At 28.0% G+C, this 144179-nt stretch overlaps 6 protein-coding genes across 12 annotated transcripts; 2 read left to right on the plus strand and 4 right to left on the minus strand.

Moving 5' to 3' along the window:
• The first annotated feature begins 5339 nt into the window (after positions 1 to 5339).
• Positions 5340 to 62685, plus strand: LOC123262236 (hepatocyte nuclear factor 6). 4 transcript variants are annotated; one of them, XM_044724391.1, is made up of 6 exons: positions 5340 to 6887; positions 17546 to 17653; positions 45173 to 45245; positions 54647 to 54670; positions 56127 to 56242; positions 61852 to 62156. In XM_044724391.1, the coding sequence occupies exons 1-5, from the start codon at positions 5420 to 5422 to the stop codon at positions 56239 to 56241; spliced, it is 1788 nt and encodes a 595-aa protein (XP_044580326.1). In that variant the 5' UTR covers positions 5340 to 5419; the 3' UTR covers position 56242; positions 61852 to 62156. The 4 variants fall into 4 exon arrangements, with proteins under 4 accessions (XP_044580326.1, XP_044580324.1, XP_044580327.1 ...); XM_044724389.1 differs by lacking the exon at positions 45173 to 45245 and having other exon boundaries at positions 61852 to 62684; XM_044724392.1 differs by lacking the exon at positions 61852 to 62156 and having other exon boundaries at positions 56127 to 56246.
• A 10101-nt stretch (positions 62686 to 72786) lies between these two features.
• Positions 72787 to 76245, minus strand: LOC123262238. The gene is made up of 5 exons (XM_044724393.1): positions 75808 to 76245; positions 75446 to 75486; positions 75129 to 75371; positions 73094 to 73299; positions 72787 to 73040 (listed from the first exon to the last, which is right to left on the minus strand). The coding sequence occupies exons 1-5, from the start codon at positions 75837 to 75839 to the stop codon at positions 72810 to 72812; spliced, it is 753 nt and encodes a 250-aa protein (XP_044580328.1). The 5' UTR covers positions 75840 to 76245; the 3' UTR covers positions 72787 to 72809.
• Positions 76246 to 77114: 869 nt separating this feature from the next.
• LOC123262239 lies at positions 77115 to 81994 on the minus strand. The gene is made up of 6 exons (XM_044724394.1): positions 81477 to 81994; positions 81165 to 81408; positions 79422 to 79663; positions 79129 to 79355; positions 78229 to 78690; positions 77115 to 78155 (listed from the first exon to the last, which is right to left on the minus strand). The coding sequence occupies exons 1-6, from the start codon at positions 81918 to 81920 to the stop codon at positions 77798 to 77800; spliced, it is 1977 nt and encodes a 658-aa protein (XP_044580329.1). The 5' UTR covers positions 81921 to 81994; the 3' UTR covers positions 77115 to 77797.
• A 7574-nt stretch (positions 81995 to 89568) lies between these two features.
• LOC123261166 (glutaryl-CoA dehydrogenase, mitochondrial) lies at positions 89569 to 96749 on the minus strand. Of its 2 annotated transcripts, XM_044722680.1 has the most exons (9): positions 96539 to 96749; positions 96393 to 96425; positions 93140 to 93505; positions 92673 to 92802; positions 92381 to 92603; positions 92091 to 92320; positions 91006 to 91166; positions 90835 to 90918; positions 89569 to 89587 (listed from the first exon to the last, which is right to left on the minus strand). In XM_044722680.1, exons 1-8 carry the CDS (start codon positions 96606 to 96608, stop codon positions 90854 to 90856), a joined length of 1278 nt encoding a protein of 425 aa, XP_044578615.1. In that variant the 5' UTR covers positions 96609 to 96749; the 3' UTR covers positions 89569 to 89587; positions 90835 to 90853. The 2 variants fall into 2 exon arrangements, with proteins under 2 accessions (XP_044578615.1, XP_044578614.1); XM_044722679.1 differs by lacking the exon at positions 89569 to 89587 and having other exon boundaries at positions 90780 to 90918; positions 96539 to 96748.
• A 1010-nt stretch (positions 96750 to 97759) lies between these two features.
• On the minus strand, positions 97760 to 101246 carry LOC123260557 (caveolin-3-like). 2 transcript variants are annotated; one of them, XM_044721713.1, is made up of 4 exons: positions 101189 to 101246; positions 100595 to 100694; positions 98443 to 98622; positions 97760 to 98357 (listed from the first exon to the last, which is right to left on the minus strand). In XM_044721713.1, the coding sequence occupies exons 2-4, from the start codon at positions 100679 to 100681 to the stop codon at positions 98160 to 98162; spliced, it is 465 nt and encodes a 154-aa protein (XP_044577648.1). In that variant the 5' UTR covers positions 100682 to 100694; positions 101189 to 101246; the 3' UTR covers positions 97760 to 98159. The 2 variants fall into 2 exon arrangements, with proteins under 2 accessions (XP_044577648.1, XP_044577647.1); XM_044721712.1 differs by lacking the exon at positions 101189 to 101246 and having other exon boundaries at positions 100595 to 101020.
• Positions 101247 to 107890: 6644 nt separating this feature from the next.
• Positions 107891 to 113950, plus strand: LOC123261599 (dentin sialophosphoprotein-like). 2 transcript variants are annotated; one of them, XM_044723283.1, is made up of 3 exons: positions 107891 to 108219; positions 109295 to 109773; positions 113702 to 113950. In XM_044723283.1, the coding sequence occupies exons 2-3, from the start codon at positions 109299 to 109301 to the stop codon at positions 113776 to 113778; spliced, it is 552 nt and encodes a 183-aa protein (XP_044579218.1). In that variant the 5' UTR covers positions 107891 to 108219; positions 109295 to 109298; the 3' UTR covers positions 113779 to 113950. The 2 variants fall into 2 exon arrangements, with proteins under 2 accessions (XP_044579218.1, XP_044579219.1); XM_044723284.1 differs by having other exon boundaries at positions 108185 to 108228.
• The last annotated feature ends 30229 nt before the right edge of the window (positions 113951 to 144179 follow it).

A 144179-nucleotide genomic window follows, 5' to 3' on the forward strand; every position in this document is an offset into this window, starting at 1 on the left:
ACTTATCCACACATGGATAATATACATACACACATACGGGCGGATCTGGATACCATGAAGAGGAAACGGTTCTATGGCACGGGCCCCTCACGCAGATGGTCCTTTTCCCTGACACCTGGCGGCAGGTGAGCTCCCAGGGAGTTATATTGCCCCTACGTCTTCTTAACTCCCTAAACCTAAAAAGTTCCGTTCGTTTCTTCGTGTGTCTTTCTTTGCCATGTGGTCATATGTTCTATCATATGTTTTGCTCACACACACTCACATATGATCAGTTTACCTGGATTGCTGTGTTTATATTTTACTTCACAGTTCACAGTGCATTATGCATGTGTGTTGATAAAAACGACGTCAATTAGAAGCTCAACAATCCAATTTACATTTAAACTTCTTCTTCATTTTAATCCTTCTTCTTTTATTATCGATTTTTTGTGATCTCGCTTTTGTAGATCCGACAATAGTGAAAAGATCAACAAGATTGGGCCTTTAAAAATGACTGGTGGCAATATTTAGCGTGTTGGTCTTTCGATGAATGAATTATTGATTGTATTAAGAGATTTAGATCGAGCCCACACACTCACGGCCCGTGTCTTAGGTAGAGACCTATTTTGAACCACGTGCTAAGACATAATTATAGATATTGATTTTCTTGGGAGCCACTGGGGGTTGGTTTTAATGTATGTCTGTATGTATGTGTACATGCACTTTAGATTCTAAGGGAAATATTTTGTTTATTTTATTCTTTATTTTGTATCAGATTGTATGGTTTATTGGAGGTAATATTTTTTACTGCTGGGTTTATTAAGGAGGGTGAGTTGTTTGGGTTTAGGGGTTGTTTTAGATTTTTTGAGTCTAATTCAATGGAGTTTTATTGTTAATTCCGGAGTTTTAAATATTTGTAAAAGATTTTAAGATAAAAATTTTCTTACATTTTAGTTAATAAGTTAATTAATTAAGTTAATAATTAATAGATTTTTTTAAAAATCTTAAAGATTAATTGCAATAAAATTTAATTTTTTTAATAAAAATTTAGTTTAGTTCTTTTTAAATTCAACATAAGAATTTTTTTTTTTAAATAACTCAAGCTTTATTGAAATAATTGTCATTTTTTTATAAACAATTAATGATATACGTTAGAAGTACCGTTTTTTGCCAGTTAACATTTGAATTAATTTATAAAAAATTATAATATTATAACCATATTTTTATTGAGTTTTAAGAAATTTATGTTAAAACAAATTGAGTTTGTAATAGTTTCTTAATATAAATTCATTTCAATCGTTTATTTGAACAATAAATGGCCATAAACAGTACTTCTACCCTAATTATCAATCAAGTTTTTATGTTTGAATCATTTTTAGATGTTTAATTTTTTTTATCGCAAGTTAATACTGTAATTAATATATATGTTTTCAATGATAAAAAACTAATAAAAAAATCCAAAGTAAGAATAAATATTTGCGTAAAAATAAAAAAAAATTTTTACATAAAAATATTTAAAGTTATTCTGAAAGTTTATTATTTGTGCTATTATAAGATTCAGATATTTTTTTTAACATATCTATCAATTCAACAAAAATTTTATACAATCTAAAATTAAGGCAAAATTTTATAGTTAATTCTATCTTTGTTAATAATAATAGAAATTAATTAATGAATAATCAAATTTTCTTTTTGAATTGACAAAAATTAAAATAAATATCCTACTTGAATTGATAATTAAAACAAATTAAAACTTAGTAATAAAAAATGAATTATAAAACCCTCAAATTAAATTAAAAGTAACAAGAATCGAGTTTTAATAATAAAAAATCTCTGAATAAACCAACCGCGTTAAACGATAATGATTTATAAATAAATAATCGATGATAAAATATTTAAACTTTAATCCAAAAAAGTTTTGTTGAAATCTAATAAATAAAGTCATAACAACGAGGATTAAAATTGAATACCATTGTGATAGTTCTACTCATTACCATAAAGTTGTACAAAATAAAATCTAATAAATTTAGGAAAATTAAAACAAAATCAAAGTGAAGAAGAAAGTTTGCATATCCGGTTTACAAATAATAAATATATTGTTAACAACAATACATAATATAAAGCTGTGCTAAGTGCTCTTATTTTTTTCTAGTACTTTAAATACATCTAGATCATACCTTCCATGCATGCAATAATAATAGTAACAATAATCGCAACATAACATAAAATACCATAAATAGTAATAGTAATAAGAATATATATAATATAAGCTAAAGAATATATGTACATGTAATTCGCGATTTGTATGTTATATTATGTACTAGTACATCGTCTGGACTTGTCGTCATGCGCATTTTATTCCTCCTTCTCATACAGTTGTCATACAACATACAAAGTACAACATATGTAACATCTACATCCATATATACATATAAACAATACTGTTACACAGTTATAGTAGTGTCCGTCGCAAGTTGCAAGTACATACAACATACATATCGGTCGTACTATCGATTATTTCGCTCATATTAAATTTTCCCCTATTAAATGCTTCACAACCCCTCCACTCACCAGCCCTTCACTCCAAGTATAGAACGATATATCGACGCTACATCACAGACTTTTATTTTATGTTTTATATAAATATTCTCAGCATCTAAATAATTTTTTTTTACAAAAATACATTAAATTAATAACGTTTTTTTTTTATATTAATAATATTAATAGTTAAATCAATAAAATAAAAATGTCAAATTTTTTACTTTAATTTAAAGTTTAAAATAAATAATTTAAAAAATTAATTTTGAATTAAAATCCAAGAAAATTGATAAAAAATTTTTGAATAACAACAATCAAGAGTTCAGGGCTCCGTAATGTTGATTTCGTTCCTGATTCCACCCCTAGCTTGAGCACGACCACCTTACCCCTCCGGGCGTCCCTTCAACCCCCTGTGTATCGAGTTCGTTACAGATCCCCGTGTAAGATCGGCCCCTCTTACCCCCCAGCCCGAGCCCCTCTCCTGTTCACGTCATCGCACCTCGGATTTGCGCAACTCGGAACATTTATTTTGACTTTAAATTCTCCATTCGACTAAAATTTCCACAAACTTTAATTGTCCATAAAAATTAACCTCTCGATTTATTGAAATAAACTTTCCAGCTTAAAAACTCGAAAAATTCGGAAAAATTAGGGGTGGAAAAAAAGTTTGTAAATTTGCGGGAAAAATTTAGTTTGGGCGCGTGCGCTCGTTTATTGCGCCACGCATAGACAACGGAAGGAAGACAGAAGAATAACTTACACAATCGCACACATCAACATACATATATAATATATATATAAATATATACTCGCAATGGGTAAAATGGGTAGAGGGGTGTAAGCGTCGCGCGTGCAGACAAGAGAGTAAGACTTGGCGCAGCCTGAATTCCTTTTCGCGCTATACGGATTCGTCTTCTCTTCATTTTCATAGTGACCGTGAATTATCTCGAAGAAAAATCCATTGGAATTTATTTATTATTAATTATTAATAATTATTTATCATTATTATTACTATAATAATCAATAATAGTAATAATAATATCAGTAAAGAACGGCTGGACCGTTTGACAGCGGTATCGAAAGTGACGCAGCGCCAAGCAGCCATTGATTTTATTTATTGACGCTTTCGCGTATTCTATTTGGTGCTTTATAACCATTGATTGGGATTCCGTCGACAAGTTAGTTACCGGCAGCCCCCTCGCCAGTGATAATAGTATTGATAATTTATTAATTATTATTTATTTAATTATTTAAATACAAAGTGACTTTTTTAATGAAGTGCTAGTGACTAAAAAATAACTTTCATATTATATTACAGAGTTAGTTTAAATATTAATAATATATGTACGCATATAAGCGAAATTATTGATTAATTGATGCGAGGGATGAATTTATGGCGATGGTAAAAATGGCGACAGTAATTGATTCTCAATTGACGTTTGATAGATTTTTAAACTCTTTTATTTTTAAAATTACGTGTGTTAATTTTAAAATTTTTTACACACAATTATAATTATTATTTTAATTGTACAATTATATAAATAGTGCAAGAAGTTTATTAAAAATTTATTTTCGGGATTAATTTATTAAATAAAAAATTTGTGAAAATTAATGTAATTAATTTAAAAATAATTAATCAAAAAACTAGTGAAATAAGATCGTGTTTATGTGGTTTGGTTGTTAAATATCGGCGCATCGAGCTAGTGGTCACGAGGTATCGGAAAATCGATAGAAACCTGACTGACGCGAGTGGTGGTGGTGGAGGCGGAGAAGGTGCCGGGTGGGTGTTTGATAAAACGCTCAGTAGGGGGTGAAAGTCAAACCAACTTTTATTTTTTAATAATTATAATTTTAAAAATTTTTTTTAACAAACAAAATTTCTAAATAAAAAAAAACAATTAAAAAAAAAAGTGCGCGAACTGGTGATAATGGACAACCCCCCGGCGGTGGACTGAGAATGAGAAAGGAAGAGCGCCGAAAAGAAGCAACATAAAGAAAGAAACAATAGCAGAGCACACCTGGACCAGTTACGCGTACCACGTTGTTTGTAGGGGCGCCTTTGAAGGGCGGACTGTGTCCTGGTGGTGGTGGCGATGGTGGGGAGAGGTGGTGAAGGGGGAGCATCTAACTGGCGGGGTTAAGGGCACTGAGAAAACGCCGGCCAGCAAACTTTAAACTCTCCGTGACTTGCCATCGGGTGTTAGTAACAATCTTCACTAAAATAATTATTATTTTTAATAAATAAAATAAAATCTTCACTATTAACTTGCATAAATATAAATATTATCAGTCATTTGTTTTCAGTGTTCAATGCGTGAGCTGTCAGCACTAAAAATTCCGGAGTGTAAAATTTCAGTTGAGTCTCGTGCGCAAATACTACGATTGTCACTTGTTTGTGTGTCATGAATCCACGTTTCGCGGGATCACAAAGAATGCTCGACTGTTTTCCACCGCAAGTACTCCATCAGTGTTTAATAAGTGATAATTTTTTTTATCCAATTGTGCGGGAAGTTGACAGTGTTGATTAATTATTTTATTATTTTATAAATAATTGTTATTGTTGTTGTTAAAGTTTGTTCCGGTATAAAGTGACACGGAGGTTGAACAGTGGCGGTATAATAGTTGGTGATAACAGTAAGGGTGGCGTTAGAGTCTAAGTCCAGTGGGTTGGTGATAAAACCGCGGGAAGACAGTGAATAGATGTTTGTAGATGGAATGGAAATTAATTTAGCAGACATTTATTAATTTTAAAAATTTTTTTAACAAATAAATCATAGCAAAAAAAATTGACATGTAGAAATTTTGAAAAGTTCAAAATGCAATTTTTTTAAAATAATTTTTCGGATCAAATTTTATTTAAAAAAAAAATTGTCAAGTGACTGGTAACTTTAATGTCATGTAGATGGAAGGAATCGGGGAGCACCACACCGAATTAGTCGACTCTCCGGATGGGAATTGCGGGGACCTCGGTGATGCAACCGAAACTGTCATTATCAACATCACCAGACGGCACAATAATAATAATCACAATAATAACAACCACCACCACAACAACAACAATAACTACAATAACAATCACCAGCAGCACGAAGCGACTCGCGGCGGCGTCGTCAGTAACTCGGGAGTTGGGACAGAAAGTGGGGGAGAAAGTGGAAACTCGGGTATGTCGTCCTCGGCATCACAAAGTCCGGACATCGGGTGCGCGAGCATCCCTCTGGAACTACTCGCGGGCGGCGCGCTCGGCGTCAAGGAGGAACGAGACCTCGCGGGCGCTGAGGATTTGTCTTCGTCGCAGGAGCCACCGGGTAGGCCTCACGCGAGGGAGAGTCTGTCGGTGATAGTGCCGCCCCAGGACGTTGACTGTGATTCTCGGGACGGTGACTCGGAGTTATTGAGTCCGGGGAAGTTGACGCCGACATCCGGCATAAGTGTTTCCGTCGCGAGCATGATTGACGCGACGGACTTCAGGTCGATGCAGCCGGAGCCGACCTACCAGACGCTGACCTCAGTTGCTGAGAGGATGTCGCCTCCAGGATTTTCACCGGGGTCCTCTTACGCTACCCTGACCCCGCTCCAGCCCCTGCCGCCGATTTCTACCATGAGTGACAAGTTTGTGTACGGCGGTCACGCGGCCGGCGGAGTCTCCGGGAGCTTCGCGGTGATGCAGAACAACGGCCTCGGGAACATCGGCCTCGGGATGGGCAGCTCGCCCTACACCTACGACAAGCTCCCGCCGATGGGAATGTCCCCGCCGCACAACTACCCATCGCCGGGAGCTGGACTCCAGCCGAGTCCTCTGTCTCCTCAGAGCGCGTACAGCCAAAGCGGACTCAATTCTCCGCACAAATCCGCGAGTCCGCACTACGAGCCGGCTTTTCTCCCCAGGCTCCAGCAGAGTCCAGCGGCTCTTAGTCCGCCCTCGCCTCCGGTTTCGGCGGCCACCAGTTTTGCTCCCTCGCATCACTCGCCTCCGACGCTGACGGTACCCGCGGCCTCGCCGCCGCCGATCCAGCAACAGCAGATCCAGCAGCAGCAGCAGAATATACAGCAGACGATATCTCATAGTCATGTTCAGCACACTTCTGTGGTGATGAAAACGGTCTCAGCGGCTGGAAATGGAGCTACTGAGGTTGAAGAGATCAACACTAAGGAACTTGCTCAGAGGATCAGTGCTGAGTTGAAGCGCTACAGTATTCCCCAGGCTATTTTTGCTCAGAGGGTGCTGTGTCGCAGTCAGGGGACTCTTAGTGATCTTCTGAGGAATCCAAAACCCTGGTCCAAGCTCAAGAGCGGCAGGGAGACTTTCAGGAGGATGTGGAAGTGGCTTCAGGAGCCAGAGTTTCAGAGAATGTCGGCTTTAAGGATCGCAGGTTAGTTTTATACCTTGGTTTTTTTTTTTATTTTATTTTACGCATACTTGTGTGGTTTTTATCAGTGTTGATTATTATTATAATATATATTTTATATCACTTATTACTTTGTTTAGAAAGTCACGCACCCATAGTCGCTTTTTTTTTTTTTTTGGTTTATATACTTTTTTTGTTGGTTATATTTAAACACCCGCACGATTAGTATCAGGCTCGGCGGACCGTCAAATAATGTTTTTTTTTTTTTTTTTGGTTTTAAATTGGGTAATTAGGATTGTGATACTAAAAAAAGCAGAAGGTTGATAGTTTTTTTGGACTTTAAAATTAAACGGGATTTTTGTTGTGTGGAGGTTAAATTTATTATTAATTTGATTGAAGTTTTGGTTTTATTTAATAGGTTAATTAATATTACAAACGGACTAAAAAAAAAAAAATGGAAAAAAAATTTTTTTTAATGATTGGTTTTTTTAATGGCTGTTGATTCTCAATGTCATATCTAAATTTTAAACTTATGTTTATTTACGCGGCTTAAAATCAAGTTGTTGTTTTTAATGAAATAATTTTAAACAAAAATTTATAAGAATTGAATAGTCGAATGTTATAACAACAATCATCTTATTTATTCATTAAAAAAAAAATTAATAAAGTTATTTAGTTAATATCAACCGTAATAAATATGTATTATAAAAAAAATATGTAAAGAAATTTACAAAAATATTTTATATAACAATTTTGTTCAAGTTTATTTCAACCCTAGGTGACTTTTTTTATTAAGCGTTTTTGTATTGTTTTAGTTTGAATTTAAGTTTACATAAATTCGTTATTTATACTTAATTCTCAATTATTATTGTAATCATTAATTAACTAAATTGAAGTTACTGTCATCTCCAAAAAAATTTATCAACTCTAGAAATTTTTTAACTCAAAAAAGTACTTGATAATAACTGTAATTATGGTTAAAGTAATACTCTTAAAATTTCGTGCTTAAAAAAATTTTAACTTCGACTAACACTTTTTATAAATTTTCTTTATTAAAAAATTTTCTTTCACATTTAATTGCTCGAGTATTTCAAGCATTAATGTATACTTTAATCTTTTTTTCGATCGAATATTTTTTTAAACTGCACAATTATCAAAACCCTGCTAATTTTAGTATCATAAAACCAGCAGACACCGGCAATCATTTGGTTTTTTAAATCAATTAAAAATCTAAAAAATTATGGTACTGAAATCCGCAAGCACCTGATAATTATTTGGTTTTGTTTTGAAAATATTTTTAAAAAATTGTATTAATAAAATTTCAAAATTTCTTCACGTGAAAATTTTTTGTGACAATTTATCGTTTAAAACCAATCCTGAATACAGTATCATAAAAAACAGTGTTTAATTAATTTAAAACTCCAAAATTGTCGCAAGTCTGCTATAACATAATTCAGCTGAAAAAAATAAAACAATCTGTGACTTGAGTGGTCAATAATTTAAAAAAATTAAAGATAGTTATAGTTAAAATTGATAATTCGGCGAGGATTAAACACCGAAACAAAATCGTGATACAAATAAATTCCAATCCAATAGTACTGATGTAATGATCAATACAATAAAAGGAATGAAAAGTGATTTGCTGTGATATAATAAGTTATGCGAAGTAAGGGGTGTAAAAAAAGTAAAAGGAAAGAAAAACATTAGCGCACACGTGGTACCCACGTGGAGAGGCGTTCCCTTCCATATCATTCAGAGATAGACGCGCGGAATAACACTTTTCGAATTCACCATCCTTCGGTTTAGTTTGCCAAGTCCCTACCCCGAAACTCTGGCCTTCTCTTTCTCTTTTCGGTGGTCTTTACTTGTATCTGTCTCTCACACTGCATACTATATTCAATACTACTACGCTCGACAATCACCTACACATGGATAGTGCTTAATACAGGCAACAATATTCACGCAGTATTGATCGCGGTCACGTGCGCTCACAGATAACAACGCAAGCGCGACCTCAACGTACAGTATAGACAACGCCATCGCCATGCTGCCGCCACGCTGCTTTTTACCCACCCGTCATCCCCTCATCCGGTTCTCACTTGCTCAAAACCTGTCTAAGCCTTATCTCTCTATATATTTTGTATAAATGCTACAACTACTTACACTAGGGTAGAATACATGTCAATGTATTAATTCAAAGGGTATTTTCTACTAAAACTTTTCTCACAATTATTATTATTATTATTATTATTATTATTAATTTTTTGTAGCTCTACTTTCTCTCATAAATGCAAAAATTAAATTTTTTTTTCATGATTAATAAAAATTATGTCAAAAAATCAAATTATATTGTTAACATCATCTGTGTCAAAATATACACAAGTATTTAGTTATTGAGTACTTGAACTTCGGACATTAAAACAATTAGATAACTAACCGCGAGAATATAAACCTCAAAAATTATTATTTTGTTTAATGGTTTTCTGTACTTACAATAATAATGTTAATATTGTTTTGTATGTTCTCTTAATAAGTTTAAAACTAATCAACAAAACCTTGCATGTTTTGAAAACTTAATATCTAATTATTCAACTGTTGAAATACTCAATAACTAAGTGTAATCATTTAATATATCAATACTCGCGTTTAATACGTCAGATATTACATATTAAAAAAATTAGTTTATTATTACTTACCATAGTAAATAATAATAAACTAATTTTTTAGTATACTATTTTATAGTATACTATAAGTTAGATAGGATTTTATGGATTATGATTTTTAATTTTTAACTATGTAAAATTGAGAAACCCTATTGGCCCTTCGGCTGTTGGATTAGAACAAAAGTAAATAAATAAATAAATGAATAAATATTAAATTAGGAAATTTTCGAACTCCATCTCAGAAAATTCTCCATTTATGCGAAAAAGTGATTGAAAAAAAATTCTTTTTTCTTTTAAAAATCAATCCTTTATTTGCAACATGTATAAAATGATAATTTTATAATTAGAACGTTGATATTTATTTAGAAAAATTTATTAAATAATTTAATTTCTCAAACTTCAAAATAAGCCGTGACAATAATATGATAATTTCATAAAAAAATTAAAACAAATTTTGTGATAAACGACAAATGTGCGTGAGTATTGATATATATTGAAAAATGGAATTATATGCGAGAAATCAAAGCAAATTATTTATGTCATGAAAAAGCGCAAAGTAAATCTTTTCAGATACGGAATTAGAATTAGTAATTTTTTTTAATTTAAATAAAAGAATCTTTATTAGAGAGGCAAAACAGTTTACTGAAAAATGAAATCAATTCAATTGAGATAATTCTTAAAATCACAACAATCACATTTTTTTGTTCTTTGATAATAAAAATAAAAAAAAAATTTAATACCTCCACATAAATTAAAAGAATTCCAAAGTAATCAAATTTTATTAACTTCATTCAGTTACATAATTTTGTAATTTTATTTCACGAACAAAATGTGTATTTTATACGAAAGAAAAAAAAAATAATAATTAGTAAAAAGATAATTATAAATTTTCAAGGACATTTGAATTAGTCCGCTCCAATACGAGACTCTCGTGTCGTCCTCTACTCACAGCGCGGTTGGTTTTTCCGAGCGGGAAAAAAACCACGAGGGGTTTGAAGGACACGGTTGTTTACGCCGATCCAAGAGCTGAACCTACCCCATGGGCGGAATGGAAGGTCTTGAATCTCATGCGTACCTCTGTATCCACATACACACTAGAGCTCACAATTAAAGAAAGAAAAAAACAAACAAACAAGCATATGATATCTTTACATATTTAAAAGACGTAAATACTTTTTTATTTACCATCACCGGTGGCGTGACGACTACATTTTAAATGATTAGTTAATAGCTTCGCTGACAATAATTATCCATATAGATTAATTTAGTGGTAATCAGGTGTCTCATACTCACACCGGGTGTATGTATCACTATACATATTACATATAAGCATAAACCAGTCAAGTAGTCGCGTGTTATGTGCAGTATAGTATTGATCGGCTGAGGGTCGAATGCACCAGTTAGCAAGTCAGGGACTAGACAACTCTTACTTTCCCCAAGGCTTGAAAGTACACTACTTACACTCTACAGTGCTACACGGTCTTACCCCAACATACGAGGAATCGTACAAATATATAAATATACATCTCACTTAATTTGAAATTTATTTATAAAATGTTTTCTTATCTGTAATCAAATACTCAATAGACCTTTGCCTGTTTTACACAGTTGAAATTTTTTTTATACGTATGCTTAGGAAGAAAAAAACTATTGCCGAAAGAATAATTCTTAGTTCAAGAATTTTTTTAAACTAACTTATTAATTTAAAAAAAATATTAATTTTTTCCTAAATAGAATAAATTTACTGAAATTAAAAAAAAATTATTTTATAAATTTTCGAATAAAAACAATTTTTTCTTTATGCATGTATTTTTTTTGTTATAAAAAAAAAATTCAATCAATTTTCGGGGTTATTAAATGTTCAATAATTTTAAGTAAATTCAATATGATTATTCAGTATTGTTTGACCAATTTTTTTTTGATACACAAAAATAGTATTTAATACCACAATAACTCTTTTTAAATGTTGCTATTAAGTCAACAGTAAATTAATTTCAATCAAAATTCCCGATTAATTTGAAAAAAATAAATAAAATTAACGAAATAATCAAATGTATCAATGATTCATGTATTATTGTGTTGAAAAACAATTCAAACAATATATCAAATTCACAAAAGTTACGCGTTGAGCTTAGCGCTTTCTCTTTATTAATACATTATCAGTGTTGGTGTTTCAAATAGAATCTTAGTGCATTAAAATTAATGAACTCTCGATATTCTCTGATAGCAACTATTTACTATCCTGGCGCATTAAACTATTAACACTCTAATATATTAAAATTTACCATATGTACACCCGATAAAAATCAGTCATAAATTAAAATGTATTATAAGTGAATTTTGGGCATATTTAAGCATATGAATACTAAACATTCTTAAATAAAAACTTAAATAAATTAATTATTTTAATGATTAAATTTAAATCATAAATTGATTCAATTATCAATATTTATATTCCACTGCTTAATTGTTGCAATTCTCATGTCATTTTTCTTACACATGTGATTGTAACTATACATATAATCTCATTTGAGTTATTCATATGAATCAAAAATTTTTCTAAGCATTATTTTGCATTTTATTCTTACAGAATTGATAACTTAATCAACTATGATTCAAATTAAACTTTAACAGCAATCAATTTATTTAAAAACTGTCTTTAAAAATTTTAGAGCGATTGTACACAGTAAAAAAAAATTTTTTTCTTTATTATGTCAAAAAAAGTTTGAAGTAAAGTAATAAAAACTTTTGTGTTATATGATCTTACAAAAGTGTTCAATCTTAATATAAAAAATTTTGAATACAAACTTATTTGATATGATGCAAGATGATAAATCTGTTATTGTACATAAATTCAGACATGCCCAAAAATGAATGTATGACCATGGATGAAAAATCAGTGTTGTGTTCTTACAAAAAGTTTTTACTGTGCAACAAAAGAAAAAATGATTGGCTCTAGGTGGTCAACAATTCAATTGCTGAATCACCAAAAAAAATTGACTAGCAAGTTTAATAAAACTTTTGGCCGTTAATATACAATCATATAGAGAAATACAAATACAAATACACATATATGTACAGAACAGTTAATGTGTCTAAAGTGACATTTATGGTCTCCAACTGGCATGACTAAACCTGGTGCTACCCTGTGTCAGCGATGGACGTTACGTGCACAGAACTGGCGTAAAAATCAATACGAACCCTGTTTTGTCTCGGTTAAGAGTTTGTAGCCAAGTTGTGCTTTACCTCCACCTCCTACAACAACTCCTCCACCTCAACCTCCGCTCCCACATCCACATCCACAACCACCCTCTTTCTCCAACTCAAACTCCACGTCATCCTCCAGCACTAGCAGCACCTTGGCCCTCCTCGCCTCCCTTTCCTGCTGCTACTCCAGCTACCGCTGCTGCTACCTTGGCTTTTGTGAGGTGAAAAGGCTTGACAATTGCATGAGGAGGGTAGAGGGTTGCGGCAGGAGGGCAGGGGAAGTAAAACTCTACTGCCTAGCCTAGGTGTTATTGCTGAATGCTATAACATCCGTCTTCGTAGAAACAGGTTAGACTGTATAATACACCAGTATTCCTCGCCGTGCCTCAATAATTTAGTTCTGATACAGTGTACAGTACACAGCACTCTGTAATATTGCTATGTATGCCTTCTTTCTCTGTCAGGAGCTATGCCCTGCTTTTCGTCTATTTTAAAACTAAATCAGGTGAAACCAATCACCTACAGTCATTCATTTTTTACTTCCCGTCATTTTATCCTGATGAGAAATCCGGTTTTTTGCCCGCGAGTAGAGAAAATCTGTTTTGCTTTGTAAAAAAAAACAGTTCTGTAAATTTGGAAAAATTTCTCAGGCTTGATAGATTGTTTTTTTGAGAAATCTTAAATAAAAATTCAGAATAAGAACTTTTTTTAAGAGAAAATCTCGTCGTAGAAAGAAAATCGTTAAAAAAACTAATTGAATCATCAGAATCAATTATTTAATTAATTCATTTTGAAAAAAATTTTTTGTCTTTCAAATTTCTAGTTTTAGTAACAATTGAATTAATTATGAGAAAATAATCATCCATATGAGTAAGATTGAACGACTAATGTTAGTACAAATTATTACATTTAAAAAGCGCAACAACTACTTTAAATGTCTATTAAATTACCATTTTTTTCTCATAATTCATTGTATCAAATATCAAATTGCCTTGTAGAATTATTTGTCTTGAACTTGATAAGTTTTTCAGAAAAACCAACGACTTGAATTAAAAATTTTTAATTCTGTTTGAAACCACTCAAATAATTACGAGTCTCCCGAGGTTTGTTTAGACTTTCATAAAGATTTCGAACCTTTCCTGTAGCTATTTGAAAAATTTATTTGCTTAAGTTGAAACTTCACATTTGAAGTATTTAAAGTATTTATGCTAAAAGTAGTCTTCCGAATGAATACTTTGTGGAGTTTAACTTCAAGAAGTTGGTTAACAATTTACAGGAGATAGTCTTTTCTGTATCAATGTCAAAGTAACTTCATTTACAGCGAACATTGAATAAAAAGGGCATTAAATGATAATTCAAAGACAAAATATATTGTTTTCTCGCAAGGAACTGTTTTTTTTTTTTAAGTAATTTATCGATAAATGAATCGTTTTCCAAGTGGCCGCACTTAATCTCGCGCTCTAAATAAATCTTTGAATAGTTAAATAGTCAGTCGTTAAATTGAATTTATTATTAATCGAGTTCAATGAGTACAAAATGCCGTACAATCTACGGAGATTTATTAAATCCCAACGGTAGTTCCTTTTAGTGTCTTGACATAAAAGAAACAACTTATTTTAACAACTTTAAAGTACTTGAAACGTCGCGCAAGTTTAACCGTGTTTCCTAACTTTTTTATCATTTAATCCTTTAAACCAAAATCAGTCATTTCAATTTTTTCCTACATATTTATTTTTCATTTTAAAAAAATTTAAAATAGGGAGAAATTAATTTTTATTGTATTAAAATTTTATTCTGTTTAAAAATTGTAACAACCAATATAAATTCATGCAAAATGCTTTTATCATTTATTCTAATAAAATTCATAATAAATCATCTTTTTTAATGGTTCATTTTTTCAAAAAATTTTTATATAGTTTCTGTAGTTATTTTATAATTATTTAGCTTTTAGTGAAATTTATTGATTGCGGGAAAATTTGAAATTTCAAATAAGAAAGTTTTTTACTTTTTTCTAAATTTTTGCTCAGAAATTGTTTATTAAAAATAGTTATTGCGGTCGAATTTTTTTTTTTTAAATACCTTTCAAAAAGTTCAATATAGTTACAATTTAAACGGTAAAAAATTTCAACTTTGAAAACTTAAAATTTAAAATTTTCCCGCCTCTGCCATTTCGATTCCTAAAACGATGTGATTACACTGATAAAATTTTCATAACTTGAATAAATTACAAGTAAACCACCGCAATGAAAAGTTTTTTCTATAATTCTACCCTTACTGTCATTTTCGATAAAAAAAAAGAAATTTCTGCTTTTAAAAACTAATTATTTTCAACAAGCTTTGTACACGTACATATTAACGATTACAACAAGCCAGATCAAATTAAAGCCGACTGTTCCCCACATAACTGATAAATGAAAGATGATACTTATGTCGTCGGGTATTATATGTTTCTATAGATAAACTGCATCGCATTTAATAACAACAAAACACAATTGAAATTATATTCGAAAGAATGAATTCCTTTTACACGAAGGCGTACACTCGCACTAAACCGGCACAACGTATAATAATAATCATCGTATCATCATTTTCTTCATTTATTCTTCCATGATAAATTTAAAAATCGTTCGTGTCTTTCCTTACAGTAAGCCGGCTGATTATTCGCGTTATTTGCGTGTTCTTTTGTCGCACGCAAACCCCCACAGCAATTTTATAGGAACTTACCCCTGTCCTCTACTTACTATACCTCTTACTCTATACCTTCATTCGACGATGGTTTATTTTATTACTCTTTACCGTGAAACTCGAGATTTATTCACGGACAGAAATAAAAAAACATTCACAATCCAACATTATCTATAGACTTATATGCGCACGACAACTATATTACAATAGTTTTTGTAAATATATTTATATATTAATGTATAAAAAATATATACATCGACCTAGAAGATGAAATAGCGAAACCAACAATATCTACACGGAAGATTGCACTAAATATGTGGATGTCGACTCGAGTTCTCCAAAGAATAGTTTATCATTCATCTTATGTTTTCCCGATGAAACGTTTATTGATTCACTGTACTAGTTTGTTTACTTTCATTTTCATTTTTTACTTTTATTTGGTATCATTAATTAGTACTAATATCCGGGAGTATTGAAACCAAATGGATAGACATGAGCACCGCATTTTTGCTATGTTATTTCAAGTTTTTTTTCTCGATTTTAGATATTTTTTCATTGTCAGTTTTAGTTTTTAAATTTTTAAGGTATGAACTTTAAAGTTTCTATTGAAAATATTCTATTGAATTGTATCATACTGCAATGTTTTTACTGAAAACTTCTTTATGATTTTTAACTTTACCATAATATAAGAAAGTCAATAAAGCAGAAAAAAAATTTTTTTTAATTTATAAATTCGGCTTTCTATGTAATTATTTATTTAGTTATTTATTTATTTGTGAATATTAATTATAACAATCAATTGTTTTGAGTGATATTTGAATTTAATATAAATAATGAGAATGAGGCCAAAAATAAAAGTAAAAATAAAATAAAATAAAATAAAATAAAATAGAATAGTAATGCGGAAACAAAGTAAAAGTTGGTATCAAAATATTGATTAGTCGATTTGAGAAGGTTTTTAATTTTTTTATTTCCATGCAAAAAAAATATTACCTCATGACGAATTTGATCCTTACATATATATCTTTAAACAATCATAATTTTACAATTCATCTTAAAAATTTTTTAATTTTCTGAAAAATATTCTGGAGAAAAAAAAGTCGAATTTAATGGATTTTTTTTCTGTCAAAATAAAAGATACTTTAAACTTTTTGATATATTATTGTTGCAAAGAATATTTACTTGCAAAAAACAACATTGAAAAACAATTAAAATAGTTTTTAATTGAATTTATTGAAAGGCGTATTAGTTAAAAAAATGATTTTAGGAATAAAATTCATAAGACTAATCTTTTCTTGGATTGATTAATTGTTAATATTGATTGAATTACCATAAATTATTAATTATTGTTCAATAAAATTAAAATCATAGGTTTTTTTTTGTGCAGTTTGAATTTAAATTACCGTTTCTATTATTAGTATGCACCTCGACTAACAGTTAGTGTTCAAACAATCATCAAGCAGTTTATCCAAATATTGCAGTTGATACATTAATAAAAAATAAAAAAAAGAAGCTATTTTATAAAATTACCATAAAATGAAAAAAAGTTAAAATAGGTTTTGTTGGTTTCTCTTGTTTTCATTAAGTTGATTAGACGAGGTTCTCTATTATCCTTCTGAAACTAGTTTCTGTACAATATAATAAAGTCTGTCCGCTTTTTCCGTTTTATTTTTCCTCAACCATTATAATTATAATTATAATTGCAATATTATATTATATAAAACTCCTCTAACTCTAAAAGGTTACTTCTAATGTAGACTCTAAATTATTTTGATCTTTCTTCATCTTTAATATTAATCTTTCTTGAATGTAATTTGATTTTGCTTTTGGTTTTGAATTTGGTTTTATAATTATTATTATTTAATTAACTAATTATTTTGTTGTTTAATTTTTTGAACGAAATAGAGCGAATATTTCGCAAAATTTCGTTTTAATAAAAATATAAAAATGCGGCAAGTCATTGTTTTTGATTTTTATTTTATAAAAAAGTTAATTTATTATTGGTAAAAATGACTTATCGCAGGAGTTATTTATAAATAAGTAAATAATCGGAAAGCGTGTTGTCTTAAATAAATATAATGAATATTAGTGAAAACGCAAGGTGTGTGTCTATCGGTTTGGTTTTAGCCCTGAGCAACTGCTCTGAGAGCGGAGGTGACCCGGATGGCATGCTGGATATCCACCACCCAGGATCAGGAATCGAGACTCATCATCAACAGTTTCACAACTCATATGGTAATATCAACATCTCAATCATTAACATCTAACGGAATCAATAATCAATAATAAATAATAATCAATTATTGTATTAATTTAACGTTAACATTAACATTTATACTAAAAGTATTTTTTTTTTTTAGTATAAAATAAATAAAATACCGAGTGTGATCTTCTAAGTCTTGCAAATCGTGGTTGTAAACGTTGTACATAGTATTTTTTTTTATCTAGTGCCAATAATTTATTAAAATAAGCAAGTGTGAAATTAGTTGAGTAAACGATTCACACCCGTGTATTATAATTATTCATACAAAATCTTGCGATGATTTTTATAATAAATGTTCAAAGAAATACCTCGTAATCTAAAGTAATGCTATCATTTTAATTATATTCCTCCAAAAAATTTGGATTCTTCTCAATTTCATATAATATTTAGATTTTGAAACAAATATGAAATTTAGCTTGAAATCATACTAATTTTCTTGTAAAAATGTAAAAAAAAGTGAGTCGAATTTGATGAAATAATGTTTCCTCTAATTAAAAATACATAAAAATTTTAATGTTGGTAATTAGTCGAAATTTGCAAAAAACGAGACACAATTCATCATTGGTTAAAATTAAGGTGCGCGTCTAGTACCAATCACGTGGAAATTTTTTACAAATAAAACCAATAATGCGAAATATCCAATGAAAGTTTTGGTTAAAAATAGATGAAGTTGTATCAGCATATAATTTATACATTGATATAGAAGTAGAATTTTGAGAATGATTATATAAAATTTTAATATATTTTTGAATCGCTATTTGACGTCTAAAAAAAAAGAAACTCATAAAATTCAGCTTATTTTTTTTTCTTTATAATTTTTGCAATAAAATTAATTTGATCTAACACCAAATTTAACATACATATTTGTTTTAAAATCTGTATTTCATAATGAATTAAATTTTTTTCTCCGTGCAGTATATTGAATTGAAATTTTGATAAATATGACGACTTTTATATAATACACTAAGGAGAATTTTTTTTTTTAATTTTTACTTTTTTTAGACACGTTGATAATGAAGTTTATTTTCTTGATAAATTTTAAGATTGTTAAGTAATTTTAGTTATAAATAAATTTTGGGGCATTTTTAACTTTAATATCCATCATAATGAATTAGAAATTGATACGTGAGGCTAAATATTGAATTATAGAAAATATCTTCTGTATTAATAAAGTTTTTTTCAATGGTTAGCATTGTAAATCTATTATCGATCTGTATAACTTTAAAAAAATAAAATTTAAAAATTTTGACAGTACTATTTTTAGTGAAATAATTTTTTTCGCAGAGTATTCTTTGAACATAAATTATAAAAAGTTTTTTTTTCATTGATCTAGATAACATTATTTGCACTTTATTTTGTCGTTTTCACGAGCTTTAGATGATAATCAAGCACTGGTTTTATTTTTAATGACTGTAGACTTGAACTGTAACGATTCAAAACTGCAATTACTACGAATCGCATTTGTGTAGAAATATTTTTCTAGGCGACCGTTGAACACCCTCTGCTGCACTCAATCCTGTAATCATAGTGTACAGAATTTTATGAAATATAACAAAATCCTAAAAAAGTGGGGAAATTTTAAAAAGGCATCAATATTAATGTAAACAGTAAATGATAAAAAGTAGAACCCGATATCCGTTTTAATGATTTAATATTTAATTGCGTTTAGTTTAAAACAGTGTGATTATTTTATGATACTAACTTTATGAATTAAATTCAGTTATCAGATTTTTTAGTTCCGCGAGTTTAATTTTTGCGAAAGTTGTTTAATTTAATTTAATTGATTAACCAAATCATATTAAATGAATGCTGTTGAAAAGTTTAACTGAAAACTTTCTTTGAATTCGTGGACTATTATATTATTAAAACACGAGCAAATTTTGTCATACTGAATTCTTTTTCTGTCAATAAATTGCGTAAGGGTCTAATTATAGTCCATATTAAATGATCGGTACACGGTGAGAAATTTCTGTAGAAATTTACTATGCATACATAATAAGACTGAACCTTAATGACTCAATTCAAAATATTACCATAAAAATTTAAGAATATCATATTGTACCAATCAATATTTACTAGGGACCATAGTAAATTTGACCATGCAACTGTTACATAAACATATATAAAAAATTTTCGTAAACTGACAGAACAAAAACTGTTAGTGTGCTTAAAACTTTTCATTATAGTTTCATAGTAAAATTTCTGTTGCTCAGTCGACAATAAAAATTTATAAAAAAGTTTCACATTTAGTCACGTGTACTCGGTTTAAATTTAAAATTGTGACTATGAAATTTTCAAATGTCCCATAGTAAACGTATGCGCGTCAGTCGCGACGCGCGCTCTTTCATTTTTTCGTGCTGCTTTGTTTTGTCAACATAAGTCTACAGACGCTATCAGTAGTGGTTAACGGTGTTATGAAAATTGCAATAAACATTAAGTTTTAAATAAATATTAGTTTATAAATCCATCAACACATGAATAGTTAATGAAAATTTGTAAGATTCATAAACAATAAAATATTTAATAATTTACCGTGAAAAATTAAAATGAAAACAAACATTTGATGGTTAACCTGCAACCGACACTTCTAATAATAATAAAAAATAATTTAAAAGTTATATATTGTGTTTATAATTATTCATAATAAAATTAACTGCCAAAATAAATCCTACGTTCATTGTTAAAATGGAAAAAAAAAATTAAAACTATATTTTAAAAAATATTTTTAAAATTATTGCAAACAAAAAAAATCTTGTTTGGTTTGATATTTTTTTTGATTGCTAAAAACATTTTTTACTATAAAATTTTTTATTTTTTACAAACGTTTTCTTATTTTTTTTGCTATAGTACATTTGGAAATTTAAATTATTGCATATTTCATTTTACTATGGTACATTTCAATTTCTACCATTTACTATGTCTGATTTCATTTGTTTCGGAAATTACTATGGGCCATTGTAAAATTTTATTCTGAGTCAATAAGGTTCACTAGTAATATGCACCATTGTAATATCTAAAATCCATGCAGAATAAAAAATAATGGAAATTTCTCACCGTGTACAAGATTAAATACGTACGAGTACAATGCCGATGAAGAAATAACCGGAATTATTAATTCAGCCTCCCGATCTAAAAAAATCAACAGTAACATGGTACACACATTAAAATAAAAGATAAAAAAATTAATGATTTTACAATAGGGTGATTCTTATTTTCGTTGCTTTTGAATTTTAATAAAATAATTGTTAATTATAAAAGTTACATTTTCAAAAATTTGGAATTTAAAATTCACTCAAGAATACGATTATATAGTAGATTTATTCGATGTTTTATATTAACGATGGATTGTTTAAAAAAAAAGTGATTATTCAATAAAATCCTACAAATATTTTATCGTTGAATATTTTGTTACAAAACCGATAACTAATTTATAGGTTTTTCATTATTGAAAAATGAATCGAATTTATCACTTTTTGTTCAACAAAAAATATTCTATCGCATCGTCATTACTGACACATATTGGCTTGAAAATCAAGAGTTCAAATAATACCACAATATCGTAGAACATAGGTTTGATTTTCATATATGACTACCAAAATTTTATTTTTATCCTTGTAATTAAGAGGGAAAGGAAACTATTGTTACAAGTGTATTTTTATTTTAAAAGACATTTTTTTAGTTAAATTTGGTATCATTAGAAAGATCTTAATCTGCACTGAAAAAAAAATTAACTTGATTCAAGAGAAAAATTCTTGAATGAAGAATATAATTTTGAAGAGAGTAATTGTTTTGAATCAAGACGAAAAATTCTTGAATCAAGTAAAATTTCCTTAAATCAAGAAAAATTTCCTTAAATCAAGATATTTTCTACTCAAATCAAGAATATTATATTCTTCAAAATTATTTACTTGATTCAAGAACATTTTTTTTCTGTGTGAGTTTGTAGCTTTTCATGATTTTATGTAATTTTTTGGTGATGGTCAATTTTATATTTTAATTTTTTGGAATAGTTTTAAACAGTTTGTTACGTCATATTTTTGCATTGAACTATTGGTAATCGAACCTGTCATAGCGATATTATCTTATTTAAAAATTATCCAACCTACTAAAATTGTAATTAAAAATCCTAAAAAATCATTAAGCAAAGTTTTTTTATTCACAATTCGCAATTTTTGGCGTGATATAAAAATTGAAATTCAAAAGCACCTGATTGCAATGAATGAGAATCACCTTATTGCGCAACAAAATAATAATAAATAAAAAATAGCAAATTAATAGTGTACAAGACTAGGAAAAGTATTTGGCCCAATATAATAATCAGAATAACAATACATAGCCAAGCATAAAGAGCAAGAGTTGGAGCTTAGAATCGAAGTTACCCAACACAGTGTAGTATCGAAGTCCCCATGAAGAGAGAAGAGACTAGAGGTAATCTCGGTAGTTCAGAATCCCACGGTAAATTTCAATCCGGGCACTGTACAAAAGTCGAGCCTCATCCCACCTTCCCATAATCTTTGAAAACTACCCCTACTAAATACCAGGACGCTAGTTTGTGACTATATCGCATAATACTCATCCCAGGGCTCCTAATATAGGACTTCTCTTGAGACTAGAAAGAAAGAAACCACGAGATAAAAATGAGCATGAGAGAGAAAGAGCGCAAGCTTGTTTCCATCCTTCATCTCTTCCTCTCCTTAGTGTCCTATCTCTCATCCTGGTTGAAGCCACTATACCCTCTCCTTGGGCACTCATTCTACTACCCGATACTCAGCAATGGATATCGGGTTGTATACAAGAGCAAGAGATCGAGGGGGTTGACAGGGGTCTACTTCTGGGTAGATATATATTATATACCAATGAAGGTGCACCTAATTAAACTTGGTATCATGCCCATTCGCGTGTGTTAGACTTCTCCTTCTCCTTCTCTACATCTATCTCCTACGAGGTCTTTCATTTCGAGAGCAGAGCACCCTGTACCGTGTATGATGTCGCTTTTCTTCGGACTCTATTCCTTTTTTTCCTTTTTACAAATAACCCACCCTCTGGCCACTACCCTCACTTCATTTCTGCTGCATAACTTTTACTCAATCTCTATTTACATTCACGGAAATAAAATTACAGATAATCATCTGATCTATCTCGGGTCCTTTTAATTCGATGGTAATTTACTTAAGGATGTCTGTAGTTAGAGTTATTTTTATGATATCTATATTCAGAACTTAGAACTACGAGCTTGGTTGTGTAGTTTGTAATTGATCACACAAGAGTAGTTGTATTGCAAATGGTCTGTGATAATGTGGGTTAGAATAGTTTGAAATAAAAATTTATTTTTTCATATTTTATTTATTGCAAACTTTTTGTGGGAAATTAGGGGATCTGTAATAACTGATAAAAAAGTTGATGCAAAAGAACCTAGTTTGACAAATTAATTTTTAATAAAAATAAAAATTTATAATGAAAATAATACAAGATTAAAAAAAAATTCAGTAACAAATAAATTTAATTTTAAAAAAGAAATGAACGATCATTTAAATTCATTTGACTTAAGTGAGACTCGAACACGCAACCTTTAGATTCAAAGCTCTGCAGTACTTTTTTGTCTTAAAAAAATTAAATTAGTTTTACAAGTCTTAGATATCTGGGAATATAAAAAATTTTATTTTTATATTTATATTGTTGGGAGTATAAATATAATTTTAAGGTCGGGTAAAAAATTAACGGAATATTAAAACCTCTGTAATATTTAGAGTATATTTAAATGGAAAGTTGCTCATTCTAAATTATAAATTTAAAAACTTAGAAGCGATGTATAAAATAGCTGACCGACATTTCGTATAAAAATAATCGCATTTAATGACTTCATTTGACTTGTAATAGTTCTACAGGTTCGAGCTGTACATCACTTTACTCTTGAGAAAAAGTGCAGTGATAGTTTTAACTTCTTAATATGTAAACTGACCTGAATTTAAAAGAAAACTTTTAAATGTCAAAAAGACCAAGTATTTACTTTTTTTTGTTATGTTATTATCGTATATAAAGAGTACCGTAACATTTATTAACTTCCCTTGGATTGGTAGTTGTCGCCGAAATAAATCGCACTAAATATTAAAACATCTAACACAAGACGTTAGATCGCTAACAAAACACACAAGACAGGGTTGATGAATCTTTAACAAGCCAATGACGGGTGTTTTTGATTCCCTTGAAGGAAAATATACGTTTATATCACGAGGTAGTTGAATGCTCGGTATAGAAGACTAATTAACTCATGGACTAACACAGTTAGTTAATAGGTACTTTACTTTGAAGTCTTTGATGTCGCGTTAGTTAAGTTTTCAGCTGTTACCTTTAATAGTATATATGTAACAGTATTTTCTATTCCTCGTCCTTCGGCTCGACGCTCACCCTCTGCTCGCATCCATCAAAGACTACCCGAAAAAACACCTACTTAAAAATCGTGTTGCATTCAACCGAAATCTCTGAAACGGAATTCGATTCTCTTTTTAGTTAACCGAATTCGCGGTTTTTTTTTATTTTTTAAATTGGGGACGGAAGTAAAGGTTTTCGGGAAATAAAATGTACCACAGATAATTCGGCAAATGTATGAGGCTATCACGCAGCAGTTAATAAGATCAATTTGCCGATAATTAAGTGATGTATCCGTTAAGTTAAGGGACATCACCGTCTATGATAGTATCGGACAACGAAAAACCGACTTAGTAATGGCAGTAGCTGTTAAAGGGATAAATTGTTCAGTTGTATATCGGACAACCGACCCAAATACTTTTAAAATGTTTTACAAGTCATGTTGTTAATGCTTTTTAAAGTAATTAGTATTGTCAATTAAGTTGGTATCAGTGGGTTTGTCTGGAGTCTAGACAAAAAACAATCGAATTTTCAATAAATAAACGGGTATCACTTTTAAGTAATCAGTGGATTTTTATTTTAAGTTGAGACGTCAAGTGACATTTGTTTTCAATATTTCAAATTTTAAATGATTTGTGTAATAGTATATTTTACAGTGAAAAAAAATTAACTTGATTTAAGAGAAAAATTCTTGAAGCAAGAATATAATTTTGAAGAGGATAATTGTCTTGAATCAAGACGAAAAATTCTTGAATCAAGTAAAATTTCCTTAAGGAGGTATTGTGAAAAATCAATTTTCTTATATACAATATTCCTCAATTTTTTAATACGCGTACTTCTAAGTGTCCTCTATGCGAATAAATTTTTTTTAATAGTTCTTGCGGTGGTAATTTTCGAAATATTAGCAATTAAAAATCGTACATCTAACATGTATTCCCTATCCTGACCGTAGTTAGAGTGAACATTTTATTGAATAACAACCAAACTTTTTTTAGAATTTTTTTGAAAAACTGAGAATATATAATTGAAGTTATAACAATTATTTTCTATCAAAAATAACATAAACGAGCGGTATTCATTTTTTTATAAAAAATATTTGAAGTTAGCGACTTACGATATTTTACGTGAGTGGAAGTAAGTCAACGATAGTCTGTAAAGAGGGGCAGCACTAGTGCGTGAGAAAGAAACCAACAGCCATAACCTATTGGTGTCTTTATTTGCCGCAATTCCTCCTTAAATCAAGAATATTAAGTTCTTCAAAATTATATATTTGATTCAAGAACATTTTTTTTCTGTGCATGAGATTAGAAATAATAATAATAATAATAATAATAATAATAATAAAATTAGTTGAAGAATAAATATCTCCCGGATTTAGTCATTCAACATGCCGGGTACGATAATCTATTTAATGTATCGGTAGATCAAATTCGGTAATCAAATGAGAATGAATTACCAAATCGTACCGAACCGGTGAGGACGATAATAGTTTTGATAAATGGTAATTATGATTGTTTTACGTGAGGAAGAAATATATATGGAAGAAATTGGAATAAAAACAATTTTGGATGATATATTATAGTATCGGTGGTAGAGAATACGACAGGCTATAAGTGATACTTTCCGGTTTTCATTAACTTATTTCGTCGGTATTATGCTTCGATTGATCAATCATTGGGAATTATACCGGTGGTATGAGTGCCGTCTTAATTAGTTAAATGGTTTTCAATAATCGATCGAATTTATTTTAATCTGATTGTTAAATTCATTATCTTGGATTTATTTAGACGGTTTATTGCGTCAATATAAATTAAGTTATTTCATTTAAAACAACTGCTCATTGATGAGCTATCATTGAATATTTATAATCATCGCTGGTATTATCAGAGCTAGAGTTATGAATGAAAATTTGTTTTATTTTATTTTTTAAATAATCAGGATATTTTTGGTTGAAATTAAGCATTATATTTAATTCACTATTCTATCTATTTAGCTGTATTAAAAATTAAGGGAAGTAGTTGTCAAAATAATATATTTATTAAGTGAGTTAACTTCGCTGTAGCATCAAATCAAATGTCACAATGTTATATATTGATGAACGTATAATCTACAAATAACGATTTTCGGTCCATGTAACACGAGTAATTTATTCAAAGCTTTAATTTAAATTTAGCCGTTCGTTAACTGTACCGTATTTAAATGCCACTCTGTTATTTCCGGTATTTGATAATAAAACTACATCATCAAATTTATATTATTCCATATTTAGTCCTGCTGAAAAACTCATCGGAGAACAGAAGATATACTCTCTAAATCTGAAACAGTGAAAATCACTGGAAATTAGTGGTATATTCACTATTTCACAGTTATAAGTATACCACTTGGTATACTTATAGCTGTGAAACAGTGAAATTCCGCTGATTCATTTTAAGAGAGTAGTTATTGTAGTTTTACTTCAATAGAATCTTATTTTAAGGTAGTTTGGGTGCCAAATAACTTCAACTTGACCCCACATTTTTTTATATTCATTCGAAAGATTGTGATTTAATACATCTATAGAAATAAAATCAAATTTTTTTACCTCACCGTTTAAGAAATATAATTAATTAAAGTTTTGAAAAAATACACGATCTCTTATGAGTGTCCTTGTTCAATAACTTCGGAAATGGAGGATTTATAAAAAATCGTCCAACTTGACCCCATAAAAAAACTTTCCAATAGATAAAACAATGTTTCATACATATTCTATCAAAATTTAATAACGATTTACCACATAGTTTTAATTTAATTAATTTTTTAATATCAAAAATTGGTTTCTATCTTTGTTGTTTGTCGGAAACATTACTCCCCCATCTTTATCAGGGGAAAAATGGCGACTTCTCGGTGCGCGGCAAATTTGAAATTGAAATATAATCATAAAGTTTTTTTGCATTAAAATAAATTTTTATGAAACATACATTAAAAGTTCACGTAAATCATAGCAGATTTAATATATTGAAGTGATATTTGCAAATTTGAACAATAAATGAACACCGTGAGCAACTGTTTTAAGTACCGACCTTACATAACCTATAACAGTTGTTATTGTTTTGTGACAGCCCAGTACTAGTCAGTTGATATTTTAATAGTTATATTATGATAATTATTTAACCATAATTATGAATTGAATTTATTCAATTAAATTCTGACTAGAAATAATTTGATATTTTATGCTATTTTTCGAGTGATCACTTGCAAAAAAGAAAAAAAAAATATCTATTAATTTGACCTCGGATTGTGACGACCAAACTACCTTAAATGTTGTGAAAAATTTCTTTGTCAAAAATTGATCCTTCAGACTAAATCTTAAGTTAAAAATTCACATAAATTTTTTGTCTTATAAGTTTTTGATTAAAAAAATGAAACGGGGCAAAAACAGTAGACTGAAAGTGGAAGATAGTAGGTAGTATATGTGGGTGTATACAGTCGGTTACTCTCTTTCATAGACACGTTCATTATAGGGTGAGTCTACGATGCAGGTATTTCCTGCGTCCGGCTGAGGTGGACACGAATGCAATTTAGTGGCTGCAGTTCACCAAAACACTTGTGTTACACTTGGCTTGTTGCGGGTCTCTGTAACGTTGAATCGAGCATGTAACGAGTTTCCAATAATGGCTCAGCTGTGTCCCCAACATTGCGGTCAACGATTCGGCAGAGCTAGTCCTCTCTATTACTAAAGAAAAGTCTAACACCAGTCTAGTACATTCTATTCCGATTCTTAGTCTTCGACACTTTCTCATCACAATCACTAATCACTAACCATTAATCACTACTCTGGTATCGCGTGAATTATTTGCTGCGAAAATTAACCGTATTTATTTTTCTAATCTCCGGAAATGGCAATAAATGCAATACAAGGAAAACTAAAGCGTGCGAGATAAACGCTCAAAACAAATATGTACTTTTGCTTAATTATTATAATTGAGAGTATAATTTATTACAAGTGTCTAATTATAATCAGTAATTAAACAGTAAAAAGAACAAACAGTTTAACTGAAAACATAAACTTTATCAAAGGCTCTACAGCGATAATCGGTTAACACTTTTCCACACAGAGCTAAATTGATCCCAACGGACGTTTTATATTCTCACACAAAGACTGGCTTTAACTTTTCATTTATGTGATGGGATATGCTCACCGCCCAGACTGCATTATTTCATTTATAAAGCTAAAAAATAAATAGTCTACCAGATTAAGTTGCCAATCATAATGCTTATGTTCTCAATTATTATTTATTATTTATTCATTCAAACATTCATTTATTATCATTTCTATTAATAATAAAATATTAAAATTATATTTAATGTTATAGGGTTACTACACTTTAATCTTTTACATATATAAAATCACAGCAGCGCAATTTTAAGAGAATTCTAACACTAAAAGTAAAAAAAAAACTATTTAATTAAAGTAAAGAGAAATATTCTTGACTCAAGAACAATACTATTTGAAAAGAAATTTGTCTTTCGAAAATGATTTTGTCTTTAAACTAGTTTTCTTAGCAAAGAATAATTCAAAATCTTCGATATAAAACATATTTATTCAAAACTGAAAATAATATCGTTTTCTTTCAATAATTTTATATTTTTTATTCAAAATCAATTTGCTTTATTAAAAATACTTGAAAAAAAAAAAAAAAAAAAAAAAAAAGTTACATTTGAATCGATTCTTATTTTTTATTATCGAAAAAAAAACAAAAATGCAAAAATTTTTAATGTTTTAAAAAGATACTAATAGTGAAATGGCTTAAAAAAAGGCGATTTTCAGAAAATTTTCAAAAAGAAACTGACGCATCGATTGTTATGAAATTTTTGACTAAAAAGCATTTTAAAAAGGCCCTTGTTAGAAAATCATGTAAAGTATATTTTTAAAATTAAATTTTGAGAAGTATAAATTATCAAAAAATAAAAATGGATTTTTTGAAAATTCCATTTTTCATTTTTTCATAGAAAGAAATTATTCGATGAAATATAGGTTATCTTGTTTAAAAATAGTAACTTGCTTTGTAAAATCCGTAAAATTCTTATAGAACTCTTTCTTTTTATCATTGAGTTTCATTTTATGATTCGCTAGTAAATTTCTTGAATTGTTCCTTAATAGTTTATTTGTGTACTGATAAGAAATCTGTTTGATATCTATTATTTTTTGCATCATAAATTATAAGCAAGACTTACCATCATTAGAAATAAATTTTACTTCATCATTCAGTCAGAGAAAATTGATAATTAATAATGAATTGATAATAATAGGTTAATAAAGCTTTCAAGTGTTGAACAAATTAATAATGATAAAAAGTCGGTAGTTTGAGTTTTGAATAAAAAATAATGAGCAACGATGCATATTAATTAGCACAGAATAGATATGGAGGGAAAGATCCATGAGCATTGGTGTCCAGTCAGGGCGAGAAAGCCTAGGTTATGGTGGCAATGTGAACCCCCCAACGAGTAGTCCTTGAGTTATTGCCTAATCAATAATCTATATGTAGTACTAACGGGACCGTAGGGGTGAACCAGTGTCCATACAGCCAACCGGGCTACTCTGTAAGCTCTTGCCTGAATAACGCAGCTGGGTATCTCGAGATGCAACGCTTAATTTAACAGCTATCTTCATAATGTATCTATTACACCGCATTATTTTCATAATTTGAGTGCTCTTATTTTTCGTATCTCCTATCGACTGCCAGTTTTATTTTCTTTATTAGTTTTATTTTTCATCATTATTGATTGATTATTTTATTAATATTCATTTGAATTAATAATGGTGGTTTTACTATAGTTTTCAGCGTAAAAATTCATCTATAATTTCATGTTTTTAATTTAAGATTGTAAATTTTTCATGTACAAGGTAATTACCAAACCATAATAAGGTCAATATTTTCAAGAAAAATAATTAGTGAATCAGTAAAAAATTTTTAAAATTTATTTATAAATATTTTATCATGAAATTTACGAATTTTTTAAAGTTCAAAAGTCAAATTCTAGGTGAAATTACGACGATTGAAAATTTTTGATAAAAAATAGAAATTTCATTTTGGAGAAAATAATTCGAAAATCCGGAGACATGGTAGTGGCTTGCGCCAAGTACATTTAATTTTCTAGAAGTCAATTTTATTTTTATTACTAATCTGTCGATAAGAAGTTAATTTTTTGTTTTTTTCTTCCTTAAAATAGGCGGAGCTTTACTTCTATATAACTACTAAAATTTAATTTTTTATCATTAAGATTCTGATCTTTTTTTTTTAAGCTTTGGATTTGTTTAATGATTTTAATTAAAAAATTTAGCAATTATTTTTAATAAGCAATTGAAGGAAAAATATGCCGTATTATTCTGGAGTTTAATTCTGAGGCAAACGAAGATTTGAAAAATGTGTAAAATGTCTTTATAAATTTTTCACAAAAGCTTACACCATCAGCTATCATAAATTTAATACATCAATTTCATTCCATTGAAACAAAAAATTATGAGATTTAAATTTTACTAAAAATTAGTCGGCGATTTAAATAAATGACCGATTAGTCATAAAAAAAAAAAAAAAAAAAAAACTTTAGTTGGTTTTGGGTTTGCTAAAACAAAATTTTATTGAAAGGAATAAAAAATGACATTATAATTCTCTGTATCCTGAGGAAAAATACATAAATGAAATATGAAGGGTGTAAATTATTCATAAAATTTAATCAACGTCTTCTGGAGAAAAAAAAGGCATGCAGAGAAAGAATAAAGAATAAGAAAGAGAAAGATGAATAAGAAAAATAAGATAGAATTTTTTTTAACGAGCATGGAACTACGAATGGCAAATCGAAAGGTCCGAATGAATGCATCGATGAAGAAAAAGAGGCCAGGAAACGTTGACAGCCAGTGGATGATGGTAAAAGAGACAAGAGGCGATACAGAGGCAGAGCTAACCAAAAGAGAAAAGGCATTGAAGAAGAGACAGAAAACGAACTAGCGAGAAACAGCATTCAAGATAGAAATGAAAAAAATAGAAAATGAAAAATAGAAAAAAAAAACAAGAATAAAGTTGAGCTGTAAAGATTGGCGGTTTCTACTCCCTCAACTATCCCCTGACGTCTACCTTCCGACTGAGGAGTAAAATCAATATCAGTGTAGCCATTTCTCTTTAATCTATCGCGTATCTACTTTCATTATAAACTTTACGTAAATAACTTCATTTCACAGAAATTATTCTTGTATAATTTTATAATTTTCTTCGGGATGTCACGGTAAACTTAGCGGAGGTTATTCCATTGTAAAGATTGTAATTGTTAGATTCAAAGATTTAAATTTCATTAATGGGTTTATATACATATGTATATGTGTAGGCAAAAGTTGAAATGTTACCGATATTAGCAAACGTCTTTATCCTGACGTAATTGCCAATATCGAATACTTGGGCGTTACCGGAAATCAGATAGATTTACTTATTGAGTGAATGAAAATAGTTACTGGTGATTAATGTATAGACAATAACACAATTATTTAATTACTATTGATTTTATTTATTTGAGAACAGACATAGTAAACAGAGAAAAAATATAAAAAATATTGTATAAAAGTCTAGAAGTGATTTTAGTAAAATAAAAATTTTTTATTATGAAAAATGTGATAATTTTAAATGACGAAACAATTTGAAAAGCTTTTTTTGATTGAACTTATCGAAGTAAAATTTTTCTTGAGACTTTCTTCTTTTTATTTCTTTCATAATTCAGGGTAGAAAACTTATGACAAAAATATTTCTCATTTTCAATTTTGATGTTTTTTTTCTTAGCTTTTTTTGAGGATTAAAGTTTTAAATTTTTTTATTCGTGTGAGTGAATTTATCTTTATACCTTTACTTAGTTTTTGCACAATTCAAACGCGAAGCTTTCTATTTCTTAGAGATACAATAGTTTTAAAAATACATTTAGCTGTAATATGACAGATGATAGACGAACGTTTGGTTGCTGTTTCACGAATGTGAGATGAAACTAATCAGTGATTCTAAAATAAAATAACTCGATGAACTTGCTTAGCTACTAACGGAATAATTACTGAATTTACATTCTTGAAAAATCGCTCGAACATCAAGTAGGAATAAAAAGAACTTAATTGAGTTAGATTAATTAATTAACTTATTTCTTCATGTTTAAAAGAAATTTTTGGTTATTCGCAGCTCTAAAATGGAAACAGAGCTATTTTTTCTGTAATAAATACGAAAATAAATTCAACAATTACTTTGAGCACTTGAGTATTGATAATGAATTTTAAATACGGAATATAAAATATTTTTATAGCCGCAAAGTTAAAAAAAAGAAAATAATTTAATCTTATATTGCATTCCATTCGAACAACCTTAAATAAACGTTAATAAATTTAATAAAAATCGTTGAAACGTTCTGTTTATTTGTCTGCATAGCAATGTGATACTATTGGTAAATAAAAAAGTGAATAGAAAAGTTAGACGAGTATATTTCGTTTGAAGTGCCGCCAATTCATTCGCCGATGAATCAAAACCGGATTTAAATATTTTTAAAGGGGTGTAGTGCCAGGATTGGTAAAGTCTCGTGACATTCTCAATACTAAATTCACTCACAGATTTAATAAAATATAAATATTGTGTCTATAGTGCCAAAAAGGCAGATAAATATCGCATTGATATAGAGGATATCTTTTCGGCATTCTGAAGCTAAAAAAAGACATACGACTTTTTAGTATTTTTAGCAACAACCAAACTATTAAGATATGTACACTTGATGATTTTCACACTGAAAAAAAATTAACTTGGTTCAAGAGGAAAATTCTTGAACCAAGAAAATAATTTTGAAGAGGGTAATTGTCTTGAATCAAGACGAAAAATTCTTGAATCAAGTAAAGATTTCTTAGTTGAAGAATTTTTTTACTCAAATCAAGAACATGAAGTTTTTTAAAATTATATACTTAATTCAAGAACATTTTTTTTTGTGCAGAATTGCTCAATGCTTGAATTTTGCAATTATAATATCAGTTTTGAGAAAACGATTAGTGTAATTACAATCGAACTTCGTCTGCCTTCAGCGGGTCCACTTTTTATTGAAAAACGTTTTAATCAAGGATTATTTGTACGTAAAACTAAAAAAACTAGTGAATTATAATGTAAGAATTGTTGCGAATTAAAAAAATTTTTTTGTAATCACAAAGTACATGTTTTTTAATCATCACATTATTTTCATTAAAGCTAATTACAGAAATTACAATATTTATTCAAAAAAAAAAAAAAATAAAATATGCCATATTGGTTAAAAAATTTGAAAAAAAAATTCTCAGTAGAAAAACTTCAAATTAATTTTCCAAATTTTTTTCTTAATAAAATAATTAAAAATTATAATTAAACTTAATCGTTAGAATCAAAAATACTTTTCCATAATCCTATGCATTCTTTACAGAAAAAAACTAATAAATTTTTATCATAATAAAAAGATAATTTTGTCATAATAACAAGAATTAACTCTTTTTTATTAAAAAATTTTCAATCTAAATATAATATATGATATAAATTATCTTCTCAGAATACCAAAGCCTAATTTTCTACATAAAAATACAAAAAAAAAATAAGTTCGGACCCCCTGATGCGTAGTCTGCGCTCTTCTGGCATTAAAGTCGAGATTTATAAATATATTTATTAAAAATCTCCATAGATAGTTTATTAAAGTTATTACAATGTTCAAAAATGGTCAAAGTGGTTTGGCGATGGGAGGAGTGGGGGGTTGAGAGGGTGGACGGGTTATGGCAGAGAGAGAGTATAGCCGGCCACAAATACGCGAATATAAGGTATAGTGGGATTTAACGTGAACGATACAGCGTCAGCTAAACCAAACTGATGGAATGCCAAAACTTTTTTGTAATTAAATTTTTTCCAACGACGAGACCAGTTCGGCATCAAGGGTTCGCCTGGCCAGGGGGTGTAAGAGCTATAGACCAGAAGAGTAGTCGTGGATCGTGGACGTGGACGGTATAAGAGGAGAGGTCGGAATTACGTGAACCTTCCAACCGACCGACCAAACCAACCACCCCCTTCCCTCTCCTATATTTTATCCTCCTATATTCTATCCTCCACCCTCTGAGCCATCCCCGGTACCTTTACTCTTTACTCCAGTAGTTCACCATTATTGCTGTCCCTCTTTCTGTCGATAACCCCCTGCAACTGCGGCTATCGGGCTTCAATATTTTTAACCATCCATTCGTCCCTCTTCGCCGTTTCCCGATCTCTTCTCTTCTATATGATCTCTATACCACTACACTCTTTCCCCCCATCTACCCCTCAACTCGCGTTCTCCGTTCTCCGTTCATCGGTTTCATTCCCCGTTTCCGCGGGTGTTTCGTCGCGTTGCTTTCTTTTTATTGTTTTTTATTTTTTTTTTCCTCACCCATTCGAGAGCCTCCAAAGCAATCGAAAATGAAACTCCGGCAAGGCGAATATTTTTTTCCGTTATCGCGCCTCGCGCTTTAAATTGCTATTAATTTTTTTTTTTGTTTTACTTTTATATATATATCTATAAATATATATTACTAGCGTACCGATTAATTGCAGCGTCAATTTTTAAGAGTTATTAATTAAAATATTATTTTGAATGCCGCGAATGGTTTTAATGGAAATTTTCTGCAATGAGAAGAAATAATTTGTGGAAAAGTATCGCGATGGTAGGTGTAGTGTTTTGAAGTTTTTTTTATTTGTAAATTTTTTTATTTGTAAATTTGGGTCAATAATTTTTACAAATTGATAGAAAAAATGATCTAAAATTAATCCGTCAATTTTGAAACATTCAAAAAAATTTTTTTTTTTCAAATTCACAAATTATTTTTCCCCAATTAATTTTTTATAAGCTTTGATTTCGATAGTTTTAATTAAATTTAACTATAATTTTTTATATCATAATTGTACAACTCACACCTAACTGATGAGTCTTCACTGTCGTACATTAATTTAAAATAATTACTATTGTTTCCATGTATTATTTTTGATGAAAAATTTTTGATTTATTAAATTTTGAAGAAATAAAAATGATTCAAAAAAAATTATTATTTTGCAAAAGAAATCTAAGAGATCAGAACGTCTATTAAAAAAAAAAAAAGAATTTAATAATAACAACGATATTCAAATACTAGCAAATCATTAATTAATTACTCAAACAATAAATTGATACTAACATATATTTTTTTCAAATTCATTTTTTACTAATCTACAATGCACTCACTACTTGATAGTGAAAATTTCTTCCAAAAAAATATCATGAAGCATTAATAAGACCAAAATAGTTCCCGTAATTCCTCATAAAAATCAATAAATTATTAAATAAAATCCAGCATGTCTAATTGAAGTAAATAAAAAAGAGCCCGCGTACAAGTATCTCGTCTGCCACGCGGTTGATACTCACTACTGCGCTAGAAACCTGATGGATGCCTACAGTAGAATCCGATATAAAGGTCGACATTATACATACACACTCACACATGACATATCCATAAACATGTACAAGAGAGTGTAACTAGAGAACGTGAGAACCCTTTACCTCTGGAGCGGCATCGTCAGTAACTCAATTTTCGGCTGAAAGTGGTCACACCCTGTCACTCTCTCAGCCTCTACTCCACCTATCCATAACATATATCCACTCACACACATACACATATATAGATCTCTTTCTAGAAGCATTTACGTATCGCTGGACACCCAACAAGAGACCTACGTCACAAAGGGAGTGTATTTTTACAAGGGCTGCAACGCTTAAGCGAGTTTAAAGTGTACTTCCCAATTTTGTCTCTCTATGCAACATATATGAACATACATGTATTATATATATTACCCCACACACATGGACTGTTCTCTACAGTTATACCGCAGCCCATAAACTGATAGAAGGATTTGTTTATAGTTAAAAAGATTTGTTAATATTCAAAAAATAATTTATTAGAAGCCATTTGTTAGTCCTTAACAAATATTTCTTAGTATTTAAAAATATTTATTAATATTTAATAAATGAATATCAGATTTATTAAATACAAACAAATCATTTTAAATACTAAGAAATATTTGTTTAATACTAAAAAGTGGTCTCTAATAAATGATTTTTTAACTATTAACAAATTTTATTTAATACAAATAAATCCTTTTATCAGTGTATAACGTAAAATATCTCAATAAATCGGTGGGTTATATACCGGTACCAACAAAAATATCGCACACCCGCGAAATTCAAGTCATTCGCGGAATTTTATAATTTAACTATTTAACCCGCTTACAAGACTGATGAAAAATAATAAAATTCTTTTTTACGTTAAAAATACCACCGGCGAATAATCGAATTGGTGTGAGGCGCCGATGCTTAACTCTACTCTACTCCGCTCGTTTCCGATATATGAAAAATTTTAAATTTTTATTAATCGTAGCTTTATTAATTTTCACGTTGTGGCTTTTAGAATGAAGGTATAAAGACGCGGGTATTGGGTGTTCGGTATTGCTGCGTGCTCTGTTCTGTTCCATTCTAGATCTCTTTCACTTTATTGTTACACATGTGTATACATGTATACATGTATAGTTCTCTGTCTGTCGCTTGCACTATCTCTGTCAGTAGCATATATAGATGTATATATATCGAGATATTTATATATATAGACACATATGTGCAGGTACATACATATGTAAAAGTACATGAGTATGTAAGCTATCCGTATGTAATATACACACATGGTTAGGGGTTGTACATGGTTTCAACGATCTGGGTGCAGCATCGACGACGCACGTGCTGGTTGCTTCTCCTCGGCACCCTCCGACTCCTATAGTACAGGTGTATTCCACCCTATCGGGTTGTACTGTCTTTTTTCTTTTTATTATCATTATTATTTTTGTTATTATCATTTTTTAATATCAGTATGACGTAAGAAAAAAAAAGCGTGATTTGTTTTTTTAATCATTATTTTTAATATTAAATTTTGTTTTTTTTTTTTTTATTTGGGGCTAATTATTTATGGCAAGTGTCGATGCTGATATCTGGACTGGTATATTGATAAATAGTGACGAATATATCCAAGTATGTGTTATAGGTGTTTATTTAGAATTCGTTAGCATCGGTGACGTTTAATAATTCAATGGAATTCCATAGTGTATAATGGAATGACCCACATATGGTGCACGGAGGGAAACAAGGGATGTTACATGAACCGAATGCTACTGGGGGAATCGATTCTGTAATTCCACGGTATCTCTATTTTATTTATTATTTTCAGGGAGTATTAATTGTCGGTATTGTTTGGGTGATAATTTACGGCGAACGCTGATTTTTTTTTTTTAATAATACTTTTAAGTCTTAGACTTTTTAGTTTTAATTCTTGTATTGCGAGTCAGAGATAAAAATTTTTATCGAAATTACCGTAAAGATATTTAAAGAATTTAAATGTTTGACTAAAAAAAATCTGGGAAACGGTTGACCCTGCAGGTCTTGCCTGGAACTTCCCGTTATGTACAAAATGCTCGAAAAATGATCTATTCCGAAGTTTTGAGCTCTTCGAGCTCGGAATTCTAGTGGTTGTTGAGAACATACTTTTTTGAAAATTTTTAATTATGGTATCTTCCGAACGAATCAATCGTTTATGATGGGACTTGAAGCATTTGACGCAGTTTTTTAAGCACAAAAGGATTATTTATTGCCGATCAAACAATTCAGTGTAAAATTTTGAATGTTCATAGCGGGTAGTTGAAAAAATAATATTCTTGATTTCATAATTATTTTTAGTAGACTTCATAAAAATCTAACTATTACAGTCGTCCTCATGGTGTAACTTTTAAAAAATTTAGCCATTTTTTGACTCAGTTTGTTGAGCTGATTCAGAAAATATGTATGGTTCAAAAGTTTATATACACTGATAAAAAAATTGACTTGACTCAAGAGCCAAACTCTTGAACCAAGAATTCAATTTTGAAGAAAATGATTTTCTTGAGTCAAGATAATAAATTCTTGAGCCAAGAAATTATTTTTGGTCGAAGAAAATTTTCTTCAGTAAAGAATTTATTCTCTTGACACAAGAAAATCATTTTCTTCAAAATGGAATTTTTGGTTCAAGAGTTTGGCTCTTGAGTCAAGTCAATTTTTTTATCAGTGTATGTATATATATATTTATATATACGATATAACGCGGCTTGTCACGATGATAGCGTCTCTAATTCATATGGATCTTTTCCAAACTCAACATACTTAATTATTATACAAATACCAAGGTCAAGTTCAAAGATGAGTTTAATCGGTTAAGTAGTTCAGAAATTACAGGATTTCAAAATCGTAAAAATTTATATTTTGGATAATTAAATTTCGCGGATAATTTTTTAATGAAATAACTTATCGAATTTTCGTAAGTTGCATTTTAAAGCCCAGAAAGATTGAAAAATGATTTTACAAAAGAAAAAATTTTTCAAATTACATTTTCAATAAAGATTTTTCAAAGAACAGTTCTCAGTATTTATAATACAATTTAAAAATATATTTCTTTCAAAATTTGTAAAAATTTAATTTTAATAATTTTTTTTAAATTCAATAATGGCTTTTAATAAATTTACAATTATAATTATTCTAATAATTAAATTACATTAGATTTGCATTAACAAAAGCTTCAATATTTTATTATATGAATTATTAAAATGCGGCAAAAAAATATGACAAATCTAACGTACAGTTTTAATAATTTACTAATGCATTAATAGTAAAACTAACACTTGAGAATTAAACGGTCTCTTATTTCAGAATCCCATTGGCATCATGTATTTTTCCCAGGTATTGGCTTCCGTTAAAATAACATAACTACGTACAACGTGACCCATATACTCGGCGTAATTTAATAACGATCGATTGCATTGCAACCATTAACTTACACCGAAATGTTACTTACACGTTAATAATAAATAATTAAACTCTACGGCTCTATAAATACGATTTAAAACTGTTTCTACAATAAAACGAAATCTAAACTATATATATGGTATAATTTCTAAACGCAAAAATAACCTTTCATCATTATCTTAATTTATTCAGCAATTACATAAAAAATATAAAATGAAATAGCGTTTATAACTGCAGATATGATTTTATGCTCATTATTTTCCCCATTTATTAATAATACATTTACGATGAATAATCACAAGTACTCTATATCGTATCACACATCACATCATCCCCTATATTTATATATCGGTGCCAAGCGCCGCGTGCCCGATTCTCGATGGCATTTTTATTCCCATAATTAAATATCCATCAATCGCCAGACTGCGGTTCCAGTATATTAAAATTTTTTATGCCAAAAACCATTTGGTAAAAAATAATGTGTCACTATTAAAAGTGACATGAATTTAAAGAGCTCGATTTATGTTTTTCTTAAGTACAGGTCTCTTGAATAAAAATTGATGAATAAGTTTTTTTTCAACATTTTATTTCCAATAAAGAAAAATTTTTATTTAACCAAACCAAATTTTTTCGATTAAAAAATAATAAAACAATTACAAGCTTTAGTACTGCGTTTTAACAATTTCGTCAAAATGTCAAAATTAATTATTCGAAATTCGTGTGTTAATTCAATATAATGATGGATTGAGTGTTTGACCACTTAACATACAAAAATATTATTTGGTATAAAAGTGTAAAATATTTACGAAGTAAGTTTTAGAAAGCTTTACCAAGAGTTTGTTTTAGTTTCTAACATACGAATACTTTATTTTATGAAAACAAACGGCCTCTATTAATATAACATGAATCGCAACTAAAAAAACTTTCTGTTAATTTCTACTCGTACAGAAAATTCAAATTCACCTTTTTTCAAACTCAAAAAACATTAATGGAACTTAAAAATGATTACTAATTAATTTTCTATACTTCGGATAAGTATTACTGTTGATATGGCTAATTTTATTTCAAATATAATAAATATTTGAGAATTTTTTTAATTTTTCCATCAAACAAATTATTACAAAACAATTTTTCTCCATTAAAAAAAAAAAAATTTTTTTTTCAATTTGTCTTAGTTCTAACATATTAATTAAATAAAACATCACAAAAAAATGATATTTCGATAAAACATGATGCGACAGACCATTAGCAAAGCAATTACGAATATTTCGATCGGAATGAAAGCTCCGAAGGCAGCATCACTTTAAAAAATGACAATGATTTTCAGATAAATCGGTAGTCTAATATGTGTACTGGCTGTTATTTTGTTATTTATATAGATATATAGCCACACATGTATTTGTATTTCTTTTTTCGTACATGCATCGATAGAAAACGTTCAGGGGATTAGCTTCGACTCTTCCATATATAAAATATTCACCGTCAGGGGGTTGGATATTCCGACTAGACTCAGTCGACAGCCGTGTAGGAGAAACTCACTCACTGTTACGCTCAGCTCTACACCACTAGATGGTGAACATTCAGCCGCTTATTCAATACATACATATACATATATATATAACAAACTGGTACCGTCCAACCATCGATGGGGGTAGTAGAGGGAAGGTATTGTGTTTATATGCATATCGAACCTCCAGTCTCTTGTGCTCCGACTCGGCATTTTCCAATATTCGAACTTTCTCTAGCTCTCTCACGTGATAATATTTCCCTCTCGGTTGTTTCTGGCTCTACCTCCCATCCGAGCTTTTCTGTCCTTGGAAAAATTTACTCTGTACTCTATACTCTTTTACCTCTTTACTCTACTCAGCTCCATCTATCTGTCTATCTCTATAGTCGACCGTTATATTTGGACAAAATCGAACCCAACAACGAAAGAGGCTAGAAGCAGTATCTAAATGCCGGCTCTCAAACATTTATTATAAGCTTTAGCTCTAGGTACTGGTATACGAGCGAGGCATTATTTTTTTACAAGTATATATATAAATATAAATATCCAGCTATCCAAGTGCATCTCCTCCTCATTTCATCTCTCTTACACTCGTCTCTCTTTTATACCGTTCTTTTTCCACTCGTGCTTAAAATCCCACGGACAAAATACAAGTCGCTGATGGTAAAATAGTACTGGTATCAGTATTAGGAGTAGAAGAGTAACAGTTGCTGCAGCAACAGAGCTACACTCAAACATTGCGGGACTATCGAGGACCGAGGAGGACTCAGTAGTCAAAAGTTTAAGTAATATTGAATATAGTTTTGGTGATATAGATATAAAAAGTCAATATCTATCTAACGGGGATGGATATCAGAGAATCGATCGCTTTTCATATTGGATTGGATAAATTAGACCGCCTACAAATTTAGAACCCAAGAATTTTTATAATAAAAATCGTAATAGGATGCACTCAAAAATTTTATATAAATTTTTACTTTTCATGAAAATCATTTTTTATTAGCCATATATGTTAATGGTGAATTTTATTTTGCTGATTAATTCTGGGATATTTTATGGCAGAAAATTTACCGTTGGAAAATTAATGAGCGGAAATTTTATAAGTAATGTGTGTTCTACTGAAGGCAATTGGGATAAATTAAATTTTTTGAATGTTATATCCTATATTATAAAATAGATGAAAATCTTGAAGTTAGTCAGAAGTCGAAACTCGCAAAAAACGGGCCACGATTCATTATTGGTTAAAATTTAGGCGCGCGCGTAGCGCGCTATTCAGATTTCTAGTATATTTTAAAATGAATGATTTTTAACTCTAGACTGGTCAACGTATGAGCGTGACGCCGCGCTCAATTATATTTCCTTTATTAAATCTTCAATATTTACTAAAATTATTTTAAAAAAATTGACTTTGTTCCTTGAACATTTTAGAATATATTAATAATTTTTTTAAACATCTTCGAAAACGTTAAATTGCTGAAAAAAAATTTCTTAAAAAAATTCGCGGAGCTTTCCTCATCGCTTGACCAGAGTCGTAAGTAGTTTTTTGTCCGCGGCGTTGCCGAAAACACCTCTAGTCTTTGCCTATCAAACGTGTATGAACTGGCAACACTGTACGCTCTAAAAGCATTGCGGCAAATTCCTCATCACTTGACAAAAGTCGTTAGGTCGCGTTTGTTGACCAGTCTAGGGTTAATTTCTTAGTTTGTAATTAAAAATTTTATTTTTTGATCAAAACTTGAATAATATTAAAGAAATATTTATTGATAAAGAAATTAAATTACAATAATAGTTTAAAGAGACGCCTATTTATCACTTTTAAACACGATTCTGATACGCTAAAATTCTAATTAGGGTCGAAATAAAATTCTTCTAAAACAATAGTTTATTAATTTTTTATTAAAACTTGAAGTTGCGTTTTCTATGAGACATTTTGAATCTTAGCATTTACTACTATATAAAAACTAAGAAATGAATATGAAGACTAAAGACAAAATTGTTAGATAAATCTTCTGTACTACCAAAATTTTAAAAATTTTCACTTTTGAAATAAACTTTAACTCTGTATAGTCATATAATAATTTTAACTCCTTTTTTTTTTATTTTTTAGTACAATTAAAATAATAACAAACCAGGTGAATGTTAAATGATAATATGAATAAAGGTTTGTTCGATACGTTATCGATAGGTAGATATTTCTTTGGGTAGACCAATAAATGCAGTAGACAGGTTAACGAACCGTCAGACGACATCGGTAGTAGCTTTTACTATAAAAGAAATGGCGTCACCACGGATGTCGACTTTGGGCTTTTAATTCGTGATCAAAGGCTCATAACTACCCGGGCTCTCAATTTTCTTCTTTTTTTCCTTTTTCTTTTTTGTTTACTCTTCCGATTCTTTTAAAGCGTTCACTCGAGTATCTATTTTACTTTACTTTTTTTTGCTTCCTGTTTAAAGTACTTTCAATTAATAGCTTTTCTATTTAAGTTTATATTTATGGGGAAGGTTGCCTTTACAAGAAGGGGATTTTTGTCTTTTTTTTTATTCGCATCGACTGTTTTTTTTTTTTTTAATCCAAAAACATTTTATAGATTTAAAAGAAAAAAAACCAAAATATTTAAATATTTCTTGCTATCAAAATTAAAAACAAACATTTGACGTCGTATCGAGCCTGATCTAATACTAAATCCTGACCCAAATCCCGAGTGATGTGCAGAGAGGGGCAACGGCTCGCAGTAATGAAATTAATATCAAAATATTTATTTATTTATTTTCAGCTCACGGTTTGATAATAAAAAAACTATCGAGCATTTATGTGTGAATTAAATTGCCGGGCTCATGGTGACTGAGGGTGGAAAAAGGGAGAGGGAGAGTTGTTAAGGGTAGAGTAGAGAAAAACGAAGGGAGTGGTGGACATAATTAAAATATTGACTCACATTTGTGAGAAATCAATCAGGGTATTCTCAGTGAGCATTGACACGTAACTTTAATATACCACTGAGGACCTCCCGCATCCCCGCCGGCACTCATGAGTCATCATTGTCTATTCATCAAACCAATTAACTTGATTATAACACTTTAATTAGTTTCAAAATTCATTTTTATTCTTTCGAACAAAATAGAGCTCCTTTTTTATCATTTATTAATTGTTAATTATTAATTACATAGATGCTCGATTGAATTTATAATTTATGATGTATATATTGGGAATTTTATCATCCGAGATAATTTATTAATTGTTTACTTGGTAAATAGAAAATTATGCATCGCTGCCCAGTGCCGCTGATTATTAATATATATATATATATATATATATATATATATATATATATATATATATATATATATATATATATATATATATATATATATATGTTTGTATTTAATATTTATAATTGCAAGTTGCTACGACAAATCTCGCCAAGTTACTCCTATTTTATATTTATTATTTACTTGGCAATCGATGCATACCTCAATAATTTCCGACTAACGATCGCATCACGATTACCAAATTACTAAATTCAAAGCTCTATTATTTATTACATTTATTATTACGATAGTATTGTTTTTATTAAGACTCTAATTTAGTTTGATAGTTTTGGTACTATTGTCGTGAATTGTAAATTGTGTTGGTATTTAATTTTTAAAAACATTGCAGATACTTTTGTGATCTTTTTTGATTTTTTTTTAACTCGCAGTCTTAAAAATTTTAGCAAATTTTCAATTTTTTTTAATTTTATATAAAATTCTAAGTTTCAAAAATTTTTAAACTATACAGAAACTTATTTGAAATTGTCTGAAATACTCATTGGCTTTTAAATTATCTAAATTATTTTGCCAAACTTTAAAATCATTTAAAATTTTTTAAAAACCGATACCTTTTTTATATTCTTAGTTTTATAATTTCTTTGTAATAAAATTCTTTCGATTATTCTAAGAATTTTATAAACTTTGAAAAATAATTACAACAAATTTTTTTTTGCAAAATTCTCCAGTTTTTATAAAAGTACTTTTTAACTTCTGAAAAATTTTAGACTTTATTCATAATAGTTCTTAAATAAATAAATATCTTGCAATATTTTTGATCGCTAAATTTTCTGCAATGTTATTTCCCGAATTTTTAATATAAAAAACTGATTAACTGTCTAATATTAAATAATATTTTTTTTATATAATTAATTTTAGAATAAAATAACATTTATCAAATTATTTACGTTGTAATATAAATGTATCAATATTTATAGCTTGAAATCACAAATTATAAATAAAAAATTTCTTATCGTGATACAGTCGTTTATTTTTACAGCTTAAATATAAAACTTGGTTTCGAATTTAGAGTGGACCCGTAGTAAGCAGAACCGGTAAGAGCATCATGGACAATTCTGGTCGATTTTATAATAGAAAAATAATCGACTATTATATTTACTGAAAAAACTTAAAAATGCATTTCTATAATTGATATTAAAGCGGAGTGAGAAACGCTGAAAGGTTTATTCTTTAATAAAATATATTTAATTATGTATTTGGGCCAAGCTATTTCAGGAAGTTGTTGAAGGACCAGCATTACCTGGAGAAGAGTCAGAAACAATAAAACTCGCAATTAATAACAACCAAATCCCATAACTCATGATAAAAAAATAATATATTGATAAATAAATAAAATAAATGAATAACAATGTATCCCGTTAAATAACCCCCTGTCGGCGCCGGTTTGTTGAATCTTCCAATGTGTTTTGCATTGCAGACTGCCAGATGCGCAATGTTAACGTGAGATCAGTCAACTCTAAAAGAAGGAAAACACCCTCCTCTTCCTGCTTGTGAGTCTCTCAGTTTCGGTGTTCGTTAAATACTATTCCACATACCAATATTTTTATTATAATTACTACTAATACTACTACTACTACTATTCAATTATTTTATAACATACAACTCAATTTTCATTGTTTTTACTCAACTTTTTTTTCGTATTTATATTAATATTTTTGTATACTTTTATATATGTATATACTTATTAACATTTATATACATATATTAATTTTAGTTGAGAGAACTCTGGGCGAAAAAATTGCGTGATATTTTTTTTTGTAATTTTTATTTAGTCTGAGGGATGATTTTTAAAAATCATCCATATTAAATCTGAAAAAATGCATGTGCAATTTTGGAAAAAATAAACATGTATTTTTTTATGAGAGCCTATTTAAAAAAATTATTTTATTGAAAAATTAAAAATATCGTCAGATATTTCATAATTTTTTTTTAAACAAAAAAAATTAGAAATCTGACAATATTTAACTTTTCTGAAATATTTAGTAAATTTTTTGGTTAATTAATAAATTTTTTGGATAAATGTATTATATAACAAATGTACACAAGTCGGCTCATATTTTTATACAACCATCCTTGAGACTATACATAAAAATTAAATAATAAAAATAACTAAAATATTGCCCGGGTTTTCAAAATATTTAACTCAACAACAAAACAAAAAAAAACATATTTATATTTATATTCATATATATTGCATTGTATATTTTATTTATTACAATGGTTTGATTAACTTACTGATGGATGGATCGATCTAACGACGTTACCACACAATTAATTATAAATATATATATATACATATTATATAATAAGTACATATTATGTTAATTCGTAATATATTTGTGACTGGTAATATATATTTTTAAATAAAAACTTCCCGAGCGCAGCTTTCTTGCTGATGCATATATATTTATAAATTTATCTAATATATAAATATGTATGCAATCCGTGGCTTTCCCCTCGCTCATCCATATATATTTTCACCATATTACCTTCAATATTTCTCTTTGCTCTATTATTTTATTATTCCACTTAATTATTCAGTAAATTATCTTATTCAAATTACCAATTAGTCGATTCAGGTCTTGTAGAAAAATACCAATTATTTATTTATTATTTAGTACCATTGCTATTTATCATCAATTTAAGGTAATTTTTAATTGGGTCAGATGTCATTTAAAAAATTTAACGATAAATTAAAGTAACTTTTTAATCATTTTAATTTTTTATCTTTCATTTAAGTTTTATTTACCGAGACCTGATAATCGACAAAGCGCTGCAGATTCGATTAATTAACCATTTTTACAGATCTCTGATGATGATAATAATTACATTAATTTGTAGATTTATTTATCGTGAAATAATGATTGGATTTATAGTCGAGATAAAATTATAAATATCTGAGTACAATGCAGACGTACGATGTGTTGTAGCAGATGCTTGTTTTTAAATCTCGATAAAATTTTTATTTAAAATTGTTGTATTACGTGTTGTTGTAAATGTATCATGACTGCAGGCCTCGGTCTTGATTCATACGCACTCATAATCATTGCAATTTTAAATCGAGATAATTTATTAAATTCAATTATTTTATTCTAATTCAAATAATTGATTTTTTTTCTATTTTTTCAATTTGAATTTTATGAAATAAATTAAAATCGAATCGGCAACGTTTTTCTTATTGCACGTTCATTGTAAAAATCCTTGTAAATGGCTCGTAAACTAGTCTAATTAACTCGCATATACGTAATTAAATATACTTGCTGCTGCTTACTTACATACAGCCTTTAGACTCATATATGCGTTTATATTAAAGTACAAAGTATATTTATAAAGAAAAAGTTAAATAAAAAAAAAAATGATGAGTATATCGAGTAAGGGATAAATTAGTTTTCATCATTGGTAAAGAGACAAGCGCTATCAATACGGAGGCATTTTATTGAGAAGTTTTGTGTTATTCAATTGGCGATCTTTATTTTTTTTTTTTTCCAAATTTCTGATTTTGTTTTTGTATTGATCGATTTGCGAAGGTATAATTAAAATAATTATTATAATGATAATGAAGCTCACTCCGGACCGTTTTAATACTACAAGGGACACTCTAAATTCGAAACAATTAGAAACTCGGATAACGGAAGGCGTTCTGGATCTGTAGTTATCGGCTATTTTATTATTAAGAACGTTTTAAAATATTATTTATTATTATTATTCTTTAGTTAAAAAAAAAATCCAATTCATTGCTCAAGTAGTCGATAAATTTTCTTTATTTTTTTTTGTAGTAATTTCAAAAATTTTAGTACTATTAAAATTTTTGGTCAATTCTATTATTTTCTCATTAATATTCCGTTGCAATATTTACAATTTTATTGAAATATAATTTCTTTTTTTCTAATTGTTCTTGCAGAAATAAATTAATTTTCAATTAGTTCACATTGAATTCATAAACTTTTTTTGTTATTCTATAACAAAGTTAAACAATGTATTTTATTTCCGTTGATATAAATTCAAATTATAAATTTTTTTAAAACAAAACATTTGAAAAATTTTTTGAACTTTCTATCAATCTTATATTTTAATCACAATTGAAATCAGTGGAAAAATCATTTTGAGTAAAAATTAGAATTAATTATATATATATATAATTTTATTGCATGTAAAGAGAATACAGAATTCCCGTAGCATTTGGCACGAGAACAACTTGATAAATAAAAGATACATAGAGTACATAATCTCAGCAAAATATGCGTAAGTCTCTTGAAAAATTATATTGATGAATTAGATTTTAATTTATTACATTCTCGGCAGTAACTCTCCAGTTAGAGTAAATAATCATAATTAAAAAAAAAAAAATTAATTTTATCTCTGCAAGAAAAAAAACGTTCTTAAAAATAAAAAAAAAGCATACTATCTAATCATCCGGGCAAGGGCTCGAATTCTCTGTCTGTCACATAATATAAACTCAAACTTCAAAACAAAAACAAAAAGGTATTCCGGTCATTGTCCTGGAGCGATTAACCCTGGAGAAGCCCTAAAAATGGTCCCTCTTAAAACCGACACTCACTTCAAGGACTTCATATCCGGTGTAGTGTATTAAAAGACTAAGAAGTAAGCGTCTATTGAGTAAGTCGGACCGGATCAGGGTTCCAGGATTAATCGTCTCCAAATCGTTTGATTAAAAACATTAAAAAATAATTGAGAAATTGGGATATTGCGATCACCAGCAATTACCATCACCTCGACAGACAGAGTGACAAAGAGTTTGTTTATAAAAAAATTTTGAAAAAAATGTCGATGTATTTCATGGCAACTCTTGCGTCCTCAGTCGGCACCTCTTTTTCGCGCCTCCTGAGTATGAGAGGGAGCCAGCCAACCGAAAATCGTCCGGGTCGTTCGCTTTGTGAACATTCGCGTTAACATCTATGTAGAAAGAGAGAAAGAGAAAGACATATATATAAATATAATACCTTGTACACCTTTTGCTCTGCCTTTTATCAAGAGCAACTTGATTTTATATATATCGTCATTGATGTATTCTCTTTCTATCTCTTTATCATCTCCCTTTCTCTCTTTCAGCCTATATTACTATCTCTATCACTCTCATTCGCTCTTTATCTAACTCACCAGTATTTTCATCTCTCTCTAGCCTCTCGTGGAAACTCGCCACGTCGACCCACATTCGATTCGCCATCGGCTCTCGAAAATCAATAACGAACTAAGAATAAATTCCGTGTCGTCGTACGAACCACCTCCTCATGCTTATGTACTGCCCAAGAAAAATCATTTCTCATAATAATAATAATAATAATTATTTTTTATAAATAATTATAATTATAATTCATTTTTTTTTAACTATCTTGTATCAATAATTATAAGCCAAGAGTGTGAAATTAGTTGCGGGGGTGTCGTTAGAGTGAACTAATTTACTCATTATTTGTGCCTTATAATTATTTATACAATAGTTTTTGTAATAAATGTTCGAAGAATTTTGTAATATGTCAACAGAGCAATGTAATTCACAAAATTAGAGATTGTGTAAATAAAATTATTCTATTGTTAAAAATTACTATGATTTATCGTTAGAAAGAGAAAAAAAATTCTGTCAAAATTTGAAATTTCAACATTGAAATTAATAACTTCTGTGCCTCACTTTCCTATTGACCTTTTTACTATTTAGAAACTGTAACTCTTTAACTAATAAATTTACTAGAACGACCAAGATATTATTTTATATGGATTAAAAAGCTTTAAAGAAAGGTTTCCTATGTTTTTTTTTTTTTTTTCAAAAAATTCACTCGTTTCGTAGTTATTCAAAGTTCAAGGACAAGCTATAGAAAATTTAACGATTCAATAAATTTGATCGATAATTAAGAATTTGTAATTTTTTTATAGAAAAAAAATAATTTGGTCATTATAGTATGCTGGACAATGAATTATAAAATTCAAAATTTGAAAAATTTTTTTTTACTGTTAAATGGGAAATTGAAAAAGTTATTGATTTTTTCATTGAAATCAAATTATAACAAACTTTTTTTTTAATTTTGAACGATTTTTTCACAGTAAGTAAAGCAGAATTTTTTTTTTATTTTGCAATAAGTTACATTGTGTTTAATTAAAATTTTTGTAAAAATGACGAACTTAGTCTTTTTTATAATTAAAAAATTTTAAATATTTAAAAACTAAAAATTTTCTCTGATGACAAATTACAAAAATTTTACATGTGTTACAAAAAATTATTTTTATTCCTTCCAGTAACATTTAATTACTAAGTATAAAAGTGTGTGTAAGACTAGAGTTTTCAGATCGATCTCATCCTCGTACGTCGATCACCATCCAAAAAAAAAAGAGCGAAAAACAAAATTTTTTAGCTCTAATTAAAAAAGTAAAAATAAAAAACAATTAAGTATAGTGATAGTAAATACAAGAAAAATGATAAATAAAATTTGAAATACATCGACGACGCAAATAATCATCGGCTGTGCTGTTGTCTGGATGAGACGTTGCCAAAAAAACTAGACAAGACTATTTTATTTTACTCAATTGGGAATAAATAAAAAACGGTTGAGAGATTAAAAGCAAAAAGAGGGGGGATGACATGCATATACGGCCGGAGAGTATTTTTTTCTCAATAAAACGCCACCGGCTAAAAGTACATGCTTGGCCGTAGACAAATGGCCATCTAAATCTAAAACCTTTTTTAAATTTCAATATTCTGTAACAATAATAACAACAATATTAATTGTACCTAAGTGAAATTATTGTTACAGGACTTTATTGTACCAAGTATTTTTTTCTACCAAATGCTGATTTTACGTGAGCATCTTGCTGCGAAAGTAATAAAAAACACCTTGGCAGATAAACCTCGCATACTTAACCCTTGATATGATGATTGATAGTTAATATTTTTATAATTATTATATTAATTATTATTATTATTGTAATAATAAGCGATTAAATATGGCAATAATGCAGGTAGAATTGTCCCATTAGACGAAACCCTATACCCTTTAGACGATACCTATGTAATGACAAGCATGTAAACAACAATATAATATAATACATTACAAACAATCATTACTTATACTAATACGTCACATAATATTATGCATATTAAACTACTCATTAAAAACTCTGATAATTTTACTTTTATTCTAACACTTACTCTTATCTACTTAATGGTATTGACATCAACAGATCCCTATTAAAAAAATTTATATCAAAAATATATAAAGAATAATAAAAAAATAAAATAAAAAACATTAAATTAGTAAAATAGAAAATTTTATAAAATATATTTTATATAGCTAACTTTTATCCAATTTTTTTATATTTTTTAAGTATAATTGAAATACATTAAAATATATCGTAGAAATATCGAAGAAATAAATATATGTAGAAAAAAATGAAAAATTTATATATTCTGACTGGATTTTTTAAATAGTTTAAAATATCTTTGAGAAAATTTTTCATACATTTATATCTTATATCTTATATATTCTTTCGATATATTTTAATGTAATTTAATTATATTAAAAATATATAAAATATATATGAAAATCGACTCAAAGTTAGATATTAAAAATATTAATTTTATATATAGCATATACATTTGATATATATTTTTAAAATTTCAAAATAAATTATTTTATTAAGGGAAATCTGATTATTTCTCGACTTTGATTATAATATAAATCAATAATAATAAAATTCATCAATTATTAAAATTTCTACATGTTGAATTTTTAAAAAATTTTATTTTTATAATAATTTATTTCTGTAAAAAATCGTAAAAGTCATCAGATATCCGCAAATTTGAGTCCCACATCTACTCAAAAGATATATTAGATAAAATAAATATAAAAGCAAATAACCGATATTCTGGACAGTGTTTCTCTCCTATTCTGTTCAATTATTATGGAGTATAAGCGATGCTCAGAATTAATATTAATGAAATTAAATTTGGGTGTACAAGAATAAAAGGAAGAATTTCAACAAATAGTGCTTTATCTGCTTAATTTTAAATTTGGCAAGAGGTTAATTATTCAGATTATCAGGTGGATTAAATTGAAGAAATTGAAATGTCAGTTTCTGAGGTCAATATTTTAACGTTAATCATTTTTTGAGCAGAAAGTAGGTTAGGAGTTTGATGCACTAATTTAATTGTTATTTTTTATTTAAAAATTCTGGATACTTATTTGATAATAGAATCTTTAGCTAGAAAATAATGTGATTGTTATTGGCTATTTTTCAAACAAGATGAGAATTAATATTTTAATAGATTGGTTAGAAAGAGGTTTGCATCAAATTTTTGTTTTTTTATAAGTTATAATGTCTATTTCCATAAATCCAGAACATTAAAAAATTTTTTTTGAGTAAAATAAATAATTCTTAAATTCGAGACCTTTAAAAATTATGAATCGATTACCTAAATTTTAAACTAGAATTATTTCGTGACCTTAAAGCTAGTTATTTTAATTTCAAGTACCTTAATATTTAAAAACTCGACTAAATTTACATAATAAAATAAAAACATTTTATGAATGATAAAATTCGATTAATTAAAATAAATCATAGATTCCGAAACTTTCGCGAAATTCATGATTAATTTAATTAAAGTAAGTATTTTTAACTTGCGTCCGAGTTTTAAGTTCTTAAACTGTACAAAAAAACAGAGAATGTCATTAGGAAATTGCCGTATACATTAAAAAATGTCAAATTAAAGTTATCTTAGAATAATACATTTTATATTCTTCCGTTGAATCACATATTTTTATACCCTTACATCTATTTCTTTGTCATTAGAGTGACATCTGACTTTGTAATGTAACGTTCTCTAGTCATAAATAAAAAAAAATAACATGTGGAACGGTATACTTCATATGTATATATGAACACATATATAGTTATCGCAAGCACGTGACGCTCCCGTAGACAACCGCGTTGACAACAAACCGTGCTATTGTTTTTGAGTTATTCTAAACAGAGTATCAGACTATATGTTGTAGTGATACTGCGACCTCGACATCTTTTTCCACTTGTTTCTTTTAACTCACTTTTAAATTGTGGGTTTATCAAATACATTTTTAAATTCTCTGATTTTTAAGGAGGAGCGATCACTGTTTGTTTTAAAATTTTAAGATTAAATTTTAGTTCAACAATAATAATAAAAATTTTTTTATTTATTTATTTATTAATCAACATACGCCTATCAGCAATATACATCAATAGAGAGTATTCAAATTAAATAACATTAATTTAAGAGAGAAATTAATTAGAATCTAATTAATGAAAAAAAGAAAAAAAGTCTGTAATTTATACATAAATGAGCAATTGTTTTTTTAATAATAATAATAATAATAATAATAATAATAATAATAATAATAATAATAATAATAATAATAATAATAATAATAATAATAATAATAATAATAATAATAGCTTAACTGGTAGAGCAGTTGGCGCGTAACCAAAAGATCCAGATTCGAGTCCTGATCTGAGCGTTCCGAATTATTTTTTCGGTTGTCGAAAAAGAGTCACTGAGTAAGGAAAAAAATAACATATTTATAATTCTAATTAAATTTGTCAAAAATCAAAAAAAGTTTTTATTATTATATATTCACCCGAGGATGGTATGAGTGCTTATACCGACAATATTGTGGTGTAATCATTAATAGATAAAAATTTTACATAGTCTACTACCATCAAATTGGATCGGGAAATGGCTTACAATAAATGTTGCTTTTTAATAAGTAAAATCACCGATCTTAGGAATAATATTTAATAATAATAATGTTCGATCATTAATTAATTAATTAAAAAATAACATTAAAAAATCATGAAGAAAAAAACAAAGTTTCTTATCAACAAAATGGCGTCAAACATTTCATAAAATTGACTATGCACGCGCAATATTTAACGAATTAATATTTTTCAAGGTTAAAATTAAAAAAAATTTTTTTAATTAAAATTTTCTTTTGTAAAAACTGAAAATTTTCCTCTTAAATTTGATTTTCAATCAAAATACTTTTCATCATTTTTTAAACGTAATTTAAAAAGTTTAATTTTTTGTGTTATACTGTCAGTTGATTGCAGCGGTAGTACCTTCTTAAAGTCCTAACAAACTAAATTAAATTTGAAATTAATAGTTCAGAACATAATTAATCGATTGTGTCAGCAGCCATTATCCCTTTGTGATATCTATTTTTTATTAAATAAAAAAAGTATTTTTTTTTATTATGAAATGAATAAATGGCTTAGGGAATTCTTCCTTTTACTATCAAGCGATTTTATTGAAATTAATCTATCCGTTACGTTAAAAAAAAAATAAAAAAAAAGAAAGAAAAAACCTTTATAGTCACTAATCGTCGTACAATGTGAATCCGTGTGACACTCAATTTTCGAATATAGAACATTGTGTACAGAATAGACGGTCAGAAAAAAATTGAGCTGATGAAGATAAAAGTTGAATTTAAATTTAACTTGAAATAATCATTGTTTTAATACTTTAGAAAAATAGTTTAATTCACAATTATTATCAAAATATTTCAGACACAACACATCAAATGAACAATAACAACACCAATAAACATAAACATGAACAATTGAAAACCCAACAAAAACAAAAATATAAACACAGTCAAACTCTTTCAGCTAGTCCCTTAATTTAGTGAAATGTTTATTTAATGACTGTAGTTTCAAGTTGGGAATTAATTTATGCAACCTAATTATTTATAATTAATGTAAATGTTTATGTTCTAAATGTGTATCAGTATTTTTAAATGCAAATATGCCCGATATCGATCAATTATTATTATTTATTATTTATTGTTTATTTTAATTATTTATCGACTTTTAAATGAGATAATAAATTACATTTATCTTTTCTTTTTGTTTGCAGCTGCACAGATTCCACAACGAGGAAGTAAGTATTCTATAATAGTTTTACTTCATTTTATATCTTTATGTAATATACGTTAGTAACTTTTATTTTCCGAGTTTAGAAATTAATCATTATATGAAGAGTTTTAATTGCTTTAAAAAATTAAATAATTTTAAATAAGTTCAAAGCCAAGTGTAATTTCAAACACTTGTACGTTTGGAGGCGTGCAAAAAAATAAATTAAATGAATCGCTAAAACTAAACAGTATGAGACATATGATCTTTAATAATTTATCAAAGTATTATTTAAATGGTTAATTTATTTAATTTATATCTGACAATATGTTACATGTCCAAAGTTTATGTCTGACCATACGTAGTCATGTATCACTAATTTATCGCATTTTGAAATAATTTGAAGAATATTTTCAGTTTAGAGAACATATATTAATTTTGTAATCCTCGTAAGTGATGTCCCATTTACAAATATAAAATCTATGAATATTTATCTCTTCCAAGTATTTTTACGAGTGTATATTACGTTGGATATCGTTATAAATGGCTGTTTTTATCTTAGAAATAATTTTTGGTATGAAATAGATCAAGCAGAGAAAATAAAAGTTCACAGGTTATTGAACAGATAACAAAACAATAACAATTATTAATCTATAATACTTATTGCTTCCTTTAATATTTTGAGACAATTAAAATTTATTGAAGCTTTAATTGAAACAATAATCACTTTATTTACTAAAAATTCTATCTATTATTTTTATCCAAGTATTGCATTATTAATTTCAAAAGAGCGTGTAGAATAATTTTTTTTCTTCCACAATCTTCTTAATAATTTTAAAAATGTAAAAATTTACTGAAATAATAAAAAATAAATTTTTTATATGCTTCTTTTTGACTTTAAAAAATGTATTTGTATTTTCTAATTATAAAATTCATTCCGCTTACGAAATTTAAAGTTTTGACTGACTAGCTATGAAAATTGATTATTTTTTGAGAAAGACTCTTGGAACGCCAAAACGTCGAGATTTGATAATAGTTTAATTTTTCGTAATGTAACTGGAAACAATCTTTTCCAAAATTTAAATTTTTTAAGCAAAAAGTTAGAAAATAAAAATAAAACTTTTTTTTCATAAAAGTTCTTTTGGTTCTAATTTTTTTTTAAAAACCAAAAAGGCATATGTAAAAAAAAATTATTTTTTATTGTTTTAGTAAATTTTTCCTCTCTTATTTGCCCTTTTGAGGTTAATAACGTGAATATTTTCATTTTAAGCGCGTTTAGTATTTTTAATGAAAGTTTGTAAATAATTTAAAAATATCGTAAGATTTTAATAAAATTATTATCATTATTTTTATTATTTCGTTAAAATACAAGATCACAACTTCGATATTTATAAATATTTTTTTCCTTTAGAATAATTATTATATTACTGATACAATATTGAATTACAGTACATTAAAACTAACGATAAATTTATTAATTACAGCATGCAAGAGGAAAGACGAGATGTCGAGTCAAGCAGAACATCAGCAGCCCGCGCCCAAGAAACCGCGGTTGGTTTTCACAGACCTTCAGCGCCGTACTCTACAGGCTATTTTTAAGGTAAATTACAATTTATTTCCCATCAATCATAAAAGTATCAATTTTGTTATCTAATAACAATAGTTGATATTTTTTTTTTTAATTTACTGAAATAACTGAATAAAAAGAAAAAAAATCATATTGATTCAAAAGTTTATTTATCTTGCGCAAGTCTCGAAATTCTATTCACCTGTTGCACACTCCTAAACAACACTCAAGTGAATTATTCGTGCATGAGAGCAATCAAGTTATTTGTTAATTCATTTTATTTAGTACATACTATTTAACTTATGTCTTTATAAATTCAAGTCAACATTCGATGTCAATAATATCTTATAATTACTAATGTAATACCGTTTATCCAGATTTATGAATAAGTATCATCATCATTATTAGACTTAAATATTACTTACCGTCTAGTACTCATCTTTTAATAGTCGAATCAATTATATAGAGCTGATCACAAAGTAATCGATAGTGACAGCGATATTTAACAATTGATAATTTGATTTTCTATTTGAGAATAGTGAAATAATTTATTATAACATTTTATTAAAAAAAATTTTTTTTAACAATGTCATTTTTTAATGATTAATTTTTATTGTTGTACAGCAATATACGTATAGTCTTTTTCAAGACTTTTTTAAGGTAGTACCTCCACGAAAAGCATATTTCAAGAAACTTATGGAATTTTTTTTATCGAAAGATAAATATATTAATAATTCACCACCAAAATTTCAGATCAATTCACCGCATCGTTTTTGAGTAATTAATTTTCAAAATTGCATCTTTTATATATAGAGGTATAGAGAGATGGTAAAGTTAGTATGAAATCTTCCGTACCACTCGAGTGATGCAAATAGATTCACGTGTGAATAGAAGCGTTCCACATTCACGTAATAATTACCGTAACTCCTATTCTTTCCCGCTTCACAGCATTATTTATATTTGTAAAAATGCTTGCCGTAAGATGGACGGTGTGGCTTAATGTACATAGAATAAGCGAAAGGAAATTTAGTATAGACCGGATAGCTCAAATGGTAGAGTAGCCGACATGTCTTCGGAAGGTTCTGGGTTCGAATCCCAGTCCGAGCTATATAATAATTTTTTCTCGCATATTCTATAAACTCACATTAAGATGATCCTCTCCACATTCCTTTCTCAATCCTTTCCTACCAATATCCTGTTACGTGAATGTGGAACGCTTCACGTAATAATTACCGTAACTCCTATTCTTTCCCGCTTCACAGCATTATTTATATTTGTATCGTAACTCCACTACCTTAAGTACTCAATAAGTCAATAAACAAATGTCAAAATACTTTAGAATTTTCAAAAGTAATAACTATAAGGTTTTTTTGCAACTAAATGTAGAGGCTGAAAAATTTTTGTTAGTCAGGATAAACGTGAATAAATGCTGTCACTTAATTATTATTTGTATTATAAAAATAATACTAATTAACTTACTATCTGGGAAGCATTAAGACTGTTGTTACTCTTCCACCATCTATTTATTATATCGACGTTCTAATTAGCAAGTTGTCTAACTCCATTTTTGAGAATTTTCTATTTGTACGAAAAAAATAATTAGTTTAAAATTTATTATCACTTTAAAAAAACCATTTAATTTCATTAATATCTAATAGAGATATAATATTTAGGTTTGAATCATTAAAATTATTTATAATTGGATTATTACTACATCAAAATGTTAAAAAATCACCCTCTGAAAAATAAGGAGTTAGACAAATTGCTAATTAGACCGTCGATATTGTATGAAGTGTGCCTGTTGTTTGCCTTTTGGCTGTTGGGTCTTGTTGAAAGAAATAAATAAATAATACAATTAGGTTCGTTATTAAATCTTTTATCTCCATTTTGAATAAAGTAAATTCGATCAAATAATAAATTTTTAAAAATTAAAAAACGAACAATTATATGGACGACTATCGATCAATGTCCTAACAAAAAAACGTCTCTAGTACATGAAAATAAAAAAAAAATAACATTGGTTTTCCTCCAATTTTAAAACCTGTGATTTTTAATTGAAGATTACAATTAATGGACATGAAATATTTTAAGTTAAACGATAATTAAAATAAGAATTTTCCATGTGAAATTTTTCACTGCATAGCTGAATTTCAGTGGTTAAACGTGTGTAAATAATTAAAAACTTGCTTTTCCACTAAAAGTGAATTTAATATTTTCTACAGATATTTTAGGTGAATAATTATAAATTCATAGATGGATGAATATGAATTGTAACGATTTAAACAAATTTATCTTTAACATAAATGAAATATTACCAGGTGAACCACAGAGATATTAAGCGATGATGATTAATAAATGAAGTCATCTCGGTTAATTTATAAATAATACCAAGGAGTCAGTTATCAAAAAATTTTAGTAAAATTGTGTTAATAAGTAATTGACTTGTTAAATATTTTTCATTAATTATATCTGTATTCTGAGTAGATAACTTACTTGGTAATTCAATTAAATAAATTGCTGTGTAAAAATTGAGTTTATATTACAGTAGAATATAAAAATTTCAGCACTAATTATTCATTTTTTCATCACTTTATTTCAATTAATGATGAAATAGAGTTTAAAGAATATTTTATTTAACATATTTTGGTTATTCTTGGATACTTTAAAAGATTCGATCAATTATGAATAGAATAATTTGTCGAAATTGTAAAAGTTACACATTTTTTTAACTAATTGGAATCTAAATTTATTTATTTATTTCTTTGGATACGGTCCAACAGCCAAATTAGCTAAAAAAAGATAAAACCATTAATATTAATGTTACCAGAACATTAATAGAGAAAAATTTAATTTTCGATGTCGTTTTTGTGTCAATTATTGTATTGAAAAAATTATATATTACAATCAATCTTATCATCTAAAAAGAATCGCAATTTTTATGCATCATTCTGGTTCAAACTTTTATTGTACAAAAATATTTTATTCCAAAAAATTACATTTTTTTTAGAAGGAGTTTTCAATAACTTAGTCGAAAATTTCACTCAATTTACAAACCCTTGACCGTGTAAAATATCTAAGAGCAGTTGTATCAAAATGTTTTCAGTTCAAACATCGAAACATTTTTATCTAATCAAATTATAATTCAGATTAGTTCTGTCAGATTTTCCTTTGAATTTCTTAAGACTAAACTTTGCCTTGGTGTGAATTTTACTACGGGAATTGAATGAATAAAAAATATTCCAATCCGTATTCACTTAACTCACCACTGAATTCGCGGTTACCACAAATTTTTTTATATTCTAAAGATTCATTACTCTCTTTATTTCTTTTGAATTGCGTTGAGGAAAAATTCCAAATAAATTCCATTTATTTTTCATTTTTTAGTATCTTTCATCGAAAAAATTTTTAAAAATTCTTTACATTTTTAAATCGGTTTATTTTCTTGTAATTCCTTTTTTTTTTTTTTTTTTAAATTGTCAGTCACATGGAAAACGTCCAATAAAATTTTCATAAAATAAAATTACAAGAAAATTCTTATTATAAAAAAACTAACGTTAATTGAACAATACCGTCTTTTATCTTTGAATTATAAATATAGAAACATTGTACGTACGTAAAATCAATTAAAAACAATTATAAAACATATTTTATTAACCACAATAAATACTAAACTAGATAGAAGTGAAACTATAGCCATTGATGCAATTTTAATTGTTACATTACTTGCTAATGCGTAATAAAAACCTAAATACTAATTAAAATTTACGACTGTATTAATACCCACGACTATAGTATATTATAAATAATGCTACAAACTTTAGAATCAATATGAACGTCAACCGTGAATAAGGCTGTTTAATTTCACCCCCAAGTACTGACCAACTGCAGCGTTAAATAAAAATAAGTTCTTGTATCATCTTACTGTCTATGTGCTCTATTTAAAAAAAAAAAAAAATCTAAAAAAAATTGGTACATTCACATAAATTTTTTATTTATCTCTAAAATACCGATTAAAATAAAAATAAATAAGCAATAAAAAAAATATTTATAAAAAATAATAGAACAAAGCTTTCGATAGGTGAATCGAGTACGTCGAGCACAAGTCCAAGTATCGATCGGTCGTTGAATAATTTCGCGAGTAGCTTTTACCTACACCCAACATTTCAGCTGGCAATTGTAAGTCTGCATTGTTCCAATGAAATGTCCTCCCTTCTCAACAATGACGACACTGTCCATTTTATTTATAAATGTATAAATATATATTTTAATAGTAACAATAATAATAATAATAATAAAAATTGTACTTAAATATTATTAAAAAAGTCTGGGATTAGTAAACTCATAGATGATTTATAAATATGTTAGAGAGGATGTATGTCGTGACCGGTCTTTCAAATGAATAAGTCACTTATGATGTAATTAAAAAATTGAGTGTTCAAATCCCGGCTTGGGTTTTCTCAAATTTTTTTCAAAAATATTGAATTTTAATGAACATATAAATTCTAGATTTTATTTAAATGGAATGTGGAAAAAATTGATTTGGTTATCTGCGAAAAGTGAACAATGTTCGAACTAAATTTTGAAAATTATTAAAGAGAGCTATTTTGAGTTTTTTTTTATGACTGGATAAAATAAAAAAAAAATTTCAAGTATCTTTATAGAAAAAAAAACAACTTAGGGTAAATGTACCAGAAGTTGACCGATAATATACAAACATCAAACAATTTTTATTAAATAAAAATTATTTAGACACAAAAATATTTTTTTAACAAAGCTAAACTAATAACAATCATAATTAACAGCTACAAATAGCAATATGCGAACCTGATAATGTTGAAAACATTAATATATAACACTATTATATTTATTCACTGTTATTTTGTTTATTATAAACTAAAAAATTGTTTTTAACAATAACACATATCTTCGTAAGTGAATAAACGAAATGAATACAAAAAAAAATCCAGATTACACACCAAAAACTGATTTTAGCCAGGAAAATAATGATATTTTTGAATCGGTCAACTATTGAAACATTAGCGGTCAACTATTGGCTCACGCCGGTCAAATACTGGTGTTTTTTTGTTACCTGTACTTTAAGTAAATTTTCATGTAATTTTGATAATAATTAAAATAAAAAACATCACATATCTAAAATTTAGTCATTAATAGACGATGTAAACTTCTAATAATTTTTTTTTAGACTATAGAAACAAATTTACACGAAATGTAATAGCTGAAAATTCTTAATCGGACAACTATTGGTACATTTTCCCTATCAATATCAATTTTGAACATTTTGACGAAAAAAATTTTAATAATTGAAAAAAATAAATTTTTTTTATCGAAGTATAAAACACTTGTTCCATAAAAAACAAATATCAGAGCATTTTTAACCTTGAAATGATGCATATACACTTTAAAAAGAGTTTATTCTTGTTTCTATCTTCATTTTTTTTACATTAATAATATTTTGAACTGACAATGAGAAATATTCCTTAAAGCATGGAATTTTGTACTTTTTTATAAAAGTGTCATTTTCAAAATTAAATGTTTATGTTGTAATATATTTCGCGAATACTCTAAATTATTTATTAAGTAAAAATCTATGAATCATAATTAACGAAAAATCTGTTTTACAGGAAACAAAAAGGCCATCAAAAGAAATGCAAGTGACAATCGCGCGGCAGTTGGGTCTTGAACCCACGACCGTCGGTAATTTCTTTATGAACGCAAGACGCCGATCCATGGACAAATGGAAAGACGAAGATCCAAAGAATCCAGGTGTTGATGAAGATCAATTGTCACCGAGCCTCGGTTTAAGTTCACGTCAAGCGAACGATGTTTTGTGACATACGTCCGACCACGAGGAATACCATGACGAGTCACCCGAGGAGGATTTGCCCTTCCCGTAAATTTCAAATATTATAATAATAATAAATATTTAAAATTTCTGTCCGTAATACGTATATACATTTTTATATATAATACTTAATATTATACCAGAAGCCAGAAGCTATAAACTAGCAGTACGTCAGTGGTTTGACAACCCAAAGAAATATAACACGCGATTACGATCGATATACGTACCTTGTAAGACACTTTATGTGCTTACAATTTTTTTTTATCACAACATACCGAGACTTTGAGTGTTTGTTTATTATTAATTCATTGGGCTTTACGTGATTCTTTTGTTCTTTAATACATATACGTAATACGTTATACGTAATCTAATATAAAATACTTTATTACTTAATATCCTACTTATTTTTTTATTGTTGTAATTATTATCATTATTATTATTTTTTAGTACTTAACGATTAGTATTTCTTGGTGCCATTGTTTGCCATCGTATTACTACTTTTAATTATTTATTTTAAACTTAGTTTTTTTTACCAATTTCGTCTAGTCGGTAAGTCATGATGGTCTAGTCAATGATTTTTTTTTTTTTTTTTTTTTTTAAATTTAAATTGTTGCGATTTTCCAATTCATTTATTTAGTTATTTTCCAAAAAAAAAAATGGAAATTGTTATTTAAAAAATTTTATTAAATTTACGTACATTTTAAGTTAAATTTAACAATTTTAACATCTTAAAATCTTATTTATTTTTAAATTGATAAAAATTGAAAAAGAACATAAAAATTTTTGAAAAATGTGTTGAAATAAAATTATAAAAAATTACAATAAAATGTTTGATTAGGTTGAAAAAATATTTTTATCGAAAAAATATTCGATGTTTTTTTATTGAAATTATTTTACTAATTATAACAGCATGTTTCATTTTAAAAAATTGTAAATTGATAAAATATTTAAGCGTTTTTCAAATCAGTACAAAAATTATTTTTGTAATATGAATAGTTATGATTTTATGATTTATAAGGATTAATACTTTGATTGGAAATTCAATATTTTAATATTTCAAATTATAATAAGAAATTTTGTTTATTCACTTACAATTTCATTAATAAAATATAAAAATTGATTTATTCGGTATTTTTAATTTCAATACGTTTTATCAGAAATTTTTTTATAATTTGTATAACAATGCTCAAATATTTAAAGTTAAATTCATACAAACTCCATTTAAGCAGATGCGTAAGCATATCTAATGTACTCAGCGTGAGACACTACTGTGTCGGAGAACAAAACTTACTATGAAGCTGTGTAAATTACACAAGTTCTTATCAATTGAGTTCTAACCTGAATACAAAATTCAATAGTATCAAATTGAAAATAATAATTTATTGCATTATTTTTTTTTTACAAATAAAACAATAAATTCGCGTACGTACATTAAAATTGAAATTTTTTAATAGAACTTAACTATCTTAGTATAAAATTAAAAAAAAAAATATGAATCGGAAAGTTGTTGTTGTTTAAGCGCAATAATTTAATTTTTATTTTTAATTGATAATTATTAAAATCTTCAAATAAGAGATGAAGTAATAGTTAATAATATAAAAAATATATGATTTAATTGTTAAAAATGTAATACTTATTACGGGACAGAAAGAAATATTTAAATGAAATAAATAACATCAGACTCGTCAATTTCTCGTTGGTCAGAGGTATTAGTGAAATAAATAAAATAAAAAATATGTACTGCTTTAAAAAATGATAACACGTGTGTAATTATAGTGATATATAGTTTATCAATTAAATGTGACACTAATATGAAAAAAAAGTACATAAATAAAAGTATAAATATATATATGCATATTAGTATGTATATATATATATATATATATATATATATATATATATATATATATATATATATATATATATATATATATTCAAATGTAAAGAAAACACGTGAACAAAAAAACTTGAGTGCGTCGGTGATTAATAACTCGAGCCACCTAATCAGCAATTGTACTGTAACAATACTGTGTTATTGTTTTGTTGTACATAGTAAAGATAATAACAATAATAGTAATAAAAATGATTATTATTATTATATAAAAAATAATAATAATAAAAGAGTTGAATATACAAAGCTAAACTTTTCTTATTAAAGATGAATAAATAAAAGATAAAGTAATAATAATGTAATGACTTCTGTCATTGTTGTTGAACTTGGAAAGCAAGAAAAGAATTATTGCTGATCGATGTGATGACTCGATGTGTGTTGTATTGGTATGAGTGGAAAAATTCTAATTAAATTTAATAGTCAATGGCAGAAATAAATTGCTTTTCAGATTAATAATCACTGGTATTATTATTATTTTTTTTTCTTTTTAATAGGAATGACTATTTTTATTGTTTTTTTTTTTTTTTTGGAAAATTTTAAATGATCATTTAATATGTATTGCATTTATTGTAAAGAAAATATTTTTTTCGAATTTTAAACGATAGTTTTCAAAGAATTATACTGTAAGGTTTTTATTATTATTTATTTGATGGTTGATGTAAAAAATACGGATTAACTTCTTTAATTTCTTTAAACTATTGTAGAAAATAAAATATCATAACGACAATTTTATTTAAGATGTGTATTAACTTTGGTACACGGAAAGAACATGATGACACTAAATATAATCTCAGATAATACTCAGTGATATCTGTGGTGAAAAAAAATTTCAGACTGTAGCTAAAAAAATTCAGATTATACTGTGTGATATCTGGATTATACTCATTGTAATCTGGATTATATTAGCTACTATCTAAATTTTTTTTTCACTCAGTATAATATGGGATGATATCCAGTGTCATCTTGTTCTTTATTCGCAAAATTTTGAGCTACTGAAGATTGTTAATTTTATTTTCTTATTTTTCTAAGTTTTTATTTGAAAGAGTTAATTTTTAAGAATTTATTTTAAAACTGTCATGAAACCATTTAATGATGATTAATACTTTTATGAACATGATAAAAATTTATTTTATTATTTTTTTTAATGGTTAAGCTCTACTGTAGATATTTATTATCAAATATTTATTTATTATTTATTTTATCGCAAAAATTTTTTAAATTATGTTGATAAAAATTTCATTTTTTGTGGATTTAAAACGATAAACAATTGTATGATTATAAAAAAATTTTTAGATGAAAAAAAAAAAAACTTGGGCATAATTTTATAAAAATGACAATTTTGAAAAAATGATTAGAAATTTTTACCGTAAAAAATCGCTTTAATACTTGTATTATTTCTTTAGATGACTTAAATATATTTATAAAAACTAAAAAGTAATACCCTAGAAGCCACCAGTGATTATTAAGCGAGAACTGTTGAATAATTTAGAGTGAATGCCAATAAAAAAAAAAATGATACCAAAATACGACTTCGGTCGCCCAATTGAGATCATATATAGTACAAAGTAAACATATATAACTGTAATATTGGATTAAAATAACAACAATAAGCGGATAAAAATTAAAGAAAAATAATGATAAAGATAATGATAATAATAATAATTATAATAATACTATTTTTATCTGCAAATTGCAAACGTGATTTAAAACAAAAAAAAAATATAGAAGCGAAAAAAAATAAATGGATCTCCGGTTCGTGGATATGGCACGTTCAATTAAATTTATATAAGAATTACTACGTCTAAGGTCTTGATACTATCAAATATAAAATCCTGCGATTCATAATTAAATAATATAAATAATAAATAAGTCGAGTCATCGGTACATTGTATTAACGTTTATCTTTTTGATTTCACCAGATTTATTGCATTAGAAAATTGAATTTATATTACTTACATGCATATATAATAAATATTATATATTATATATCTCGTATGATTTATATATAGGAATTGAGCAATAAATATATTCATATATATATATAAATATAAAAATGTAATAAATATATCGATGACTCAGCTTTGACAGTGTTCACAAAGTGAAAAAAAAATAATTATAAGAATCGCGGGATAATGGCCGCTGCCTTGCGTCGACACGTTAACATGAAAATGTAACGTAAAAGTGTTCAATTACTGAACAAATGTTTTGTTAAAAATACATATTTAAAAATACGGTTTTAAGTCGAGGGTAGAAATTAATAAAATATTAAATTAATATAATTGATTATTTAATATAATAAAATATAAAATAAATAAAAACTACGTTAACCATTGTACCATAACTTTGTAAATATGATAACTAGTTGCAAGAAAAATTTATTATTAATTATTACGAATAATTATTGCTATTAAGTAATTATTAATTATCATTATTAACTATTAATTATAATTAAATTATTAATTGATATAAAATGATATGTTTTTTTTTAAGGAAATCAACAGGTAATTTATAGGCTAGAACACTGTAGAAATAAAATTGTGTTATGTAAAAAGTAATTGGACACACTTAGGTAACACGTACTATTAATAACGTTAAAAAATAAAAAAAACTTCAATTAAATTACTCATAGTATAATATATTAATCAATATATAACATGATAAATCAATATATTATAATCTATGGGTATAAAATTGGTGAATATTAATATAAATATAAAGGAACAAGCGAATAATAAAATAATAATTACAAAATGGAGGATTTTAAATGACCAAATTATTTTTTTCGGTAATTTTAATGAGAGAGGTTATTTTTTTTTGTTTGTTTTTTGTTGATGGAAGGGGACAGTTTTTATAACGTTTCACAGCACTTTACTTTTGGTTGGTTATTTATTTAATTATTTATTGTTTGTTTTTATAAGTACTCTCTGGAATTTTTTTAAAAGATATTTTTATGCTTTTAGAAGAATTTTTCGAAAATTTTATGTTTATTATTTTTTATTATATAGTCTTTATTTTGTGAAATTCAAAATTAAAAATTAAAAATGGCATTCAAAACTTTACATAAAAAAAGTTAATTGAATTAAAAACAACTACACAGACGTAATATGTTGCAAAAAATCTGCAAATTATGAAAAATTCCAAATGAAAAAGTATTACAGTCGGTACACGGAAAGAACAAGATGACACTGGATATCATTCCAGATTATACTCAGTGATATCTGTGGTGAAAAAAAAACAGATATTAACTAGAAAAATCCAGATTATACTGCGTGATATCTAGATTATACTCATTCCCGTGCAAAAAAAATTCTGATTCAAAATGAATTTGAGATTGAAATTCATATTTTGACACAAATATGAATTAGTTTTGAAATCAATCCAAATTCAAAATTAATTTGTAGTTAGAAATTAGCATGCCTGTTGAACTTTTGATCCTGCTTCAGAATTCTAATAAAGATTTAAGAATATTAAGGATAAATTTTATACATAAAATATTTGTAAGTTCTACAGGCGTGCTAATTTCTATCTTATTGTAATCTTATTGTAATCAATTGTAATCTGGATTATACTAGTTACTATCTGAAATTTAATCTGGGATGATATCCAGTATCATCTTGTTCTTTCCGTGTACTTATTGATAAATACTTCTTAAGAATGTAATGAAATACTTTTGTTACACCCGTAAAGTTGCCATTCGCACAATTTGGCATGCTGTGGCTGTCATTATCAAACACTCGAAAGCTAATTAACAAAATCTTGATTAGAGTAACTAATTGCCTGCTACACAATTAAAAATTTTGCGTTATAGCTTCAAAAAATTTTGTGTTAAATATTTAAAACCTTAACATGTAAATTTATCACTTTTTTGTGTTAATTCTTTTAAATCAACACAAAAAAATATTGAATATTTAACACAAATTTTTTTGACACAATGATGCAAAATTTTTACTATGTAGAACAATTTTTAAAGTACCAATGTCATTTACCATTGTTGGACTGTTTCAATGTTAGTTTGAAATTTTTTTTTTAGGTGCCGGTGACAAAATCATAATTTTAATAAAAATTTTTTGAAGTTGATTTTATAAAACCAAATATCTGTGAAATTCTTAAAAGAGTATAAAATTTTTATAAAAAAATCCAGAGAGTAAATTTGCTCTAGTATTTAATCACAGTCAGTAATCTTAATAAAAATTATTCATATTTATTTATTTATTTATGAAAATTATGACTAACATATCTAACTATTTATTTTTTTTCCCTAATAGAACATATATTTTATAATTTTATTTTTATTTGTTAGATTCAGCCGTGAACGAAATAAAAAAAAGTGAAAAAATAAATGATTAAATAGTTAATAGCAGTTTAAAAAATTGGTTAAAAAACAAGAGATTAAATAATGATTTAAGATAATATAAAAATAAAAACAATAATTATTAAAAATCTATGTCTGATTCGTGTGTGTACGTGTGTTTTTTATATACAATGGTATTATAAATAATAATAATGATGATAAATAAAATAATAATAAAAAAATTTATAAATTTTATGGTGACACGTAAATTATTCAGTCTTTTAATTGCCGAGAAATTTATTACTAAAATAAATTAATATAATAAATATTTCCAAAGCTTTTCAACTATAAAGACGTGATAAATTAAATATTAATATCTTTTTCATCATTCATCAAAACATCATGCAGACTTATTTTTTGTACAATTAATATTTTACGCACACTTTGATAAAAATACTGAATTTATAATTTTGTTAAAAAAAAAAATAAAGCTTGACACTTATTTTCGATGATTCAAATTTGTCTCAACTAAAATACAGTATATTTATATTATATTAATAACACATATCTAAGTGCTTAAGTATAATACTGACATTGTTGTTATTATTTTTAATTTTCGCGGTTATATAAAATGTTTTTTTACAATTAAAGGAAAAATTTTTAGATTGGAAAAATAATGTGAATAATTAATAAAATAAAATTCAACTTTTTTGGAAATAATCGTTTAAATTACTGTTGATTTAATAAAATTTATAAATGTAATAATTAAATTTTTTTGCTTACAAAATAATGGTGAAAAAAAAAACATTTTTTATTATTATATTATAATTTAAAATTGATGATTTAAAAAAATATTTGTTTGTCTCCTTTCTAACGTCACAGTAACCGATAAAAACAGTTCGCACGACAATAAGGTATTGAATAGTTAAAAAAAAAAAAGTAAAATAATAATGATAAATAAAAAAGTAAAAGTAAATTAAATAAAAATAATGTAAATTACAAATGCAAACCAAGTATACATTTATTATATTTATTATATGACACGAATCATCGTACGGAAGACTAGGGTGAGATCATTATTAATTATTACTTATGATGGTGAAAGATGTATGTACTTATTGTTTATTGCAGACAAAGTAAATAATAGTAATTAATAATATTATTATTATTTTTATTTATTAAAAAAATGTGAAATAATTCTCATGTAGATTTATATATAAATAAAAATGTTGGAACAAATTTTAAACAAATGTGTGTCCAAACTAAATAATTTTATTTTATTTACTAAAAAATACTAGCAAGTAAAAAAAAGTCACCAAAGGATGAATTAAGTGAGAATAGAAAGAATTTAATTTGTTTGTTAAATTAATTATAATTGGAAAATTAAAAGAAAAAAACAATAAAACATTTTAATATTTCTGTAAGTAGTAAAACAAATAAATAAATTAAAAAATTATAGAGATGCTGAAATTGAATTTGAAAAATCATTTAAAAATACGGACCACAATTCGCGTTTGTATACTAAAAAAAAAAAATTAATAATATAATTGTATGTAAAAATAAAATAAATGCGAATATTTTTTAAAAATTAGTAAGAAAATTTTTTCACGTTTTTTTTCAATTCAATTACAGCATTTACTAATAATTATAACAATAATAATTATAATAACAATTATAATAGTTATAATAATACTATTACTAATAATAATAATAATATTAATAATAAAAATAATGTGTACCTATATGATAGACACATTTGAATGATCACAACGTGACAACTTGTAAACTATTGTAAACTACAATGTTATTTACGTTTTATGAAGAGCTTATTGTAGTCAAGGATTATTAAACACAACTTAAGTCGTAAAGGAATAATTGAGTGTAGCACGATAAAAAAAAACAAACAAAACAACAAATGAGGAACCTCTTTACACTTTTGCACGAGATGTGTGTTGTAATTAAAAAACCAAAACAATTGAGAATGTAATTAATGCTTTATAATCTAGAAATTAAACTTAATTTATTTATGATTAATATTATTTCCATCATGTTGTATTATGCCCTTCGATTACGTTTATTCTATTTACTGGGGTGATTTAAGAAAAATTAGTCATATCTGATCATACATTATATGTGAACAAATGTAATTAATAGCAGATAAAATTAAGCAAAATTAAATTTTGACTATGAAAATCAAGAAAGTATTATCATATCGTATTAAATTATTGTAAAATTATCCGTGCACTGATAGAAAAGTTAACTTGATTCAAGAAAAAAAATCTTGAATCAAGAACACCGTTTAAAGAAAATTTCTTCAATGTTTTTTGACCGTAAAAATTCAAACATTCTTATTCAAGTTAAAGTTTTATTGCCTATTGGTCAAGTGACTAGTTAATCTAATTCAAGCCAACAGATGGACATTCCATCTTCCCTATTAGTCGAGAGACATCCTCTCTTTACATCGATGCGGTCCATCGAACTTGAATACTAGTAAAGCTGGAAGTTTTGTGGTATCCGTTCGAGTTATAAAGATGTTAATTGAATGAAAGAAATGAAAGAAACTAAAGGAGAGCAAAGACAAACCTTAAAAAAATATATGGGGTCGGTTACCAAGTCAGGAATCGAACCTGGATCTCCCTGATAACATGTCAGGAGCTCTCACTTGACCAATAGGCAATAAAACTTTAATTTATAGATACACAATCGGTCAAATAAAAATAATTGTAATTCTTATTCAAGTTTTTTTTTTCTTTTTTAATTTTATTGTTGATTGCGGTCGATTTATAATTTGGAAAATTCATTTTTGATTACATTTTTATTTTGAAAGTCAAAACAAAGCATATTTGTCTTGTTTTTCATTTAAATTTGAGAGGGATTAATTTGTAAAGTCATAATATTTTTTTCTTCAAAAGATCGTGAAAAATTTAGCAAATTGAAAAAAATGTAATAATATTATAATTTACACATTTTTGAAAAATTTTTTAATTTCATTGTTCGATAAACTGTTTAGAAGCGATGCGATAATTTTTTAAATATCTTTATATTATACTTTGCATTCTACATTAAACATAAAATAATTAAAAAAAACAATTAGTCAATGAGACCAAGATGTACACCAGAAAATATGTAAAGTATAAAATATCAGCTAGTTAAATAGATATGCTTACAACATTTTTAATCTAATAATATTCAAGTGCCGACGGTATACAGTAAAAAAATTTTCATTAAATTTAACACAAATATTTGTGTTATTGACTGTTTTTACACAAACTAATGTTAATTCCACTTTCTAGTGTGTTAAATTAATACATGAGAATGTGAAATTCTACAAACTAGAGTGTAATATTCTACACAAAAATTTTTACACTTTACACAATGACGAAAAATTTTTTACAGTATACTTAATGACCAAATAGCAAGAGATGAACGTCATGATTTTTAGTGAATATGTAATTTATCTTTATTATATATTACTAGAAAAGATCGCTAAAATGCTAAACTATTTTATCTGTTATATATGATCGTGAATAATGTATGGACCATGATTAATTTTTTTTGAATTAAAAAAAAAATTCTTAGTGTGACTTTCATCAAGTTTCATGGGATCATATCAGTTTTCTTCAAAATTTCCAGAGCCTCAAACTCACATGAGCTACTCGATCAAATTGCAAACAACGAGTTGCATTCGATATTCGATCAAAAAATTTATTCCTATTTCTTAGCTTACAATAAAATTTTTTTTGCCCTCCGGGCGGAAAGTGGCAACTTTCGTCCCGCTGCGCTAAACTAAATTACCGCTTTCCGCCTTCGTCGGACAAAAAAATAGTATACACTCCTCGGGAAGTAAATAAGAAAGCCTCAGATCACATGTTTGTTGACCTCGGCTTCGCCTCGGCCAACAATTACATGTGATCTGAGACATTTCTTACTTTACTTCCCTAGGTGTGTAATATACTATTTTTTCTTTTCATGATACTATTATTTAATAATTACTTAATAACATAACACCAGCAAGGCAATAAAAAAGTGCGTCGCAAGATAGCAGTTTAAAAAAAAAAATAAACTTTATATTTAACTTTTAATAATCAAAGTCAATATCGATTAAACAAAAGTGATATATATCTTTTAAAATTTATTTTATTTTTTATTTCCAAAAAATTTATTTATTTATTCATAATTAGTGTATGAAATTTTTTCTTAAATTATCATATGATTGTTCTTTAAACCTTTTAACTGTAGTTATTATCAGCAAAAAATCCAGAATTAAATAAAGCTGATAAATTATTATTTTATAAATTCTGATACCTGATAAGAATTAAAAAATTTGAAAAATTCAGTTATGCTCGTTTAATAGAAAAGAGTTTAATTGCTTTGTCGAAACTTACAATTATAATTTTAACTACTTTAAAGATAATAAATAATTAGGCCAATTTAATACTTATTTCTCAGTACCGGCATCGTGTTTCCTCAACATAAGTTAAAATAGAAAAAAAAACTAAAATTTCAATTTTTAATAAATTTATTACTAATAAGTGTTGTTACAAATTTTTTATTTTTATTTATGAACTAAAATTTCAAAATTGTCACCTTTCAATACTAAATCATAGTAAGGAACGAGGCAATATTTGTAATGTGGAGGGTCAAGCATTCCAACAAATAAATGATGAATACTCTTAACACGATAAATAAAGACAGGTTTATTGCTTTTAGTTTTACCTGCGTAAACAGCTTTGTCGAGGGTGTAAGAAGAGTCTCTTCTCCACTCCACGTCAGAAGAAATCAGTATCTGCAAAAAGAAGAAAATTAGCTACGAACAGTATTTAATAATTGATCACATACATCATAATCAATATACTCAATATCAAAATAGCCATCTGAGGGCCGGCAGCGAGGATTATTTTTTTCTGATTCGCGCACTTTTTCTGGGATTGTGATATTGGACTTAGTTCCACAGCATACGTATACTCTACCAGTGAGATAAGTTCCGGCGAAGACTTTTTCAGTCGCATTTATTACATGATTTCTATGGACCCAGTATGCTTTAACTGCAAACAGATTTACCGGAAGATCAATAATTGAATTAAAAGACCAAGGTCATTGTCGTTGTCATTACATATTCATATATTCATTACAGTGTAAGAATAATATTATATCATGATAATGTTCATTGGTGAATCTCAGATTTTGAGACAAATATACAATATATATAAATGTCATATCAGTAATTTTTTATTTACTTGGGGAAAATAATTTTTTTTGGGTCAATTCAGATTAAATTCCACTCAAATAAATCAGTTTGGATAAAAATTAATCATAAAATCACGGTGATCCATTATAAAATTTTGCAGATACCTCCATGACTTCATGATGAATTTATTTCTAAACTACATTGATAGAAGGATTTGTTAATGTTTACCAAACTTTATTAACTGTTCATTAATGATTTTTTAATATTAGATGATTCAATTGTTTATCAAATGATTATGATTTATTAACAGTAAAATAATATTCATTAATAGTTAACAAATCATTCATTAAACTCAATTTATAAACTGTACAGAGAGAAAATAATAGATTTTATTCTTATGTAAAATGGTAACCATTACTACGTCAAATAGTAACAGAAATTTTTTTAAGAATCCTGTGTAAATTTGCTGAGAAAAATCTTAGAAATTTTGATAAAAATATGAACAATCACTTATTCGATGCGGAATTAAATTCTGAAAATAATGTTATTGATTTTTTTATTTTTTTGATAAAGATTTCAATTTGTTACTGACAAAAAACATAAATAAAATAAAAAATCTCAGTATTTCGTTAATAACTCTATAACTATGGGTGAAATCAAAAATCGGAAAAAAAAATCCTTAAAGAGGAGGAACAAAAATTATTGTTTTTGAAGCTAGAGTTCTGGGAGTCAAGACTTTTTTTTAAAAATTTTCCTTTTCTTTAAGGATCTTTTTTCCGATTATTGATATCACCTATAGTTATTGAGTTATTTATGAAATACTAAGATTTTTTATTTTGTTAATGTTTTTTGTTAAGAACAAATTTAAATTTTTATCGAAAAATAAAAAAACAACAACATTAATTTTCAGAATTTACTTTCGCATTGAATGAGTGATTGTTCATACTTTTATCACAATTTCTAAGATTTTTCCCAGCAAATTTACACAGGACTCTTACAAAAATTTCCGTTACTATGTAACTTAGTAATGGTTACCATTCTACATGGGAGTATGATCTATTCTTTTCTCTCCGTGTGTGTATAAATATTTGTTAACTGTTAGTAAATATTAATTAAGCATTATATCGGTCCAACCGAGAATAGTAGGAATGGCTTTCTCTAGAACCTCCAAACGTGGAGATCTGATAAACTTGGCCTCCTAAAATTGAACCAAAATCAATAACCTTTTACTTTTGAAAATTCTTAATTTTTAAAATAGGAAGTTAAAAATATTCGTTAAAAATTAAAAAATAGTTATTTATATTCAATGAATAAATTTCCAAATAAAAAAAATTTATAAATTTTTTCATCAGTAAATTCATGTGAGTTGAATTTCATTTTCATTGGCAAGAAAAATTTGTTTATCGAAATATTTATATAGTATTTATTTATATCTCAAATACAGTAAAATATTTTGCGTCATTGCGTCAAAAAAATGTTGTGTTAAATATTTAACACTTTTATGTGTAAATTTAACATTTATTCTGTTAAATCAATACAAAAAAGTGTTAAATATTTAACATAAAAATTTTTAACACAAAATTTTTGAACGCATTGACGCAAAATTTTTTACTGTGTATTTGTGTTAAAATATCAGATTCGCGATTATATTCATAACGAACATCATCACAGGATACTTTTACATACCTCCAGGTTTTGAAGATAACATTTTTCCATATTTTGCATATTCAACATACTGGCAAATACCTGACTCACAGGAGAAGGAGGTTGAAAGACAGTCAGATGGCTTGGAACACTTTGAATAGAGTCCACCGTAGCATGAATTTTCGTGTTCGATGTAATCAGGCTTGCATTTACATTTTCTTTCATAACACTCCGAAAAGGCAATCTCACAATTTTTGGAAGATTTACAAAGTGCGTGTAATACTTCTGTAAAGAGAGTTTGTAGTATTGTCATTACTCATTACAATAATGAATAACTAATGAATGAGTCGCAGACTTACTTGGTGGCGCCTCAGAGAAACATCCTATAGAAGTCTGAATTCTTCCAAGAAACATTCCAATGAAGATGTATAAAATAAACATATTTATTTTTTTGCCCTCTGGGCGGAAAGTGGCAACTTTGGTCTCACTGCGCTAAACAAAGTTGCCGCTTTCCTCCTTCCTCGGACAAAAAAATATTATACAGCCCTTGGGAAGTAAAAAAGAAAACCTCAGATCACATGTTTGTTGACCTCGGCTTCGCCTCGGCCAACAATTACATGTGATCTGAGGCTTTTCTTATTTTCCTTCCCAAGGGGTGTAATATACTATTTCACCATTGTAAATTTCTATGCGGTTAAAGTCAGAGAATCTTTATAGTTACCTATTTTGCAGCTTGTGTAGCCACGTAGACATGGACAGGGAGAAGATATCTTTGTCTAAACTTATAACTAGTATTATTATTATTATTATTATTATTATTATTATTATTATGCTTTACTTGTACACCTCTCGGTTTTTACAAGGCTAATTCCTCTTTTTCTCCTAGCTCTACGCTTTTTCTATTTCTCATATTGGACCTCAGCAAGTCCCACCCGACACTTCATTTTTACTTTAATTTTTGCGGCTGTGGACTGACTTGTGCTTTCTGTACCGTATTCACCTTGAACCTCGCCTCTCAGGCTGTTGGAACAGAACCATGGGGAAACCACAGAGAAAACCCATGATGGTACAGTTGGAGCTGGGCTAAGGCTACCGTGATTGATAAGAAACTTTTCTTTATCGACCACTGGAGCATTAAGCCCCTCTCCTAGTGTGCAGAGATCCCTCGCGCGAGCCAACGCCGACTAGAGTGGTCACCCATTCAAGTTGTTGCTTAAATGGGTGATCACCCAAGTCAGACGTGTGCCGCCCGGCTATCTCTGCCACTTTCAGAAAGCTGGCAACGTAACGCACATATTTTTATTTATAATCACTGAAAAATAGTGGTGCGTGCCGGGATCGAACCCGGGTCCCACTCTTTCGAAAAGAGGGCACCGAGCCGACTAGGCTATTGCCCGCCTCTAACTTAAAGCTAGTATATGATTGAAATAATAATTTCAGTTTGAAAAGATAACAATTTTTTTAAAATTATTGCCTGCTTCGGAACAAATAATTGATCGATAAATTCAAAAAATTTATCAATTTTTTTTTTTAATTCTGTTAACATCTAAAGTGGGATTGAAGATTCTTAAAATTCAATTGAATATTTCATTTTTGTTCGTTAAATATACGAAAAAGAGAGGGAGGGATAAAACTACTTTTATTGCTCTTATCATAATGGGAATTGCCGTATCTTTCAGTACACATAAACAAATTTAAAATAATAGCTAGGAATGTGTTGAAAAAAAATGTTATCTAACGTTAAATTACTGGCACAAATTATGAAAGTGAAGAAGAATGAAAAATTTTAACAGTAAATATTTTTTTTTATCTTTATGAAAAAATTTAAGCCCATTTTTTTGCACTGAAAAAAATTAAATTGGTTCAAGAGAAAACATCTTGAACAAGAAAACAATTTTATTATTAAGAATCAAGTACAATTCACTTAAATTTAAACAAAAAAAAAATTCTTAGTTCAAGAACATTCTGCTGAATTCAAAATTATTTTTTTGGTTTAAAATTTGTCCTTTTAGTCAACTTAATTTTTTATTTATTTCATTTATTTATTTATTCAATTTCAATGCCAAGGCAAAGAATGAATGACAAAAGTACATTTTGTATAAAGTAAAGTAAGTTCACGTATGATTTTTAAAATAAGGATTAACATTAACAATTCATATGTTGCATTAGATAAATTAATACATTTTTATGGTTAAATAAAATTTAGTAGGTTAAAGATGACAATGAGGAGCTGATTTTCAAAAGGGTATCTTTTCGTATTTTAAAAGAGCAGTTTTTTGAACTTTTAAATATTAATTACTTCGAGAATTATGAAGATTTCTAAATGAAAATCAAATTGTAGCTTCATAACCGATAGCACTTTATAGCTAAATTAAAAAAGTTCAATAAAAATATTTATAATTGAAGAAAACCAGTTTTTTGTCTCGATCAATGAAAAATGAAAAGATACCCTTTTGAAACTCAACTCCTCAAATATTTATCGGTGTATGGAATTCAAGTTTGCCTTAAAGTTTGTGAAAAAAATTAATTTATAGTAATCCTAATGTTTTAACAATCGATCAAAATTCGTTTCAATTAATATCTAAAATTAATATCGTTCTAAATAGTTTCATTTATTCTTACAATAAAATAGTGCATAATATTAATATTATTTACTTTAATTGGTCAACAGTGCCTATTGGACGGAGTGCCAATTTTTTTTCTTGCTTTCATTATTTTGTAGGTATATCCAAAAAAATGGGATCATCAAAATTGGCTTTATACTTTTGAAGATCCGTCTCCGACATTTCACGTCCGAATTTATCATGGAATTTATAAGAGCGGATTTTGAACGCAAGGAACCCTCCAAACCCGTTTTGTTGCTTGTAAATAAGTTCCAAGCCACTTAAGGGACTTTTGACTTCTTCGTAGATAACCGGTTGAAGATCCAAGTAAGGAATAGTGCGCCTGGCCATGTCGATTTTGTAATCCGTTGTTGTGATTTCGATCTCCTGATTTGGTTTCGAATTCTCTGGGTTAAAACCTTTAGATTTTGCGGGATCGTCCAATTTTGACATGTCTATTGCAGTTCTTTTGTAACAAAATTTGTAAATTGTCAGTTAAATTCTTATTGTCTTACTTATTTTTGCAATTTTAGCCTTACCTCTCCTGGCCGTAGGCACCGGTAGGATCTTCAGTGTTTTGCCAGTTTATCCAATTCAAAGAAGAATCGTTAGCAGACAAAGGTCTTCGATTTTCTAATACACCACTGATGTAGTCAAATGGCCATGATAAGATTTTCAATTCAATGGCTTTGTCGGTATCATCCCAATCCAAGGAGACTCCGACAATAACCTCCCCCTCGGGTGCTACCAATTTGTCGATGTAAAGTTTTCTATCTGTGACGGTGATGAATTTGAATTCAACACCATCGGTTAGCATTTTATCACCGTCGTCGGTCTTCATTTTGAATCCTCCTACACCAGTATCAATGTATTTGATCTTATCCAAGTCGACACATTCATCCGAGTCTGGAACTATTCCGCCGTAAGCACACAATTCAGACTGCTCGATTTGAATCTGAATAAGATTATCTTTTTCCACGAATTTAATACCTGTAACTACCCTAATTGGAGAATAAACATGTTAAATTTTTTTTCAAAATCATTGAATTATTTTAAAAAGTTGATTGGAAATTAATTTAATGTAAATTGTTTCTTTTAAAAAAAAATTGAAATTGTTAGAAATCGAAAAAAAAAATGTAGATTTGTTCTAATTTGATAAAAATTTAGGTACAAATAGATTTGATCTATTTAAATTAAATTTGATCTTGACAGACCTAAATAAAATTAATATCTAATAATTTAGATTTGGGCAAATTAAATTTTTTTTCTAAGAATAAAAGGAAATTGAAAAAAAAATTGATTTTAAAGGTTGTAAATGATAAATTTTTTAAATAAATTTTTTTAAATTCATTTTTGATAAAAATGAAATTTTAAGACCAAGTTTGATCACAAAACATGCGGAATATTTCTATAGTAAAATAAGAACGCAAAATGTTTACTTGTTCTCATCAATATCCGCAAACTGTGGTACCAAACTAATTGCTCTCAATGCATCAGACTCGCCATCTTCTTCGGAACAAGTACAATAACAAACTGGACAAGTCACAAGAGGCTTGGTGTATTCATGCAAATAAATTTCATTGCCTTGTTTGCAATCATCTTTTTGTCCCAAAAAACCCATTTCTTGAGTGTCTGCCCACTCAAACCGTCTATCACTCGATCCACGCTGCAAAGAATTTAAATGTATCAGTTGAGATGATAATGAATAATTATTCAATTTTTGTAGACTTACTGGTTCACATGCTGTAGTGTCACCCGCATGGTTACAATTGAAAATTTGACCATGACAAGGGTTTCTTTGGCAGTATTCTTTAGCACTATCGCCTTGTTCCATGGTGTAACAATTGTCAATCCGAGAAAAATCTATAGAACTACAAGAATCAGTGCAGGAGTCGTTACTTTTGGTGTTGCTTGATTGTAATTCGTTGACTAATATGCCTTGGAAAAGGCCCAGAAATTCGGTGAATGTGTCTCCTAAATATGAGATATGTAGATATAGATTTAATGTAAAAATAGTTTCTCAGAAAAATATCAAAAATTGTATTCTGGATGTAAAATACTGATGGAAAAATGAAAAAAAAAATGAAATTAAAAAATTTTACAGTCGTTTTGTTTTAGAGTGGTGAATTTGGTTTTTTACAACTGCGGTATAAAATTAGGCGTGAATCATCATTTCAAATATATCGGGTCTCTCATTTAATGTACATACGTAAATAATAACTATACATCATTTAATGCCGATGCATTGAAATAAAGCATTAAACGTCGTAAAATGAGTCAATTTATGGTTATTTTATATAGAAGTATTGATTTTTAAATACCCGTGAAAAAATTTTCTTATATAGCCTGACTAAATCATATACCGCCATATCAAGCTATGTATAAAGATGAAAAAAAATTATTTATAACAATTTTTTTTTTCTATAAAAGCGACAAAGATAGCCATGCGGCACACGTCTGACTCTGGCGATCACCCAAGCTAAGCAGCATTTACTGTGGTTAGTACTTGGATGGGTGACCGCTTAGTCAGCGCTGGCTAGCGCGTAGATCGCTACACGTCAGGAGAGGGGACTAATGTTTCGGTAATCGATAAAAAAAAGAGTTTCTTATCGATTATCGTGAGCTTAGCCCTGCTCCGACTGTACTGGCGTGGGTTTTCTCTGTGGAACCTAGGAAGAGGTGAGTAATAGGGCGAATGTAGGACAGAAAGCTGAGGTCCAATATGAGAAAAGAGAATAAAACTTTGTAGAGCTAGGAGAAAGAACAGTATCAGCCTTGTAAGAACCGAGAAGGTGTACAAGTAAAGCAATAATAATATTTTTTCTATGAATATGCACAAAAGAAAATTAACGTCAATCAAGGAAATAATTTTGAAGAAATTTATCTGAGTTTGAATATTTAACCCTGTATCATAGAAAGTTAGGATGGCTTAAACTTAGTGCAAGAAGAGATTACTTCATTGCGTGTTTATTCTATAAAAAAAATTCGGCTAAATTATCAACAATTTTCTGGTTCAAGATCAGAATGTTTACAGCTGTGATGCTTAAAAGTGATGTAAGACAAGATTACCTCTTTTTCTCGCGTTACAATATGAAAATCAAATTTTAACCAAAAATTCTAATTTTTAATCAAACTAGAAATTTGAATAGCGCGCTACTCGCGCGCCTAAATTTTAACCAATAATGAATCGTGGCCCGATTTTTGCGAGTTTCGACCTTTGACTAACTTCAAGACTATTCATGTATTTTAATTTAGAGGATACTAGAAATTTGAATAGCGCGCTACGCGCGCGCCTAAATTTGAACCAATAATGAATCGTGGCCCGTTTTTTGCGAGTTTCGACCTTTGACTAACTTCAAGACTTTCATCTATTTTATAATATAGGATAAGCTAATTAATATCTAAAAAAAGTTAAATTTATAAAATTTGAACTACTTTGAAACGAACTTTAACATCAATCAAATAAATTACAAACCACGTTTATGATCTTCTGGCGCGCAACGATAATGTGAGTCCGGTGAAGCTTTAAAACCATTATAAGTTGCCAAAATATATTCTTCCGAATGTAAAATTGCATGGGCAGCAGCTTTCTCCGCATTACTTCCAGATCTTAGGTTTAAAATTAATCCCCGAAGTTCAGATAGAACGACAGCTTGGTGTAATTTCCATAGCCGGCTTTGATTATCCATTTCTACTTCACACGCATTTGGACGTGAATCCTATTTAGAACAACCTCCAATTAATTGGAATTCTAAAGGATTTCTAACAAAAAAATTTTTAAAATTACCTTTGCTACGCAGGAAGGATAGTCTTCATCGCCATCTCCTGTGTATAACTTGTAGAGCTCGCTGATAGATCCAGGCAAATCAGCCAGTTCCATAATGTCATCATTCTCCAGGTCTTTGGTCTTATACTTCCCCCAAGCATCATCTACTTTACTGATCAATCCTTTTAGCCTAGTATTCTTTTGATTGGTGACTTTCTCATGTGGCTGATTGATGAAGAACTCATCGACAATATCGGCGTAATTTTCTTTGTCATCGATTTTTAGTTCATCCAATGCCTCAGCCGACATTTTAAGACTGTCTTGATCTTGATTTGTAGAATTATTCATAATTTCATTGACAAATGATATTATGTCGTCGATATTATCTGCCATATGGACATTGAGGGCGTTGATTCTTGTTACTAGTAAGCAAATCGCCAAAATTATTTTTGATAAATTCGGCATTTTGCTCAGTAAGCTTTACTTTAAATATTTAAACTTTCGGTAGTATTGAAGTTAACTTTAATACTGAAAATAATAAGCTATTACATTTTTTAAGTAATTTACAGAAACATGCGATATTAATAATTGCCATAGTTAAATTTTTAGTAGCCAAGGTTAATAATTATCAAAGTAGTTGTTCGATAAGCACTCGATAGTAAGAGAGACAAGTTTATAATAATTGCGAAAAAAATATTATCGTTTTACGTTATCATAATCACAATTAATTATTATAGAGGAACGCAATAAGTTTCTGGCATAATTATTAAAATTTCCGTTCAATTATCAGTTATATTATCAAACAATGTCTGAGTCATAGAAAATTTAGTTTTTTAACTTAAATTCATGATGATTATAATTATAACTGTTGTTTTTTATTTTTAATATTACTATCCTTAATAATGATTTCATTATTGTTCAATATAGTGTTATTGACTGAAATAAAAATTATAGTTATTATTATTCCCAAATAAAAAAAATTGCCATTAAAAAAAATTATTTTATCTGAATATAAATGGTTTGCTCAGAATGTTATGTAAATCTATTTTTAACTTCCCGCTAAGAAAATTGTAAATTTTCAAAAATCGGGAAGTTATTGTTTTCACCCCGTTTTTCGAAAATCGAGTTTTCATCAGATCTCAACGTTTCAAGGTCCTAGGAAGCTTTCCTGACTATTTCCGCGGTGATGTCACCGTGTCTGTATGTATGTATGTATGTGTGTGTGTGTGTGTGTGTGTATGTATCTAAATCTCGCATAACTTTTGAACGGATCATCCGATTTGATCGAAATAAGCGGCGTTCTGAAGAATTCTTTTTCCCCTAGAATTTTGATACTAATTTTTAGAATTTGAGTCGATCAATTTTAAGAAATCTCCAGAATAAAATTTCCAAAAATTCGTTTTTTTGAAATATCTTTTAAACGGCTGAACCGATCAATTCCAAAAACTAATCAGATCTTAAACTAAAAAAACCACGCCGATTGCCACCAGCCCGGTCAAAATCGGTTGATTTGTTCGTGAGATATCGTTGTCGAAAAAAATTGAAAAAAATGTTTTTTTTAGAATTTCTATGAAATTTTCAGTCTGACCAGTTTATGTTCAAAGATTTTTTAAAGAACTCAAAAAACTGCGTTGAATCCCGTAAACCGCGAGAAAATCGATTAATTCATTCAAAAGTTATTGCGGTTTGAAAATTCAAAAAATAGTGTTCTATAAAACTTCCATTAGCCTTTTGAGCTCGAAGAGGTTAAAAGCACAGAACAGCGATTTATTTGAGCTTGGAGAGCTCAAACTTATACAGAAATTTTATTTTTGAGCTCGAAGAGCTTAAAAAATAAGTGAATTGTTGAGCACTTAGGTATGGAGGTAGCGGGAAGTTGCAGGGATGGCCTTTAGGGTCAACCGTTTTCCTAATTTTTTTCTAAGTAATTTTCTTTATAAACTCATCATAACCGACTATATTCAGTTACTTGATGACACGAATATTATACTTGCAATTGAGGATTTGATTATTCTCCAGTATTGCGATGATTGCAAAAAATAGTTTAGTAACACAAAAAAAATTGTTATAATTTTTAAAAGTTTTTTTTTTTATTTTAATTTTAAGAGCTTTTATTTGAAAAAAATTTTTCTACAAAATTTTGAAGAACACTCTGTATATTTTGCCTGTATACTCTCTAAAATAAAATTAGTGAAATTTTCACTAATTCAGATAGTGAAAATTTTTTCACTGTAAAATTAGTGATTTTACTAGATTAATCAGTGGACTTTTCACTACCTCAATTAGTAATTTTAAATTTCACTAATTCAAAAGTCTTTTTTAATAATTAGCAGTTACTTTGTCACTAATTCTACTAGTGGTTTTAGAATTCACTAATTACGCAGTTGTTTCTACTCGGTTGTCAGTGATTTTGTCACTGATTGTATTAATGACTTCAATGTTCACTAATTTAATAGTGACTTTTCAGAAATCGTGAATAAATAATACATTGATATTATTTGTGATTCCTTTTTTCACTGATTTAATAGCGCTTCCACTTAAATTATTAGTGGAATCTTCACTAATTTTCGAGTATTATTTGATATCGCTAATTAAAAGTTGAAAACTACGATGCAGTCAATGAATTTCTTACTAAAATTACCTGTAATTTTATTTTTTCTAATTTAGTCGTAAATTTCATTGTATATTGATATATTTTTATATTTTACATTTCAAATTCAAATTTAGTCAAGTTTTCACTGATTTTAGTGATATCACATATCACTTATATATTATAAAACATTGGTATCTGTTAATTATATAGTCGACTCTTTTGTCAACTTTTAACTCAAAAAATAAGTAAAAAAAATCGTAACTACTCTTAACTACATATAGCACCATTTACTTCAAGGTTGCTATATTATAAATCATAAGATTATGTAGCCGGCATGCTGTTTGGCTTTCTTCGGTTCAAAAGAAATTCGACACTTATTAAATAAACACTTTTGGATACAATATTCTGTTAAACAGTCTCATGCCGAATACGTTTTCCTTTTTAGTTTGAGATGGTTAAAATTTGAGTTTAGAAATTTAAAATTCAAGTTTAAGTTTAAATATTTAAGGAAAAAATATTGATTCAAATAATTGATATGGAAGAGTACGCTAAATTAACTGTTGAAGAATTATGTTCGAAATTAGAATCAGTTGTGACCGAAGAGACTATCGCAGTTTTTAGAAGTGAGTAAAAATTATATAATTTTTATTAGCAATTTCATCTATAATTTATGATACGACCTATAAACAATATTGATAATTAGGGCCAGGACTTTCACAGTTGTTTAAATGAGTATTCATATGTTTAACCTGAAATTTGAATAAATAAAAAACGCCAACTTCCTGGCCCTATTGATAATAGAATTTTGAAAGTATTCTTGAGCAAGTTTTCCAATCAATCTCTAATTAGAATTATGCCGGTAAGATGCATAAAAATTTTTTTCAAGTTTATAATCGTATATTATTTAACCCAATAATTATTTTTAATATTTCTAGGAAGGGACAAATTTAAAAAATTTTTCCAAAGAAATAAGTGCGAGCACTAAAGATAGCATTCAACCGTATATAATAATGGAATCGGGGCAATTTGGAACTAGTTCATTTATACAAGGCGATGAATGGTTCATCGAAGTGGATAGAAAAATGAAACCAATATTTGCATTTGATTTACTCTATAAATGTTATGATGTGTTCAATTTGGAGTATCCTAAAGAATTGATTAATTTTTTTAATTTAATCGATTCTTATATTTTTCAAATGGGAGTAGAACCTAAAAATGTTGTATCAGCTATTCACACAACTATATGTAATTCATTAAAATCAAATGAAAGTGAGAATAGTTTCCACAATAATCTTAACAATGACATATATAATTCCCTAGTAACTGAAAATAATGCTGCAATTTGTAATTATGTAATAGATGATGAGACAAGTTAATAAAATTTGATGAAATTAATTTATTTTTTTCCTTTTTTTTTTTTAAACAAAGAAAATATTTTTATTCGAATATAACTTTTGACTGGTAAATTGGTGAATTCTGCTAAACCGTAATAATGAATAAAATAGAAAATTCTATTAATGTAAAAAATGATTTTCACTATTTCTATCAATAGTTTGAAACAACTAATGAATTAGTGACCAGTAATATCACTATTAAATTAGTGAACATTATTTTTACAAATGAATTAATCACTTTTGTTTTCATTTATAAATTAGTGAAATATATTTTCATTTGTTGATTAGTGAATTTTATTTTCGCTGATCAATTAGTTTTCTTTCTTCACTGAATCATTTAGTGAATTTTCACTAATTCTAAGTTGCTCGAATTCAACTGCAAGAATTAGTGTTCACTGTGATTTAGTAAAATTTCACTAATTTTATTTTAGAGAGTAATACTAACAGATGTAAGTTTCTAAAAATGATCATTAAGTCCCTTAAATGCTGGAACAATTAGAATTTGTAATCTTCACTCTTTTTCTATACTGTCTATACAAAAATGTTATTTATGATTATAATTATCTCATGTTTGGTAAGGTCAATGGAAGTTAAATTTTTATTGTATGTATAATGTATTCTGTTACATATAATTAAAATCTTAAGAACTTTTGAGATTTTGTAATTATGAGTGATTACTTCTATTTAAGATTACTTATATAACATTACTTATATTTAAAACTAGTAAAATTTTCCTAATATAATATTGAAAAATCGCGTGCTGAAATTATCACTGCGTCGACTGTTTAATAATCTTTATTTATTTAATTATTTTTAAAATGAAAATGAAAATTCAATAAATTATTTATTATATTTATTTAGTTAATGATATTTAATTTAATATGAAATAAAATTTAAATAATTAATAATTTTGAAATTTTATTTTAAACATCAGGCTAAAACTAAATAAGAAAACAAAGTGAGTTTTAATAACAATATTTTAATTTTTAAATAAGATGTAAAAACTAACTAAATATACGTCTTCAATAATCCATATCTGAAGTAAGAGCCCCAGTAGCTGCTCGTGTACCAGTACATGCTCACTCCATGTATTTGTATATCTATATTTGTAAATATAGATATACAAATACATAGAGTGAGCGTGTATCAGTACATGAGCCGCTACTGGGGCTTTTACCTTACACGAAAAAAAGAAAAATTATATTACAAATAGTAATAAGCGTCGCTTCAAATTTAAAACTAGAAAAATTTCAGTTCAAAATAACATTTTTAAAATTCAAACTTTTGATGTTAATGATTTTCACCAATTTAAATGTAATATTTACATTTTAGAATGTAATTCTTACAAAATCTGTGAAAATTATAAACTGAAACTGATATTTTTCCAATTTTTATATGAAGCGTCACGTTACATTATATAATGTAATTTTGCCCTTTTCCTTTTTTTTTAAATAAAAAATGCATCGTTTCTCAGTTAATCTTTAAATAAACAATTCTTTATCGAGATTTTATAAATTAAAAAAATAATAAGTCTTGATAACAAATCCTCATTTTGTAATTTTATTTAAATGAGTAAAAGGGAATAATTATATTTTTTCAGAACTAAAACTAATATTTTTCAAATTCAATAGAATCTTAATAATGATTATGATAAGGATCTCAATAAACAAAACTTCAAAAATCATTTTTATTGTTCAACATTAACTTAAAAATCATTTCAATGATATCGCAACGACTTATCTCTACAAAGTAATAGTTCTAAGTGCTTACAAAAATCACCGAACATAATTAAGTCCTTGTTACAGGCACATTGGCGCCAGCCTAAGCCTCATAAATTTCCTTCGTTGAACAGTATAATTCTTTTGATAACTATTTACTTATGCCAAAGCATGAAAATTCTCATTACTTGTTATTTACTGTCAAACAATAATTTTGACCATGATAATCCTATTGTCGCCAGAATACCGTCTGTCTATGTCTATTGCAAAAATTCCATCATTAGGGACAGTTCGTTTTATACAAATAGGGGTATTTTCTAATGTTAATCTTTTAATTAGATTTTATGTATATGCACTTTACCTAAACGATACCTTAACCTTCAGTACAAATGGACAATAGTAGGCTCATTAAGAGTTTACACCCAATGTGTATTATACCTGGCTCCCGACAAACCAATCACAATTGTAGACCCATTGTATTGCGGCCCTTCCAAAATCTAATCTTGTCCAATAGGAAGAGAGTTTCAACTCCTGTGATAGTAATTAAACTTATCCTCATTATAACCTGATGACTGTATAAGTCCTGCAAAATTCTCTCAAAATTTATTTCAAGACATTTGCTTGAAACGATCAGACGTGTCTCAGAGAAATTTAGAATATCTAAACAGATAAAAGTTACAATATTCTCAAGTGATTTGAAGTGATTGTAGTTGACATTGTGCTACAGCTTGTTATTTTTACTGTCGCTAAAAAAAATTATTTTCTAACATTTGAAAATAATTACAACAATCGTTTGTCTAGTTATTCCGAGCAGTTTGTTAAAGTGGAATTTTGAGACAAAGTGAGAAACCGTTTTCTGTTGAAATAAATTAAAAATGTCTTCTGAACAGAGAGTTTCACTTTTCTTGGCTGTTATGAGGCTGTCAAAAGAAAAAACATCCGTCCTGGCGGAATTTGTGCAGATATTAGAACCCTCTGTACAAATGAATGGAGAGTTCAACTTCTGGGATTACCAGCAATCAACGTTGGACAAAATTCAAGAATTTGTCGACAGAGTCTTCAAGGAAACACCGCATGAAGTTCTGAGTAAAGAGGAGTTGAAAAAAAAACTGCAGGAAGATCAAGAAAATCTAAATGCTATCCAGGCTTTTATGCCAAACTGTTTCTTATTTCAAGATGACAATAAGAATAGCAGTGGAAGCAGTAGTGACAGCGACACTAATAGCAGCGATAGTGACAGTAGCAACAGCAGTAGCAGCGATAGTGACAGCAGCAGCAGCAGTAGCAGTGATAGTGACAGCAGCAGCAGCAGCAGCAGTTCCGAAGAAGAAGAGGAAGATAAAAAAATTCAAACTGATAGTGGCATTTGTAGCGGCACCAGTCCTAATAATGCAACAACTAATCAAGTTGAAGAGAGTTTGATAAGGCTATCAAACAACTTGTACCGGTGCTCTTTATCCAAAGTCGGAATAAAAATCACCATCAAGAAAATACAACCCTTTCCCAAGAAGTTGAGTGATTCCAACGACAGCGGAGTGAAAAGAAAAGCATCGTCTCTAGGAGTGCAAGAAAGAATATTCAAGCAATTTAACCGTTACAAGAGGCAAAAATAAATTAAATTGTACTAGATCATAGTTTTTAGAAAATTATTTCTTCATTTTTATCATTTTACAATTTGATTTTTGTTTGTATGGTTTTTAATTTTTTTTTTAATGTAATTGAATAACTTATTAAGTACTATCATAATATTTAATATTTTGATAATATTACTATAGTTTAGATAAGTAATTGTGAATAAATGTAAATCAAGAGTTATCATACTAATAGTATAATAAAATATAATTTAAATATAAATATTTTTTATTTATGAATTTTTAAATTTAAACTGAAGTCTTAATCATTTAAAAAATATTTATTTTTTTTGTTGTAATTTTAATGAATAATTGAATTTATAGATCAAAGACCTCCAAGTATCTCACAATGTACTGGTAAGTAATTTTAATGACTTTTTATAAAGATTGACAAATTAGTTGAATAGTACTATAAGTATACTTATCAATTAAGTCTAAATGCCTTTAAATATTTTGAAAATTTTATTTATTTTTATAAAAAATCTTGAAAGTATAGAAAAATATCAAAAATGTTTCCATTATCAAACTAAAAATTAACTATTTTAAAAGTATTTAAAAAAATTAATTTATTATTACTTGAGTTAGTGTAAAAAAACGCTTGTTACATATTTGATTGGAAATAAATATTTCCGGAAAAAAAGATTTATTTGATCTCATAAAATATTTTTGAAGACAATGTGCTTTTTACTTAAAAAAAAATAAATAAACAATAATTTTATATATATAAATTTATTTTCTTAAAATGTTCATAATAAAAATGTAATTGGATACAAAAATTAACTTCTGTTTAATATATCCGAACAAAAACAGTTTTACTGTAAAAAAATCACGCCGTCCACGTTCATAAGACTATTAAGAAAAAAAAATTTTATTTCTTTACAAAAAGATATAAAATAAAAAATTAAAAAATCCAAGTAACCGATATGGTTGTATATGATTTTCGGAAATTAAAAAAAACTTTGTTGTAAATTTAAAAATTAAAAGAAACAATTTTGGAACGTATTTAGTGTGCGTGGTTACGAAATATTTCACTTTTTATGAAATTCCTAAAATCTATCTACTAGGACTTTTAAAAAAAAAATGAAGTACACAATGACGCACACCAAGTACGTTCCAAAATTGTTTCTTTTAATTTTTAAATTTACAACAAAATTTTTTTTAATTTCCGAAAATCATATACAACCATATCGGTTACTTGGATTTTTTAATTTTTTATTTTATATCTTTTTGTAAAGAAATAAAATTTTTTTTTCTCCCCTCCGGGCGGACAGCGTCAATTTTCCGCCGCTGCGCTAAATGAAAATGCCGCTTTCCGCCTCCGTCGAGGAAAAAAATAGCATCCTCACCACGGGCAGGAAATAAGAAAGCCTCAAATCACATGTTTGTCGACCTCGGCTTTGCCTCGGTCAACAATTACATGTAATCTGAGACATTTCTTATTTTCCTGCCCTAGGTAAGAAATATACCATTTCTTAATAGTCTTATGAACGTGGACTTGGCGCGATTTTTTCACAGTGAAACTGTTTTTTGCTCGGATTTCAGTATTTTTTGTAATTATAATAAAAATTGACAATTTTAATTTAATACATTTCCGGTGGCAAACTATCCCCTTTAAGCTATAGTTCATGTAAAAGTTATTCTTGCGCCGCCTGGCGTGTGTAATTGCAAGCTGTCAAATATCTTTTTTTCACTGTAGTTTCCCATCTATTATAAGATTAGCATGCACCCTTATATTATTTAGTCTCTGGCCGTCCGCTTTTTACATAAGAAAAAAGTTAAAATCTAAAAATCTGGGTCGCTATAGTTTGTGCTGATTATTTTTAATAATTTTAAATAGAAATTATAAAGATAATTGATAATAATCAAGTAATACGCGTAATAAAAAGCATGAACTACTATTATAAAATATCATATAAAAAAAATCAAAGTAAATTTGAAAAAAAATTTGTAACCTCAAAAAACCGTTCTGCTTACGATATATACATACTCGGTAGTCTGGCTTGAGAACGAAACTTGGCGCCAGACTCTATCGAGTCTGTTGATTATATTTAATAAATGCAATTTATCTAAATGCAGGGATTCCAGTTATAGCGCGTCCCAGGATCAAACCATGAATATCGTCAGTTCCTGTATGATAAAAATTATATTTCATTAATGTATGAAAAAATTCAGTTATTGTTCTTAATAATCAATGTTTATGCATAGTTACTATACCTTCGTAAGTAATAACAGCTTCCAGATTAACCATATGTCTTATGATGTGATACTCATCGGAAATCCCATTTCCACCCAGAATATCTCGAGCAGATCGAGCAATATTGATTGCCTTTGCCGCGGAATTACGTTTTATAATAGAAATCATTTCAGGGGCAGCTCTGCATTAAAATTGAATGGAGTTTAAATTAAAAAATCAAGAAAAAGTCATTAAAGTGATAATTATCTTCCAACGTAATACGAACAATAATAAATTTTAATGTAATTTCAAAAAACAATTGTTCTTTAAAGTAATTACAAATCTTTGCAGGTAGATATAAAATTAAACATGAAAATTTTATTCTTTTAACTATAAATATAACTTTAGGATTTTTATTATAATGGATGCTTCTCCAATCATTAATCCATAAAATGAAGTCTTTATATTTTTCCGAATATTTAATGGCCTGTATGTTTTAATTTAAAAAATGCTTTCACGTATTACTTAAATGGGGAATTTTAAATGTTTAACTACACCTTTTAAATTTGAGCTGAAATTTTTTCCAACCGAGAAAATTTTTTTCTCAATATACGGGTCCGTTCTAAGCTATAAATTTAATAGGTTGTTTTTTTAGTTCACTAATGGACATATATGCACAGAAAAAACTAAACTAAAATATCATTTTAAATAGTAATAAAAGCTATGTGAATGTTTAAATGTTAAAGTATTTTTTTACTAATTCCAACTTCAATGTTTTTCGTTTTCACGTTAAAGATTATAGTATGATATGTAAAAATTATCAAGAAAGCTTACAAAATTTAATATTCCCGCAGTTAATATTTACTAAGTGAAACATTAAATTTTAACCGCAACGTGAACAATCGGACTATAATTATTGACAAGTAACAGTCTGATATTTACTACAGTAAACGGTACAAAACACTTTTTTCAATATTAAATTATAAATTTTGGCTTCACGGAAAAAAGAAAAAGAGAAAAATTACATTATATAATGTAACGTGGTGCTCCTTAAATTTTTTTCTTTTCTCTAGACTTTTTTTCTTAAAAAAATTAAATAATAATAATTATGATGAAGTAAAAATACCTGTTTTCATCCTTCAGCCTACCAACCCTCAAACAAGCTTGCAAACCAATATAAATTTCAGAGACCATATCAGCAAGTTTTTTCTGTATCAACTGATTAGCCGCCAAAGGTCGTTTGAATTGTTTCCTGTCTAGAACATACTGGTTCGCAATTTTCAAACACTGTTCAGCTGCGCCCAGTGCCCCCCACGCTATGCCATACCGTGCATGGTTCAGGCATTCAAAAGGTCCCTATATCATAAATCATATACTTTTATTAGTTGCAACTTAATGTTATTTCATTGTTTATACCCTAAGACCGGTGACATTAGGTAGCATATTTGATTCAGGAACAACAACATCGTCCATAACAATCATCCCAGTGGTGGAGGCCCGTAAAGATACTTTGCCATTTATTTTAGGCGTGCTGAGTGTGTCTTCATTCCCCTTTCTTTCGACTATAAATCCACGGATCTTGTCATCTTCACATCTCGCCCACACTATGCACAAATCTGCTACTGGGGAGTTTGTTATCCTGAAGAAAAAAGTGAAAAAAATATGATAAATTCGTTATAGATTTTGATGTTTGTAAAAAAGTACTGACCATGTTTTACTACCACGTAGCTTGTAAATTTTTTTATTCGCGTCATATGTAGCTCGTGTCTCTAATGATCCTATGTCACTGCCGTGGTTTGGTTCCGTTAGTCCGAAGCATCCTATGTAGTCACCACTAACTGGATAAAAAAAATCTCAGTAGAATTTGAAATTGGAAGGGTTAAAATTTTGTCGAAAATTCAAGGAAAAAATGCTTGGTTGGATATTGATTTCAGATCTGAGTTTTAGTCGGGGAACCAAAAAAGAACTCATTAAATTTATATAAACAGCATGTATATTCAACTTATTCAACGACCATTGTATCTAATCTTTTTTATCGAAAATTTAACATCATTTGTTTAGATATGATTATGTTCTAATGTTTATATTTGATTAGATATTAATTAATCAGTCCAAATACATCATCAGCTATTGAATTTATTTTTCAAGAAAACAAAAAACAAATATGCAAATTACCTAATTTAGGCAAATATTTATCTTTCTGTTCTTGATTTCCCCAAGAATCAATAGCGGTTGCTGCAAGATTTTGCACTGAATATGACGACCTGTACCCGCTATCAACAGATTCTATTTCTTTGGCAATAAGACCGTATGCCACAGATGAAACTCCTGAAGCTCCGTAGCCCTTTAAAGTGCAACACAGAACTCCAAGGTCACCCAACTCTTTCATTATACGCTTATCGAAATGTTCATTTCTAAAGGCATCTAATATTCGCGGCTGCAACTTCTCCTGGCAGTATGAGTGAAATTGATCTCTGACCATTTTTTCATCTTGAGTGTACTGTGATTCAATGTTGAATGGATCTTGCCAATCAAATGTACCTAGAAATTGATATCGATGATTACTTTTGTCAGCAACAAAGAATCTCTTCCTTAATTCTTGCTTCTTATCATAATTCTTTCATTGAAGCTTTGAAGCATCTTAATAACTTAACAAAATTAATAATATTCTTAAGAGATTTTAATGACACCGCGATAAAAAAACGAATGTGAAATCACCTTACGTTTTTGTAATTAGGTCATCTCAATTAAATATTTGTAAAAAAACTGATATTATTTATTTTTTATGTCACCAGAATTTTTTTAATATTTTTATGTTTTTTCCAAAGTTTACTTTCTAAATCGCCATTAATAATTAAGTTTAGGGAATGAGCATATAAATTACAATTATATTTGATGTAAAATAATTTTGTAAAATCATCGAACTTTAAATAGTAATTATTATTTTCTAAAAGTTTCAGGAGCTGTTTCCGAAGCTATTTTTAGAAAATATCGATTTATATTGTTCATTTCTTCTCATATATTACCAAGATTTTTATCGTTTTTTAAATTTAATATTCAATGAAAATTACTGAAAAACAGTTTAGTTTCCTTTTCTTTAAGCAATTCAAAATTTTTTTAATTTCCATATATTAAATATTTTTTTTTAATTGTTACATCAATAACTTTATTACACTTCAAAAAAATTAACTTGATTCGAGAGAAAAATTCTCGAACCAAGAAAATAATTTTGAAGAGGGAATTTGACTTGAATCAAGACGAAAAATTTCCTTAAATCAAGAAAAATTTATTTAATTCAAGAATTTTTCTACTCAAATGAAGAAGATTAAGTTCTTCAAAATTATATACTTGATTCAAGAACATTTTTTTTTCTGTGTAGGATCTTCTTAAAGCTAAATAATGTCTTCTTCAATTGACCCCTGCAAACCTGATGTTACTCTAATTGGTCTAATTGCAATATGTTACTCTAATTGCTCGGGCTAGAATAAAAAATTTAAAACTATTGATAATGTTAGTTCTCAATAAGAGAAAAGGAATTCAAAAGTAATGAGTAAAATTCAAATTTCGTTATTTATAATCCTTTTTAATTAGTTTTTTTAATCAGGTTGACTTTATTACATTTCTTGAAAAAATTTTATTCTATGACCGCATATATGGCTCAACTGAATTAGAAAACTTTTAACAGGATACGAGAATATCAAAAAATATTTAAAAAATTTTCCTTAATATTCCCAAGAAAAATAGTTTTTTTTTATCTAACTTAGAATTTTCATAAAACAAAGGGAAATTTCATTCATAATGTCATAAAAAATAAGAACCATTCAGAGTATAACCCAGATTTTACTTTTTGTATTTGAGTATTTTGGTTTATTTTTATTAATTATTTAAATATTAATAGAAACAATTATTATGATTATTGCGGTGATTATTTAATTATTGTATTTATTTAGTTAATAATAATATATTTTTGTTACCAAACGAATGGATGGATGATGAAAGAAATGACGATTAGTATTTTAAAGAATTGTGTTTGGGAAATAAAAATTTAGAAATTTTTGACGAGTGTTAAGCTTGCGCGAGCCTCAATAGATGGCAAAGATGTTTCGTTTGTAGTGATGGCTCAAAAATATGTTAAGTTCCGTTTTGAAAATAATTTTAAAAAGCAATTCGGGAGAATTACTTGGACGAATATTCTTCACCAAGTAATTCTAGAGGATGATACTCTACCTGGAGTCTGACCAAGGCCCAGGTAGGTATCGTGAACCGACCGGATGAAAGTGCTACTCCCCGTGCTGAAGCCTTCAGCTGAGGTACGGTAGGTGATCATAAGCCGTGTAGGTGGGAGCGAGGAGGATACTCTCCACTTGCTCTCAGGGTAGAGTTTAGGACCCCACACTGATAGAAGGATTTCTTAGTATTTAAGAAGATTTTTTTGTATTTAAGAAATCATTTCTTAAACATCATTTCTTAGTAATTAAAAAATATTTCTTAATATTTAAGAAATATTTCTTAATATTTAAGAAATATTTTTTAATATTTAAGAAATATATATATTTTTTAGTATTTAAGAAATATTTCTTAAATACTAAGAAATATTTTTTAAATACTAAGAAATGATGTTTAAGAAATGATTTCTTAAATACAAAGAAATCTTTTTAAATGCTAAAAAATCCTTCTATCAGTGCACAGGGATGACGGCTAGTCGCCCTGAGGGGGGGGGGTGTTATTAGGAAACTAGTTAGTATTTTGTAGACCGCGTTTTTGAGTTTGAACCGTGAATACCGTCGTGTATGTTTGGATAGAAAGTTTCTATTGTATTAGTGTATATTGCTTATATTGTTTCTTGATTTTGAACCGCGAATATGTGTAAAAAGAGTGTTCTAATGTATTGTTTATATTGTTTAATTTGCTCATATTGTTTATATCGTTTATTAACATGATCAGGCCAATAAAGAGGTTTCTTTTTTCTTTGATTTATTTAAAATGAAGTTTTTTGTTTATGTTTTGTTAATGATAATGTGATCCCCGTTTAAGACCCTGGACTCCGGCGAGCAAATTTCGAGCCGGGGATTAATTAGATAGGATTAGTTGAAAACGTGGTCGTAACAAGGGTAATCCCATGAAATGAAGCGTTCTCTGATACAAACACCGCCATCTATTAGAATAGTACAGTACTAATAAAATCTAAATCGCCAATAGATAATATAGATAACACAAAAATTTATTGACCTAGTTTTAATTTATTAATATAAGTATTTGTAACTCAAGTTTACATAACAACCCATAGAGAACAATAAATATTTATTTATCTCCTATTTCATGAAATATAAATATGCATGTATCACATATTACATTAAAACCCGATACATACTCGAGATAACGTATGAGTTAATGATAAGCCCGGTTAAGTGTTAATAAATGAACTTACAATTTTTACTATTACTCGTCGCAACTGAAAAACCTGAATAATAATTAAGAAAAATAAAAAATAATAAATTTGTATGTTTGATTGCCTATTTTTATAAGTAACTATTTTTGGTAATTATCATTATTAAAGAATATTGTAAAGGATACATTTAACCGATCTTGAAGAATAGTATCCGTTTAAAATTTTAAATAAATTATTTTGCGCACGCACAGCCATACTGACAGTATCACTATTATTAAAACGAGAACTAGTTATTATGATTATTATAATCAGCTGTTACCACATTAACAACTCGGTAGAAACTAAGTTAAATATCGTTACAATCAATATTTTATTTATTCATATTAAAATGTTTATCACATGACACGAAGTCTCAAAGTACTTATACAAACATACACAGTCACATAGATATTTAGAGAGTTTTATCTGTTATAAAGTGATAAAAATTTAAGAAAAAAATTAAAAAACTGTATTATGACTTTATTGGTCGAATAACACGTGGTATATTTGCCGCGATAATTTCGTATAAATTTAACCGTTAAATTATTAATTACTTCCCTTATGATATTTAAATTCTCATTTTTTCTTATTTTCGTTTCGGGATAATAAGATTTTATCTATCCACTTTCGTTTCAATTTTTAAGAATTTATTTATTTATTAAACATATGTTATTACATTCTAATACACGTTATGAAAGTAAAAAAAAATCATGTTTGTTCGTAATAGGTAAAAATTTTTTTTAATTTCACAATAAAAAATTTTCCGCGACTCGTCAAAAAATATTAATGTAAAAAATTTTTTTGTTAAATATTTGACACATCTTCAATAAATTAACTACAAAATTATTGAACATTTAACATAAAAATTTTACAGACAAAATTTTTTTGACTTAATGATGGAAAATTTTTCAACTATGTCCACACACACTATAAATAAATAGTATATTACACACCTAGGGAAGTAAAATAAGAAATATCTCAGATCACATGTAATTGTTGGCCGAGGTGAAGCCGAGGTCAACAAACATGTGATCTGAGGCTTTCTTGTTTACTTCCCGTGGAGTGTATACTATTTTTTTGCTCGACGAAGGCAGGAAGCGGCAACTTCGCTTAGCGCAGCGGGCCGAAAGTTGACGCTTTCTGCCCGTCGAGCAAAAAACAAATTTTACTCACAAGTAATTGATTGTTCATATTATGTAACTACAATTATAAATGTAGTTACCACATAGTACAGTAAAATAGTAAAATATTTGAATCCAAGAATTTTTAAAATTCACACTGATTAAACATTAAAAAACAATGATACTGAAATTTAAAGACAATTGACAATTTTTAGAATTTGTTTTTTAAAACAATTTACAAAAAAAAAGTTGTAAGAAATCATTTTACCTGAGAAAAGTGAATAAATTATGAATGCAATTTTTTAAAGTAAATTTTTAGTACTAATTTATTTATTGAATAAAAGTAAAAAGTTGTCAGATGTATACTGATTTCAGTACTATAAAAAACATCAATTTTTTCAAGTACTTCAATACTCGTAATACAATAAGTTTAAGGCCTGCTTTTTTGATTTCATATAATTTGAACAATTAAAAATCAACTCTTCCACTTTCAGAAGAAATCATTGACGATATACTATATATAACAACAAAATAAATTGTACAATAAGTTCATATATCATTAATTATTATAAACATTTAACAACAAAATATTAGTCATCATTATCACAAGAACTAAAGACGAAGAACAATAAGATTATAACTTTGTTTAAACTATCAACGCATCTTCTTTGAGATGAGGACCGTCAGGTAGTCGTTGATTGAAGATACGAACATTATGAAAAAAAAAGCTAAGTGATTCGGTACATGGACGAACAATAGCATGTGTAAATGCAGTAAAAAAGGTTCTAGTTGCTGCGCATGAAATTTTCCAGACTCTTAGGCAAGGCGCTATACACCAGATATGCTAAAAATGATAGTATAAGAATGAATGCATTATTAATTAGACTTAACTGACGAAGTGATATAATCACTAAATTGATAATACGTACTTGAAAGGAGAGACAAGCGAATGTGAATCCTAGAAATAGTGCGAGGATAGGAGCTATGAGAATTGATAGGAAGATATAGCAACACCCTCGAGAGAGACGGAAACAGTGGCCACTTAATCTCCAAGCACATTCTGGGCTTCTAACACCATCTGGTTCACCCACTACATCATCCCATTGTACCTGGTTGCAATTTTGTTGTAAATTAAAATTTTTGTATGCACTGGAAGAAATTTTTGTTAAAAATTATCGGTAAGTTCATGGTAATCGTGGTACGGGTGGCACGACTTAATCATTTGTCGGTAGGTGAGATCATTTCTAACTTTTTTCAACAAATTTTATCGTAATATTATCATATAATAGTCAACTGTAAATTGTATTAGGTTTTCGGTAAATTTTATTAAATCTACCTTAAAATAAAATGAATTTTTTCGTAATTTTCATTTCAAAAATGGTGATAAATAAAAGGGCCGCATTATGTTCCACGATTATAGTTAATTTAACGGTAATTTTTAAAGAAAATTTCTTTCCATGTAGAAAACTGAAAAGTCAAATGTATTTTTCTAATCCATATTTTTTTCCACCTCACAATTAATCGTTGTATTTAAGATAATTCTATAGTATATTACTCACCTAGGGCAGGAAAGTAAGAAATGTCTCAGATCACATGTTTATTGACATCGGCTTCGCCTCGGACAACAATTACATATGATCTGAGACATTTCTTACTTTACTGTTCTTGGCCTGTAATATACTATTTTTCCTTGACGGAAGCGGAAAGCGGCATTTTTGTTTAGCGCAGCGGGACGAAAGTTGACGTCTTCCGCCCGGAGGAAAGAAAAAAAAAATGTTACACCGCGTAATAAATATGTAATAGTATATTACACACCTAGGGAAGTAAAGTAAAAAATGTCTCAGATCACATGTAATTGTTTACATGTGATCTACAAACATTAGAAAACAAACATGTGATCTGAGGCTTTCTTATTTATACTTCCCGTGGAGTGTATACTACTTTTTTACTCAACGAAGGCAGGAAGCGACAACTTCGCTTAGCGCAGCGGGCCGAAAGATAATGCTTTCTGCCCGTCGCGCAAAAAAAGTTTTTTATTGTTATTTTTAAATTTATAATTTATAACACTAACGTGTATTTTAATAAAAATAAAGGCGATTTTTCTAAAAAATAAAAGATTTTACGTGAGTCACTAAAATTCTTAAAAGTTAGACCGAAATTGTTTTGAAGCAAGAGATGTTTACGAAATAAGAAAATTTCAGTCCGATCAAGATAATTTTAGTATTCCTAAAATTTGTTCTGAATTAATTTATGATCCTAATTAAACTAAAAACAATAAAATTATGTCCAGAAAATGATTTCTTGGCTCAAGAATCCATTGAAGTAAACCATTTAATTTATTTATTTCTGGAAAACGTAGAAGTTTTTGGCTACTTCACATTTCACTTTACGTAAAGAAAATTCTAATCGTAAAATAATATCATAAAATTTTTTAATTCTGGTATTTATATAAACCAAATTTATCAAGTTTTATTGCACTGGCTACAAACAGTACTTTTATTTTCGATTGTTATTAAAAATATATGTTTATATGTCAAGGAAATTTTCTGAATAAAACTATTCTTTTCACATTGTAAAATAATCTATTTAATTAAAGGATATTTTTTGTTCTAAAAATAACTCAAGCAATCCGGAAATGATCGTTAATTTTTAAATATAAAAAACTACCTAGAACTGTATCTAGCTTGAATGATAAGAATAAAACTTTATTAATTTATGTATAACACGTTTATTAATCAGTAGCTATTACATCAAAAAAATTTTAACTATATAAAATTTACAGTCTTAAATTTATAAGATCGTTATTTTTGACATTACTCGACTGATAAAAATAGAAAGAAATAATTTTTAAGTTTGATCGTGAATCACTAAAAAAGTAATTTGACTGTACGTGAATATAAATTACTGTTATATAATTCTGTTGCACGATATTTTTGAAACACTTCGTAGCGTTAAATCTGATTTAATTTAAAAGGCAAATCATTAAAAAGTTTCAAGGGATAATAAAAAATATTTTCTCTTATAATTGACTGTCTCTATTTATTTATAGACAATAATTAATATTTGAAAAAATATAAAAACCTGTAAGTGATGATTCAAATTATTGGGATCTCTATCTTCAAGTTCAGCGCTACTTTCCGGACCTATAGAAGATCCCGGTTTCTCCATTGGTGGTAGCAACCTGTTGAAACACGACGTTAAGCGTATGAACATCATCCTTCAACACTGTGCAATCACCCCAATAAACCGTGCATTAATAAACTAAAACAATTAGCCACTCATTAATAAAACAAAAATAATAAAATCACAGAGAGAGAACCCGGCTTATGATTGCAGTAAAATCGCTACTGACTCTAGAGCTTACAACAATAAAGTGACTCCAGTAAAGTAAAAAGCCTTCAGTGATTGATTTCATTAAATAGTAAAGTTCAAAATGCCTCTAATGTGTTATGATTAAATTCTTCCGGTAAACTATTTTTAATCATTCAATACTTTAGTGGTCAAGGTTTAAATTAATAGTTTGAACTTTAAACTTTTTCTTTTATTTAATCTAATTATTGCAATTATAATAAAATTCTTAATTTATTAAAAAATATTAATTGAACACAAGTAAATAGTTAAACATTCAATTAATGATTTAAAATACTTGAATGTAAATTTTAGAAACTTACTTACCTTGAAAAGTGTTTATTAACCCCAAGATTATTATTTTAAAAAACTATTATTATATTTTTTATTAATTTATTTTTACACTAAAAAGTTCGTTGTATTTTTTATTGCTTAACAACCATAACTGTTTACACTTAATAATAAATGTACATGTAGGTATGTGATGTATAGTAGGAATATAATTTTGTACAAAGTGGACAGCGGTCAACGCGCTTGCGCTCTTCGGTCACGCATCACTTTTACCTGCGGGTTGCTACCCCCTTAACAGGTACAAGCAATTCAATAAATACACCGGAATACTTGGATCAGCCATGAATTCTATTACTATTAATGTAAAGAAAAAAAAATTATTGAAATTTCAATAAGTTACAAAATTTTTAAAGTCGAAACACGAAACCCGACTTTTGAATTCAAATTTAAAAGCAAAAGGGAGGGAATTTTGTTGCACTGTAATGATAATTGCATGAGGAAGTATGTTGAGTATTTTTATTTTTACGGTATAATCCAGAAGTCACGAATAGAGATTGTACGATAAGAAAAAGTCGATACTCTTTATCAGGAATAATTTTTTTAAAAATGTAGGTCATTAATTTGGGTTTTAAAGTGTTACTTAGTGACACACTTTTTTAAATTTAGTTTTTTCATTGAAAGATTTGTTTAAAATTTTAATTCTACTAAATAATAATTCTACTAAAAAACCAAGACTGATAACCAAATCATACAAAAAAGAAAAGTTGAAGGAATACAATCTTTCTAAAAAATTTGGGATATAAAAATATTTCCAAATTTTTCGGTAATTATTGATGGGCTTGATTCTTAGATCTTTCGGTCGAAAATTTCTAAGAGTTATATGGTTCTCACACAATTTGAAGGTATTTTGATATGAAAAAAAATTTTTAAGCAGTAATCATTATTACCGACCATTAGTAGTGACTAAAGCTTGCGATTTAATTCCAAGATGTCGCTACATATTCGACAAACGCACGAGTTTCATGCGGCTTAGAAATATTCTTGAAAAAGCGTGATTAATCATTACAATTAATAACGCAAAAAATTATCATAAAAATTTATCTACCATAAAATTTTTAAATATCTATTCTTCTGACGTAAGTCTCAGGTTGTCACGTGTATGAAAATTAAAAATTTCCGTACATTTGAAAAAAATAAACGATGACATTAATTGTTTCCTCATCTGACAAATCTTGTTAAATTTTCACAGATCTCAATCTCAATGTATAATACTGAATATAATAGTATATACTCGATTAGTATAAACACGTGCACGATTCAACTTTTAGCTACTCAAACATGAACACTATGAATGAAGTAAACGGCTCAGTTGAGTCACATTGCATCTTATACATTTTATTATTAATGCTTTATACAATTGACACGTGAAGTAATACGTCAATGACGCTAAAATATCTCGTGCGAACAATTGTGTCATCTGAAAATAAATCCATCATAAAAATCAATTCCCAGATGTTACTCAATAGAAGTTATATTTTAACTTGTGGCACGTGGAGAATTAAGTTATAATTAAAAAATCAAAGTTATTTTTGTTAAATCATAATTATTTTCCCATTTTGAAAAACGAATAATGATACTGGAATTAACAATGGCATTGACAATTTTTATAACTTTTCTCAATAAGTGAAATCTTAAAATAATGTTTTCTTTTTTTTTAATTTCACTTATTGAAATTTCAATAAATTATAAATGGAATTTTCTAAAAGTATTTCCTCAGTTCTGATTTATTTTTTTAATGAAATCAAAAAATAGACAAATGTCTGCTTATTTCAGTATCATAAAAATAATTGGTTCAAAAATAAAATTCATGAACCAAGAATATTGTTTTGAAAAATTTCCTCGTATCCCGTATCCTTTTCTAGTACAAAAAGAATTATAAAATGAAAAAACAAAGAATGAATGGCACGAGCAAATTTCCAGTCACGAAATGATCATGTCATTGCTAATTAAATTAAGGCTCAGTAGATTCTATCAATTTATAAGGAATTTAAATCTATGCACATTGCACACTGACAATTAAACACACTTGCATGTAGATGCGATGCCTTCCAGTTGCTATTGAACTGTATACATTAACATCCACGTATACAGATGTACATGTAATGTAATAGCAAACAACATAAGACACAGCCAGTCAAGCGTAAAAAGAGATCCGCTAACGGTGATCCTTGCTCCTGAGAACAGGAGTGATCGCACCGTAACATTATTACTTATTACGACACACCTTATGAATTAAAAATACATGATTTTATCAACAAGTTAAATTCATTTATCCCTGACAAATCACTTTGACAGAGGAAATCGTAGATGCAATGAGCTGTTTATTGCTATTTTATTTTGCTATTCTTATTTTGAATTATAGAAAATGGGCGAGGTAATTTTATTAAATGAATACTTTATTTCTTAAAAATAATTCCATCGATTCATTCATTATTTTCATTTTTGTTTTTTTTTTTTTTTTTTTTTTTTTTCCGTAAAAAGTATTAATAAAATGACCTTTGTTTATTCAACAAGTTGACTGGTGAGTTTTTCTGGAAAAACTAGACCTTTTATTACATCATCCAATTTTGTACTGGTGACTCATCTCGAATTTTCCTTTTGAATCCTTAACCTACAGGGTGCCGGAGATAATTTCTAGACTAACCTGTATTGTTATGCATACTATTGATATAAAAGATTAATTAGCTTTTTTAAAGTTAAAGAAAAGAAAGTGTCTTGGAATTATTCTTTTATTTTATTATGTCAATATTATCTTAACTAATTTTACATTTGTCTAAGACTAGTTTTCATAAAAATCAATCCGTATGATAACAATTGACCTAAAGACAAAATATTCTCACACAAAAATCCCCGCATTTAGAAAAAATTTCGATATTTTGTCAATAATTATGGTTACAATAAAATAATTTTAGTATAAGAGATAAATATAAGAGTTGTAGCTTTCTCAAGACGATTAACCAAAAATAAATACTTTTTTACGGTACAGTAATTTTATATTGTGATAATGGCAATAATGTGATGTAATATTCATCATAATATGATTTTACAATACATACTGAGAGACAATTTTATTTAATAGTAATAAAATTTTATTACTATTTAGTAAAACGTTTATTTGGCTAATAAAAGAGAAGGGGAAGTAAACAAGTAGGTTAGATTAGGATGTCTCGTTGGAAAATCTTTATACTATTTATTTATTGAGATATTTATTAAAAGATTTTACTGTGAAAATATATTTGAATACATTATAATTAATTGATGAATATTAATTTTTAACTTCCCGCTAAGAAAATCTCAGATTTTCAAAAATCGGGAAGTTATTGTTTTGACTCCCGTAGGCAATGCTATTCTTAGGAGGTCATCATACATGATGTTCCATAGCAGAGGACCTAAAACTGATCCCTGTGGCACTCCTCCGGTGATTTCGTACTCTTCCGTACCGTTCTTCGTGTCATATTTCAGAACTCTATTCGTGAAGTAGCTCGCTACTATTCTGCGAAGGTATCCTGGTACGTTTTTTTCTTCTAGAGCCCGCATAACGCAGTCCCAGTTAGCGGAGTTGAAGGCATTCTTGATGTCCAAAGCAGCCACCAAGCAGTATTTCTTCTTTCCACCCTTCCATCTCGTTCCGGCGATTGCATCCTTGGCTGTATCAACAACCAATTTGATCGCATCCAGAGTTGACCGTCCTTTTCGGAAACCAAACTGGTTCTCTGCCAGGAGTGGATCGACTACAGCCTCTATTCTCTGATGAATTATGCGCTCGAATATCTTGCCGGCCGTGTCTAAGATGCAGAGTGGTCGGTAGGATGACGGTTCTTCCGGCGGCTTTTTCCCCTTCGGAAGTAGCACTAGCCGTTGCTGTTTCCACTTCTGGGGAAAAGTCCCTTCCTTCAGGCATGTATCGTAAACGTCCAGGAATAATGCCGGTGCTGCCCTAAGGATTGATTTCAGGGTAATATTAGGGGTTCCGTCCAATCCCGGCGCCTTATTATTCCCTACTCGATTGCCTGCCTCTATCAACTCGTCCAACGTGATAGTTGGGATTTCAGGGTTGAGCTGCTCCAACTTGTAGGTGAATACCGGCTGTTGGGGAAACAGCGCAGTAACAATCTTCTCTAGGAGCTGTGGACACGTAGGTGATGGCATTGGTTTTTGCTTTCTTTAATGGCTCTGTTTAGTTCTCGACGGGCCTTTTTATAATCTGCCAACAGCTCTGCGGAGTTAGGTCGTCTGTAACCACGCTGAGACTTTCTTTTTTTTTTGACACTCTGAACGTAAAATGCTAATGTGATCGTTCCACCAGTGCACCGAAGGTCTTGAATTCATGCCACGTTTCCGAGACATACTGGCGTCGCAAGCCTGGGTGACTCTTCTCATTAGGTCCTTGGTCTTCTCTTCAGCAGTTTCTACGATGATCGGGTCGCACTCTAGGGCTACTACTAAAGCAGTGAGGTCGAGAGATTTAACTTTCCACCCAACCGCGCTGGTGTTCCTGTTGACTCTTGTTAAATTCTGGCCAGTTGATATTTCCCATAGTATCGCACTATGGTCACTGGCTGTGTAGATGTTCAATACTTTCCAAGAAAAACCTCTTCGAGCTAAGCAACTGCTGACAAATGTAAGGTCGACAATTGAGTTTGCCTCTCCCTTAGTATACGTTGGCATGTCATCGGTGTTAAGAAGGATCACGTCCAGTGTGGCCATTGCCTCGAGAAGTGCTTTTCCACGTGTATTAGTGAACTTGCTGCCCCAGTCTGCTGCCCAGGAATTGAAGTCACCAGCTATTGCCACGGGAAAGTGTTTTCTTGCGTTCTCAGTTAGCCGATCAAGGAAGTCTTCAAACTGTTCATTAGAGAGACTAGGTGGTGCATAGCAACTGTAGGAGAGGAGGCCATCTACCCATGCTGCTACGAAGCCGGCTTCTTTATTGTTGACTGTTCTCTGAAAAGGACATTTACCGCAGGACCAGATGACGGCTTTGTTAGTGTTGTCGGATTCCCAGGGTTGGTTACTCAGGTGTCTTATAGCCTCCTCAGGAGGCTCGAAGAGCTCAAAAACGTAATAAGTGCAATTTCGAGCGCTTAATTACGAAAGTAGCGGGAAGTTGCAGGGATGGCCTTCAGGGTCAACCGTTTTCCTAATTTTTTTTTTGAGGTTAGATTTGTTTTAATGATTTAATATTTGTATAAATGACAGTAAATAAAAGCGATGCTCGTGGCTATTTTAATAAACATATATTAGTATTTAAGAAAATTTTATTCATATGAACTATAATTTTATTAATATTAACTAAGTTTTCTTTTCAAGTCCAAATAAACTTTTTTATTACTATTAAATAAAATTGTCTCTCATTGCAGCTCTGATATATTTAACTAAAATAAATCAGAAAATATTCCTCTTAAATGATTTTCTACATAACTAGACAAAAAAAAATAAAATTCAATCAAGAGAAAAATTCTAAAACCAAGAAAATAATTTTCAAGACTTTCACTGTCTTGAATCAAAACGAAAAATTTTTGAATCAAGTAAAATTTACTTAAACCAAGAAAAAATTAGTTAAAGAATTTATCTACTCAAATCAAGACGATAAAGTTCTTCAAAATTATTTTTTTGATTCAAGTTTTTTTTTTCTGTATACAAACCTTCAAATTTCAACACATTAATCTTGTAAATGCAAATTCAAAAATTAGGAAAACGGTTGACCTAAAAGCCATCCCTGCAACTTCCCGCTAATTCCGTTAATACCTGGGCGCTTAAAATTGCACCTTCGAAGTTTTTGAGCTCTTCGAGCTCAAAAATACAATCTATGTGAGCTAAGGGAAGATAAAAATTTGCAACAATAGTATCAAAAATCACATTTTTTCAATGAAAAAACAATTTAATTACTTACGACAATTAAATTAACAACACGCTTATATATCAATGACTCGTCAATTAATTATCGAATAAAAAAACTATTATGTAGACGGTAAATATTTTACGTAACAAAAAAATACCAAGTGATTACTAAGTATGAAGTAATGTATACACATAAACAAGTTATTTACATTGGTAATAATAACTAACCTACTATACAGATAATAATAATTTTATATTATAGTTTATAATCTACGGAATGTAAGCTTAAAGATATATACTATACACTATTTAATTTAAATAGTCTGTATTGTTGCTGATTATGATTAGACGAGTTAAATAACGGTTTTTTTAAGCGCCGAGGTTGTATGTCATTTATGATTAAGATCTACTATTCCAGTTCAATAATGATTTACAATACAAATTAAAATAATACCAGCAACAATTTCTCTCTCATTTGTTCTTTATTATTTATGCATTTTATCACACCTTAATTGTTTAGTGAGATATGTATATTTTTTATTTTTATTATTTATTATTTTATTGATTAATAAATATTTATTTTAATTCATGTAATTAATTTGTACTTAATCACATATTATTTTATACCTACAAATAGATAAATCATTCATTTTTATATTAAATTTTAATTGAAAAAATTTTTTCGGTAAACTTTTGAATGATTAAACGAAAAAATCAATTTAAAAATAACCGCGAAAATTGTCCAAGGAAGAAACGCAGTTATAAAAATAATTCTAAAAGAAAAATATTACTTATTTCATTATTCGTACTAATACCTATATACTCGAAACCAAAAGCCGAAGGTGTGAGTCATAAGTTGACCGCTGACAAAGTTTTAGTTTTATTTCAACTAACCACTTGCAAACACCATACTTGTTATCAATTCGTTGTATTACACTTTATGTTCGTGCCAACGCTCTTTTTACATACACCTGCGGACGCCATAGTTAATTATTCATTTCGTGTTACGTCTTTTATTAATATTTATTGCACTGCATTTTTTTAAATAATTTATTAACTGGTCATCATCATTTTCTTAATCATCGATTGATCAAATATAATTATTGGAAGTAAAGTATTGGAGCAATTTATTTATTTTCAACGTGAAAGAAACATCGTTTTCTGGGGTAAGATAAGTGCGTAGTTGATTTATTAATTAAATGAATATATAATTAGTAGTTTAACATAAAAATTTTTTGTGCTTTATAATTATAAAATCTGGTGTTAAATTATTTTTAACACAAATAATAATTTCTTTTTTATTCATTTTTTAATATTAAATATGTACTTTCTTCTGATAAGGTAAACATTTTGTTATTATGGTAGTAACGTTATAACGGTCAGTAATTTTTAGAATTTTTTTTTGCAATTTACATATAAATTGCAGTTTCAGTTTGCCTTAATTTTTCTTTAATTTTCTAAATTATTTGATAATATTTTCTAAGTTATTTTTGGTTGTGAGGAAATATTAAGACAAGTTTGTTAAAAGATTAACTTTATCTTAAAAAGTTTCCATTATTCAAAAAGTTATAAAATTTTTTATCATCACACCTTATCCCCAACATCATAAAACGGAAATATGATAAAATTAACCGGAAATATGAGAAAATTAACCGATAATTCTCTTTATATACAGTAGCGCTCAAAAGTATTTTGACAATATTATGCGTTAGTTTTTTTTGTTCTGTAGATTATTCAAAAGCTGTTAGAAAAATAAATAAATGATTATTGTGTTTCATATTTATTTTTAATTAAACCATTAAATATATTTGTCAAAATACTTTTGAGCGCTACTGTATGTAAGCTTTTATTCAAAATATAATTTCCACGCTTACTTAAAACAAAAATATCTGCTCTATCTTTTGAAATGAAAAAAAATTTCTTAAAGTATTAAAAGTGAAAAGACTAACTCGAAATTTTACAGTGTCTAAATTAAAAATTTATTTTTAAATTAAACTCATATCACTTTATTATAGAAATTATTTGAAAATAAATAAAAAAATTCTTCAAGTAAATTATTTGAAAAATTTCTCGACTAGAAAAGTATAATTTATTTTTATAAATTTAAAAAAATAATTTTTTTTATCATTGAACTTTTGTTAACAGCTATGCAATGTTGATTTAAATATACTTGACTAATTTATTACGTAGTACTTTTACCAAAGCTCAGCTTAAAAAACTAAGTATATATTTATATTACAGAATAATGGCGCCAGCAAAGGCAAAAGCCAAGGCTCAGGCAAAGACAGCTAAACCGAGCACCAAAAAGGCAACAACCATCAGTAAAAAAAGTACACCGGCTAATAAGAAAAAAGTTAAAGACGAAAAAGGATGTTGCTGTGGAGCAGCTGCCGAGGATTTAAGCTCTACAGATTTCACCAGCAGCAATGATTCATACACGGAGTCTTCAGATATCACAACAGACTCCACGGAATCACCGTCTAAATCCGACACTTCCACCAAATCTTCTGGCAGCTACTCTGATTCGAGCGACGGTTCCTCAGAATCCTCTGACACCGAGGATGACGATGATGACTGTGATACCGAGTCCGATGATTCAGAATTGTTAAAATGTAACAAATGTTCGATCCGCAAGCGCGGTGGAAAAAAAATCGCCGCAGCACGTGCTGCAGCCATCGCTGCCAAGGGTCAGCGCCATAAGAAAAAGTCACATCGCAAAGGTTAGAACATTTTTTATTTCATATACATTTTATATCCATTAATCACTCCTTTAGAGTTTTATTTATTTTTTAATTTCTCCTCTTTTTTTATCTAAATATGATATTCAGTTTTTATGAATTATGAAAAAATTCTAATCTCTTAAATTAAAAAAAAAAAAAAAATAGTTTTTTGTAGCTCAAAAATTTAACTCGATATATTTCTCATTAATTTTAGACCAGTACTTATAAAATTGATAGTATTTTCATGATAAAAAAATTAAATCAAGAACTTATTTTGAAGAATTTTATATTCTTGAATTAAATTTTATTTATTTATTTATTGATGTTAAGTAAAATTATCGGAAAAAATTTTCTTGTACGATACATAATTGATTATTAAATTCATGTTTTCAAAATATGTAAAATTAAAAAAAAAATAGATACATTTTAAATATGGTTACAATTTTTTTTTTTTTTGTAGCTTAAAAATAAAATTAAATAAGTTTTCATCCATTTTAGAAAAACATAGTCATTCTAAATCTGACAGTAATTTTATAAGATAAACTCTTTTATAGAAAAATTAAATTAAATTGAAAAAAATCAAGAAAATTATTTTGAATAATTTTATACTATTGAAATAGATTGAGCCAAGTAAAAATTTACCTAACTTAAAAATAGTTTTTTTTGTTCAAAATTTTTTCTCTCTAATCAATTAAATTTTTTATCAGTATTTTGATTTTAATTAATAACACCGGCCCACAAAAAAAAAAGTGCTCTGTACTTTTGACTGGACCTACTTATCTTTACGTATTTTGACGTACTGAATCCGAATCTGAAGTCAGTTATGCCCATACACCCTCAAAATTTTTAGTAAAATGCAAAAAACACAAAAAAAAAAGGCAAAAAATTGCGAAAAACTGCAGTCACAGCAATAAAAAAATTTTTTTGGACCTAGATTACGTATGATTTTTATGTATTTCAATTCACAGAATCTGAATCTAGACGTTTAGTAGCTTCTTAAGCCGTCAAAATTTGAAAAAATTGCAAAAAACTCAAAAAAAAATTGCAAGAAATCATGAAAAATCGAAATTATTCAGATTAAAAAAATTTTTTGGATTCAGATTGAGTATGATTTTTATGTACTTTGTTCCACTGAATTTGAATCTGAAGTTTTTTTGTCCCATTGGCGTTTTAAAATATAAAAAAATAAAAAAAAATCGAAAAAATTGCAGTTATAAATATGAAAAAAAATCTATTAAACACGATCGTTAATGATTTAGGTGTATTTTCATGGATGGAATATGATCTTAGAATTGAAAAACAGACAAAATTTTAAAATCTGTAAAAAATAGCATGTAAGGAGAAGGTACAGAACCATGTTTTCGAATTTCGGACTGTCCTTCGTTTGTATCGAACTTTTTTAGCTTCAAATGAGCTACGCAGAGGGTTCCCCTCTTACCTTTTCTGTTTTCTTCTGGTATTTCTTTTTTTAGCATCCAGCAAAATATTGATTGAACTTGATTAAATTTATTTCTATCGAAAAATCTTTTAAAAACCTTGCGAAGATAAAGAACGATCTTTCTGATTTTAAGCTGTTCTTCGCTTGTGTCGAATCCTTTTGTCTTCGAATGACCTACGCAAAAGGTTTCTTTTTTGCTTTCTGTTTTCATCGGGTACATCTCTCTTCAGTGTCCAGCAATGATCTGCCATCATATTGACATTCCACTTTCCTCGATATCGACTCTCTATTTCATTTATGTCTTGGTGGAATCTTTCGCCTTGCTCTTCCCTGTAGTCACCAAGATTTTCAGGAAAATATTGAAGGTGAGAATGTAAGAAATGCAATTTAAGATTCATTAAGCAACCCAGAGTATCGTAATTCTCCAACAACTCTTTAACTAAATTTTCGTAATTTTCACTCTTATTATTTCCCAAAAAATTTTGTGACACATCTTTAAAAGTCGACCATGCTGCTCTTTCAATGTCGTTCATTTTATAAACGAAGTTATCGTCTAGAAACAAAGTCCGAATTTGAGGCCCATCGAAAATTCCTTCTTTTAATTTGGCATCACTTATCGCTGGGAACTTTTCTCCCAAATATGTAAAATAATTGCTATTTTTTTCCAGAGCTTTGAAAAACTGCTTCATAAGACCAAGCTTAATATGAAGTGGTGGTATTAGGTATTTAGAAGGATCAGTTAAAGGTGTTCGTATCACATTTTGAGAACCAGGATCCAAGTTTGCTCTCGATGGCCATTCTTTCTTCACATAGTGATTTTTCCGATCTCGACTATCCCATAAACATAAAAAGCAGGAATATTTTGTAAACCCTGATTGCTGACCTAACAGAAGTGTTGCAATTTTCAAATGACGACGAATTTTCCATTGATTCTCCGAATACTTCGAAGTTTGGTCGAGTAGGCTATTGGAATTGGTGCATATGTATTTCCGTTATGAAGAAGAACAGCTTTTAGACTTCTCTTTGACGAATCAATGAATTTTTGTTATCGTTATTGAAAAATTTTCGGAATTCTTTCTCTCTATCGCGATAAAAATAAGCTGATGTTCCTTTAGTTAATAAATTTTTCTTCTTCAATACAGCCGCTTAATGTTTAGATCCCTCTTTGGATAACCTTATGTCTCGCAAAAGGTCATTTAATTCTAGTTGGTCGAAGGTTTCAGGGTCTTTATTTTGACCTAAATCGGGCAAGTTTTCTTTGTCCTCAGAACTGTTTCCTTCATAGACGTCGTCAACTTGCATTCCTTCTTCGCTCTCATCCATCGGCTCAAGAGTAGCAGTTTCTTGAGGTTCGACACAAGCGAAGAACAGCTTAAAATCAGAAAGATCGTTCCTTATCTTCGCAAGGTTTTTAAAAGATTTTTCGATAGAAATAAATTTAATCAAGTTCAATCAATATTTTGCTGGATGCTAAAAAAAGAAATACCAGAAGAAAACAGAAAAGGTAAGAGGGGAACCCTCTGTGTAGCTCATTTGAAGCTAAAAAAGTTCGATACAAACGAAGGACAGTCCGAAATTCGAAAACATGGTTCTGTACTTTTTCCTTACATGCTATTTTTTACAGATTTTAAAATTTTGTCAGTTTTTTAATTCCAAGATCATATTCCATCTACTAAAATACACCTAAATCATTAACGATCGTGTTTAATAGATTTTTTTTCATATTTTTTTTTTTTTTTTTTTTTTTTAATTTGTTTAAAGTCGCATAAACTACTAAGGTCATGAGCGACTACGGTAGGGGGTAAACTTTTGAGATTGGAACTCGTTTTATTTTTTGGGCTGAGCAGAATAATACACTTAAATATTGAAAATATTCATTGGTGTACGCCGGACTCGAACCCGGTCCAATGCTTTGGTAAGCAAGGGCCGGATCCGATAGGGCTACTGCGCGCCTTTTTTCATATTTATATCTGCAATTTTCTTGATTTTTTTGATTTTTTGAGATTTTTTTATATTTTAAAACGCCAATGGGACAAAAAAACTTCAGATTCAAATTCAGTGGAACAAAGTACATAAAAATTATACTCAATCTGAATCCAAAAAATTTTTTTAATCTGAATAATTTTGATTTTTTATGATTTCTTGCAATTTTTTTTTGAGTTTTTTTGCAATTTTTTCATATTTTGACGGCTCAAGAAGCTACTAAACATTTAGATTCAGATTCTGTGAATTAAAATACATAACAATCATACGTGACCTAGGTCCAAAAAAATTTTTTTATTGCTGTGACTGCAGTTTTTCGCAATTTTTTTTGCCTTTTTTTTGGGTTTTTTGCATTTTACTCAAAATTTTGAGGGTGTACGGGCAAAACTGACTTCAGATTCGGATTTAGCGCATCAAAATACGTAAAGATAGGTAGGTCCGGTCTAAAGTACAGAGTACTTTTTTTTTTGTGGGCCGGTGTAATTATTGTAATTTCTGATTTTTCAGAATACGAAAAAAGCAATTTATCAGAAGACTACCCTGATCTTTCTTCAAGAAAAAATCGACGTAAATGTTGCTGCTGATTAGGTTGTTAATTCATTTGCATTCTGCACATGATTATAAAATAATTATTTTTGTCAATGGCAGGCCATTGATTAATTTTCAAATTTTTTGATCATATTCAAATTAGTAAATTTAAATTTTTATAGAGGATACAGTAATTGTATTTGAGACATTAAATTAATATCAAACTTGTATTTAAGAAAATTTCTAAGAATGTATTTTATTAGTTATTATTATTATTTATGAGAATTTAGTTCATAATATGTATTAAGTAATTAGATAATGATTTGTTAAATTAATGTGATAATAGTTTGAGCTCTTAATTCTTTCAAAGTAGTGATTGGTCAATAAATTTAATGTGAAATGATAAAGTTATGTGTTGCGAAATTTTATGTTATTAAACGATTTGTACTTCTCGTAGAGAAATCAGCTATATAATTCTGTTAATATTGAATTGTTTCATTGAAAATAAATTCAGGTATGTCTACGCGATAATTAAAATTTAAAAAATCACTTGAAAATATAATTGTGTCAATAAAATTAAAAGAAATATTTTAATGAACTGTTCCCTAAAATGAAATATTTCTAATAAGTAGCAAACGGTAAGTTGAAATAAAATGTAATAAGTTAGGGATAGCAATGTATATAAGTATAAGTAATTGAATTACAAAGTTATCTATCAACAGTTCAATAATGTAAAGTCATTTCGCTCGATTGCAGCAAATATATAAAAATAGGTAAGGGTAATAATAATAATGTACGTTGATATAAGAATGCTATTATGTCACGTAACTGTTGTAGAATAGACACAAACCGGTTCGCGCATGTTTACAAATACTTTTCTAAATATAACCGCGCTTATAAGCTTATTTATAAGTAATAGTAATCTCTTAATATATTTATATTAACTATTTAAGTATTTATTTATTTATTTATTTTTGAGAGATCGCAATTTATAAATAAAAAAAAAAATTCTGATTCGAGAACTTTCAGGAAGGTTTGAGAATCAAAATTCAAATTTCTCTGAACTTTTCCAAGAAATTTATAATCGTTAAATTATTTATATATTTATATTTTCACGAATTTCAACTTGGAATTTTTGAGAGATAAAAATTGCGAGCTTTCATTTTTTTTGGCGATAAATTTTTAACCAAAATAATCAATAAATTGCTTTCGTTTTTGTGCTTTATTTTTGTCACATTATTTTTTCAGGCGGGTGGTTATTAAAAAAATTTATGTGACAAAATTTTTTGTCACTCTCTTCTATTTTTGCCTTAAAATAACTATTGATTTAAATTTCAAGGCTAAGTTTATCAAAAATATTTTTTTTAGCATGAATTTTAAATTACGAGTAAATTTCTGCCCTAATTTTTTTAAAAATAAAATAATTCTTAGAACAATATTTTCAAGAGTCTCCTTAAAAAAAAAAAAATATTAACCGCACTTATATATCATACACGTGTGCCTTTTTAACAGGAAACAAAACTGAGGCTTGAAATTTATAAAAGATAAGCCCCTAAGCCCACAGCTGCATCGACTTCCCGACCTACTCAACCAAAGTAAACATCGCGAGAAAAAATTTCACCGAAGCAATTTTTTATTCAATGTAATCTAACATATACCAGAATTAAAAAATAAGCAAAAGCCAATTGTCTCGTCGGTCAAAGTATAAATTTATTTGAAACTAAGTTGCTAAAATAAATAAATAAATAACTTCAATTAAAATAAATAAAGTATCGGAAGACGTGTTAACGAGTAAACAAAAGAAAAAAATAGAGAACGATAGAGAAGAAAAATAGGTAGGTAGGTAAGAATATAAATTATGCGGCTTGAGAATGGTTATAGAGTACATAACAGCAAAGTCACGTGTGCTAAAAGCAACGTGCCTACTTATTCTTGGGTTCACGGCCTGCTTCTACCTTGCTTAGACTCAGCTGTTGTGACATAATAGTACAGTAGTCATACACATATTACATACAACTACGACTACATACAGCGTAAGTCTATGTTCTATGTATACGCTTACATTAGAATACATTACATTACGTTGCTGTATATTACATATTAGTTACACTAGACTCCAGACTTGAATAACAATAATAGTAATCTTCATGGCGGATACAATAAGCAAGACAAAAAAATTTAATAATAATAAAATTTGATTTCACACTTTAATGAGAATATATCTAAAAGCAATAAAGATACTTCAAAATTATGTTATTGATCCGTGAAAAATTTTTGATACGGCAAATTTTCATCAGGCTATAAATAAGGATAAAAATGATTTATTGTAGTTTTTCAATTTTTTATTTCTTGTAGAAATTTATACGTTAATTAACGTGTTTGATGAAAAAAAATTGATTCACAAATTGATTAAATTAAAAAATGTATATTAAATAAGCTTCGTAGAAAAATTAAAGTACTATTTTTATTTTACAACTTAACTCTTTCGTAAGGAGATAATCAAGCCATCATGCGCCCTCCGTCTGAGACTTTAAACACTACTTTTGATCGAAAAATTATGTATAGGGCATATTAGGCCATAGCAGGAAATTTTTTTGTGGGGAACCCAAGCAAACATTTCCTATTTGATTTACACACAAAATTCCCCGAGTCCAGAAATTATCTAGCTTGTGATAAAAAAATTCTCTGTCTAAAAAATGTAAAAGTTTTTTTTTGTATATTTTTTTAAAAAATACCATGCGCAGTAATGTTTTGTAAATTAAGGACTATGTGTTTTTGTATTGTAAAATTTTATGGTATTTATTGAAAATTTTTTGACTTTTGTATTGAGTTTTTAATTTGACTTAAAAAAAATTGTTAATATTTTATTTGTTCGTAAATACATAGGTGCCTGATGATGTCAGAATAAAACTGACGAAACGTCGCATGTTAAAATAAATGAAATAAAAAAACATAACATCAATTTGGTCTACAACATCCTGATTTTTATTTAATTAAAAAATATAATTCTAGAACCAAAAACATTTTTTCAAGGTAAATAATCTTCTTCTGTAAGTACAAGAGATATTTTGGCTTAATGTTTTTTTTTTTTTTTTTTTTTTTTTCAACACTGAAAAAAAGTTTTAATCGAACCGAAAAATCATTTATCGAAGCAAGAAATATTTCGACCAAAAATTTCAGCCTTCTTGAAGATGTTCTGAGTCAAAAAAAATTTTTCTCCAGCTTTTAATGAAATACACGATAAATACATTTTTCATTTAACCTCCACCATAATATCTATGATATTACGTACAAAGTATTAAAAAGAGTCGAATTTATTATATAATAATTGAGTAGCTGTATAATTTAAATTCATTGCCTTGGATACATACAGTAGACAAAAAAAATTCGATCAAAATTGCAGTACAAGCAGAATGTAATTTCCTTATAATGATAAGATAATGTGTAGAGTGTCAGTTAGTGATTGAATAACGATTGCGTACATCATGCCACACGTTTTATTAGCATTTGAGAACTCGTACCCACTATTATTTTTTTTTATAAATATTATTATTTAATGTTAAAAATGAATATAAATTCTTAAATTTACCCTCTTTCTTCCAAGCACTATAAGAATAAAAAATAATAATTTATTATTAAACTGCACTTTACACTGAAAATTTAAAAGTCGCCGAGTTGCATTTATTTAAAAAAAAAATAAAAAAAAACAATAACAAACGAGTGTTATGTCTCGATTGAAAATATGAAAGAATATTTGTACGTATACAGAGCTTATATGTATGTAGATATAATTTACATAAATAAAAGTATAATATAATATAAGAGATAGATTTTGAAAGCTCTACCATTTACACCATAGGGTTTGAGTTAAAAATAACACTTCCCTTGCTGTTATTTATGACACGCAAATGCACGCGTGTATAACCATGTACTGTCTGTCTGTCTCTTTATCATCATTATGCCAAGTAAAGCTTATGACACGGTATATAACACTTAACTACGATTATCATTATATTTTATTTATTTGGTTTTGTTGGTCTTGAGTGTCGCGTTAGAAAAGAGAAGCCAAGTCGCGGTTTGCATACTTTGTATAATAACAATAAGCAATAAATGTTTAACAAATGATGTGTGGAATCATTATTATTATTATTGTAGTAACTTGCGTTAAATACGTATTTTATTATTACATTACATTGGCGGTAGAGCGAAGTCCGCGATTATTGTTCATTCAACGGCCCCGATTTAACGCCTGAATGCAGTTATTATCTGCTTGGGTATGCTGCACTTATGATTTACTGTACACTTTCTTCCAGGGTTACAATAAAAGACTGATCAAAACACACGTTTTTTTTTTTTTTTTTTTTATTTCGTTTTCTTCTTATTTACTAAACATTTAACCCAATTGATAAATATATATACAATGGAATTTTTTTATTTATTCAATTACTATCCCGAATCAAAATATTAGATCAAAATGGAATGTTTTTAACGTTTAGAATGTATATAGGTCGTTCTACGTCAAACTGACCAATAGTTAAAATTGACATCTATTAATTTGGACAAAATTACATTGAATGTTTTCTTTTATTTATTATTTTTGTTCGTTTTAAAAGAGTTATTATACGAAAAAAATATAGTTCTGTAATTTTATGCAGGTAAATTTTCCTTCATTTCATGAAACGTAAATCAGAAACAATTAAAATTTAATTATCACAAATTTTATAGTTTTTCAATTTTTTTGGCTAATTTATTAAACTCATTTCAAAATTTCGTTCCAAATAATTTATTTTTGAGTTTATCTGAAGTTTTAAGACTTTCCAAATCCCATTATAATATCAGTCATATCGAAAAACTTTCTCTGGTTAGAAAAAAAAGTTTTAAACGATTTACAATGTCAATTCTCTTAAAGAGGAGGAATTCAAAAGTACTCATCGAAAGTACTATCATTTCGTTATTTACAATCCTTTTTAAGTCCTTTCTTCAATCAGAGTTGTTTTAACCATTTTCCATCGATTACCCGATGAGCAGAATTATGAAATGAAATAATAAAAACAAATGTTGTATTTTAGAGTATTTCAAAAATAATCAAATTTTTTGACTCTATTAAAAAGCTCATTTGTCATCGGTTTTTAGTTTAATCAACAAAAATTAAAAGTTACAAAAACAATTTCTTTTACTCTTCTATTGAGCCTGACAGTCGGATCAAAAAATTTTTTTTTACGAAAAATGAAGAAAATATTTCATTTTGATGTACATTTTATGCGTATATAATTGATTTATTCATGTATAACTCTCATAAGATTATATGTAATCATGTATGATTAACAGGTAATCAACTATTGTATATTACTTGTATATAAATAAGCATCGAATCGGCTAAAGATATCTTAAGGATAATCCCTAAAAGAGGAGAAGGATATTAATTAAAGCAATAATATGGAGCGTGGGGATACTACAGGCCTTTTCAATCTATTTTTAGATTGCTATTCGTGTAGTCAATTGATCGATTACAACGGCACTCAAAAAAAAGTTGTTTGTGCATCGCTGTGATTGCAGTTTTTCGCAATTTTTTGTCTTTTTTTTTTAGGTTTTTTGCATTTTACTCAAATTTGGAGTGTGACCGGGCCAAACGGACTTGAAATTTGGATTCAGTGGGTCGAAATACATGTCCGTAGGTGGGTCCGGTTGAATGCACAAACAACTTTTTTTTTGTGTGCCGGTGTTATTAAAGGTAATTTATTCAAAAAGCCAAGTAAAATAATAGAGTACCTGCGAAAAATTGTATAAGTTTTTCGAAGAATCTACAAATAATTATACATAATTCTATTTCGGTAATTCTTGTTCTACAAAGCAAAATCAATGACAGTAAAACGGGCTTTGAACTACGTGTATACATCTGTAATTCTTAATGACAACAACACGATTTAGTAACGAGTGACGTCAATGAAAATGTTACATCTTTTGTTGTATTTTTATAGACGTCACGGAAGTTTGTATGCTATCACAAAACGTGATTTTAAACGTAACCACTTATTACACAAGATTCGTTTATTAGGCACGTGCTTCTGTACATTGTACAGATAAAGTAAAGATTGTTCTGAATTGAATATAATATTTAAAAATAAAAAACTTTTTTTTCCGAGCAATAAGAAAATTTTTTTAAATTATTTTATTTTTTTTAATAAACCATAACAAGAAAATTTTCATGATTAAAACATTATTTATCATATATGGCCATATAAGGATGTATTTATGAACAGAAATATTCATTAATTGTAATTTTTCAATTCTTTAATTTTTTTAGAATATGTAAATTAATTAAAATGCCATATTAAACAAACATTGGGTTTAGTATTTTATTAAACTAAAAACAAAACGTCATTTTTATTTTAGAACTTAAAACAACTCTCATCTTATATGGAGATAATTTAGTGATCATGCGCTCGCTGCCGGAAATTTTGAAAACTTCTATTGATCGAAAATTATTTATGAACATATTAAAATATATCAGAATAATATTTTTACGCGTGAGTTTATATTTGTTCTTAAATTAAAGCCTTTTTTTTTTGTATAGAACTATTCTCAAGCTATCAACGAAAGTCAATAAACTATGATAACTAATTTAATTTCTAGAAACCAAAAAAAAATTATTTATCCATTAAACAGAGAAATATTTTTATAAATTTTATAGTTTTCTTCCCCTTGAATATGTTTTTTTTATTCGTATATATTTTTTTCGCTAGTTAATTTCTTACTGACTGTAATTATTTTTATCTTGTTTTTTAAATTTATTTCTAGTGAGAATTAATTTTTTTTTTTCAAGTTTTAATTATTAAAAATTTTATATATCCTCATAAATTTCAATTAAAAAATTATGTATATTTTTAGGCCGCATATTAACTGTCTTCATCCGTTTGATATTAAAAAATAATAAAGACAGTCCGTCTTCAACAATTCTAGAAGTATGTTCTTTAAGAAAAAATTCATAATCTTAAAGTGCTTACCAATTTTTATCTACGTACTGTACCTTTTCGATGTATCAGAAGCTTGCGGTTGTTCAAAGATGGAATACAAGCCGTACTCAGAACGAGTAAAGTTTTTATCAAGATTACCCAATTCGGAGAAGATCGGCAATCTCGCTTTTATTGGTTCATACTCTTCATTGTCCTACATGGCCAACCTCGAAGAATCTCGAGCTCAGGAGCTCACGATGGACCAGCAGTTGAAATATGGAGTGAGATTTTTTGACATCGGAGTGATTCTAAAATCGAAGTCATTAGAAGTTTACCTAGATGAGGAGACACCGTCCATAGATTTAGAAGAAGGACTAGCTCCAGTCGAACGCTTTCTTAGAGACAATCCCGGCGAGACTGTGATGGTACATTTTGCCCAAGTGTTTCCTTTTAGTATCAACGTTACTAACGGACTTTGTGATATTCTCAATTCATTGCGGGAAAATGGCGTCGGAAAGCGCTTTGTCACTAATTGGACACTTGAAGACACCATTGAAACACACCGCGGTAAAATTCTGCTGGCTAGCTTGGACTTTGCCTTCTACGGATGCACTTTTAGTTTAAGGAGTGAGTGCAGTATAAATTACGATTTCGTTAACAGATATGAAAGTCCAATCACTGATTTTATGGCGGTTATGAATATGAATATGCTTGTATTAAGCCAATCAATTATTTGATTGCTCAACATTTTCGAAAACCTAGTTATCGACTCGTTCTTGTTTTGATGGAATTTTTGACTCAAAATGCAATTGATAAAGTAGGCGACACTAATTTTCCCCGCGGTGTAGCATGACGTCTTTCGTGATTTGTGGTGGAATAGGAGTTTCGATCTATCTATCAATTATATTGGACTGATCAACAAAAAACCATTTTCTCAATGGAACATCAGAAGTTTCAAATGATTATTCCTCATGTCGTTTAACAGTCTAGGCTTAGAGCTCTGTTTAAACTAATCAAAATTTCGTTCATTAATTAGAAAATATTTCTAAAAATGTAGAAGCTACAGTGTTTTAAGATGAAATCTATTGTATTTTCTAACTTCCCGCTAAGAAAATTGAAAATTTTCAAAAATTGGGAAGTTATTGTTTTCAAAAGTTGAATTTTCGGCCCTGCGCGTCATTATGCCCGAGGCTTCGCCTTTTCTTCATAGCCGGTCGAAAGTACGTTATTAATTTTACTTTTTTTAACTTTAAATGTTGATAAGCATGTTTTTGATGCCTGCCCCGACATTTGCGGCACGAGCGAAACGATTGCTGCTGGTCGTGGGGGCAGGCATCAAATACATTCGAAGAGTCAAGTCTGGTCATATTTTTTAATACGCTGTGAAAAAAATATTCTTTTATTAAGAAAATTTTCTTGATATAAAAATTCATGTTCTTGAAAATTTTCAAAAATATATATTCTTAGCTCAAGAACTTGTTAAATTGATTAAAATAATTTTTACTTAATTTAAATAAAGCTATTCTCTTGTTTTTCTATTATTCAAAAATAAATATTGATGCTCTTCTCTTCAGAAATTAATAATTAATAATAATAGAATATGTGATCGTCATCGAATTTCTTGTACCAAGAAATTGTTAATTGTTAAACAAATTATATTAGTTATTATAAAATTTATAAAGCAAAACATATTATAAGCTAAAAACTCTTATTGTGTTTTTTTTATCGTTTTCATTTTCAATTGAATGATCACAATTATTAATAATACTTCCATAAAAAACACAGTTTCCAAACTTGATATTAGAGCAATTAAAAATTGTATTTCCACTAAATATACAGTTTTGATAACACTGGCACACAAAAAAAAAGTTGTCTGTACACCGGGCGCTACCTATCTACGGGCATGTTTTTCGACCTGCTGAACACGAATTTCAAGTCAGTTTAGGCCGTCCAGCCTTCAATTTCGAGTAAATTGCAAAAAACCCCAAAAAATAGCGAAAAATCGATGTTTTGGCAAGAAAAAAAATTTTGAGATCTAAGGCAAGCATAATTTTCATGTATTTTGATCTGTTAAATACTAATTTCGATCGTACTTTAATCATAAACGGTTTTAAATCTAAAAAAATTGTAAAATATCCTTAAAAATTGCAAAAATCATGAAAAATTGGGATTATCTTATTACAGGAAATTTTTTGGACCCGGATTGACGAAGATTTTCATGTAATTTAATCTGCTTAATCTTATTCTGCAATAAATTTGGCCCATAGTCCCCTCAAACATTCATAAAACTGCAAAAGACCGATAAAATAGCAGAAAATTGCTGCTGAAAAAATGGAAAAAAATCTTTTAAACACAATTAAATAAATTTCTTGTGTTTTTTATTTCTAAAATACAAGATTAAGATCCAAGAATTTAAACAAATTGGATTTTTAACGGTTTTTCGAGGGTATTGTACTGTTTCATTCTCAAATGATCTACGACGTGGACACCTCTTCTTCTACCTTTTCCTTTATTTAGTAAAAATTTGCCATCGTGTTGGGATTTCAACTTCTTTGACGTGCAGACTTCATTTCATTGCATGATCGCTTGTACTTGCAATCAGGGCACCTCCTCGGGGTAACGGTGGGCAACAGAACCATCTGGCAGAGTCCCTGAGTTAACGGCGTGGGTGCCGTCATGACAGGTACAAGTGATGAGTACTTTACGATGCAGGGATTCGGAAACCCAGTATCGGCGTCTGGTCAGGGTGACTTATTCACTTAAGTGAAATGGAGACTAGGTATCAAGGAAATTGGAATATCAACATGATGGCAGACTATTGCTGGACACTCAAAAGAGATATACCAGAAGAAAATAACAAACGAAAGAGAAATCCACTCCGTAGATCATTTGAAAATAAAATATTTCGATACCACCGCAAAACAATTCAAAAGTTGATTATTTTTTCCGTGTAGGAATACTAAATTTAATCAGAACCGTAAACCCAAAATTGATTCGACAATATAAATCAATGCAGTAGAAATTTTCTGTCGAGTGTTATTTTTGTCTTCTCGCTAAACAAAAAATCAATTTGAATAGAGAGAAAAAATTTAGGATCAAGAAGTTAATTTTGAAGAACATTTTTAGCTCGAATATACAATGGCAAGTTCCAAGGATGGCCTGCAGGGTCAAGATTTTTTTTCAGTGCTGAATCAACACCTATATGGCTACTTTTCGGTAAGTACATATAAAAATTTTAATTTAGTTTTAAAATAAAGCCACTGAGAGAGAAAATGACGGTATTAAATTTTGTATGATAGCAAATACCATCTTATTAACGATTACTTAACACAAAGAGAGCGATTATTTAAAACGAATTTAAAACTTGTCATAAACAAGTGGTGAGTAATAGACTGGTCGAGAACTGATAAGTGAAGTTATTGTATTAAAATGAAATAATAATAATAATAAATTCTAATGTTTATAATATTACATTTGATGTCTTAACGCTCCAACGAAATGATTCGTAATAAATAGTGCTCTTGGCCTACTTAAGATTTTTTTAAATTAAACGCCGCGACAGTAATTTTGCCCTTGTTAGTGTTATCTCTGACCACGAGACAAGCAAATATTCAGTTATATGTTATATTTTATCGGTTTGCTCTTAACTTGTGTCGCTATACATACGTAAAAGTTCGATTTTCTGACACAGAGAGGACCTTCGAACGGAATCTTTGCACTACAACCATTGCTCTAGTAACCTACATTTTATTTGTGGCAATGCCACCATTTATTAAGATGCTTCTCAACATCCTCAATGTTTTTATCTTTGTATATACATATTAGTCATTACTGTTTACAATAATAAACAATACAACTTTATTATCTAATGATACTTCTATCATTTTTACTCCGCTGCCTTTAAATTTATTTATATTTATTTTTTGTGTCACTTCATTTAACAACGCTTATTTAAAAATATTTGTTTACAATCCAGGTACATTTTCTTAAAAAACTATGATTATTAGAATTGGATTACTCAAAAGTCAATTTTATTTTATAGAACTACGAGTTTCAAATTTATTTTATATGAATACGAGTTTCAAAATATCCAGAATGGAAAATTCAGTACAATAAAATTGAGGTATTAACACACGGTAAGGAAATTACGATGTAAGAATTAAAAATTTTCAGGTAAAGTTCTTTAGAAATCAGCCTGTTATACAAGTACTTGCTGAAATTTACAGAAAATTTTGCTATTAAAACCTGAGAAAAATTTTTTTAATGTGACCTGATATGTTTGTATATGGCCTATTATGGAAATTGGCCATATCAAGTCATATATAGATATATGAAACCGTATCAGGACATATATAGCTTAATTTGTCCTAATACGCTCAAATTAGACCTAATATGTTTATATATATTTTTTCAAACAAAGGATGTATTGAAAATCTCCGGTAGAAAGCGCATGATCGCTAAATTGCCTCCTTACAAGAAAGTTAAATTTGAAGCGTAAAATTATGAAATAAAAATCATTTTTTTGACTAGAAGTGTTTTTACGTCGAATTACATCGAAAAAGAACATCAGCTCAGAAGTTCATACAATATTAATCTATTAAGATGTACAAAAAAAAATAACAATTTCTTTTTTTTTTAAATATCATGAAATCTTGTAGAAAAATTCTATTATAAAGAACCTCACTAAAATTTAAGCTTTTAATATTGACAATCATAAATCATAAATAAAATGAAAATTTTTTATTTTTCGGTAAACAACATTACAAGAAATTTTATTAAACGTCAGAATTTTATATCTCATCTTATAAGTAACGTATCAAAAAGAACGTCACATATTACTCCAAAAAAAGGTCTCATGACTTTTTGATAAATTCACTCTTTCGATAATTATTCAAGGTCAAATTAAGACGTAAAAAATTTTTAATCACTTACAAATAAAAATTCGTAATTTTTTTGAAATAATTTAATTATGACTATATTGATAAAAATTTTAATTCTGATAAAGTGTTACTTGGTCTTAACAATCTCCTGCAATAAAAAGTTAAACGGATAGTGTGATACGATTGATAGTGTGTATAAGAGAATTTAATCATAATACATCGCTTCTCAATGTCTAAGTATCATGTGTGTATACATAATGATTACTCCATCTGACTATGAGGGTTACATCATATTTGTAGTAATTACGTAACCGGGTAATTTATTCCGTAAGATGAACTAGCGATCTCTGCAGCATAGTACACTAGACTGCATTGTGCTAGTAATTTCTAGTATTAGTATTAGTATCAGTAATAGCAATAGCTCTAGCAGTAGATTTAACATAATATATATTAACATTTGTTTAGCAACAGTTCAGATAAGTATTTTATTAACATTTTGTAACACTATTTTTACGTTAGTTTTTAAAAGATCAAGGTTCGATGTAACATTTATTCCCAGCAATTTGTTTTTGATTAGTTACTTATAAATAATATATATTTCTATTTTTATTTTAATAGCAATTTAAAAGTATTAAATAACAATCGTTTCGCTCAATTAGAGATAAGTAAATACTGACATTGATCTAATAATTGTGATCATGAGTTTTATGATAATCCTCCTCCTATTCATTATTTTTCAATGTAATTATAAATTTAAAAAATCTCATCTCCAGTGTTAAATTAGCTAAAGTTAAAACGCGTTCGATGATTCATTTATAATAAAAAAATATTTTTAATTTATTATTATCAATGTAATTAATTAACATGAAAAAAGTAATTATTAAATTTTTGATAAATTAATATCACAATTTTTTTTTTCGTAATACCAGATTAAAAACTAATTACATAATTCTTATCAAATAAATCTCGGTACCCATTATAATGACATTCATTAAGTAATTTATTTGTTAAAATTTTTGATTAAAGTTTTGTTGAAGTTTTTTTCTCTCAAGTATTATTTAATCATGTCAAGAGTGTATTTTGATAAAAGAGGAAATTTTTATTAATCATAGAATCATTTATATAAAATTACAGTTCAGTTGACTCTCTTCTTTAATAAAAGGAATATTCATATTTTTTTTTTTTTAAATGCGTCAAACTTTTATAAAAATGATCAATAGATAAAAAAAAACTGGAAAATTTATGATTGGAAAATTTTATATTTTCATTCTAAGAATTTAATTTTCTCTTAAAATTATGCAAACTCTAGTTTAAGTGAAAATTTTATAGAAACAAAAAATAAAAATTCTTGCTAAAAATAATGTTTCAAGTTCATAAAATATTATTTGGTAAAATAAACATTTATGTCAAAATTTTTTAAATAAAAAAAAAAAAGTTTTTTCATAACAGCCTCGTTATCAAATAAGTTTGTTATCACGACCTTCCTCAATACCCAAATTTCTCTCCGTTATCTCAATTTAGCAATAAATAAACCAATCACCCTCGCCATATATTTGACAAAAAAAGGAAAGAATTTTTTTTTGGCATAAAAAAACAGCTGCAAAAGCACAACCCACCCAGACATTAACTGCAATGTCAGAGAAAGGACTCATGTTTTTTATATTTATACTTATTAATATTTTTAAATATGCAGAGAAAATATTTGGATATTGCGAAATCGGTGACAAATTTCATCAATTTTTTTTTTTATTAAATTATAAAATCCTGACCAGTAAAATATATAATCTGGAAAAATTATTTTTTATTTTTTCGGAATTTAATTATTTTTTTAGAAAAAAAAAAAAACAAATGTCTTAAAAATGAAAAAAATGAATTTGTTCGAGTTATGCAGTAAACTTTTCTAAGATCGTCGACTGCGGAACATTTGAAATGGCAAAAGTATTAGCCAAATGGAAAAAATATCTAATATTCTTATGATAGAATATTATATATCTGTGATGCGCAACAGCTGACGTAGGTAAGTTGACATAATACAAATACAAATACTAATAATACGTGCACGTCTATTCGATAAATTAAGTCATCAATTTTAATAATATACATTGTGTCAAAATCAAGTTCTAAAAAAGTCTGTAGATTTTTTCAATTAATATTCACCGAACAGTAATAATTATTTGTTTGATACTCAGCAGATATCAAAGTATTTTTTTAAATTGAGATAAGCTGAAATATAAATTAAAAATAGCGATGCTTCGTGTGATTTCACTGGCTCTTGAGACTTAAAAAAAATTTCAATGTCAAACACCATTAACAATAATAATAATAATAATTTATTGAATATTTTTCAAGTCATTAAACTTTTATTGAGAATGACGGTAGCGAGCCGTTTTGTTTTTTACAGCATAAAAAAACTAGCCGCGTAGAAAAAAACTTGGCAGATTTTTAAATTTACAGACCAACACGCGTTCGAATTTTTTTCAGTTCTTGTCTAGAAAAAAAATTTACATCCGGCATAGCTGTGTGGCTTCCATGCATAATTCTTTGAATTCTCCTCACAAATCAGACTAATTAATTAATTAATTTATTTATTTTTGTCGAAAATGTTCGTACTTTGTTTTATAACACGAAAATTTTTTAAACTCACAAATGTTTTCTTAAAAATGAAAAAATGTGATAAAATTTTTTCGACGATAGAAAAGAAAAAGACACATAATAGCAATGGCGTAAAATACTAACATGTGTTTTATTTCTTGATAGTAACATTTCGAATCCCCTTTACTTAAAAAATCCAAGGTTGGATTGCTGTCATAAATTTAAGGCTAATCGCAGTTTATACATTAACCGAGAAAAATTATTGAGAGAGAAAAATAAAGATAATAATTCTCACTCGATTATTTTTAAGATAGGAAAATGCTTACAGTAGACTTTAGCATGTGATAAAAAATGATTATTATTTAATTAAATTGAAAGAAAATAAAAATAGCAACACTATAGAGTACATATTTTAATTTGACGGCTATGAAAACAAATGAGATATTTTTTATCGTACACTCTTGGTGATAATTTTAGTAAATGTGAAAAATATAAATTGAATGTTGCAAATTTGCTTACAATGTCATATACGATGATGATGTAATGTGCTGAATTCGTAGACTTGACCTGACATAACGTGAGTCCATTTGGTTTCTTTAACTTTTTTTCGTTCAAGTTCGACGATAATATATTTGTTTATTCTTGTTTTTTTTTTTTTTTTTTTTTTTTTTTACGTAAGCTATTGATGTGTATTTATGAATGTAAAATATAATGGATCATTTTTTAATATATAATGATGAATTAAAAAAAAAAAAAAAAAGCGGTTGTTATGTGGTTTGAAACTAGACTATTCACAAAAAAAAATTAATTTCCTAAATTTTTAATTTCATGTATACAGTAAAAAATATTGTGTAAAATCAATGCAATTTCTGTGTTAAATATGGTCCACACAAAATTAGTGTTGAAATTCAACACACTGTGTTATTTTAACACAGACCGTATTTACGCAAATACAAAAAATTTTTTACTGTATAAAAAAATTGAAAGCATGTGATCGCAATTTCTGTAAGATTGTAAAAATTCCCCAACATAATATTTAAGAGATTTTTACCGTAAAAAAAGTTTTTGACATGATCACATATACGTCCATGTCGGGTTATATATGAAAATTAAAAAAAAGTTATTACAATTTTTCATTTTGCGTAAAAAAAACAAAAAACTTTATTAATGTTATTGTTCCGTTAACAGATTAAATAATTGATTAGTGATTTTAGGCACTTATTAACAGCAAAAAAGGATAAGAATAAATGAAAAATAACTTAGAATTTGATATACAATGAAAAAAATTGGTGTTCATAACGATTCGCGGAGAAAAATGTTTTTTTGTTAATTTTTAAAAATCGAAAAAAAATAATTATTTCGAAAGTCCCACAACCGGACCAAGCTCAAAAGTTGTTAAAAGAGTGCAGTTTAAGAAGAAAAATTTTCATAAAAATCAAAATAAATACTCACTTTAAAAGATAAGATTTAGAGTTTAAAATTGAGAAATCACATGTCAAAAATTTAAATAGAGTAGAACCACCGATTTTAGATACCTTAGTGCTAGTATTGGATATTTTGAAGTTTAATGGTTGAGCAGAAAATTGTAATGTTAAAATAATTTGTTAAATATTTTCATAAAATTTTTCAATGCTTATACTCATACAAACAGAATTTATGATGCTATTACGTTTATAAATTATTTATGCAATAATTTGAACATAAAATGTCCTAAAACGATACGGTGTCCACAATCGGTATCTCTACCCGAATTCTTTTGTATTTTTTTCTGAAAAGTAAATAAAAAAAAAAAATTTTTGAAAAAATATTCTGATTGGACCAGTATTAAAGAAGATATGAGAAAAAAACCAAAAAAGAGTGACTTTTTCGAAAGTTCAATATCCATTAGATGGGTTAGCAAAAATCTTAAAATTTCCGAAGAAAGATTTTTTGAAAGGTACTAAAAAATATTTAAAAGTTTAGAAAATCACGTATAAAAAATTCATAAAAATTTTCGATTTTGTGTGAAATACCCTACATATATAGATACAATTTATTATGGTCTATCAAATTTTTTATTATGGCCATACATGCATTATCAAGCCATATAAAAAAATTAGGATGACGGTTGACCCTAAAGGCCATCCCTGCAACTTCCCGCTCATTTTGTTCTTAAGCCCTCAAAACTATACATTACGTTTTTGAGTTCTTCGAGCTCAAAAATATTATTTTTGTGTCAATTTGAGCTCTTCGAGCTCAAAACTCTAATAGCAGTTTAATAAAACACAATTTTTTAAATTTTCAAACGGCAATAACTTTTGAATGAATGAACCGATTTTCACGCGGTTGGCGGCATTCGACGCAGTTTTTAAAGCTCCATGAAAAATTATCAAGTTTAAACCGATCGAGCCAGGAATTTTGAAGTAATTTCGAAAAAACACTTTTTTCGGTTTTCTTTCGACAACGATAACTCTCGAAAGAATCAACTAATTTTGATCGGGCTTGTGGTGATCGACGTGGTTTTTTGATCTTAAGAGCTGATTAGATTTTGGAATTGATCGGTGAAGCCATTAAAAAATAATTCCAAAAAGAACTCATTCAAAAAATTTTTTTTTGTAGTTTTTTTGAGATTTCTCAAAATCTACTGGTTCGAATCGGTCCAAATAGTATTCAAAATCTAAGTTTGGTCAAGCCCTTTCGAATGGCACCAACCGCGATTAAATCGGTCAAGCCGTTCAAAAGTTATAAGTAGGTCACATACACACACACACACACACACATGCGCGTGCGCGCGCGCGGACATCACCGCGAAGACAATCAGGGAAGCTTCCTAGGACCTCAAAACGTCAAGATCTGATGAGAACTCGATTTTCGAAAAACGGGGTAAAACCAACAACTTCCCGATTTTTGAAAATTTTCAATTTTCTTAGCGGGAAGTTAAAAATTTTTCACGGTTTATATAGTTTAACAAGTTATATATTTTTCAATATTTCCTGATTGTTTCTTGAACTTTCGCTTATATCGACCACAAGGACAAATTCAGATTCCAGTTGACAAAATATTGACCATTGACATCATTGGATCTAAAATCCGAACGACCGTAGAGAATAAATACTTACAATTTGTTTAATGCGTAGTGACATTCAAAGTTCAAGGTAATTTTTGTGCAGAATTTAATAATAAATGATTAACTCTATCGGAAATTAAAAATCGTTGAGCAATTTCATAATAAATAATGCATATCGTTATTTTTGTTGACATAATTTAAGTTATTTAATAATACGACGTTTTTACTCTTTTATTCAAGCTAAACTTGAATAAATTAAAATTCGCATCATAATATTACATTAAGATACGAGTGGCTTAAATGAGCGATTATGACACGGCGTGATGTTAGCGCACGAGCGAAGCGAGTCTTCAGTTTTATTCAAATTTAAATATAAAAATTAATTAAGGAAATGCAAAAATAGTATATCATTCATAGCAGGACCGCAAGCATTCCAAATAAATAAAATTTAGAATGCTAAAATAAATAATTGCTTAAAAATAGTCTAATAGTATAATCTAATTGTAGTAATCGACAATGTCGCACGAGTTGCACATACTATTTTTTATTACAAATGTGGCGATATATGTGGGCCCAAAATCGGGGTCCAGGGGCAGAGCCCCGGTGGGGTCCAGGGACGAAGCCCCGGCGGGGGGTTGGGGGGCGGAGCCCTCCCAGTCCCGAAAAACAAATGAAAAGTTTAAAAAAAAGAAACAAATATATATCAAATAATAAATCCAAATTGATTAATATTAATTAACAAAAAATAAATTCACACATTGAAACAATCAATACATAAAATTAAATAACATTAAATTTAGCTGTCACTTTATAATTTTTTAATTTTCTTAAAAATGTTAATTTCCACTTTCTATTTATTATTAAAATCATAAAATGTAAAATCTTAACGAATATTTATCTTTCTTCTGATTAAACTTCAATGGTGAAATGGCAGTTTTGGAATACCATACATTGAGACTCTTCAAATTTTTTCATGCACAAACCTAAGTCTTGATCATAAAATACTGTAGAGCAGATAAATGAATGAGGAGTTTCACAATCGTCGAATTGAGAAGTTGAATTTTTCTTTCTTGCAACAGTATTTTCTTGCAAAGTAGATTTAAATTTTTTTTGATGGCGTAATGTATCAACTTTAACTTCATTTGATGCTGATGAACAAGGTTGGCCAAAGTTTGATGAAACATTATCTTTGGGTTTGGACATTGAGACTACTGTTTAAATTAATTTTTCATTTAATACTGGTAAAATATTTGAAATTTTTGTAAAATTTTTTTTTGTCGAAACATCTGAATCGGTTTATTTATTCAAAACGGTAATTTTTGTAATTACAGGAGATGGTTTAGTAGATGGAGGAGTGGATCCAACAGTATTTTTTTTTTTATTCAAAACAATTCCATCGGTGATCATAGAATGAGTACGTTTTTTGTTGTTAACGGAATCGGCAATATAACCTTCAACTACTGTTGATGACTTCCAACCACCATGTCTCTTCATCACTGTCATATCACCTCCAGCATCAGCTAACAATGTGGCAGATGTTCGACGGAAACTATGTCCTGTGTATTTCTTTGCATTTTCTAATTTTAAAAATTCAGCAATGGTTCTAGGCATTGAACCAAACTTGTTAATTCCTATGGGCTGACAAGTACAGCGACCATTTTGGTAATTCAAAAAAAATCTATCTGTTTTACAGGTTTGGGGCCTAGCATCCATATATTCTTTTGCGTAGTCTTAATATATACCATTAATGGTAAATGATCTTGGCTGATTATTTTTTGTTATCGGAACTTTAATAAATAAAGTGTTCTCATCAATTTTTTTGACATCTTCCAGTTTCATGTTCATGAATTCACTTCTTCTTAAAGCACGAGAAATTCCAAATATTAAACAAACCTGCAACAGTAAGAATAAAATAAACAAATGTTTAGACTATACAGACATTTTCATACTAAACATATCAATAAATATTTAATTACCTTTGTAGCAAGATATTTATTATCAGGGGCTTCATTTAGAAATTTTTCGATATTTTCTTTTGTAAAAACTTCAGATTTTTTAGCAACGTAATTACACATTTGTTTCTTCAAAAAAAAAAACGTTACTTTTTTGTAATTACCAATATCAAAATCATCAAATGCTTTGATAGTAGTTTTCAACATCGAATATAAAGCCCATAAACTGGGAGGGGCATATTTTTGAGAAAGATTATCAAAGTAGACTACAATTACATCTTCAGCAAAAGAATTTGATTTAACATTTTCTTTACCCCATGCTTTAAAAGCATTATAAGTTGCCACATACATTCGTCTAGATTTTGTTGGCATTGATTGTAAAGCTATATTCTTCGCCTTTTCTTTTATCTCGTCAGGAACAAAATCATTATAATCATCGTCTAAATCACTGTAATCACTGTCCATATTTATTACGGAATAAGATTGTTGTTAAATTAAATAATGTTCAGAAAATATTTCACACCAGAATAATGTTTACGACTGAGCGAAATCGTTAATAAAAAACATTTGAGAATCATTAATAGAGGTTTTAGCATACTTCAGACTGAATCATAACCGACAAAAAGATGTAATTTTAATCATTAATTATTTATTATTTTGTATTTTTTCGGGGCTTTGAATGTTTTTAAATATATTTTTTCGTTTTTTTTTTGCGGTGAAAGTCAAATTTTTAGAGCAGAAATGTATGAATTGATCGTAAATATGAGCCCGTAGCCTAAAAAATTCCTCTCTACTCGTTTCATAATTGTTAATTTAAGTCAACAGTTGAGCGAGTCCTAAATACGAATTTAGGACACGCAGTGCTATAAAAGCAATTTTAAATGTTTGATAAAATTTCCTCTCAAAATTTTTTCCACAAGCATTCGGTAATATTATGTAAATAAGCATAAATATTTACTGTTTATTACGCTTAATTTATGTAATTTTTTCACACAATAAAGAAAAACATATAAATTTTCCTAATAAAAACATAAAATAAGTTCAAACAATAACACAGACATATATTATTACAGACGTAATCTGTATGTTTTTATCGAAAATAAACGACATATACGCATGACTTTAATTATAATTACTGTCTGAAGAATAACAATATTGATAGTGAGGTAGGCTTGTTAATTATTTTATATAATAAATAACATATAATAATAATTATAATAACTAATAAAATATTATCAATTATTATCTCCTGGTTATTTATTACCATATATTTAATTATTAAGATAGTACAAACGAGAAAATAATAATCTTTATTTCTCGATATATATTCATAATTTATGTAATTCATTGCCTGGTGTATTTGTTTATGATGTTATGATGTTATGTATAATTTTCACGAAAAGAAACATTGTCAATTATCGAATGAATTGAAGTATAAATTATTATTTTACAATGTCAACTGACAATACTATAGTGATATGTAACCATGAAAAATTTTCTTGATAAGGCCTGATGTCGTCCAGAAAGGTGCTGATTTCTAGAGACTCAATTTTACCCCTGGTTTTTTCCGGCTTACGCTGCAAAATGTATCTTCCCTTTTTTTTCTATATATTTTTTTTTATTAAACTAAACGGAAATGAGAGGGATTGTAAAAAAATCAAATTCGAGCTTATCGAATGAAGATTTTAAGTAGTTTTATCAATGTAATGGCACAAATTTTTTCTCTACTTGCTGTTTTTGCGAAGAAGACCGAATGTTAATAAGATAACAACGATGACATTTCGCTTACAATTAACATATACTGCAGTTAGGTTATTCTTGTGCCGTTAATAAAAATATTGTGAAACATTTATAAAATCATTTATATTTTTCCACAGGTAATAAAAAATAAAATTGAAAATTTCTGTAAGATTTCTTTTTCAAAAATTTCGTAAACAATTAAATAATTATACACAAAGATATTTTATCGACAAGTATATAATTATTACATTATTAGGTTTGTATTTCTCTAATATTGAATTTTTTGAGCAATAATGACAAAAAATATTGTACATTCGGCCACTTAGTAGCGATCCTGACTATCTCGATTTCACGATATTACCTTTAAATTTCCAAATTGGGTTTTCCTTGAGTTCTAATTGGGATTTTTCGATTGGGAATGCTCCATCAAGACCCAATGAAATCCAGATATATACCCTAGGAAATCTCAAATAAATTTCTTGTCAGGTTTTTTGCTCCCATATATAGCCTGATATGGCAAAATATTTTTCGGGTTATTATTAAATTAAAATAAAATTCTTCAATTTCAAAAAATTATATTTTCAATTCCAATTAGAAAATTCCTTGATAAAAAAAGTTGAGTTTTAAATTTTTTAATAACAGTAAAAAACATTTCCTTCACCGATATCATTGATCATAATTGAAAAAAAAATTAATTTATATAAATTGAAACATTTTGATTACAAAATAGCAATGTTGTTAAAATATAATCGTAATCAGTAATCAGTAATCCTGTATGACTGATAAAAAAGAAGTTCATGAATACAGTGATAAATTAAACTCCAGACAAAAACACAAAGAAAATCATTCTTCCAATAATTATTTTCACCAGTTTATTTATTTATTTATTCATGAATTCGAATTGAAAAAAAAAAAAAAATCACGCATTTAATGGCAGAATGATTTATTTTAACTTGTGGTCTTATAATTTGTCTGCGAAAATATCTATAATATTAACAGATTCTTTGAATTCTGTCAAAAGATAAAATTAAAATAATGATAAATAATGATGAAATGTAATTGATTAAAAGTTCACAAATGTTTGCGTTATTCAATTTCATTTCCTCGTAGTAATAACAATAACAATGCGTATTAAAAGCAAAGAATGTTAATGATAATGATAATAAACAATTATACATAACTAAGCATTACATTAGGGGTCAAAGGTATCGTACATTTTTATAAATAAAACTTATTATACATTTTATATACATATTGATACTTAATGAGAGTCTAACGTCATAGCGTATATTTATTGTTTATTTATAGTTGTAGGGTGGAGATATCGATTGTAAATGATTTAAAATAGCTAAAAGTGAACCACGGAGACTATTTTATTATTTTATGCTTTGTTAGTTTTGTGGTAGATAAATAAAAAAAGTTTATTACGAGTATATATAATATATTAATATATTTTTAATTATCTATCATACTATTTTTATCTCTAATAACTTTTATAACAGTCTGACGTTATAAAAATTTTTTTGCGTAACGCATCCAGTGAGACTTTATCAATGTATAAATAATCCTTTATTATATTGTTAAAGTTTTATGTCTGAAAAACCAATTAAATTTTTACCTGCTTATTTGTGTTACTAAAGATGTTACCATTTATTAAAACGAAGGGTAATTTACGTATAAAGTGTAAGAAATTTATTAAGTATGCTAATTGCTGTTAAGATGTAATGGATATGTTAATTGTATAACTTGTATGCAAATACATTGGTTTGTGCAATTCGTTAAAAGTAATAATAATTTTTTTCGCTACATTCTCCCAAGGAAAATATGAAGTTTAAATAAAATGAAATTGTTTTTCAAGTTTAAACTTTTTATGCGTAGTAGCTTTCGTAAGATAACGGTAGATGGTGTTGTCTTGAAAAATGATTATATTATTTGTCGGAGGTTACATTTGTTCATCGTATTTGTTTCCGTGAAAAAATTTTCTGGTTAATTTAAGTCAATTTTCCATATCTGACTTTATATGGCCATGTGAGAGTAAAAAAAAATTTTCAATTTTCAATTTTGTTTTTTCACTAAAAATTTAAATAAATCAATATATCGTGTTAGAAAAAATTAGTTTAGTAGTTTATTGAACTAAAAACTGATGTCAGATAATTTGATCGAAAAATTATATCGACGGTACTTGGGTAAAACCTCGCATCTTTATTTTTTTTTTTTCTCACCACAAAACTTAACAATCATGACATACTCAAAGATGTTGGTAAAACGACAAATCAAAATCCCTGGCTCAAGCACAAAGTATAAAATCAAATTGTTAAAGACCAAAAGTATGCTAGTACAACAGCCCCACCTAACAATATCAAATTATGCAAAATAAAAATAAGTTATAAACGCAAGCGTTTATCTTAATTCTAAGTTAGTGTAAGTTAGCTGATAAATCTGTAAATATGTAAATAAAAATAAAAAAAATTAATAATTAAGATAATAACAAATTATATTTAGGTTTTTATGAAATTTTTCTTAAAGAGTGTGAAACGATATTAATTAAAACAATAACACAGTCAAAATTATGACTACAATTTGCTTCTAATACAATTAAACTAAGCAGTGAGGAATTGTAAATTAACTATATTTTCTTACATTTATAAAATATGCAAATATGTGAATAATGTACAAATGAAAAAATAACAATAAATATATACTACTACTAAATAAGTATATAACCTCGTATTTCTCATTACAATACATAGAAGATACGACGTTTTACCAAAGTACCGTCAATATGTAACCAAATCAGACCTGATATGAGTATGTCAAGTCATATCAAGCCAAATGTATCCTAATATGGCCTGAGATGCCCAATTTTCATATCAGCCCGAGTAGTTTTCACAGGAGTTGTTTTTATACCGTTGTTTTTATTGGAGTTTTTAAGGTTCGAATTGTTTTGACCAAATTATTTTGACCTAGATATCAAATTATCTGACTTATCAGCAAATTTTTTTAAACGAATCGAAAAAAAAATATTTTGTTATAACACTAGGTACTTGCATATTTTCAACAACTTAGTTACAAAAAAGACTTTGATTTTTCAATTCAATAAAATGGACTTTCAATTTAAAATCATGAAAGAATTTTTTTTATTTTAGATAAAAAATAATTTTTGAGGTGATGAACCTTATTTAGGTCACAAAAATTATAGAGTTGATACCTACGTCTATCGTTATCCCCACCGGATTCTAAATAATCTGCGATTGCGAAAAATACTTATTAAAATAATGTTTTGTTCATATTCTTTATCACTTATTTCGCAATTTTACACGGAGATAAAATGAATTTACACAAATGTGAACAATCTAATTTCTATCGAAATAATTGTTTGCACAGTTGTGATAGAATTTATTTGAAGTAGCGAATGTTGATTTTTTTATTTCGCTAATATGTAAAGTAGATGTCTAGAGAACTTTATGGATCAATTTTTAGAGTTTTTTTTGGAGTTTTAAAATTGTTAGGCATTAATAGTGTTAGAAGTAAGATCAAGACACAATATTAATGTAAAGATAATATAAATGACATTTATTAATTAATTAATGCAAGTAAGTTTACATATGTAAGGGTATGATTTACAATAAGCCATGAGAATTAAGGGATGACTGACGTTTACAAAGTTTCAGGTTACAGACCCCCTCTCGGTACTGTAATTAGAGTATGTGACCTGAATGTTAGTGTGGGTACCCGCACATTTTTGTACCTGGGTTGCTAGGTTTGGTTCGTGTTATATCGTTGTATTCCAACTAAAAGTTTAAACAAAAAGTTTAAAAAATACAAGTTATGATTATTATAAGCAATGAAAATGATTAATTCTTAATATTATAACAACGGCTGTATTTTTATTGATTCAATTATAATTTGTAACAGATGAGAAAATTTTCCAATAACCGCACAAAGGCTTTTGATTGTAGTAATTATTTATATCATTCTGAACAACTTCTAGAAACTTTAAACAATTGCAATTAATTTTATGTTACATCAATTCTATAAATAAATTTTTTATTTATCTTATTGAAAAATTGTATGTCAAAAGCAGTGTTGAAATTTTTAATCAACAAACAAAAGAAATCTGGTCTATAGAATTGCAACTCGTGACGTAGATATAGACGTATTTACACGTAAGTCATCGTATATAGTCGATATAGTTTGTTATATAGTTGCAGAATTCCTCCGGTGATTCCGTAAGGAAATCCTGAGGAGTTCATATTTTGACTTAAATATGAATTCCAGAGGATTTCAGAATAAAGTTATGGAAAATGATTATCGCTAGAAAATTAATAAAGTAGTAATATAAATTTACGAAATCATGATATCGACGTTCTAATTAGCAAATTGTCTAACTCCATTTTAGAGAATCTTCTATTTGTACGAAAAAAAAAATTAGTTCAAAATTTATTATCACTTCAAAAAACCATTTAAGGTCATTAATATCTAATAGAGATTCAATATTTAAGTTTGAATGATTCAAATAATTTATAATTGAATTATTGCTACATCAAAAATGTTAAAAAATCACCCTCTAAAAAATAAGGAGTTAGACAAATTGCTAATTAGACCATCGATATGTCGATTAATTCATTACGGACTTTTCATTTCAAGATTTCTCAGAAAATTCCGGAGGAATCTTGGTAAAAACTCTGCGGAATTTTCTAGAATCTTTGCGAAATTAAGACTAGAAGCTAGACTGACAGAGTTTCTCAGAATTTTCTTCGGGATTCCTCCGGATTTTCTCGAGAAACCTTGAGAAGTCTGTAATAAATTAATCAACATATCATGATTTCACAAATCTGTATTACTTCTTTATTAATTTTCTATCGATGATTATTTTCCATGACTCCATAATATTTGTGTCAAAATATACATTCCTCAGGATTTCTTTGCGGAATTACCGGAGGAATTCCACAACTTTTTTATACAGAAAGCTACTAAACGTTGGCAGCTTTGAGATATTCATGGGCTAATTTTTAAAATTATCCGTATTTAATGCTGCACTGAAAAAAAAAATTATTTTCCACCTAGAATACTAAATTTTTTACTCGAGTTTTCTTGATTTAAAAAAACTGGTATTCTTAACCTTAAAATACCACGTTTTATTATAAGGCTAGTTTTTTGACAGTGAGAAAACTGTATTCTTATAGTTAAAAAACTTTCGTATTTTAATCATAAGAATACCAATTTTTTATCCATAAGGAAACATTTCCTTGGTAGAAAAAAACTTTTTTTTCAGTGCGGTAAAATATGATTATTATTTTTATTGAAAACTTTTCGGCTCGTGCAAAAACATGCGTAAGCAATTGGGTTCATTGATTCATTGTAATTAATAAAATGTTTTGAATGATTGTTCTCGAAAAAAAATATTATCTCTCATTTGAATCAATAAAAACTAATATTGGTTTATCAAAAAACCAACTTATTCTATTTAATAAAAGTGAACTGAAGCGTATTAAATAATTTATAAAATAATACTTTTATATGTTAAAATATATTCGAATATTAATCAGTTTACTTAACAGGACAGTGAACCTGATTCATTATTATACCCCTTTGTAAATTATTATTGTTATTCGTTTACACGCATTTACAAACAACGATGGTGATACCGAGTTTAATAAACGATGCAATGCGACTTTGGACATGCGTAATCAGAGTGATGTCGTTATTGCTACTCGGATAAATTGATTGCATCACATTGTGCAATTGTTTATTTTTATCTTAATGAATAACACCAAAATTGCACCAATAAAAATAACAGCTTTGATAAATATATTATTTTACATTTTAGCAGCGATAATAATAATAACAACAACAATAATAATAATTTTAAGTAGACTTAATAATCATTAAGCATATTGAAAGTAAAATATGAAAATTAATAATTTGGTATATTCCAAAAAATCAAATAATAAAAACTTTTCTTAATAAAAAATGAGGTTAAAAATGAAAAATTAAAAAAAAAAATTTGTTTTAACGTCACCGAATAATTTCGAGAGGTATAGTGAAGAAAGTAGCTTGCGCAGTACGTAATGCGCATATCTATATCGAAACGCGTACTTGGTGCAAGACACTACCGTGTTTCTACACTGTATTTCATAAATAAATTAATATGTTTTTATACTTTATGAATGTTAAAAAATATCAAAATTTCGTTTAATTATAATATTATATAGTAAAATACAAATTTCTTGTATTTTTATCATTTAAAATTTTTAAATAGTTAACTAAATCTTATTACATAAAATTAATTTAGAACTATTATTTTTTAGACATTTTTAGAACTTATTCAATCAAAATTAGTTTATTTAACTTCAAAGAGATTGAAATAGTTTAGAAAATAAATAATTAGCACGATCTCATAAAATGAACATTTAGCTACTCGAAAATAATCAAATTAATTTGTTTTTTTTAGACTTGGATAAAATCAAAAGTCTAAGACTATTAGGCTGGTTAACATTTTTTTTTTATGTATATTTCATTTTATGAAAAAAAAGGTTTCTAATAAAGAAAGGTTTATTTAATTCTGTTGTTTACAAGATAAACTATAAATTAATGATTGTTAAATCGTTCCGGTAGTGATTTTTTCACCTTATATAGATTAAAAAAGTTTGGAAAATCCAAAAGTGCACGCCTCATAACGCTCATTCATTTTTTAAGAAAAAATAAATTGTGTAACTGATAAAAAAAAGAAAATTATAATTAAGTAATTTCTTACAGAGTATTTTTTTTTTTTTTTAATATCAGCGCCCTTTTTTCTTGTTATATGCGCACGCAGTCTAAAAAAATCTAGCTTTATCAAGTGGCGCCATAGTTTTCACGTGACAAATAAGAAAAATTCGTTTGTCTTTGTACGGTTATATCGTAATAAATTTTAATAAAAATTCAATTTAAAAAAAAATACGTAAACTAGGCTACTGATATGAAATACGGACCCAGTTCATCGCATTCGTAAACTAATAAAAAAGGTTCGGTCTTGAAATATCAATTTGTTCGGGAGTAATCATTGGTACATCCAAAATGGGGTGACATCCGGACGTCCATGTAAAATTTTTTTCAAAACGTTTTTTTTTTCAAAATAGCAACATGAAATGATTTTAGAAAGTAAAAGATGGTTTAATTTAAGTGTTTTTTTGGTGTACATCTACTTATATCATTGTATAAGTGTAATATGGTTGTGATAGAGACATTTAAAGATCACAAAATTGCTTGACCTTGACGAGTCGAGTATAAAGCACAACCTCACGCGCTTCGCGCTATGAGGCGTGCAATTCTAAAATTTACGAGTGAGTTACATTTCGTATAATCGAAAATTTCTTATTTGAAAATTTAATGATTCGTTTTCGAAAAATTTACGTGCGAATTATAAAAATATAGTTGCATAAATTTAATTTTAAGAATGAAAAACTAGTAGTAAAAATAATAATAATATTATTTAAAAATAATAAATAAATGATAAATATTTACACGTGTAATAGTAGTTATTCAAAAGACGCATTATATTATCTATTGCGTTTGAATGTTATTATTATTGAATACGACGCATTCGTGCAACACGTGGAATTGGCGTTGCAATTGATTGTGCAAGCACATCTTCCTTAGCTGCTGTGTTAATCTCTAATGTAAGCTCTCAGTAGTATGAAAAACATGTTTTTGTACTGTGGGAAAATTTGAAACTTAAATAAAAATAATTACATAAGTTAATTTGCATATAATTAGTCAATAAATATAAATTTTTAAATTGTCTAATTAAAATACGGGTTTTGTTAATTTGGGCTGCTTAAAATTCATGAAAAAAAAAAATAAATGCATGCATATTTATTCTGAATGATACAATGCAATACTAAAATACAATGCAACACAATAGCAAACATATTGTCGCGTGTAGTGCACTCAGCTCACGTATTTTTTGACCCTCAGTGCAGTGAGTTCGACGGCCGCTGCAAGTGACAAGGTCGTCTTGCTTACATGATGCAAGACTCTTATATAGATATTTATGTATGTATATCCTCATACATTTACTTACTTATAATATGTACATACGTGTCATCAGTGCGTATTTTATATGCCAAGATTTTAAATATATGATAAGTTAAACTCAATGATTGTGACATTGGATTAAATTTTATCGTCTAATATTAACATTTAATTATGTATTTTTATTATTTTATTCTTATTAATTAATTATTATTATCATCAATATTATTGTGATAAAAATAAGAGTTTGTAATGTTTAATTTTCTTTTTAAAAAGAATACAATAATATCAAGCTAAGTAAGGTAAAAGCCCCAATATATGATCATGTACCAGTATATGATCATATATTGGGGCTTTTACCTTAGGGTAGAAGTACCGTTTGTGGCCACTGTACCGTTTATGGCCATTTATTGTTCAAATAAACGATAGAAATTAATTTATATTAATAAACCATCACAAACTCAATTTGTTTTAATATAAATTTTTTAAAATTCAACAAAAATATGGTTATAATATTATAATTTTTTATAAATTAATTCAAATGTTAACTTGCCAAAAACGGTGCTAAGGTGGCCAAAAACGGTACTTTTACCCTATATTAACCCTAGACTAGTCAACAAACGTGACCTAACGACTTTGGTCGAGTGATGAGGGATTTGCCGCAATGCTTTTAGAGCTTACAGTGTTGCCAGTTCATACACGTTTGACAGGCGGAGACTAGAGGTGGTTTCGGCAACGCCGCGGACAAAAAACTACTTACGAACAAATTCAAATTTTTTTGAATAATTTTAGTAAATATTGAAGATGTAATAAACAAAATATAATTGAGCGCGGCGTCACGCTCATAGGGTGACCAGTCTAGGGTTAAAAAAAAAAACTTTTTTCATCATTTTTGTAAAATTAAAAAAAATGTAAGATCAAAAAAAATAAAATCACGATTAAGAAAGTCACGCTTAAGATTAAGTTTCTTTAAAATTTTTGAAAAAATTTTTTCGTCAATGAATTTTCATAGAACTAACATTTTTGAAAAATATGCTATCAATAAAAATTTTAAGTTCACATTATTTTAAAACCCCCGTTTTTTAAATAAAAAACTATAAGAATAGTCTTTTTTTCTGTTCTTTTAAATTCATATCGTAAAAAATTTTTTCCCAAAAACCTATTATAGATCTTTATAAAAAATTTTTTGTTTCTGAAATTACCCTTCAATTTTTAATCAGATAATTTTTGCTTATTGATCATTGAAGCCAAAAAGTTTTTTTTCCTTTTTATTATTTA

This window comes from Cotesia glomerata, linkage group LG3 (assembly GCF_020080835.1).
Source record: "Cotesia glomerata isolate CgM1 linkage group LG3, MPM_Cglom_v2.3, whole genome shotgun sequence".
Taxonomy (NCBI): domain Eukaryota; kingdom Metazoa; phylum Arthropoda; class Insecta; order Hymenoptera; family Braconidae; genus Cotesia; species Cotesia glomerata.

Coding starts and splice junctions, on each gene's coding strand:
- LOC123262236 (XM_044724389.1), top strand. CDS start 5,420: ATGGAAGGAATCGGGGAGCACCACACCGAATTAGTCGACTCTCCGGAT. Junction 6,888..17,545: donor GTCGGCTTTAAGGATCGCAG/GTTAGTTTTATA, acceptor GTTTGGTTTTAG/CCCTGAGCAACTGCTCTGAG. Junction 17,654..54,646: donor ACAGTTTCACAACTCATATG/GTAATATCAACA, acceptor TTTTGTTTGCAG/CTGCACAGATTCCACAACGA.
- LOC123262238 (XM_044724393.1), bottom strand. CDS start 75,839: ATGTCTACGTGGCTACACAAGCTGCAAAATAG. Junction 75,487..75,807: donor CTACACAAGCTGCAAAATAG/GTAACTATAAAG, acceptor GTTTCTTGGAAG/AATTCAGACTTCTATAGGAT. Junction 73,041..73,093: donor TTGAGTATATTGATTATGAT/GTATGTGATCAA, acceptor TTCTTTTTGCAG/ATACTGATTTCTTCTGACGT.
- LOC123262239 (XM_044724394.1), bottom strand. CDS start 81,920: ATGCCGAATTTATCAAAAATAATTTTGGCGATTTGCTTACTAGTAACA. Junction 79,664..81,164: donor GCCAGAAGATCATAAACGTG/GTTTGTAATTTA, acceptor TCTCATATTTAG/GAGACACATTCACCGAATTT. Junction 78,156..78,228: donor GGTGCCTACGGCCAGGAGAG/GTAAGGCTAAAA, acceptor TTGTTACAAAAG/AACTGCAATAGACATGTCAA.
- LOC123261166 (XM_044722680.1), bottom strand. CDS start 96,608: ATGGCTGTGCGTGCGCAAAATAATTTATTTAAAATTTTAAACGGATAC. Junction 96,426..96,538: donor TTCTTCAAGATCGGTTAAAT/GTATCCTTTACA, acceptor ATTATTATTCAG/GTTTTTCAGTTGCGACGAGT. Junction 91,167..92,090: donor AGGCTGAAGGATGAAAACAG/GTATTTTTACTT, acceptor ATTTTAATGCAG/AGCTGCCCCTGAAATGATTT.
- LOC123260557 (XM_044721712.1), bottom strand. CDS start 100,729: ATGATGTTCATACGCTTAACGTCGTGTTTCAACAGGTTGCTACCACCA. Junction 98,623..100,594: donor ATTTGAATCATCACTTACAG/GTTTTTATATTT, acceptor AATTGCAACCAG/GTACAATGGGATGATGTAGT. Junction 98,358..98,442: donor TCGCTTGTCTCTCCTTTCAA/GTACGTATTATC, acceptor TATCATTTTTAG/CATATCTGGTGTATAGCGCC.
- LOC123261599 (XM_044723283.1), top strand. CDS start 109,299: ATGGCGCCAGCAAAGGCAAAAGCCAAGGCTCAGGCAAAGACAGCTAAA. Junction 109,774..113,701: donor GAAAAAGTCACATCGCAAAG/GTTAGAACATTT, acceptor CTGATTTTTCAG/AATACGAAAAAAGCAATTTA.